Genomic DNA, 144,179 nt, shown 5'->3' on the forward strand with positions numbered 1-144,179 from the left:
TAAAATATTAAATCTAAGATATTTTGAGCTGTACACTGTAAAGATTAGTTGTGAAACTTTGAAAGGGAACAAAGGCAGTGCTGTTACGATGATACTGAACCTTCTAACACCACTTCCTCTTGTTTTAGTCCCATTTCTTCTTAGGGTGACCACCTTAACTTTTCTTACATCTTTAGCAATCAACAATCAGCAATCAATGTTGACCTGTGAAGCTTTTCCAGATATTTTTCTACATTAGGTACCAGTTAGCATTTAAAATGTCATTTACACTAATTTATATAAATAAACCTTAGATCTTGGTTCTACAATGTCTTATGATTAAATTGAGAAAAATAGTTGCAATGTAGCTTATAAAAATGGGATAAAGCGTTATCTTAAAATAATATTGTTTAAAATTACAGAATACTTTTTCAAGTCTCTCATGCATCATTTATTATAATGCACATGCATAATGACATTCTAGTGTTTTAATCAATCCTTTCTCAACTCGCACATATGCCACATATCACAGTGTTTTTCATTTGAAAATTGTGTTTTTTTTTAAAATCCTCGACATAAACAAATTGAGAGTGCCTGGTATACTGCAGTGTAATGCTGTGTTGACGTTTGCGTTGAGTTGAAAGTACTGCAGTGCAATCCCACAGACACTAACAAAGGTTTACATGGTACAATGACTCAGTAAAACCAGAGAAGCCTGTCGGATAAGCAGCAAATCAAGCTTAGTGTGAGACACTAATTCGGGATGGACATCAGAGTGAGTGCCATTTTAATAACCTTACCTGTCACACTGAAAAACCTTCACGATTTAAACAGTCAGTCCCATGGTTTGATAAATCTGTTCTGTGTCAGGCTTAAAAAGAGAAAAAACAACTTAATGTGAACAAAAATATTTTAAATTACACCAGGTAAAATGTTGTAAAAATATCACTTCTGTCATTTTTGCTTGTAGACATGAGCCTCTGGTAAACAATGGCCAGATTGGGGGAGAATAACAATCAAGACGCACATCAAAACCAAAAGTTTTAACAAAATCTTTACAGACGTTTTACATGTTTTGCTAAGGAAACTACCTGTCATATTTAGCTTCTTTGATTGCTCTTACATTATATTATTTGTGCATTATTGCGTTTATTAGTGTAAACCATTTTCCTTCGCATATTACTTTCTCCTCAGCTTCCTTCATGTTTCTTAGTCTCATTCCCTCAGCCTGTTTACTCCCTGCTCTTCCTTCACACCTGCAACCAGTTCCAATGAGCCATCTGTTTCTCATCCAGCGATCAGGACTCCCAGTATTTAAGCCCCCCTCTTTCATTTATTCTACTGTTACCTACTCTGTGCTTGTTTCTTATACAAATCTCCTTTTTTCAAATTGTTCTTTATTTTTATTAAACATTCACGACCACAAAGACTATCTTGGGTCTTTTACAAACCTCAACATGATAATTTCTTTTTGCTATGCACAAAAGAGTCATGAAAGCTTATAAGAATTAACCCAAGTTGTCAAGTGAGTTATATTCATATTAGATTTGGATATAACCCTTTTTAAGAATAATAAACCTTTTTAAGGAACAAAGTGGTTTTAGAGAGTCATATTATCAACGATTTTTAGCTTGATATGAATTTTAAAAATTAAGAAATCCCATAGAAAGAAATGCAGAAGTGAAATCAGAATAAGATCAAAAGAGAAACCCTATAAAAAGAGAAACTCATTAGATGGCAGAGTAAGTTATCTTTCTCATCTTGTGATAGCATTGGGCTTAAAATGTTTGCGAACACAAAAAGTGAAAGAGCTTTTTACAATCATCTAATGAAAATTGTCACCTTAAATTCTGTTTTAGAGAAAATTTAAACCCACTTCATCCTATTTATTTCATAGAGATTCAATGTAAACATATAATTTAATAACTGATAATACCTTCACCAACTGACGAGAATAAATCCAGAATACCCACTAAACCCTTTACTTTTAGCATTTTGAATAGTATTGTATCAAATTAATTCCTAAAGGCATGCCTTGAACATAACTGCTTGTCTAAATCAAGCAAGTCTTGGCATCTGACCTTAAAATTCCTCACATTGAAATGTTTCACATTAAGAACTTTGGCTTTTTTCCATAAAACTGAGGCAATGGGAACTCAGTGGATCTATGCAGCGTGAGTACTAACACTAACACAATAACTTTCAGCAGTGTCAAATAAAAGTTTGTGATATTGCTTTACCTAAGCTCAAGTTATGAAAATATCTATAAATAACAACCTTGTTTTTTCTTACATCCAAATGTCTTCAATCAGTCTCAGCAGGATCCATGCTGTGCTACTGCCAACAAATCAGAGCTGGGGGTGTTAAAACAGCCCATTTATATTTAAATTTTTATTACTGATCAAAACAAAACCCAGTGTGCATATTTTTATGATAAACAGTACAGCATTTTGTATAAAAATGTTATGGATGCACAAGGACCCTTTCAATAAGCTGATTGCAGGGGGAAAAAAGCCTTTTATTGAGCACTTGTTTTAAAAGCTTCTTAAATTTATGCAGCAAATCCAAAAATATTAAGATAAAATTGACATTTTAGTTTATCGTGTGCTGTCAGTCATACAGTTGATTATCTCCTCCCATCACATGTGTCAGCCTGGGCTTCATGAATAGATTGTGACTGGCAGTGTGTGGGATGTCCCTTTGATGAATCTGCACTTGTCTGTTCCCAGCAACTGCTTATTATTGCCTGGGTAAAAAGGGGCTGAAAACAAACGGCACAATTCATTTGATCCCATTTGTAGTTCTGAGGTGCGATGCTGTCTGATTGTCATGAACCTGGGCTAGACAGCTACATTAAGGGCAAAAAGATGACATCTAAAATTTGTATGATATAATTAACTTTTGGTGCCACATAATATAGCTGACTGTAAGCCCTTACATATATACATATATAACTGTATGTACAGAAAAACAAATTAGTGTTTCCGCAGCTTTCAGTTTTTATACTCCAACACTCTGAGATAAGCTTCCTGCTCACTGTAAGACTGCTCCTACTTTGAGTTTATTTAAAACAAGGTTAAAAACCTTTTACTTGTAGTTATTTATTCTTAAAATTCTTAATTATATTCACTTAAAATTATATTTAAAATTTTGTAATATTTACTCTGTTTACTTTTAATGTGCTTGTCATGATTTTTTTTGTATATTCTTGTATGTTGTACAAGCACTTTGAATTGTCTGGCTGAAAGGTGCCATATAAATAAAGTTGCCTTGCCTAAAGTCGCCTAGAGTCAAAATAAGTCTTATCTATTAGGTATCTTAATTCTTTCTTATGTGGGTGGGTATATTATATTTGAATTGCCATTTTTGAGCTAAATAAAATGGCCCTAACCTTTAGGGGACGTACCTTTGTTTCCACAAGGAGGCCTTTAAAGTTACACCGGAAGTCAAATGCACCTGTCGCTATGGTAACAGCTTCTAAGAAACAGGACTTTTTCGCTTCAGGTATTTATTTTAGCAAATAAACAGGCCTTTGTCTTACTTTTCCGTTTCTAAAATAATAATAATAAATTGTTTTCCTCGGTCAAAGTTAGACTTAGAAGTTAACTTCAGGACAAGTAATGGAGTCAGAGCTGACTGACGGGAAAACCAGACGCGGTGGTAGAAAACAGCACAACAACGTCAGCGACAAATGCCTTCGACTTACTCCTATGGTAAAGACTATGAATTGTAACACTTTGCCCTTTGCAATAATAATATGAGCTAAATAAGCTAAAGCTATGTTCTGTGGAAAAGATAGCGATAGTTGTGTTTAATTCAACCTAAACTGGTTCTTTGTGTAGATCAACAGCTGCAAGTTGCACCTGATGACAGCCAAAACACTGGTTGCGGGAAAACTGCAAACGATGGTAAGTAAGTAATGACATGACAGGGATACATATGTTGGATTAGTGGGCTAAAACAGTAATAAATTAATCACGTGTTGCGGCCTTTGAATGATGCAAAATTAATTAGCAGAGTAAACTAGACAGTATTCACTATAAAGTTTGAAAGATGTTTGTTATTGTGTTTTCAGTTTTATTTCTCTGTTAAACACAAAAAAGTTCATTTGAAATGGGAAAGGTGGGTTGTTTTAAATAAGACAGTACTATTGAAAACGTACTAATACTTTGAAAAGGTCAAATTATTAGTCACTGCTTGAATCATTTGCACAAACGGCCATTTATTGTTATTTTCTTGGAAGTACTTTTTATTTCAGTATTGCATGTGTTTTTTAAGAGCTTAGTTCCTGGTGACAACTTATGTTTACTGTTTTTCAGTCTGATTCTCAAGATTTCAATAAACAAACAAACATCAGCACCACACAAACAGCTGGTGATTCTAACCCAGGTAAGCTTTGTACATTTCCCTCCAAAATCCAAAAATGCAAAAAGATTCTTTCTGAGGTTTAGGTCAGGTAAATTTGCTGGCCAAAAATCACAGTGTTTATTATCAAGAGCAGGTAGACAGTTTATCAGTTTAGGCAGGTGCCAAGTTCTGTTGGCATCACCATAAAGCTTGTCAGCAGAGGGAAGCATTTAATTTCTCATAAATTTCTTGGTAGACTGGCCTATTGCATATTCGCCGTTTTCCTCCTAAGCCTTCTGTTAATATGTTTGGATACATCACTCTGTGAACAGTCGTCTTCTTCAGCAATGGGTTTTTGTGGCTTACCTTCATACATCATTGACTGTGTAGAGCATAGAATAACCTTTTTGTATTTTAAATAAGATTTTGTGGTTTTGTTTGCTGTAAATAAGCAATAATCATTCAAACTAACAGAAATAAATGCTTGAAATATATTGTTCTGTGTGTAATCAAGCATTTTTCTTTTTGAATTCAGTCACTAAAATAAATTGTTGACGTCCTAATGTATTGACATAGAAACTTCTCTGTATGTGATTTGATATGAGGTTGCATGAGATAAACCCTTTCATGTTTTCTACATTTTGCTTTGTGTCATCTGAAGAAAGTGAGTTACATTCCAACAATAACATCAGAGTTGGCAGTGACAACTCTGCCCAGCAGTTAGTACGGCTATCTGGTGCTGCTCCAGTTTCTCACTGTCCAAATGAAGCTAGAGGCAGATTAAGCAGAATGCCTCACAGTGCAGAGATCACTTGCCATCACATGTGTCTAAAGCATCTCAAGCCAGTAGGTAAATGCAACAAATTGTTTTCTCTAAAACTCATTCAGATAATTATAAATTCTCCAGCATGTTTGTATACTGTACCAATAAAATCTACTGCATATTTTATGTAGCTGGATTAGATGCTATTAAAATACAGAATTAGATTTTTTTTAATGCGTTTGTTGCTAGGTTCTCAGGGGTTTAATTACAGAGCTTCTTCAGGTTTCACCTGCAGCCAGATAACTTCTGATGCCAGTTTTCATCGCATAGACTTGAACAGGTACTCTTCAAAATTTCCAACAACATTAATATTGAGCTATTCTCATTCTGATGTGTTTTATTTAGCTGAAAGTCATTCTAAATTATAGAAGTGATTGCAGCTCTAATTACCTTCACCGCCAGTTCCTCAAATTTTTGTCGCGTCCGTTATTGCTGAGTTTAATCAGGTCAGGTTTCCTCTTATGTAATTTGCAGAAATTACTGGCGCATCTCTATACATTACCATATCATTGGAAATTTATTGCAATTCAAGTACTGAAAGTAATGTCATTTTTTTCATTCAGCAAACGTACATTATTATGGCTGACAAATGAAAACTTTAAAAATCAGTCTCTGAAAATAAAGTTTCATCTGAAAAGAGAACTTTGTACCTCTGTTAGCCACCATTTCCTCTGCATATTCTACTACACTTTTTCCTTCTGCTCAACTTTAATATGGTTGGATACTCTACTACTGAGTCAGAGAAACCTTTGTATTTTGGGTTTCATTAAGCCATAAGTTGCAAAATGAACAAACATGACCACTTTAAATATTTCAGTTTGCATTTGAAAAATTAACATAATATTCACTTTTTGATGTACTCACATTTTTTGATAAAAGCTTATGGCGAACATATCCTAGGCTGCCACCAGGGAGCAGCATCGTCTCTTTGAATTACTGTGCTCAGTGTCCAACAAATAACTATGAACTCAAGAGATTCTTTCAACCACAATGTGATGTGAAGTATCAGATCATTGGAATCTGGAAGTGAAGGAAAATGAAGTTTTTTGTTTTTTAATGACTGAATGTAAAAGCTGATGCCAAATCTGGCTAAATATATTTCTTTCATTTATCCAGGCGTTGCCTGGAGGAATTCCCTCAAGTGGGTTTTATTGAAGAACTCCAACTTCTCAACCTACAGCACAATCTAATTACCAGGATCCAGCATTTGTCGCATCTGCAGCAGCTCACTGTCTTGAACTTGCATGATAATCACATCTCTGATATGAATGGTATTGAAAATCTCAGCTCTCTCCAGGTTCTCATGCTGGGGAAGAACAGGTTGGTCATCACAATAGGAGCCAATAAATATGATCTTAGACTGTTTAAAATGTATACGATATAAAAATAACTGTGCTATACTGTTGAATTTGCCCAAGTTATATATAACCTAGCAAATGCTTTTGCAGTTTAAAGTAAAATGCAGAACGTCTTAGTATTTACTAAGTAGGTTAAATAGAAAATACAACTGTTTTATGTTACTGAACATTTTAATTTTGCATTGCATTGCAAGAGTATTTATTCATCCCCCAAAAAGATTTTCACATTTTTTCTCATTAGAACAAAATACCTTAGATTTTTTCATGGGATTCACCATAATGAACCAATTAAAACTAGTTCAGTACTGAGAGGTAAAACAAAAAGATACAAAATGTTTTACAAATAAAAATCTGAAACGTAAGGCACACACATATATTCATTCCCTTCAGTCCTACTTATGTATAATTTAATTTTAGTGTAAATACAATTGTTCTGTGAAAGTCTTTGAGGTTTGCTAGACAACATTAGAGAATATACAGCATCATGAATGTAATTGAAAACACCAGACGGGTTAGGGATAAAGTATGGAAAAGTTTGAAATAGGGCTGGGTTATAAAACAATATCTTACTCTTTGAAGTTCTCACAGAGCACTGATTAATCTATCATCAAAAAATGAAGAGTGTAACACACCTAGATTAGTGGTTCTAAAAGGTATTGACTAAGTACGATTTAATACATACGCTTGCCACACCTTGGATTTATCACAACAAAAATTACAGCTATCATTTTTCTTTTACTTCACCAATTTTGGACTGTTACACAACCTGCACTGACTATAATGTGACAAAGTGTGAAAAGAATTGATGACAGTTAAATTGTATACATCTAATATTTGAATTTCCCTTTCAGAATTCATAAAATCTGCTGCTTGGAACGCTTATACAAACTGAGTATTCTGGATTTGCATGACAATCAGGTACTGTTTCTTAACTGTCCTTCAATCTACAGCACATTTCTATTTAGCAGTGTTATTTATTTATCAATTCTGGACAGTGAGATAAAGCTGCAAAGTTCAGCTAGATCTTATTCCTTCTTCCTCCAGCTAATAAATTTACCAAGTGGGGCAGAATTTTTGTAAATGTTGTTTTGATTCTTTATGCCAACAGTAGGCGGGGATGATTATTCTCAAAACTTTCTCACGGTTTAAAAACATGCAATATTATGTATTTTCAGAGCAAGCATTGTAAACTAGCTGGTTGCTGATGAAAAAACATTCTAAAATCTTAATCATTTTTTCTCTGTTTTGTCTCTTTTCCTTTTAGAAACTTGACATAGCTAGGCTTCTTTTATGGAGATTTAAACTATTAGTTTTTCCACTAGCATTACAAATCAAAGCATTGACGATATAAAACTCACAGGGTCTTGTCTCAGGTCCACTCCTACGATTATTTCCCTAGCGATCCCAGCTTAATTTATCTAACAGACATAGCTGTTTTTATGTTGTCAGCCCTGGGATCTGCTTGGAGTGTTCACAGATTATACTGTTCCTTCTGTAAAGGTTCCGCTTTTGAGGGCTGTTTCTTTGACCTCCAGAGCCGAGCCTTGCCTGAAGAAGTCAAACATTGTCAGATGAGAATGTAAAAGCTCCTGGAAATAATAAAAAAAAAAAGAACAGAGAGGCTTTCCTTGGTTAAATTAGCGTTGTGCCAGCATCCCCGCCCACACTTCCCCTTAGAGAGCTTCTCCAGAGCTCTGGTTAGACTTTCTCTTTTTCTGGTGTTGGCTGCTCTTTACATGAACAGGCATCTCAATTACTGTTCAGTGACTGCTACAGTGTCATGTTATTTTTTTCTCACAGTGAATGGTTTGTTGCCTCTTGCCCCCTGAACCTTTCTGCCCTAACCATTTTATGTATTCATTAAGGTATTTGTGATAATGATACAGTGTCATAAGTGTCTCTTAAATTGATTGAATGAACAGTTTTTGTGTTTTTGTGTCTTTGTGACACATATGGTGTTTAAAGGGAATTAATCTCAGAGTTGCGCTGATCAGAATTTTCTGTCTTTCTTCAAAGGCTGACTGGTCAATTATAATGTTGTTTTGTTTTTAACAAGGATCATAAGACATAAAAGAGAAAGAAGGTGCTGCAGGTTCTTATACTGAAGCAGTAGTTCAGCATCCATAAAAAAGGAAGAAATGATTAGAATACCCCATAAATGAATCAAAGTATGTGATTCTAAGTTTTGTTTAATTTTATTAATAAACACAAAAAGTTCACGTTGTGTTGGTTGATGTGTTTAGAGAATTAAAGTGGTGGGATTTAGAATTTTTAATGCATTAATGAATAGAATAACAGCCAGTCACAAATCAAAGCAGATCAAGGGAAAATTGGCTTTCACAGTCCAAAAACATTACTGTTAGGTTAATTGGTCTCTCTAAATGGCCCTTGGATGTCAGTGTGTGTTTGTGTTTGTGTGTGTGTTTGTGTGTGTGCATAGATGGCCTCTTCCCTGATGACCAGTGGAGATGAGCTCTGGCCCTGCAAGTTTATTCAAGTAAAAATGATAAATGAATGGATGATTCTCAGACTGTGTGCTTTTAGCCAGTCACTTCAAAGTCTCAGTTTTACTCTCAAATCATTCCAGACTAAAACTTTTTCAGTTTTTCTTTTCTCATCAGAGATCTGACAACTTTAGTCCAACTTGTACTGTTCTTAAATGACGGTACCTGTTTGCAAAGGGACACTGATAGCACTCTTTCTGTACCTGCATGGTTGCCGTTATTACAATAGTTCTCTTTTCTCTCTTCACACTCAATCAGGAAGGTTGACTTTGCTTCAAACACAAATCTTTTTGCCAATTTGATTTTAGTAGGAGGATGTGGTTTCACGTCCAGCTGGCTTTAGCTTTGTAAAAGCTATACTCTCCTTGGGACTGTGTATCCATCCTACAGCTGTTCTGCTGAACCAGGTCTTTGGGTTGTTATGCTACCTGATGTGACACATGAAAATAGTAACTAAAAAGCTTTCTGGAGTTGATTTATTTTAATAAATGTAACTTTTCATACTTTTTATAATATTTTTTATTATTTGCTTTCAACCTTTTATGACCAGTTTCTATCATTATCTCCAGACTTTATTGCCAAACAAAATCTGATCAAAAATGAGTGGTAATCTATAAGATTGATGAAAATTAGAGGGTGCATATCAGGTGAACTAGAACTTTCTTCTGGACTCTCAAATATTCATTTCTTTAGATAAGTATGCATGATGCTGATGGAAAAGTGTTAAACTTATTTATAGTAACCTCATTTAACACATAAGAAACTTAATTTAACAGTGATCTGTACAATTGTCATATCTACTTTGAACTTTTAAACTCCAATCTACAGTTAGCAGAAACATTTTGCAGAAGCTGCTTTCCATCCTTTCAGTTTATATTTTCATACAGAAAATCAAAACCAGATTCTAATTAGAGATGTGCCAATCAGGTTTTTTCCTGCCGATACCGATCACCTATGAGGGCCGATCACCGATACCGATCACATAATTATTATTTTTTTAATCATAAGCACTTCCGGTAACATTATGTGGAAAAAGGAACCATAAATTCACCTTAATTTAGACAAAAACTTGTTTTTAATAACTTTTTGCAAGAAAAAAACAAAACAGGCATTGTGCAAATTGCACTGCTATCGGTAATACTATCTTTAACAGACTCAAAACATGTGAAGGCTCTGAAGAGGCTAAATAATACAAAGAGCCAAAATAAAACTTCTCAACATTGCCAAAAAAATTCCAAGTATAAACTTAGCATTCAAAGGCAAATACAGGCTAGCTGATTACTGCTAGTTCTGAGTGGCTGTTTCTGACTGAGCGGAGTAATTATGCAGAACAGAGTGGATATCAATTATTTTTTCAGAGATTATCTGTCTCATGTTAGTACAGCGAAAGTTTTAATACGTATGTAAAATGTATTTTTTTAGGTTAGATGCTGCAGCTTTAAGCAGAGGTTCGGTGTGAGAGTCACTACCAGGTGGAGCAGAAGCGGCTCCGTCTGTGAAATATTACTACCTGTAGCGCGTAGCAGCGGTCCAACAGCGAGACCAGAACCAGCGTCTTACATCGCAGCTCATTTTGCGGGTTATTTGTTTAGCTTTCTGACCGCTAATCATGCTAATCCGGGTGAGGGTTTGTAGCTGTGCGCTGCTTTACCTGCTATCTAATCTTCCATATGTCTTTTTTACTGCAGTGAGCCTCGATGTAGCCAAACTCCGTCAAGTATGGCATTGTTTTTATATCGTATTAGCTTCGTTATGTTGATGCATTTTGACGTGCTTCAATTTTTCGCCGCAACACGCAAACGTCCCCATTCACTCAGTGCGTTATAGTTCCACATCGCTTAGGATTTGTTGCTGCGCGTTTGCGCAGTGTGAAGGAAAGAGGAGACCAGCTGCACAGGCAGGCTGAGAAATGAGATGCAGGTGATCGGTTTGTGTGATCGGCAATAAGATACCGTGATCGCCGATCATCGATCATACACTTTTTCACGAAAATTGGCAGATTAGGATCGGTGACCGATCGATCGGCACACCTCTACTAATAATATTTATTGATGTTAGTGCGTGTACATGCAACTGGAATAATCTCAAGGATTAGAAAGTGAACTCTTGATGGCCCTTTAAAAATTTCTCTCGGTGTGAGAGAAATTTAGAGAGCAAGCACAACATCTCACAGCCTCTTAGCAGCCTGGAGGGATTCATGTGAAGTTTTTGAAATAACAGAACGGTTCCTAAATATCCCCTCCTACTAATAATAAGGTGAGGAAGGAAGTAAAAGGTTTCACCACTGAATGGCCTCCAGCTACATGTTTGTTTTTATAATTTAAAGGTTCAACCAGAAGTCATGGGTCGGTGAATTGCTGCTTGCTTGAAATACAATAATTACTGTGTTTGGTTGTGATGTAGATCATAGCCCTTACATAGGTAATATGAGATTCCAAGAAAGCCATAGGAAGAGTGATGGTTCAGTTTTAGTGGAATAATTTCTTAACAGCTTTTTAATATCTGCAGATCATTAAAATGATTCAGTGCTGAATGTGTTAAAATGTATTAAATTTATGTAATTTTCCCCAATTTGCTTTGATACAGATCAGGAAGATGGAAAATATATCCCACCTGAGAGAACTCCAAGTTCTGAACCTGTCCGGTAATCGCATCTCAAGCGTGGAGAATTTGCAGGGCCTCGGCTCGTTGACTGAACTCAACCTGCAGTACAATTGCATCTCTGTGGTGGTAAGAAGCCTCTTTACCAACATGTGGTCTGTCTAGTTTTCCCTACATATTAAATGAAAGTAAAGTTAAAAGTCTTAACTGGAGTACCTTGAAAAACATTTAACACATCTTTAACTTTTTTTACAAGTCCCGTTACCATCTCATACTTTAATGTAATTTTATTGGGATTTGGTACTATAAAACTAACTAGGGCAAATAAAGAAGAATTACACAGCCATTTACAAATGTGTATATTCAGTCCAATAGTTAATACTTTGAAGACTCACCTTTTACTGCAGTTACAGCTGAAAATCTCAGCTTTGTTCATTTTGAAGTTGAAAACTTGGTTCATTAATTTTTCTAGCTCAAACACAGTTAACTTGATCAGAGAATGTCTTTTAAAAGCAATTGTCAATTGGATTCAGGTTTAGACTTTGACTGGAAAATGCTAGCATCTGAATATACTATGGTCTGACCCATTCCATTGTAGCTTTATCTGTATGTTTAGGCTTCTTGTTGTGTTGTAAGCTAAACCCCCGGCTTAGTCTTCAGTTTATTGCAATCTCTTGCAGGCTTTCTTCCAGGACTGCCTTGTATTTAACTTCATCTATCTTCCTATCATTTCTGACCAGTTTCCCTCTCCCACCTGAAGAAAATCATTCATACTGCATGATGCTGCAACCTCCATGTTTTATTGAGGGGGTGGTGTGTTCAGGTTGATATGTAGTGTTAGTACAAAAGCTCTGGATATTATTTTGTGACACTACTTTCCCCATAACATTATCCGTGATATGTCTGCTGTGTGTCTTGGCCTTGATGATACTATTTGTTCATTAATATTGAGATTACACTAGATTGAATTTAGGGATATCATCAGAGTAAAAGAGGCTGTTGACATATGCTGGTCACACTTTCAGATTTTAAATTTGTAAAAGAGTTTTTAATTTTTTTTAACTTGCACCTCACAATTACTATTTTGTGGTGGTGTAGCACATAAACTCCCAATAGTATTTTTGGTTGTAATAATACAAAATAAGGGAAGCTATAAGGGATATGAATAACTTTGCAAAACACCCCAATGCTTTCTTTTCCTCTCTTCAATGGCCTGAATAAAAAAAGTGAAAAAAAAAGAATTAATCAGACGCAGCACAGCTGGTGAGTTGGTGGGTTTTGTGTGCTTTCATGGCTGTAATTTACCGTTTCCCACTGCTTTATTTTTATCCAGTACAGCATGGAGATGCCTCAGCTCAAAGCTGTAATGATCACAAGTAAATTTCTAAATGGAACCATGCATGTATGTGTCTGTGTGAGTTCATTTTGTTCACTTCTACTTGGAATAATACACACATTACTTTTCTGCAATTAAAACAAACAAAAAAAACACATGCTTATTTTGACACGTGGTGGAGGTGCAAATAATATTTTTTTCAGTTTCCATAGATTATTTCTGTTCTTATTTTTATAAGACTTAATGGGGCGTGCGTGTTAAAAATACAGCGAAACCAGAAGTGAAATCAATAGAGTCCTTGTCCAAGAGTCTGGGGTGAAATCCGTCCCGTTTTTGTTGCCTAGGGAGACCTGGGAGGTCATTATCCATAACCTCCCACTGACTTTCCGGTGCAGTGAAAGAGAAACTGGATGTTCGAAACGCGGAAAATCACTTCTCTTTGGTTACTATAGTTTTAATCTGATAAACAGAGCAGTGCGTGCCAAAACAAGCCCCTTCATTTGTATGCAAATCCCTTAAGTCTTGGTCTGCTTCCTTGAGCGAGGGAGAAAAATCCCAACTTTGTGTATTGAGTGAAAACTCTTATCACTCATCGTGTCCTTTGCCTTCAAGCTCAGAAACAATAATTACTGGATTTAATGTTATTTGAAAAAGAAGAGATAGAAATTGCTACCCATCAGCAGTTTCTCTCGTCTCTATCATTAGTGTTTCTTTCTGCCAAGCATTTTTATCACAGTACAGTAAAACGCCATCCTCCAGGTGCAGAGGCGTTTCTTTTACACGAAAGGGAAGGCAGATGAAAAGTGAAATCAGCAAAACTGATTTAAAATTATTCGTCTTCTGTTGAACTGCATTTAGCTGGTTTAATTTTCATAAATCGCTCGGTCTCTAACTCCTCAAATATAAGTCTGAAGAATAAATTTCACCTTTTCACTGAATTAATTATTTGGGGGTGATTTACAATGTGTTTAGATGCATTGCAAGAATTTATATTTGAAATAAAAGACGTAAAATGTAACATGAGATAATTCACAATAGAATGAGGAAACAAGTTTTTCTACTCACTATTGATTACGTAAAACAAAATGACAAATTTATTTTGGTGGGTGAACCTCTTCTGGGAAAGTTCCCCACTGTTCCGTGTTTTCTCCATTTGGCTCTCGCTGTGGTTTACTGGAGTCTCAAAGCCTTACGAATGGGTTTATAGTCCTTTCCAGATTAATGGATGACAATAACTTCCCTTCTCCTCTGTTGTCAAAGCCTCTGCTTTCTGTTATTACTCTTATTTACTGTTAAGTTGTGATTTAACAAGGTGGTAATTACTTCTTTATATAGGGCCAGGTTGACTTGAATTTCTCATCTTAAAAAAATCACCATTTGATTTATTTTCTGTATGTACTAAGATGTATGTCTGCTTGATACTTTTAAATAATAGTTTTTCCACACCACTCTAATTAGATACCAAAGTGAACCATCCATTTGTAAAAAAATTAATTTTAAAAAAGCACTTAATGTAATTTTACAAACCTTAGAAAGGAAAAAATGCTTTTTATATAACAAGAAAGAGAGAGAGAGAGCCGTCTACACAAGCAACAGACGAGGCAAAAAGGTGTCTTCCAGAAGCAGACTGTCTTTTTGGATTAGCACACAGGCTTTCTCATCTTCTGAGCTACTTGATTTAAGCAGCCTAAAAATGGTTAATGCGAGACAATCTGGAGCAGACTTTCAAAGTGTTACTATATATTAATTAGCTTAACATGTCTGTGTGAGGATAGCTCTGCTTTTTTCCCATATTAACTAATATAAAAAACAGTTTGCTTGAATACAATCACATCTGCATCCACAAAAATTATAATTTAATAGGAACAATAGTCCTGTTACAATCCAAATAGTACAAATATGATCCACGAGCATGCAGCATTGTACAGAGTACAGCAAAGGATTTTGATTGACATATGACCTCAAGCAGGTTTCGTGCAAAGAATTAATCTGCAGTTATGGTGCACCTTAGAAAAGACTTGCTAGGATCTTATTGCATGTCTGCCCTATTGAAAGACTTGCCACAAAATTCAAAAACTTATGAAAAATTCCCATCAGGGCCCACGCGTAGTGGTGTTTACTTGAGTGCCTTTCATTCCCCTTTTGTGGTGTGTCATTTTGCATGCTTTGGTGAGAGCTTATTCTATGTTTTTGGAGTAGCACATCCACTGGAATTCAGAGTGAGTGTGAAAATTGAAGACACGCAGGCTGTCAGTGAGCAGAGGGTGAGGCAAGGATTAAAAAAAGGTGAAGGCACGGGCACACAGATAAATACACCCCTGCAGGCTCAAAAGGAGGCACAAGCATGCAGCTGAGCACAGGCTCCCAGCAAATCCTGTCAGCTGATTGGTTCCAATCGATCAGGTTGGTTGAAAAAGAGAGCACATTGGTGGGCGATTGTTGTAGCTCATCAGCCCAGTGATGACATCATTCTGTCTGGGATAGAGCTGCTATTTTTAGCTAAAGACAGTATGCAGCTGCTGCTTCTTCACCAGCATCCACACAGAGGCTGACACAGGCAGGGATTTGGGGAGTGAGGTACATTGTCGGTGCTGGATAACGCTGGACAGCATGACTTGGGTCTTTTTCAAAGAAAAGTATTAGAGGTTCCCTGGGAAATACAGTGCGAAAGGCACTACATATTGAGAAATCCCAGGTTCTTAATCAAACATGGTAGCATCAAACAACAATTTGCTGTAAAAGGTGCAATTAACTTGAATGCTTTTCCATATCAGGGAAAGCTTTGATGTTGCTTGCTTGATGGTCCTCTGACTAATGGTGGCAAGTACAATTAACTGTTCTACTTTCATCTGAGCTCATATGATTCTTAGTGTTTTTTGTGTTGGCTATGGATGTTTTGTAAGGCCTGTATCCTGTTACAGTTTGTCTAAAACTGACACAGAACCTAAAAAAAAAAAAACACTTGCTGACAGTTGAATTGGTTGTGGTTGTTAAATGGTTTGGGGATGTTTTGCTGCTTGATAATGCTAAACTTTTTGTTGTCCTAGATTTACCAAGGTGTCGATGACTCCTCAGGTATTTCAGTTTATATGACATAATGTCACACAGTTGCTGCAAATTGGTCAACGGAACATTGATCACATGACCGTCCCGTCCACCACATCCCACAGGCAAACAATTAACTTAATTAAGGAAATTGGTTATTCCAATAGCCTTAATTGTGAAGGCAATTCGAGTAACCCATTTTTCATATGCAAGAACCCAGTTTGAGGTGATTTAAGCTTTGTGACATTGTGGATTAACACATTACACAAAGACTGTCAACTTGAACCAGTGAGTGATATTCAGATATTTGAATTGCTTGTAAGCCAGATGGTTCACACCATTAAAATTATGTCATTGAATTTATAAGGCCTGTAGTGAGAATGAAAGATTCAAAGTGCAAATCCATACTTTGTGTATGGATGTAGACTGTGGATAACTCTAAGAAATGCGTATCTGCTGCATTGGCGTATTGCTGTCAATGAAGGAGCTAGCATAACCTAAGCTAGGCTACAGTCTGATTCATACAGAAGCTGGGCAGGAAATCTAAACCGCGATGTGAGGCGTTGACTGCAGGATGGGTGGATGCTGACACAGCTCATTCAGGCTGCTGCTGAGAGTGCCCTCCCTGCTCCCATCACGTGCATCACTGGTCATCCACACACATGCACATCGTAAGATGCTTTACATGAAGTACCACCTTTCTGACATCGGATTAGGTGCTGTTTTTATGACATTGTCCTTTGTTTCTCTGTGTCCAGGTCAGCATGCCAGCTGGCCAGCTGCTGATCTTCACCCCACCCCCTCACTGTATTTGTGTGTATTGATTTTGAATGTGAGCTGACGAGTCAGTAAAAGCAGTCTTAGGCCTTTTTTTCTTATTGAATTTACCTTTGCTGACCTTGTTTTATAGTGCGATGTAGTTCTGTGGCCGTTAGCTGTTTGTGCTCCTGGATGTGTAAATGTCCCAGTTAGCATTTCAAGTTAGCCTCCTGCAGCAGGAAATCTCTGCATTAGCGCAGCACACACTCCCCTCCCACTGTTCTCCTCATGCTATCTCTCTCATTCTCTCTCTCTTTCTGTTGCCCCTCCCCTCCATGTGCAGACAAGGCAGCATGCTCTGTGTGTGTGTGTGTGTGTGTGTGTGTGTGCATGCGCAGAGTGGATGAGGATGCTGAATGCTAGAGCAAAGAGCTGCAAGGTGACTGAGGGAATGGAGAGGCAAACAGAGCTGTGATGATGCAGTGCCCTTGTCCTGAACATCCTCTTCTCTTCACTTCCATCCATCCCTCTGTCTTTCCTCTCCCCTTTTCTCTTTCTAGACTGAGGTGGACCTCCTGGCCGGCTTGCAGCGTCTCTTTCTCAGCTGCAACAACATCCACAGGTAAGAGCTGGTATAGCTTAACTCCCTCATTCCCACAGAGCAGAGACAGGGATGGTGGCTGGACAGTGCCACGTCCCTTCCCCTGGGATTTGGCAGCTTCTGTCAAAAGAGGCAGAACGCACACAGCCTCACACAGGTACTGAGAACAATACAGACGTAATCTACTTACATGTATCCTTTTTATGTGTATTTGAAATGCTATGTATGAAATAGTTGTGATGAATGCTTAAAGTTATTCAGGCAACCAAAGACACAAATCTGAGAAAAAGTAATAAAGGTGTTACTGAGATTTTGAATTTAAGTTATAGGCATTGTTTTGGTTTGATCATATCCCAAATCACACTTTTGTCACCCCTGGAAATATGTTATTATTTTGTTCCTTCCTCACTGATCTTTAACAAAAGGAGGAATCTCAGAGTTACTTTGTCAGAGCAACACAGCATCTCCTCTGAATGTGGGATTCATGGTGGGACAACCTATGTGTCCATGTTAACCTTGTACTGTTAGATCTGACCTGACATCTCTTGCCTGGAATGTTGTTCAAGTGTCAGCATGATTCAACATTGGGTCACACATAGTCAGGAACAAATAAATACCATCAGATACTGAGTTAAAATAAAAAAGCTCCAATTAACTCTACAGTGTCATCTTAGTTTAATTACAATGTATATATAAGAAATGGGTCATTTGTGCACGCATAGTTAGTTCTTTTTTTATTATTATTTTTTTTTATTTTATTTTAATTAATCTAATCCTGCTGAACATAAACTTATAGCAAGAGTTTAAAGCCTGGGATAAACATTTGAAGATATATAATACTGAAAGAGGAACAGTTGTGCTCTGTTGCTAGGTAGATAATCAGAGCACAGTCATTTGTTTGGTCTACCTACCTTACCCAGTAAAGAACCTTGAAACAGAAATATCATAAAAGTGTGATGTTTAGGGTCTCTACAAAATCTTAAAAAGCCACTAAAAAGGGCTTACATTTTTTGCATCTTTTTTTAAGGCCTTAAAAGTCTTGATAGACCACTTTAAACAAGTTTTAAATGACACTTTGTTTTACCCATTTCTTTGTTTCTTAGCAGCATTCTATATTTCAAAACTTGTCACTAAGGATGAGGTATTTGTAACGGTACTACAAAACATTTAACAGAATGAAGGGATAAGTCCTGGTGAGAGCAATTTGTCCCAAGACAATCATCTTTCCTACAAACCTACAAAGCATTGAAACTGGCTGAGGAATTTTAATGGCATTATCTATGTATTTTTTCATGATGGGCATATTTAAAAAGACTGAATACAATTAAATGAAACCTTCACATTATGATTATTATTCAATACACACAGGGTGATATATACACAAACAGATGTATACTGTTTGTGTTTTATTATAGCTTACAGCTAAAGAAAACAACATTTTTCTAGACTTTTCTAGAAAATTTTCTGAGTTTCTCAGAAAATTTGACTGTTACATAATAATTAAGGATTACAGTTTTTTAAAACAGAAACTGACTTGACAGTCGTCCAGTGGACAGTCAATTAGAAATTAAAAGTTTTGCAGATTTAGCAATGAATCCAGTTTGTTTGGGGTCTAGTGTGAGAGTTGAAGATTTAGGGAGCCATGTCATCTGCTGCTGTTGGTTCATTGTGTTTATGTAGTCAGTTCAGCCATCTACCTGGAATTCATTTTTAGCACTAAATGTTTCCCTCGGCTGAAAAGTTTTATGGATTTTATTTTCAGGTACAGGAGTTTTGAAAAAAAGGAAGATGAGAAACACCAGACTTCATGCAGATAAACTGATGGCAGTTGTTAAATCAACATGTGCTTTCTTGACACTTCAGCAGAGTTGCAGGTTGATTGCGTCAATGCTACGACAACTGATGTAGTAATTAAATGTACAAAGATCCCTGACCAAGAACAGTGCATGGATATACTTTTCTGTAGGCTGGCATTTATATATTTAAAAAAGTTCTTTATTTACTGGTTTTATGTAATCAGATTTTCAGAGAAAATTTATTTTGAGGGGTTTTATTTATATATAATTCACTATGTACAGTGAGTTATGTAAGCCATAATCACAAAAAATAACTGAATTATATGCATCTATATGCCACGCATTTACTAATTTTATTTTTGAAATAGTCACTGGAATACATTTATTCAGTAGAATAGAATCATATTCTAATTTATAAAGCTGATCCTGTTTATTTCAATATAAACCACAGAAAAGTGTAGAAATAGGCAGTCAAACACCAAAAGGGACAAACATGCTAATATAATCAATATTATCATGATTTTGCTTCTTCATGTCTACAAATGACCCTTTATGATGCAAAGATGGTAAAGAATGTCCTTCTCTTTGACTTCAGTGTTAATTACAGGCTGCCTAAAAGCTCCATTTCTTAAGCATAAGCTATGGCTCAGTGGTTTGGGTAGTGACGCATTGTTCTTAACAGATGTTAACAGATGTTAAGAACAATGTTCTTCCTCTCTACCTAGTTTTGATCAGCTAGCCTGCCTTGGAGAGTCGCAGTCCATTTCTGAGCTCACCCTGGATGGGAATCCTGTAGCCCTGGAGACATGGTACAAGCAGGCCGTCCTGCGCTGTGTGCTTCACCTGAGACAGCTGGACATGAAGCGCATCACAGTAAGACTCACTCTTTTTTCATTGGCTTATTCAGGCATTAATGGGTTAATGGCACAAAGAAGTAGTAGTTCGAGAAGCACTTTTGAAACTTTACTTTCTTAGAGATCTTGACTGCTGACCAAGTTTTTTTTTTTCTAAATACTATTACAACAAAAAGAGAGAAAATGTGCTGTAGGAGCATCATTGTAGATGCTGGAAATCTTAGTTTTAATGTATTTATTTAGCAGATAAAAACTAGTTTGTCTTTGACTAAGATAAATTATGTCAGAATATCTTTATAAAGGGGTCGTAATCTTTGTCTTATTGCTTTTATAAAGATTCTAATACCTAACCAACCATATTATTTAACAACATTTAAATGCAAACACACCAGCTCTAGTATGGATCAATTGATAGATTGATACATAAATACAAATCCTGTTTACTTTGTAAAGTATTTAGAGTATTACCATAATAAGCACCATTGTATTTCTACCACATGCCATGAATATGTTACAGTGGAGCATTAGCTTGCATTTAGAAGTGAGCACCCAGGTCTGAGCTTGTACCTGAAAGGAATCTGACAGTACCACAGACCTCGCCCTCAAAACATAAAAAGGGAACACCAGGTTTTTCAAGATTCAAGATCTGTGTGTGATATGTGAAATATCTTCAGCAAGCTACTGCCTACAGCTTAAAGTCCTAGAAATCAGTCTGTTTTTTCTTTCATCCAGCAATTAAGTCTCTTTGTTAACAGTGATCTAAATTATATTTCACCTGATTTGCTTTGGACAAAAATTCCTCCACTGCAGTTCTCTGTCGCTAATCTGTCAAGACCTCAGGCTAACTGCTGGTAGATTAAATCTTATTAATGAAACAGAGAAAAGAATTTCACCATTTAGAAGAAAATGAAGAGGAGATTTAAACAGCCCATGTACTGCATGTGCTTTATTTATTGTAGGAAATATATTTTACTTAATTCTATACATTAGCAAAATACTTGATCCAAATGTATCAGTTTTTTTCACTTGCAGATACTATCCAATGAAATGCAATACACCATCTTAAAAATATGTTCATAGCCTTTCATTTTTCACAACCTGATTCATTACACCATAAACTTTAATGTATTCTATTTGGATTTTTACATGATAGATCATCTCAAAGTCGCTCATATTTGTCAAGTGAAAAGAAATTCATAACTGTTTTGTAAAAATTTTAAAAATTTCCAAATATAAATTGTGTTTTGATGTACCATCTTGAAAGACTTCTGCCCTTCCGGCTTTGTAAATTTTCTAACGCTCTGTCAGATTGGATGGACACTCTGACAAAAAGCATTCAAAGCTTTGTCACATTTTCTGAAATAATTTGGGTCTGAACCAGTTCTAACCAAACAAAATGTAAAAACATTCAAGGAAAAAAAATACTTTTAGAAGGCACTGCATCAGTTTTTTTCACTTGCGAAAACTGTCCAATTGCTTGTCACTTGGCAGTTCACATTTGAAGATGCTTTCTAATGTTCTTATTATTAATGCAATTATTCACAAAATCACTAGGAATTGAATTGCTTTAAACTTCCGCACTAAAGTAATTAACTCAAAAGACTTTCATGTTTTCAAGATGAGAATTAGAATCTTTTGTTCTTCGTTTTGTGCGACAGTATTCACAAGATCGAATCAAAACTTCTTCCAGCTGCTGACATTATTTTTTCATTTCAATGGATCAAACTCTGTTGATCACTCTGAAGCTGCGCCTCTGCTAGCTTTTTACTGAAAGCTGAATATCCCCTCGCTCTTAGCCAGCAGGCTCAGATTGTTTTGGGAGCATTGCATTCTGGGAGTTCTGCCTTTCCACAACAGCTGGGCTCAGTTTATCTGAGACTGGAAATCAGACAGATAATCCTGTGATGCAGTTGGCTGGTGTTAGGATTCCTCGCCCTGCTTCCATAGTGGTCGATCTCTGGTGCTGAGAAGAGTCTTTTAGACCCAGACTGTCTCTTTTGTGATCCCCCTTCATCCCCTCCTAGCTCTGTTGAATAATTCACAACTCATGAATGGAGCGACACCATGATTGCACCAGCTTTCCTTTTCAGGACGAGGATCGGCGCATGGCAGGTGTATTGACTCGAAAAGAGGAAGAAAAGAAGAAGGAGAGTCACAAGCAGACAATTCATAAGGTACTAATCCTATCTGCTTTGTTCTGGTGTTAAGATCTCCATGGATTGAATGTATTGATGTGCAATTTCAAGTACAACTAATATTTTGTATGTTAGATTGCAGATAATTGCTTAGTTGTTTTTGGTACATAGATGAGCATTTGTTGAAAAAGTTCAATTTAGTTTTAATTATACTGAGGCTTCCTATGGTCTAATTCTTTTAAAGATATAACAATTGCCTTATTCTGATCCATTTTATTTCATTTTAGATTGTGTTAAAATGTATGTAGTTACGCAATGAAAGAGTGGTGTATTACAATTATTCCTGGGGTGTTTATATGCAAGTTTTTTTGTTGTTTAAATAATGTAACATGCTTTTTTTTGTAAAACTAAATCTCAGAACTTATTTGAAAGCTGTATTTCAGGAACTTAAGAAGGGACTGTGAAAACATATTCGCCCCACCCCCAGAGATTTCTTAAGAGTTTTTCTGTTTTACATGATCAGATTACCAGAACAGGCAACATGAGCAAAATTAGTTTTTAAATTAGGATTTCATTTATTAAGGAAAACAGTCTATCCAAACCCAACTGACCCTGTGTGAAAAGTAATTGCTCCCTAAAATCTTCAGAACAACTTAATGTATTCTCCATTTCCGGATAATTCCTCCCACTGTGACTCACTGGAGTCCCAAAGCCTTAGAAATTACTTTGTAAGCTGTTCCAGACTGATGGATATTGATGACTTTGTTTATCATCTGTTTTTGAATTCCTTTATGGGAGGAATTTGCTTTTTGAGATCAGTTACTTTACTTCATGTTGTCAGACAGGCAAGTATTTAAGTAATATCTTGATTCTACACTTCAGATTGTAATCCGGCCTCAATGTCTCAAGAGAAACTGATCTAAATTTTACACAAACAAAGCTAATCACAGTTAATTCAGGATTTAATAAGGATGACATCACTTTTTCACATTGGTTTTGGATAGCATTTTTCCCTTTACAAAGAAAAATAATTATTTAAGCTCATTACGGTATTTTACTCAATTTTTGATATCAACATTTCTTTGATCTGAATAATTTAAGATGTGATGTAAAACCAAAAACAGAAGAAACATGTGAGGGGGCAAATACTTTATTGTCAACAACAGCATTTTGTTTATGTGATCTTGATTATTCAGTCTTGTGCATGAACCTTTTAACAAATAACTTTCACTTTCCTAATAGAAAGATTGGCATAGTTTCCCTCAGTGACCCAACTTCAACATCCATTCTGTAATGAATGTGGAAGCCATGGAGTCTTAAACACTTTTACTAAGAATTTGTTCAGATTAGGTTTTGCAGTGAGTTATCAGGAAGGAATAACTGTAACAGAACAAGGAAGGAATAATGTGGCAAGTTATGCACTTCATTCTGCAGAATGAGCTGGAAGCAGACAGCTGACCAAACGGAACCACAAATACCAAAAGCTTTTTTTTTGGTCTCCTAAGAACTGAATTGCACTCTAAATGTATACACTTTGTGCAATGTGGTGGAGTAGTTACACCTTTTGTGTTTGTGTATTTGATGTATTCATCAAGGAGAAGCGTCGTCTAGCGATCCGTAATGCGGCCCAGCAGTGGGAGGGTGTCAAAGCCTGCTTGGAGCTGCCTCCAACTAACGGCTCTAAGGAGGACGCTAGTCCAGAGAACAGTCCTGCTCACAGCCCCGCACAGACCAATGGCCTTGCACAGGAGACGTCTCCAGAGGAACCAAGGTGTGCACTGCATAATGTTTCCTATTAGGACAGCCATGTTCTGATAGGTTTCTGTTTGAAAACAAACGCACACCACACTTCTCAGAATTTTATTTGTTGAAAGCCGTTTTTGGATTGTAATGTGACAAAATATGACAATCTGAGTTTTTTCAATATAGCCTACTATAACAGTGGTTCCATTACTAAACCTAAAGTAGACATAAATACCTGTATGTTCAAATGTGTGTGGCCTTATCTTATTTGGCATAGGCTTGAACATTTTTAGGTCTAGTTTAGCATAAGTGTCATGACAAGAATAAACTTTCAGGATTTTTTTTCAGACATTTGTGGTCTCTTTAGGATGATTTCAAATAACTACTTTCATCCCAGGTCCTTGTTTCTATAGCCAAAGCCTCAAAATATAAATTCATCACAACCAGTGAGACAAGCAAAAAAATGAAGAGCAGGAATGACACTAATTTGCTCAGGTTTGTACACATTGTGTTTTAATGTTGCTGAGGGTTTTTGCATGTTTCCAACAGACGGATAAGTCCGGGTTCAGGGCCAGAACGACCATCAGGGGGAACAGAAAACAGACTCCGCACCAACAGCCGTCCTAACAGCCCTCGAGATCCAAAGTAAGGAAAAACTGCTCTCATGTTTAATGCCCCAATAATGCCATTCACAGATCCACTCCCATCAACTCCTGAGATATGTTTTCCAATGCGTTACTTGACTTCTGGAACTGATGTCCCTGTAAAATCTTCAGCAGCTAAAATACCATTTAACAGTTGAGGAAGTCAATATCTGCAACAGCTGTTGTTCCCAACACACCTTAAAATATGTTTAAGTAACACAGTGGCCCTGTTATTTACATGTTCAGGACCAAAAGACCTTCCTTAGTCATGCACCTTGAGAGATAGTAAACAAGGGAGATGTTAAAAACAGGTTTTCCCCTGCTAGACTTCATAACACGCTGTTGAAAACTGTTTTGTGAAGTCAAATGTCTGGTAGCTTCTCATGTACACACTGTGATCCAGCTCTGGGTGAGTTATGAGGAGGAGGGCTTTGATGAAAGCGAGGGCCGTCTGAAGGAATATTATTACATGTTTCAGAGAATGCCTTTCCTCCTGGCATCGTGATGTAAAAATAGCCCCAAAGCAAAAACCTTCAATGCCAACGCTTTTGTTTTAAAAGTAGTTTCATTGAGTGAAAAGGTACAACTGATATGATTCATAAAAATCAATAGATTTTTTGAGCTTTTTATCATGTTATAATGTTATTCCTTCATGACATACATACCTGAGGTGTTGTTTTAATTCTTTCACACATGTTTGAGCAATCCTTGAATCCTGATTCCAGTCATTCATGGTTTCTTAAATGCTTGCTTTCACAAAGTAAAAGTTTATTTCTCCAGCCGAGCTTCCGCATCACAGAGCACCCCTCCTCTGTGCCTTCCCTACTCAGATCCTCCCGAATAGTGACAGCAACAATTAGCAAACACCTGGTGGAACAACGACTCTGCTGAGCTTGTCATGCAAACTATTTCTCAGTGCAGCGCTCCTAAGAAAGGTTGTTAATGGCTTAATTGAGCTTTTTGTACTGACATGCTTGAATGCCAAGTGCCGGAAAGAGCAAGAGGTGTCCAATTGCAAAATCAAATTTCTTTTAAGTTATGTTTGATATATAACTTAAAAGTTACATAGCTTAATAAAGAAGCTGACAGGTTCGTCATTAACATTAATCATCTGCACAACAAATTCTTGTTTAATCTTACTTAGTTCATTTAAGGGTACTTTAGATATAACATAATTTCTAATTAAACTTGCATTTTGTCTACCTATTAATAGCTTAATAACTTTAGCATTACACGTAAGTCTGTATGGGCAGACTGACAGACTGAAGATAATACTGATATTTGCACAAAATTAGACTAAACTTTTCAAAATAGTTCTCTAAACTTCAGTTTTGTTTTTATGAATAGGCATTCCGCTCGCTACTTTAGCTTCTACCAAGTCTTCATTTTCTTGCCATAGTGGAAATTTATTTTGAAATCTGCAGCAGTGTGTATTAACTGATCACGGTTCTCACATTCAGAGAGAACAGAATGTTCTCTCTGAATTTCCTCAGTTTGTTTAAACACAACATAAGATTCGATGGATTAAGAAGGAATTTTCTTTCATGTAGAAAGAAAACACATGATCTCATCTCTGCTTGACATTAGCTACCATGACTTGGCGACAAATCGGAATGACACTGAAGTTAATGCTGACGCCACTTTGAGCATGTTAATTTTGTTATCAAATTGAGATTTACGGGAGCAGAATATGCCAGACCATAGCTGATGCAGGGTCATGTCTTTTTCATTTGCCAAATGTTTAAGACAGAAGACAGGTGGAATGTGTCTAGCACATCAGTCGAGATAGAAAGATGAGGAAAAAGGTTTACACAGATTCATTAATGAGAGGTGAAATCTTGGAACACCACATGCTGTTGGAACACTTCAAATTATTGGCCTCAATGACTCTTAGTAGTTTTCACTTTTAATGAAAGGATGGAATGCTATGTTGTAATGAAATTAACTCAGACAGTGTGACTGCCGTACATTACTCAGGCAGCTGTAAATGTGTGCATTAGATGTTTCTTTGGGAAGATTAAGCTTCTTTAGAGATGACAGATGTCACTTTTAATAGTGCTGTGGGATTATGTGAGATAGAGCTAACTGAAGCAGATTCAGGGTTTGTTGCTGCCATAGTTTTTTTTTTCACATCATTTTCCGTGCCTTGTTCTCTGCCTTCATGATTTATCTGTAGCATTGTGACACAATGGAGCTCAGAGCCACCTGGCAGACTTTCAGCCCTGATCATGGAGAGACATCATCTGACATAGTGCAGAGGATTGATGGTGCACACAAGTTTTTCTCATTTTTTGTGTGCTTTCTTCATATGTCATGCTCCATCTCCATGTTATTAAGACCTGACTCTAATTCACATTCCAGTGTTGTTTTTAGCTGCAGTAGAGATGTGAAGTATCTTCTAATACTGCATTGATGTTAACTAAATCAATGCCACTGTGTTCGCCATTGTGCTGGTAATTCTGTATTAGGAGAGAAATCCAGTGTGCACATTGTTTATATTGCAGAAAACTGCAATGCATAATTGCTGGCTAATATATTCCAAGTGTCACAAGGTCACAGTTTGCAATAGTCAACCTTATGGATGGAGCACAACTGCAGTAGATGCCCACATATATCACAGTGCCCAAACTGTGGAGAGTGCTGGAAAAAAAACATCAGAAAGAAATGAATGAGGGAAATGTGGATTTCTACACCTGGTATATATTTATCAATTATTTGTATTTAACAGTAACCATAATACCAATGCATGATTTTTCAATATCTTTCATTCTTAGTGTTTCGTCCTTAACGTTGGCTTTAAGGCAAGCGCTGCAGTGTAACATTCACAGAGCCGCTGGGCATGCAAAACAGAATGCTTTTGATTAAATAATTAGTTGATCCAATGTACAGTAAAAATAAACATTAGTGAAGATTACTTACTTACATTGCTCAGGTAATCCTTTGACCCATTCTTTCTCGCAAACTTTTTCTAAACTTAAAGTGTCTAGGTCTCCTCTGTGTTCTTCATTTCTTTACATTGATTTAACTACCGTAGATTCAAGTCCAGCGATTGTGTGTTTGACATCATTGTCTAACTGAAAGACTTTGACAGTGATGTGATGTTTCATAAGAGCAAGCTACTCAAAGTAAGTCTGATTTTATTTTACAGAAATGTCCTGTTCATCTCTATTGGTCCAGTCTTTTAGTTTCTCAAAAAGTCTTTGATTTTTGGTTTTACCCAAGTATAGTACTGTGTGTTGTCAACTGACCCTGACTACCTTTTGTGAAGTCAAGAAATTAGATTTCTAAAACTTGGTCAGAACAGTATTGGATTAAGCTTCTGTCAACTAAGGATTAGTCTATCCACTCTGGCTCTCAGCCACAGAGTCATTATGTTCGGTATGAAAACGGGTAATTAGTTTGTTGGCGGCCTGAACTCAAATTGTTCAGTGATACTCTATGATACCCTGCTATAAAGCAATGTCCCCTGAGTATATGTAGACCTAAAAAGGTGAGTACACAGGCTGCTAATTATCACCTGGGTACACATCTCCTTTAGCCTTGCTCAGATTCTCTGCTCTCAAGACTTTCTTCTCATTAAATGAGCACTTCAGCTCTTGTGAAGGTAAGCAGAGAGCAGCTATTAACCAAAACATGCAGGATACTGTCAGCCGCCTCCTTTATAATTCTTCAAATAGCTGTATCCACCTTTGCCTCCTCAATGAATAGCCTTTAAACTTCCCAAGGCAACACACTTCTGTTTCAAATAGGATGTTTTCATGTTTTTCTTTCCAGACTTGTGGAGACAGGGAGTGGCAACGTTCAGAGCTTGTCCTTGTCTGACAGTCACCTGGCGGAGCTTGATGGAGACACCCTGCGTTTATTTGGACTTGGAGCCCTGGAGGCCCTGGAGAGAGGCTGGGGTGTTCAGACTGCTGGTGCTGTCACCGTCATCGCCTTCCGCTTCATTAACTTTGATGCCATCGTCCCCACTCTTCCTAGGATAAGAGTCAAGTTCCCAAATCTGTCGGTGAGGCCACCAGTTACATGGAAAACTGTTTAAAAATCAAAACTAAAATAGGAAAATATACATTGAGTAGAAATGAATCTTCAAATTGGCTTTTGTTGGTGATCAGCATATTAATTGTGGAAAAATATGTTTTGTCCCCCTTTTTCTTAAAAAAGAACAACCACTCTTAATTCATCAATCTGTGGCTTTATTTTCTTAATTGAGTAAAAATCACATAAGAAAACACTTTTTCTTTATGAAAAATGTGCAAGAGTGGTAAATTCACAAAACAATCCTAAGAATAATTCAAAGAAACGTTGAAAAGTAAGCAGGGGTATTTTCTTTGATGGACAATTCAGGACGGCCTGATTTGTTTTTGGGTTCAAAACTGCAACACATTTTTTGTTATGTTACAGTTGCAAAATATTAGCCAAGATAAACCTGATTGGTGCAAATGTGAAATTTAGAAACTTGTGTTTTTGGTACCTGCATTGGTTTATTTAGCTAGATATTCAGTCTTTGTCTTTTCTTTGGTAGGTACTGGATCTTTTTGTAAAAAAAACATTCCATCAAGTTACTCTGCATTTGTTGATAGCAGTGTAATACTTTAAATTGCCAAATACTGAAATAGAGTTTTAGCCTAAAGCAAATTTTTGTCCTCTATTTTCTTTGGCATTTTAACAAATAATTTTAAAGAAATTGATGTAGAACTTGTTTTTTCTTTCTTAGCACCTGATATTTCTGGAAACCAACATCAGCCGTCTCCCACAGCTCGCTGCTCTGGCTCAGGTGAGGCGTCTGGACCAACTGACCATTCATCCAGAAGGAAACCCAGTGGTCAGCCTGACTTTGTGGCGCTCATTCATCATCTATCGTCTCTACCACTTCAACCTTCAAAAGATCAATGGCCAGGAGGTGAGGGCTGGCTTATGTTTCAGTACAGACCAGTATGTACAGTGCATGAATACTGTACTTGTAGTACAGTATCCATAATGTAGTATAGTATGCATATTGAACTTTTTCACCGTTACAACCACAGACTTCAATACTGAGACTTTTTGTGACACGCCAACAGAAATTAGTGCATTATTGTTTAGTAGAAGAAAAGTATTACTTGAATGTCTAGGTTTATATTTTACAAATAGAACTCAGAAAACTCTGATTTGTATTCAGTTCCCTTTACTCTGATACCCCAAAATATCTTAACCTAATAAGTAAATTGGGTCCATCTGTGTATAATTTAATCTCTATATAAATCTGTTCTATGAAGATCTCAGAGGTTTGTTAGATAACATTAGTCACAGCCTTCACTTCTGTCAGTCTGCCCCAGGGCAGGCAATGCAACTTACCACAATCAGCAGGTGAATGTAGTGTAAAGTGCTTTAGAGTCCTCTGGACTCAATAATGTGCTATACAAGTGCAGGCCATTTACATTTGAAGGAAGGTGGTCCGGTCTGAAGAGGCCTAGGTTAAATGTTTTGGCTAGGATAATGTGGAAACATACCCCAAAAGACTTCCTTTTTGGGGTATGTGGACTGATAGAACCACCATTGAGAGGTGGTTCTATCAGTCTGACTAAAACAGGTTGGTTAATGTCAGTTTAGAAATCAAGCACAAATGCATCAAGAACAGCACTCCTAATGGCAAAAGTACAATGTAAATGTTGTTTCCTTCCAAAAATGTTGGAAACTGTATATTACAGATGAGAAGGTTTTGTGAAACAAATAGTGACTTACAGACACATGAAATATTGTGTTTTCTCATTTAACTTTACTGTATGAACGATATAAAGTGAACACATCATTATACCTAGCTATATTTTTATTCTTGGCAGACTGAAGGTCAGCAGCTTGCTTAGCTATGTCATTTATATTTCGCAGGAACACATTAACATTGACTAAGCTAAACTCTTAAGTGTAATGTATCTTTAGTCTGCTCTCCTATACCGTTGTTATTGTACTTCATAAACCATGAAAGACAGACTTAAAGTTTTTAGGTTCTAAGTCAACTGTAGAAACATGCTAAATAGCAATCAGTGAACTTTTCTTTGTTGATTTTAGGTGACCATGAATGATGTAATTGCTGCAGAGCGTGTATTTGGGACACTGGGTCACATAGCAGCCACCGAAACCCCACGTTGCCGACTCCTATTGCTGCTAGAAGAGTCCAGGTGAGAACTGTCAGATGCTCAGTAGACCGTTTCAGGCTGTAAGCAGTATTTGTTTAGATGAATTAAGAATATTTGGATTCTTCAATGAGTTTCACCTCCTGAATATGTAGGCTTCTGTACATGTGCATTCATGCCTGTGTGTAGCATTGTGCGAGTATACATTTCAGGGACTGTGTGTGTAGCTAAGAGACAGAGACTGGCACAGAGGAGCCATAGGAATTAGACTTTGTGTTTCTGGCTAAGGGTGGGTACTTGGCACTTGGACACAAGCATTCCTTCCAGCCAAATAAGTCTTTAGGTCTGTCACTCTGGGTCAACAAAAACATCTTCACGAATCCAGAATCTGCTCTACTTGTCACGCACAAGATGACTCTCAAATTGCTCTAAAAAAAGTGTGGTTGAGGCAAACATGGACTTGTTTAAAGGAATAATTAAGTGCAGTTAAGCATTTTAACTTTTGACCTGTTATTTTAGTTACTAAGTTCTATTCTTTTAATTAAAATAATTATCTGGAACTGTGAAATCTCAGGGAAGTTGTGTGGTAATAATTAGCATTTACATGAAATATTTAAAACAAAAAGCCTCCCTTATATCTCCATTGTGCTTTTATTTAGCGCTATAGCATAATGTCATCTTCACAGTGGACATAATGAAGCTTTTCCTGAATACTTAGTAACTCTCAGAGAAGGAGATTCAATCTGACTTTCATTTTCAAACTTTTTGGCCCCCACCACTTATCTTCATCTCTCAACCTAATTTGTGCACATTTGGATTCACATGGATTATACACATCAGCCCGAGGCCTGTCATTTTCATATCACTGTTGAAGTCTTAATCTGCTGCAGAGCAGCCACTTGCATTCAGTTGTTACAGTTTCAAATCTTTACTGCAGAGAACAGTATTGTGTTTGGTGACCTTCTGCTAATAAGAACTGTGCCTTGCAAAGGTATTCATTCCCCTTAAACTTGTTTACATTTTGTCAGGTCACAGCCACTGAGTTTATCATATTTAAATGGGATTTTATGTCGTAGCTCAGCAAAAAGTAGTGCATTATTGCAAAGGGTATGTAGTTTTCTTAAATTTGCATTGGTAATTAATACATGCTTCCAACCCTTTTTACTGATGGCAGCCAAATAAAACCCACTGTAACTAATTTGCTTCAGAGGTTACCTGTTTCCTAAATAGTGCCAAACTGCATGTAGTGACCTGACTAGGAGTTTCCAGTATTCCATTTTCTGTAAAGCTCTGCAGCTCCTCCAGAGTTTAAATGGGCTGCTTGGAGCTTCTTTGTTTAATGTTCTTCCAAGTATTTTTAAGTTTGAATTGACAGTCATTTTCTTGGTAGGTTGCAGCTGTGCAAAACTCTTTCCATTTTCGGTGCTTTGTGACACATTCAAAACTTCAGATATCGTCATTTTACAATGCAATTTTGATATTTGTATTTGTAAATAATTTTTTAAATCAAGTAATTAGGACACCATCTCCACATTAACTTTTCGTAGGGCAAAGCTGCTCTGGCACATATTCTTACCAGCTGCGTCATCTGGCATTCCTGAAATGTTGTGACAAAGCATGTTTGAAAAAGGAAATCAAATAAATTTCCAATAAATTAAATTGAAGCTTATTGTAATCTTTTGTTACTTTTATTGTAATGTAGCAAAAGCAAGGCACTTAAAGCATTTGTTGTGTTTGCATAGAAAGCACATCATTTAAAATGTGTTTATTATTTAAAGCAATTTGCATTGCTGTGATTTGTGCCTGCTGGTTTGTATGAAACTGATTTCTACACACTGATGGGTTTCAGTTGACACAGATACACTTCCACATGCTTTCACACCCTCTGTCATTTAAAGTGGAATGTTAGCCTCCAGCCTGCTCTGTAAAATGTAAGCATCCTGGCACTGCTGAACATGTTGGTACAAAGCTTTATCACACAGGATTTTATAGTGATAGAAACATTTGATGTAGCTTATTTCATACAAACTATGATATTTGTTGAAATACATGTGCATTTTCATTTAAATGTGTTTATTTGATTCTCAAAAAAATGTGTTTATCCTTGGTGGTTTTTTCAACAATTTCTTTTTCTTTCTTCTTAAAAATCCTTTTTACAGAGTTAAAGGAGAAAGTTGCTATCTAATTAGTTTTGTTCTCTTGTTGCCACTGTTTTTCTGTGTCTGGTAGTTTCTTTACTGTGACTCACTTGTTCTGCTTTTCTGTCTCCACTTTGTAGGAAAAGGCAGCTGCAGTTCTTGCTGGAGGGGCGTGGTCGGCGGGCAGGGCTGAGTCCAGAGGAGCTTCGGGATAATGGGAAGCTCCTGGGCGAAGGCCTGAGCAGAGCACTCTTTAACTATCCAAGCAGAGACTGTAATGCAGAGAGCCCTGAGGTTTGTTCTGCTTTATTAACAAAGGTGTTACAAAAGCTCACTGGTGTGAAAAGCAGATCTAGACATTTGTCTGCTAGACCAAGCCCTCTTCACTTGAGGTGTACTCAGTGGCGCAAAAAGTGGGTATGCAGGGTATGCAACGCATATGGGCGCAGCACCAGAGGGGGCGCCAAAACCCCGTCTGGAGGGGGCGGTGCTCCGATGATGTTTTCCCATACACTTTAGCGTGCCTAACGCTCCTTCACCTCGCGCACATAACAAGGTAAATGTAGCGAGTTTTACGGGGGGGGGGAATGGGGTAGCGAATGAGCGTCGCTCCCTCACCCTGACGTTTCTTCCCTCGGGGAGGGGGAAGGGGGGGTAGGGACGCCGATCTATGTTTTCGCATCCACCTGAATAATGTGTAGTTGCACCACTGGGTGTACTAAATGCCAGACACTGACTGCCAGACAGGAATCTCCTTCTAAAAGCTACTAACATGGAAGATGTCACACTGATCTGAGAGATGTCTCCACATGGATACTTGCCATCACAGAAGTGTTGAAACACTTCTTTTTCGCTACTGAACTGTGATTTCTAGTGTAGCTCCCGTCCCATTGCTTGTGTCTTGCCAAATATGTTGACATCTTTAAAAACATAATTGAAGAGGACTAAGTGTGAAGAAACACTGCACATTTTGTGAAACATACAGTCATAAGATGTGCCGCTTTGTATAGTGATTGTTAATTAGGATGAAGGGTGTAACATCTGGAAAGAGTTTTTTTTCTATACATACAGTAAGTATTCTGCAACATTGTGACTAGTTTTAAACTAAATGTATACGAATACCAAAGTGGTCAAACAGTTATCAAAAGCTAGTTTGTTCTGCCATTAGATTCACTTCAATTATTTGACTTGCGAGTGAATTTTTGTCAGGTCATACAGAATATCTGCATAGTGTAGAATGAGGTTAAGTAACATTAAATATCAGCTCATAAATCTGGCATTATTGAAAAAAATAAATCCTTTATCTTAGACATATATCACATTACATATCCTGTAATAGTTCTCTGTGACCCAAAGGACTTTCTAACTGAAGAAATGATATAATGAAAAAGTGGTTCAAGTTTTAAATGACTTAAAACCTTGGTCTGTTTTTATGCTAGTAGCTTGCACATGCCTGCCTGTCTTCAGAACAACCTTAGCATTAATTTACAACCTGTTAAGCTCAAATTTCAAAGACTTTACGCTGCATCTATGTCTCTCATTTATTATCCTGATGGCAAAATGTGCTTAGAATCTGATTTGAAATCTGAAGATGTACTTTTGGTGCTTTTCCAGTGATCTACCTCTACAAGTATTGCCAGAGGCTGCATATCAGATGACATGGCATGCAGTGTCAACAACAACATCAAATCCAAAACATTTAAAGACTGTCTTAGGGTCCTCTGCACATTCTTTAGCTCGCTGGGGGATCAAGTGGAGTAACATATGAGTTCACTCTGAACTCTTCTGCTATTCTTTATTCTATTCAGGTCAGCTCCAGGTCAGCTACACATATATCTTCTAAAGCTTTTGAAACTGCTTAAATATGAAACCACAATACGTGTATTAGGTTTCCTTTATTTTAGCTTGTCCCAATTATATTTTGTGTGTATAAGAACTTTAAAGGATTTGGGAACTGCCTGAGGCACTTAGTGGAATGACTTACATGATACAGTGATGAGCAAAGACAAGAGTGACTACATCTTTTACATCAGTCTGTGGTAAACTAAGAATTGTGCAAATTTGTGGCACAGTTTTAACCTGCGATCATGAAGGAAACATACAATATCACAATGAAATACAAAAAAAAAAAATACAATTAGGAACTTGTTACTACCTCAAGAAAATATTTCTACTGCTCTATCGATGGTAATCACAAAATAAATGTTTCATACATAGTATTAGATTAGTTTTGTGTTTAATTACTTCATATTTAATGTGCTACAATCCATTATTAAATTGATAATGTCATGTGGCTTGCCAGATGGAGCTGGACACCTGATTGGTTAACCTGCACAGCAACCTTACTGCAGACCAATCATTTTGTACGTAGCACCTTTAGCTCCGCCTACTGACTTTGGTGGGAACGCTGACAGAAAGCCAATTCACGACAGGGCTATGAAACAATTAAATGAATTATTTCCACATTTAGTCATGCTTTAAGACATGTTATAATTTTTTTCTTTATTATATTTATTTAAATTGTCAGATATAGAAAAATGTATTTAGAAATGCCAAATAAATCCATTGATTTGCAGTAGTTTATTGCCCTCAATCGAGATACTTCCTTTAGATGACAGTTGATTCATTGTGATAATGTTTGCTTCATGATACTAGCACTGTTTTGGAGCTGGCTTTAATCTCACTGTGCAGATGTACAGTGAAAGACATTAAAAACCATTCTATTCTATGCTACTAAAACTGTGCTACTAACTGGCAGAATTCTTAGTTTGCCACAGATGGATTTAAAACGTGTAATCACTCTTGCTTTTGCTCATCAATTAATCATTTAAGTAATTTCTGTTAAGGTGTTCCTTTGGTATCCACAAAGTGCCTCAGGCAACTTCCAGCAGTGTGATTAATCTACACAATGTTTCACTCTGTGAATATGCTTACTTCGTCCCAGGAGGGCACTGTGGAGTCATCGGAGCGCGCCGCCGTGATAGAACAATATCTCCAGGAGTTGGTCAAAAGGGCGTCAGATACCAATCTGAAGGGTGAGGCTTTACACAAGCTCTGGCCGTCCATGTTTGCAGAGATGGTGAGAGACTGCGTGTTGGAGATGAGGGACAGAAGGGCCTTCCGCCAAGCCAGTCTTGGAAAGCTCACTGAGACCAAGTGAAAAGGACCAAAGGTTCACCTTAGATCACATACACATTAGCAAATGTGGACATTGCTTCCCGCTGCTTTTTTTTTTTTTCCCACGTCAAACTCCCAATTCTTGGCGCTTCATCTCCCCTCTGATTTGATCAGTTGTTAGTTGGAGGCTCTTTTGAGATGGGGGATTGAAAGATGTCTGTAAAATTGTCAGCACATCTCGACTGAATGTAGATTTTCACTGATTCCATTCCTCAGAGTGTGGAACCGTATCATGCCTAAGGAAGCTTAAAAGGACTCACTGACTTGTGGTGCACTGACTTCCCTAAAATAAAAAATCCTCTGCACTTTAAAAGCTTTCTGAATGAAATCCTGCACCGTCCTCGACTAAAAATGACCAGAGTCTTTTTTTCTGGAGAATAGAAGGATTTTTCTGTCTTCTAATCAGCATTATGCATTATTATCTCACTTCGTCCTGCCTGACATGAAAGAAAGGGCACAGACAAACACATGGTCTTTTTTGTTTACTACTGACTTTCTGTATTGTACTTAGTATTAAAAGATTCTGCATTAGCACAAAGTTTGTGTCCATAGTTTTATTGGTTCTATTTTCTGAAAACATTGAAATATAATTGAAGTTGTTTTTTTTTGGGGGGGGGGGGGGGAGGTTATTCAGACAAGCTTTTAGTACCAGAACTACCATAAAACTAAAACAAGTGCCTTACATCCGTGTGACAGTGAGGGTTCTGTCATCTCTCAGTCCCGTTCTTTGGTTTAGTTGATGCACTGGGTCCCTGGATAGGCTGTCTGTTCTGATGCAGGTCTTGTATGTCTGGAGGTTCCCCATTTTTTATCATGATGAATCAAACCACAAATGTTAAAGTTTGACGCTTTTCTAGAAACGTTTACTGGATTAAGCAGATAAAGTCTTAATAACCTTTAAAACAGAAACAAACAACTAATTTTACAGAAGCATTGCACCCAGCATGCATACGTAGGTGTGACTAAGTAAGGACATTCAATTTAAACAAAAACATGTACCACTTTAAAGCTCAAAAGAGTGACCAGTCCTCTCTTAACCAGTTGGGTAAAACCGTTTTGGTGGTGAGTCTCACAGAGAGCAGGCGCTTTTGGGGGCATTGTTGTCACAAGGGATTGTTCAACCAACCATATGCAGGCTGAGTGGTAGCAAGAGAAATCAGACAAATTAAGATCAACTATAATAAAACTTGTATTTTTTATTTTTCATTCATGAGAAACTGGCAAGTGCTAAGTACTTAAAAATGTTAAAAAAATTTTTTTTGACTAGCTCTAAAGTCAAGCTGAGACATTTTGAAGGGACTGGTGCAGGTATAAAGTCATATCTTAGGTGAAGCTTCTCTGTTTAGTGTTAAGCGTTAACACTGGAATGTCCCTGAAGGTAGAGGCTTCACCTGCTTCTCTTATCTTCTTGCTCACCTTTGCTTAAGCCCTCCCTAATAATCAACCCCAGACAAGTCAAGGGAGAACGCACCACCCAACCCAGACAAATAACTGAAGTGGAATCAACTATCAAACAGCTTCACACTAACAACTTGACAGGTTCTGCTGTCTGGGGTACTTGATCAGTGCCTTGGTTACAGATATCTTACCTAAATCAGTCAGTTAATTTGTTATATAATGTTTTTTATTTATTTATTTATTTATTTATTTATTTATTTATTTATTTATTTTATTCCACATCTTTCTAGCTGCTTTCATGTCAGCTTTGTGGTGATCAATGTGTTAATTTATTAAATAAAACATAATTGTAAGGTTAATTACTTGTACTAATTTAATTCAAAAAGTAGAAGTGGTGTACTATGTGGAGTTAAGACTTAAAGTGATCAGTTTCAGCCATTTATTGCTGTTTGTTAACATTTTTAAGGTCCAGAAAAGTTACTAGCACGACTTCAACAGCTCCCAAGGTGCAAGGAGATATGTTAAAGATCTAGTAAAGGAAAGACGCAAGCAACACTTTAAGTTCTTAAAAACAAGTTTATTTGAAGATCAACACATTTCATCTGAGATAAAGGACACAATTCAACAGCCATTGTACTAAAAATAATTTTTGATATTATGTAATATTCTAATTTGGGGGATTTGTTGGCTGTGGAGGATAATAATTGAAACTACCACAAATGAATGTGTATAATACTAATATATGAGTTTTAAATTTTGAATGGAAATATTGAAAGAATTCAACTTTTCAATTCCCTATTCATCAATATACATTGGTTTTATAGCTTGACCTGTTTTCAAACAAATGGATTTGATCATGAGAAACGTTTCTTTCCATGTGAAAGGCTCTCACCTACTAGCTCAACTCAATATGGAGACAAGCATCTTGTTATATTCAAAGTCTGAAGATCTTGCATAAAAATCTTCCATTCTGCTTTGACAGGAGTCCAGTCTGTGTGAGCATGTGCTGTCAGAAAAGCTTCAGTTAGTTTCTTTTGAACAACTGTGATAGAATCACAGCTTTGCGCTGAGACACTGTGACAGTTTAGAGGACTTCAGCTGCCAACACCGCGAGCGCGCTGCAGTTTCAAAAGCCTGACACAACTCCAAGACTAGTGACAGCATGCAGACAGAGTGTGTGAAGAATGTCTCGGTGCACATGGAAGCTTAAAAAAATTAAAGACTTATTACTAATCTGCTATATTTAGTTTGCTTAAAGGATTTATGCCTTTATTTGTGAATAAAGAAATTGTGTTGGGTCAAAGAGATATAAAGAATTAAAAGAAAATAATATCTCGGCTGTTTTTAATTTGTTTCATAGCCATGTTTAAAAAAGAATCTAGTTTTTGAAGCATTAATTGGGACAGGTTTTCCAATGAGTTACAAACTGATGCTAATTTTAAGCAAAACCTTTCTTTAAAGAAAGTTTTTTAAAAAGTTGAATTTTGTCAGATATTTTGAAAATAATACACAATTAAAAATTTTTATTATTATTTTTCCAGCAATACTTAGGCATGGTTGCAATAGCATTTCAATAGAATGAGATAATGATAATAAAACAACGAATGATGCTCATCACTCTAAACTCACCATTCCACAGGGAACCATGGTGATGGATGCATTATGCTGGGGGATATCTTTATTGAGCAGAGTAATTGTTGGGAAGATGGATGAAGGTAAAAGCAGGGGAAATGCATGTATAAAACAGGAAGAGACGTACCCCAAAAGATATTGGAAATGATTTACTCTCGGGGCTGAAAACAAATGTTCACCACACTTTTCAGATTTTTACTTGTCAAGCAGTTAAAAACCAAGCATACTTTTTCTCATAGGTCACAATTATGCACTACTGTGAGTTTGTCCAATCAGAATACATAAAGGTTTTGATTATAATGTGCATATATGTGAAAAAGTTTAAGGAGTATGAAGGTTTTTGCGAGGCAATGGTATCAATTAAGTATCGTTGGACAGACTGGCTCAGCAAACAGCATAATACCGCTTAATGCAATCTGTCAGATATTGGCTCAAACATGTGTAAATGAGTAATCGATGAGTAATTGATTGTGTGCGCTGCTTTTGTTTTAACCCTGCGAAAGGAGTGCCAGAGTGTTGATGTGGCTGAGCAGATGAAAACCCTAAACTGCTCTGCTTCTCCTTCACGCTCAGACAAATCCAACCGGGCGCTCTGGGAAAAAAGCAGGAGGAGACTCCCACCTCCGTATTTTTTACATGACAGCTCAAAGAACAAAGTGGAGTAGGCTGGCTGAGGCAGGGGGCGCAGCAGAGGGTGTTTTCCTTCTGCTGTGTCAGTTTTCAGCTCTCTGTCACAGTCCCTGTGTTTGCGCGTAAAAGCAGAACCGCTGGAGTCTCAATGAAGAGCTACACACGGGGCTTATGGTCTGATTGATCCAGAATTCCCAACATGGCTTCAGTGGGTCACATGGATCTGCACCAGGTATTGAGAGGGAAGCCCTGCATTTCTTCACAAATTCAAGTTTCCATTGTGAGAATGCCTGCGCTTGGAGAGGATACACCAGTATAAAAAGCAGAAACGCTTCATCATAAAGCTGCAGGTAAGTGTGAGAAGAAATAAGATGTTAGATTTTGTCTTTATTTTGTGTTTTTTATTGATATAATCACAGTTATCTGCACCTTTCTAAATGTTTGCAGATAATAAGCCGCTGTTCCCCTGGGATCAGTACATGCTGAATTGTTATCAGGACACGTTTGAAAGCCTTTTTGCTTCAGTGAACCCAAATAGGACAACGTGCAAATCATGACTGAGTTAAATAGTGTGGGGTTGAGAGGTGACAGGCTTTCTCTAGCTGGATTTTAGACCTGCTGTCTGCTAGTGAGGGGGGGTTTCACCAGAGGAGCTTCCTCATTAGGAACCAAAGAGGTCAGAGGTCAACTCACATGGTCAAGTGGGTGGAAGACTTTAACGGTTTCTGCCAGAGCCACTATCTGTGGGTGTTCAAGCTGAATGATTCTTGTTGAGAACATAAAAGAAAAGTCAAGAAGTGGACAATTGGTGAGACTAAATACATTTTAAAGGCTTTTATTTTCCATATCAAAAAAGTGAATTAGAAGGCACCATTATCTTCGTTTTGCACTCATAGTGTCCAACGCTGTGGAACGAGTCGCCATGCTAGATGTCAGGATTTGGACCATCAGGTAATTTACCAGTTTGCTTTGAGTTTTCTTTTGGTCCTTCATATTAATTCAGCAACACAATATAAACGGAATTACAGTTTAAAATCTGGTACCTTTGTGTAAAACTGTAATTTTGAACAATAATCATTTCTCCCTGTTGCTTGCAGACTATCTGTTCAGCTGCTGCTTTGGTCACAACTCCTGGACAGTCAACAAACAGCAGATCACAGGAAGGTGAGCGATATTTGCATATTACAAATCAATAAAATAGAGTAGCCTTTGACCAGAAATTTATGTCAGTAATTAAATTCAAAAAATTTTCATACTTCGTTAGACTTGGAGTTTACTGAATATTGCCCAGTTGGTGAAATTTGTGAACTTTTCCTTAGCTTGATGGTTTCAATACCGTATTTTCCGGACTATAAGTCACTCCAGAATATAAGACACATAAGTCATAAGTCAAAAAAATATGTATATGTTGGATAGGACTGTAAGTTCCAGAACAATCAAGTGATGAAAAACGTGTGACTTATTTTCTGGAAAATATGATATTTCATAACCTCAACTGAAAAGGATTTTTTAATACAGAAATGTGACGGTCATTTCTCATTGCCTCCACATTAATTTGGAAGACTGTTGACCTGACAGGGGTCCAGCAGAGAGTCACTGACACTCTCCACAATGGGGCTGAGCCAGAGAAGGTCATTGCTATAGAAGCTGCTTGATCACAGTGTACTGTATCCAAGCGTTTGAGTGGAAAAACCAAAAGCAACCAGAACTGTATCATGTGGGCCAAGAAGAAAAATCAATTATCTTTTACTTAATGTTCTAAAGTCCTGTCTTTAGAAGAAAATCACTTGCATGTATTTATCTATGTGGACACCGACCTCCCAGAGTTAAAGTCTTCTAGTGTAGAGTTCAATGACGATGTTGGGAGACATGTTGTCTGGTAGTATCAATGCTCCATGTTTTCTCAAATCTAAGGTCGGTATAGTCGTCTATCAAGAAATTATACTGTATTTTATGGTTCACTCTGCTGACAAGCTTTATGGAGATGCTGATTTCATTTTCCAGAATGACGTGATGCCTGCCCTCACTGCCAATAATACCAATACCTGGTGTAATAATTATAGTATCACTGAGCTTGTTTGGCCCACAAACCTGGGTGATCTAAACCTCTCAGAGAATTTATAGGGTATTGTCAAAAAAGAAGATTAGAGGCAACACAGCCGGTTCAGATCAGCTAGTAGAGCAACCTGGATCTTTTTAACATGTATCACATGCTAATTGCATCCATACCACGTGCAAATGGAGTCCCAATCAAGTTCTGAGCTCACATACCACACAGTACATGACATGGCTTTTGGTAGGTAAACATTACTGCAGTAAAGATCAAAAGAAAACAACAAAAACCAAATACGCATTTGTAAAGTATTCCGTATTGTTTTTTCGTTTTTTTTTTTCGTTCGAAAAAATGAACTGCCTGAATATACACGGACCACTGGAGACTAAAAGTAGGACACAAACTATGGACTCCTTGCAGCTGACGTCACGCAGGCAAGATCCCGCCCCCATCGACCTGCTGTAAGGCGAAAATGCTGCTGGCTGACGTTGACCACGACTGGTTTAGCAAAGTTATTATCAATATAACGTGCTAAATCTTAAATATAAGCTTGATATATAAAAGAAAAAGAGATGCAGTGTTTTTCAACTAATTGTCAACACTACGACAACTAGATAACAAGGTCAGGAAAACGTTTTAATTAAGAAAAAAATAGCAAGGAAGGGGGAAGTAGTTCAGTTATCCTTGCTTGACTTTGACAACCGTAACATGTAAATGTGATGTGAAATTCGGTGTGTTTCGGTTCACTTAAAACAGAATATGACGACTTACACACCAACTCGATCTGGTAGATCACCACTAGAGTCTGAACAAGTGTTTAAATTAGCTAATCAACCCACTGAAACGTTAGATTTGCTAATAGCAGCCGTAGCTAATCTACTACAGCGGTCACTTATAAATAATTACAAAATAATCAGCAAGCCTAAACACATGACACTGTGACGGACTGAATGTTCTGTTTTTGTGTGTGTGAAATCTTTGAATGTTTTTGATGTTGAATCCCGATGTGGAGTTATTGTCAGTTGCCGTGGCAACGATTATGCGTGTAGTAGCCGACACAGAGTGAGAAAAAAAATGGTTTTGAGTTGTTCTTTAACGTCTTTTCTCCGTTATTTTTTCCCTTTGTTTGGGCACAGATGACCAAATTAAGAATACATACATCTCCAGGTTTTATTTAGTTAACAGAATTGTTCTACCATGTAAAATAATATTTTCCCTCCAGCGTTGTGCGCAGGCGCGAAATTTCCCGATGTGAAAATAACATGCAAGCAAGCATGTCTGTGCAAGCAAGGGGTCCGTCATAGAGTAGGGCATTCTGGGTAAAAACAAACGGACAAGTCTAGTGCTATCTGGAGAAATGGATTGTGGACTTTCACAAAGGACAAAAGAGACATTTTACAACTGCTAAAATCTGCTGCCCCTTCACTTTTGTTCGCATTTTGTGCACATTTTGTGAAGAAGGTAGTTGAAATCAGTGTCTTTTTCAGATATTTTTGTGTAACTCCTTCAGTAATTCTTGGTCCAGCGCCACCACAGGCACTGCGGAGAACAGGTTGCTCAAAGGTGTTTGGATCGATTGGCACAGTGTGAAAGTGAACCGAACCAGCTGAAAATGTGACAAATGTTGCAGTTTTGGTCCCCATTCGAACTGAGTCTGTTCGACAATTATTCAAACACCCTTTACTCTAAGAAGCCAGATAAACAGATTACCTCCTGAGAGAAGCTCATTTTGCTCATAATCTGTGAACTTCTGAGAAGTAGTGAGTGCATCCAAATGACACAGAGAAGGCAGGCGTCAGCTGTCAGACAGCCACCTCTTGAACCCTGCAGGAACAGAAACCCCATGGAAGAAGCTCGTGCGTGAAGCTCAGTGACACATCTACAGTCCCTTCAGTTAAAAGTTGGAGGGCAGTTTGTGCGAAGTTGACTTCACGTGCTTCCACTTGGAGTCCAGCTGCGTGACCCGATGCTGACCCAGAGATGACAGTGGCATTGAGTTGAAGCAGTAAAGGAGCCAGGGGCGGGGAGTTCTGAGTTCTTGCTGAATAGCTTACCCAGGCTGATTGACATCTGAGGAGCTTTCTGCCAACTCCCCCTGCCGCTCCTGTATTCTCTTTTCATCCGATAAAACTCGGCGGTCGCTAAGTTTTTACTGCAGCCATGTGTTTGCCCAGAGAGGGTGATATGAATAGAGACAAAGTGCTCCTCAAAATGTAGGATTTCCATACATAATGCCGGTTTGGCACGCTGTTCCTCAAACAGTGAGCTCACTGATCGCAGCTAAAACGTCCCTGGCGCAGTTGCACAGAAAAGTAGAGTCAACAGGGAGTAATTCAGGTAGCCAATCAGGGATAGGCTACTAATAGATGCTGGCTAACCAGCCAGATGAGGGTTTTATTACACTGAACAGAGGTCTGCTTCATGTACAGGGGCAGAGAGGTGGCGGATCAGGATATTCATTGTGAGGAGATGAGGTCACTGACTTGAGCGTTTTTCCAAACCAAGATCTGCAGAGATTAAAGTCTTGTTGATGAATGCTTCCCATGAGTACTTGGCTTTCACATCTAAAGGTCCTGTCCCACTTTTTTGCACTTAGCTGCTTATCTAATATAAGCTCTGTTGCGTCCATACAGGTGCCTCAGAGGACAGAGTCTCAACAGGAGTTCAGGGCAGAGTACGGGGAAATTCAGGGAGCCTGGGGCACCTGGGGCGCCTGGTCAACCTGCTCCCGGACATGTGGGAAAGGGGTACAAGAACAGACGAGGCCCTGTCTGCCTGTGTACACTCAATACCCCTCCAGAGGAGTTGCCGTTCAGCCCCAGCAGCCAGGCCATGTCATTTCAGCTTTGAAGCCTGCTGCTGCTCCACGCCACAGTGGTGTCAGAGCCTTCAACAACAGCAGCAGCAGGGGAGAGCTGAGAAGGGAGAAGCAGAGCAGGCCAGGAGAACGCAGGTAAGAAAACAGTGAGATCACTTTTTTCCATAAACTATTTTACGTCTTCCCTGCTGCCACACTGTTATCTTAAATGAATGGGTGATTAGCAGGCTTCTATAGAACTGGATGGCATTTTAAGGATGTGATGCTCTTACTTCACTTAGCTCCGCAGGAAACCTGTCCTGGGACACTGTATACAGGACATGGTACGCAAACAGAGATGTACATTAAAGACAACTAAGGGCAAATTAAAGTGATAATTTCATGGAGCACAGTTCATTTAATCATCTGAAAATGGAAGATGACAAAATTAAAATTATTAAGACATGTCCATTCACCTGAGATGAAGTGGAGCAAGTAGAGCATTAATAAGAGAAGCTGATAAATCCTCTACAAGTGACTTATGGTTGTCCTGGAGGAGCTGCAAAGATCTCAGCTCAGGTAGATTAATTTGCCCACAGAAGTTTCTTATGTATTACGCATCTGTCCTAAATTTATGAGCATATGAAATATCAACTACTTAAGATTTTTTAATTTATCTTCTGTGTTGCCTCGACTAAAGACAAGCTGACTGAAATGTCAGGAACATTTAGTACCCTTGGTTTTATAAAGCTCATGTATTTGTTGAGATGTGTGCTGCATGCTGAGCAGCCTGGTGTAAAAGTGACTCTCTGGAGCCGTCGCTGTGGGTCATCTGACTGCCTTCCAGTGGAAAGCCAGTCTTTTGTAGTTACCGTGAAAGGTTTAGCCTGTGTTTGGCAGCTTGGTGGCCTCCTTCCTGTCAGGCTTGCCTTTAAGCAAATGATGCTGACAACTGCAGGAGTTGTTTAAGAAAAAGCATGTTGACATTTTTCTGGTGGTTTTTAAAAGCAATTAATAATTCTTCACTAAATCTTATTTTTTCGATAAATTGTGTTCATTTTGGGATAAATACATCATAATCTACATTTATATTTCCAGGAAGGTCACCCACATTGTCCCAGGGAGGTATGGCTATGGACGAGCACCTCATGTGGCTCCACTGTTAGTGGATTCAGGCAGAGGCTCAGCTTCCCCTCGCCTCCACAGACAAAAACGCTCCCCTGCTGCTAACTCCCTCCAGGCCTTTCCTGGAAGGCACACCGACCTCAGATCACCCAAACTGGATGCCTCCAACAACCTCCATCGCTTTACCAGGCCATATGTGCATCCCAGGACTCAACATCCCAGGAATAACCAAGTCTGGGCTTCCCTTTACCAGCCTGCATCCTCTAACCAGGCTGAGGTCCAGACTGGGAGTCACACCTCCAGCCACCAGCTGCACAAAGAGAGACCTTACAACCCACTGCCTTCATCCTTCTGTACAGGGGAGCATGCTCACTACAGGATCTGCAACAGTAATGTATGCATGTCTGGACTCCCACAATAGTAGGGTTAGGTTTTAATTGAACAAAATCATGTTTTTGAACTGTGTGAAGAAGCCAGACTATCCAGAAAAAAAACAAAAAACGGATACATGATTAGAACATGCAAACTTTACACAGAAAGTCATACGACCCACAAACTTCTCCTCTGCAAGTCAACAGTGCTAAAACCTGTGCGACCAGGCAGCCTTGTGTTCTCAAATATGTCAATAAATCAAGAAAAAATAAGTTATTCATCTAGTAGTAGTAGATATCTGTATTCAGAACACCTGTAATCAAAGTTTTATGGTGCAGGCAAGACCAACAAGCCCAACATTTTGAGAATGTCAGGAATTGTTTATTATTAATCTTCAGAGTAAAATTGAAACATGTGAGAAAAGATGAAGCAGCAATCTATGAAAACCAATTTTCAGTCAGCCACAACACTTTTTTTGCATTTAAATTAGTGGGCAATGTCCAGGTTTATATTTTCCTCCTGTTAAATGAGAGAAAAAGCTGAATAGAAATTTGTTCAGACTTCAGTGAGATCTAGTTTCACCAACACGACTGTGGACTCCAGCCATTTGTCAGAACATGACAATAAGAGCCAGCAGTTGTTACTGATGGTTTTACATGTTTACGGAAAAATGAATGCTTGTTCACACTTTCTCTTGTTCCTCTCAGGATTGTCCTCCATCCAGCAAAGGCATCAGAGCGGTTCAGTGTTCTTCCTACAACAGCCAGCCATTCATGGGCAGACTCTATAAATGGGAACCTTTTAATGAAGGTAGGCTTCATGATTATAAGTATTTCTGCCCAGTATACAATTTGTGGTAAATGGTAAATTGAAACTTGTGTAGGACCTGATGATTTGCAAGAACTTCTAAGTGCTTTACAATACATTTAGTCATTCATACTCACATTCACACTAATGGTGTGAAGCTACATTTTAGCCACACCTACCCTAGAGCAAACTGCCATTCAGTTGGCGAGCACCACCAGCAGGCAAGGCGGGTGATGTGTTTGGTCTAAAGGAAAAGTCAGTGAGATTGATACAGCTGTGAATCCCTGGAGCTCCTCTCAATCCCCGCTCCTTCTGCCTCTGTTGTTGTGGACACTTCATCCACTTTGCCTGCTGGTGGTGGCCAGAGGGCCTGGTGGTGGTGGCGTTGGTTCCTGGCAGCCTTGTTTCTGTCAGACTGCCCTTTATTACTATCCAGTAGCTTGCCACCATTAGTGTGTACATGAATGGGTGAATGACTGACTGTAGCGGGAAGTGCTTTGGAGTCCTCTGGACTTGATAAAGCGCTATACAAGTGCAGGCCATTTACCATTTCTGTGATCTATGCTGTCAGTGAAGGTGGACGGCTTTTCCGTTTTCAGATGACGGGTAGGATGGTAGTCTGATTTGTTCAAACCTTGTGGTATTTTTAATCCCCCGATGCTGCTTTAAACTTCTCCACAATTTTATCTTTGACCTTTCTGTGGAGTCACTTGGTCCTAATATTGATGTTTGTTCACTACTGTTTTTCAATTTTTTACTGAAATCAAATCACATACAAGTGGAGTTTATTAATTATGTTACTTCTAAAGGTGTTGAGTAAAATGTCATTAAGACGATCTGAGTAAAGGAGGATACAAATACATGCCACACTTTTCAGACCTTTATTTGAAATAAATATATCTATATATCCTCTTGCCATCTTCCTCTATGCATTTACTCCTACTAATTATGGTGATTATCACACAAAATCCCAATAAAACTTGTTAAAGATTCTGGTTTTAACCTGACAAAATGTAAAACAAGTTTGTCCATGGAGATACTGTAAAACATTCTTTTGTGTGTTCTGTTTCCCTGTTAGAAACCATTGGATTTTTTATCAAACTCACATGTTAACAGACTAAATGAATTACCTTGTTTTTATCAATGATACGTCAAGTCTGTCATTGTCTTGTATACTCTGACACTGTTTTCTTTTGCTAATCCATTGTGTGAAACTATCATGTTCTCAAAATATCTAAATGTCTCACTCTTTTTGATCTTCTCTCTCTCAGTTCCTGGGGGCCAGCATTGTGAGCTAAACTGCCGGGCCACTGGGTTCAGATTCTACGTGCGACAGTCAGACAGAGTGATTGATGGCACGCCGTGCGGACAAAATGAAACAAATCTGTGTGTGGCGGGACAGTGCGCGGTAAGCGATCTTCAGCTGTGACCTGATGAGCTGTTCCCTTGAAGCACAGAAATGTTCTGTTTCTCGTGGACGATCGTTGCAGTGCATGTACCTAATAGTAGCCATCATTATCCTGCCTGGTATTTTCATGCAGACTCTTTTATGTTGTTGGTGCTTCTTCTTTCTTGGAATAATTCTTTCTCATTAATAAACAATAAAAATTGATACTTTGGAGTGTAATGATGGCTGTGAACAGGAGAGGGCAGCACAGCGTAAAAGTAGGCTCGCTCTTTGTGCTGTTGCCAGTGAAGGTCAGTGGCATTTCTGGCTGGCTTTTCATTTTTTGTGCTGTATTTACTTCCCTGAACTTCTAATCAGGGATTTAAAGTCAGAAATGTGCGAAAGAAGCAGCTAAGTGCCGTCTGATCACAACGCTGACCTTGCTCTGGACTCTGTGCTTCTCATGCATTGTAATCCATCATTAATCACTGCAGCATTAAGATTATATCTGGCTAGTGAGGTCTTTAATCTCTGGGTTTGGATTTAATCACTTTTCCACCACTATAAAACATGTTTTGCTGCTGCTTCTTCACAGGGACTGAGTTGATTTTTTTTTGTGAATAATTGGGACAAAACAGAAAATTATTAGTTTGAGTCAAGAAGTTGGGACATTTTTTTGGTATGAGTCCAAAGCTCATAGGTCCTTTTCAAAAAAATCATGATCCTAACTTTTTCTTGCAAAAGTTGGTTTTGCAAGAAAAAAATATTTACATATATACAAAAAATACAAAAAATATATACAAAACAGGATTAAGTTGAATTGGCATTAGTACTTTTACTGTATGCCTGTATATTGGAAAAGCTCACACCGAGGAACTGACACCATTCTGAATGTCTCAGACGAATAGTGAAAGAAAGGTCTCTTTATTGTAGAGCTCTCACCCATTTTTGACTTCCCCTATAAAGCCAAGTGAGTGAATATGAGACGTGTGTTTGTATTTTTAAAGGGCGATCGCTGACCACACACACTTTACTGCTGGTGATGTTTGACCCCCCTGGAGTTAAAAAGTGGTCTTCCCTGGACTATTGCATGCTCAGTTATGGATTTCCAGCTCAGTACAGTTTGGGAAGGAATGATGAAATAACAGGAAATCTCATATGATGGCTGAACTTACCATCAATCTTTCTATTCATAGTGCTGCTTTCAAGTATTAATGGTCTCTTATTATCTCTATATCACAATGATATATGTAACGATTTTCAGAATTGATTTAGTTGTGTTTTTATTTGCCAGTGAAGATGAATAAGTACACATCTATTCTCTTGGTATGCTGAGATCTCAGTGATAGTTTTCCTGTCTGACTGGCAAGTTTCCCAGGATCCAGAGAGCAGCTCAGCCCCAAACTAATCAAACAACCAGAACCTCGCTTCGCTTCTCTTCTTTGACAGCTGCATCTGTTTTGTGCATTCTCTGCTGAGGTGGGCAGGCAGACTTGTTGAAAGAGGGATGAGTGCTTTGATAAACAGCCTGACTGGCACACACTGTTGGAGATAGCTTAATATTTGCCATGATAAGCCCCAGCTGCTGGCTCACAAGACTGTCCGTCATTACACACTGCAGATGGTCATGCGTTTATGTCAGTGGACATGAAGTGGCAAATCCAGTCAGGTTGCTTTGGAACAAATGATCTTTCCAACTAATCTGACTGAGGTGCTTGCTGCACTTTGCTTTGGGTTTCATACAGTCACATGAAGATTGGAGAGAAAAAAAAAGGTTTCAATCTCCTCATTTTGAAAACTTCTACCAAGACACCTGCTTCATATGTTCTTGTTTAGCATTCGTTATGTTTAATTGTTAAATTGTTACAAATGAGCAAAATGATTTTGTGTCGTACTCATACAATAAATATTGGAACTTGTCCAAACTGGAATCAGCAGCTTAAACCTCAAAGAAATCACTAACTGGCCAGTTAATGAGGCAAAACATTAAAATAGATTTTCAGATATTCTCCATCCAGCCAGACTGAGCTTAAGCTATTTGGCAGAGAACAATTGGTAAAAATATAAATGTTGTGCAAAGCTTGAAGAAAACCTGCAGCTGTAATTGGAGGGAAAATAATTTCTACAAAGTATTAAGTATTAAGTTGCTGTGGGATACAAATGCATCCTACATGTTTAAAAATCACGTTTCCTTTTCTTTCCAATTCCACTTTATATTTGTGCAGTTCTCTTTGTGGATTATTAACAATAAACCCCTTTAATGCCAAAAATAATGAATAGTTGAACAAAACATGGCTTCTTAATATAAATTTGTTTTAACCATGTTCAGTTACTCTTTTCATGTTTTCTATTTAATCCTCAACAAATTAATTTGGAGTCACCTGTATGCATTTTTTGACGGTGGCAAAAGCAAACATCATGTAAATAACTTGAAAGTAATTTGAGTCCCAGTATTAAAGTTTCTGGATACTTTTTTTTTCAATATTATTCACACTTTTTAAAGAAGCAGAAGTGCTGTTATATTTTCCAGAAGTCCCACCAGAGCTATTATTAGATTTGATTTCTGCACACATATAATTAATTAAAACATTAATTATCAGATAATTAATGTTTTTTCAGAACTGTAAATTTTTTTATATATATAACGTCTCAATTATCTAGTGCCAGACATCATTTAGACTGCTACAGACTTACTTTCAGCAGCTGCGAGTCACACTACAAAGAATTTAGTGTTCTGTAACAGTGCCATTAAACTGCCTTGTAAAAAAAACTGATTGCATCAGTATTGGCAACAGATTGCAGTGTGGAAAGACACAGAAACTCACTTAACTCCACTGGTTTAGATTTTCTGTGAAATTCCGATGTTACATTTTGTTTCTATATGACCTACTGAGTAAAATGATGCATTAAGCCCTCCTTTTCACTGATGAGGTGTTTGATTCTTTGCTTTGTGCAGAAGCCATCATTCTCTGGATACACCATGATAGATCAGCTTCTACTTTAGGGCTGAATCCACTTGCATCATAAAGTTAGAGATATTGAAACCTTTGATGATGCTTTTGTTGCAAACTATAGTTGAAGAACGACTGGGACAAGATGATGTTAAGATGTGTTGGAGATAAAAAATTTATCTCTCCTTTTGGCTTCAACTTCATTAGCTGATATTGACCCTTTATTAATACTCTCGGTTTCAGTGTGACCTGCAGGCTCAGATATTCCATCTCTGTGGGTCAGACACTTGTTTTCCACCCACACACCTCTGCTGGTCTCTTTTCCAGCTCATAAAGTCTTTCTTTGGGGGATAGAAGAGTGTTTAACCTTGTGAGCTGGGCCTCCTTCTGGCTGAGAAAGAGCAATGCATGTACAATTGATGAGATCTCCATTGATGTTCCTCAAGTTTGGTTCCACATTGTTACTGCACTGAATTCCCATAAAGATACTGAATTTATAATAACTTTAAAAAAAAAAAAACTTTTAGCATTTTCTCACGCTATATGCTGTAGTTAACTGGACTTTAGAAATCTAAAAATAATGTATCAAAAAACCAGTCAAGGACATGGTTAAATAGTCAAACTAGCCAGAATCCTGTTTTTTGCATCATTCATACAATATAAATTAAACTATGTATATAATTCAAATGTAATATATTTTAATTCCATTTAAACATGCAGTGGAGATTGTGATATTGTAATTTTTCCTTCCTTTGGTATTTATCAAAATGCAAAAAACAACTATTACGCATTCCTAAACTCATACTCAAACCAAGATTTGCTGACCATGATTTATTAATGATGCCAAGGACGACACTGGTCCTTTGGAACTTCCTACTGGAACCAGTAGGTGCATGCTGGGATGCGTGGTGCATCCCAGCATGCACCGCGCATGCTGGGATAGTTGAATGAAGTCGGCGGCTGCTTACCATAGTTGCTAGACTTGTTGTGGCTCAATATTGGTCCATATATAAGGCACACCGTATTATAAGGTGCACTGTCGGCTTTTGAGGAAATTGAAGGTTTTTAGGTGTGCCTTATAGTGCGGAAAATACGGTAAGCAGTAACCTCCACAGTAATTTATAAGAACATTCTTTACAGATGTGGTTGTACATTTAGTACAGTGTTGACGGCGGTTCTTTTCAGGCACTTGACTCTTGCCACTAATTAGCTTGTTGAGTCGCTGTTAATAGGCTGTGGAGATTTTTTTTTCTTTTGCCTCATCAGTTTGTTTGGAATGTCAGCGGTCTGTCTATTTCAATGCATGCATTATGATTCTTGCACATGTTTCCATGTGATCCAAAATGTAGTTGTGGGTTGTATTCTCATGTGGGTTATAGCCGCATTTCCAATGAGGCTATTGATATTAGATGTACAGGTGTCAGAAGAACCCAAGTATCTCACACTTACAAATAATTTGAAACTAATTAGTACCTATATTATGCTTTGTGTAATAAGGGCTAATGAATACAAATAGGAATTGAATTCATTAATAAATGAGACCCAAAAGACATAGCAAACCAACAAACTGAAAATCGATCTTTCATATAAAGCAATCTGGCTCCCAATTAATGCAAATTACCATCAAATGGATTAATCTGTGATCTCAGATTACCAAACTAACATGTCATAGTTGGTGAAACCTAAGAAATATTTAGAAGTGTTTGCAATCTCATTGCTAGAGAACATGATGGCATTGGCTACAGACATTTTGAAACAGCTGAGTGTTCAAATGAGCCAAAGATTGATCAGAAGAGTTGTTCAAGATCCAAATGCCACACACAGAAAGATACTTAGTAATCGGAGTTGAAATTAATAGAGAAAGTTTTTTTAATTGAAAAACTATCTCCTGGATTCCACATCAGCAGATCTGATGTGGACTCCAGCATTGGGTTCCACATCAGATTAATCAATAATTGATTATTGATTAATCTGATGTTTAATGACAGCAAAATGTAATGTTGTTGACTGTGTTCTATGACTGTATTTTTTTTTCTATGATGTAAAGCACTTTGAAATGCCTTGTTGCTGAAGTTGAACTCTATAAAAGTCATTGCACACACAATGTTTGGAGGAGAATCGACACTGGGTAAAGCGGTATACCAACAGTGAAGTTTGGAGGTTAGAACATCATAATTTGGGATGCTGCATATTCAGCATAAGGTAAGGGTAGACCTCGTATAACCAGAGGAAGGATTAACTGAAAAATGTCCTGGGACAGTCTTAATTAGAAGCTATAAACTAAACATGGTTATCCCAACCATGCAGCCAATTACACAAGAGAGGTCCGATCAATCACCTGACATGGAGCCAGTTTAAAATCTATAAAAACAAATTAAGAACTTGGTGCGTGGAAAGGGGCTGCACAGTGGCGCAGTTGGTAGAGCTGTTGCCTTGCAGCAAGAAGGTTCTGGGTTCGATTCCCAGCCTGGGGTCTTTCTGCATGGAGTTTGCATGTTCTCCCTGTGCATGCGTGGGTTTTCTCCGGGTACTCCGGTTTCCTCCCACAGTCCAAAAACATGACTGTCAGGTTAATTGGCCTCTCCAAATTGCCCCTAGGTGTGAGTGTGTGTGTGCATGGTTGTGTGTCCTGTGTGTCTCTGTGTTGCCCTGCGACAGACTGGCGACCTGTCCAGGGTGTACCCCGCCTCTCGCCCGAAACGTTGGCTGGAGATGGGCACCAGCACCCCTCCCGACCCCACTGAGGGAAAAAGGGTGCAAGAAAATGGATGGATGGATGGATGGATGGGTGCGTGGAAAGATCCATCAGTCAAAATCACTCCTTAAGATGCATTTGGTATGAGGTTTAGTTAGGTTGCCAGCAACATATGTCTTTCTTTTTTATTGTTTATTTGCATAGTGACAAGTGTTAAGTAATCAAAAGCAGAACACTTTTAAAATTCATAGCCTTAGCTTATTTGCAATGCACGTTACCAGATGAGCATTTAACAACCCAAAACTATTAAGACAATAAAGCAACATAGCAAGGTAAAATGTCATGCATCTGCTTCAAAAAGTTGTGCCAATGGATAGTTAAAATTAAATTTAGAAATAAAGATGTGGCCCTGAAATAAATGTCTGCCAAATGTGGTTCTGAGGGCAGTAAATTAGACTCAGATTTCTTTCTTTCACTTCTGTCTAAGGCACCTTAGTTTTTTAGTTTGTTTTTTTGTTTAGTTAGTTTTGCTGGGACAATGTGCAAAAATATTCATATTAAAATAAGATGTTTTGCACCAAATTAACTTAATCAGTTTTCTATTTGTAGTCCTTTAGAAGGTGGGTTAATACGACAGTCTAAAATCATAAAAAATACATTTAATGTCCACACATACCTTGTCTACAATCATTGTACAAAATTACCACAATTAGACAGAATCAAATGCCTTAAATTACAGTATAAATTTTTAGTGCTGACACTGCTTGTTTTCTAATAATGCTTTCCTAGCATTAAGTGAAAAGTCCTTCAGGTCAGCAGAAAGTCTAAGACTTTGTGGGAGTTTGTTCCATTCTTTAATCCCTTTAAATGAGAAAGCTGTCTCTGCAAATGCTGAGCTACGTTTGGGTTTTCTGCAGTCGTTACACCTCATGGAATTGGAGCTCCTGGTTGTCTGCTCAGAGCAGAGCTGGACAAAGTTTTTCAGTGGCGAAGGAGCAGTATTATTCAAAATTTTAAAGATTAGATAACACATTATAACACACAACTAAATTTATTAAAGTGTAACAGTTTGTATTTTCCTAAAATTTGACAGTGATGGTATCTCTAACTCTTTTTATCAAGCAGTTTTTTTGGCTTGGTTATAAAAGCTTTACTGTTATTTCATTTGCTTGAGATCATCATGAAATACTCTGAATAAATGTGAGAAAGTTACTATTTTTGCAGTGTCATGAATCAGTGTATTTTGCATGTGGCTAAAATCCTAATCAGCAGTAAAGAAAATGAATGGCACTCCTGGATTGGCTGCTTTGCAAATGCCATCAAAAATCATGTCAGGTAGCATGTGTCTAGATATTTCAGCTTCCCAAGCTGCATTTTCTTTCAAATATTTATGCTCTGTGAAAACATTTGCGACTAGGCAAATTTTCCACACATAATTTGGAGTTATGTTCCACAAAAAAATCTGCTAATACTGAACTGATCTGCAGGAGTCCACTGTCCATCGGATCTACTGTATATTGAAATATATAATTACAAAATATCTGTCCCTATTAGCCTCTAAAAGGTTTCCTGGAGCCATTTCATGGCTGGTTGGTTCTACCGATTTCGTATGCTATGCCAGAGGAACCGTCACATCTGTCTGGGATTTGTGTTCTCAGATTGTCTTGGTGATAAGACCTTCTTCAGAATCCAGATCTGGTCAGCTTGTGGGAACCCAGCTTGTTCCACTCAGCCACACTTTTGTAATGTTGTACATGTGCTTTTGAATATTTATTACTTAAAAATTCAAGACCCGCTCATGATATCCAGCAATTTCACACATAATGCACTCCACATCAAAACGTGCTTTAGTCTTAGAGTTCCGTCAAAACTGTGATAATTGGATTCATACATAGTTATTATAATAAAACAGCCAGAACGATGAGTGTTTTTAGTGAAGTATTATTTGGAAAAACCTCATTACTTCTGTTAGGGTACAAACAACTTTTAGTTTCAAGCCAGAGATAAGTAGACACAGAAGCATTTCTTAGACACACCTTGTCCCTCCTATCAGTGTTCTTCTCCTGACCTGCTTTATTCATTAGCCATCTTCTTCTATCCTCCCTTCTTCAGTCAAAACACTTTGCTTGAGGGAAACAATCATGGGACCTACATGTCTGGTCTTGCTTGACTAATATGTATCCCAGATGCACAAAAATTATGTCTTCTCTTTCTGCGTCCTCCTGTTTTCAGGATTTTGTCAAGTTGACTAAATGTAAAGGATTTAAAAGTAATAATTGGGGAAACTTGGTTGGCTCTCTGTTAGATATTTAAGCACATGCTTCAGGAAGGTTGTAATACTGTTTTATTGTCTTTCGGTTTGAAAGATTAAGTCCAGTTGAGTTATGGGATTCAAGTTGAGTTCTCCCATTTACAGCAAGTCACAGTTGCCAAAAAAATGTTTGCAGTCATCATAGCTTTCCTCATGAGCTTCACACTGAAACATCCCTCAGTAACTGTAAGAGTGTGAGTCAACTGGACCTCGACAGAGCTCAGTAATGTTGAGAACACCTGCAGCATTCTAGCATGTGTGGGCTGGAGACCGGGAGGATCAGGCGTCCTGAGCCAAGGTTGCTTCTGGGCTGGCCCACCTATAGACAGACACATGAACCCCAGGGTGTGCTGAAGCGTCGGTCTGGCCCCGCCCGGCATACACTCACTGGTCTCTGATTAGATCTCTGATTTTTCATAAGACTAGGACAATGCCGGTACTGCGACTGTGATGGATCGGTTGCTGAAAAGGGACCTTCCCCTTTTATATGACTGCAGCTGAAAATACAGTTGTCATTCTGCATCCTGCAGATACCCCATATGGGATTTAATGTGTGTGCGCGCGTGTGTGAGTGTGTCTGTGTCTCATGCTGGCTCTGTTCCAGTAAATAGCATAAGTCAAGCCAGTTGCATGTGTGGAATAAAATAAAAAAAGATCTTTGCATTAAAACCCTCTTGTTTGATTTGCACAGTAGTCACACAGAATACTACCCAATATTGGGGATAGGTGATTCACTAAGAAATTAACTGACATAAATGTTATATATTATTGCCAAGTAAATATTTGGGTGTAGTTTTAGTTATTTAGTGACAGTAAAAACAGTCATCAGTCAGTTAAAGTCCAAAGCAAATAATTTGTACAAAGCTTAACAAATTCTTACTCAAATGTTCACATACTGGCTTTACCTAATACAGTTTATGGGAAATTTATTCTTGTCCAACTATTAAAAACATTTGAGTAAGTTTTAGTGAGTAATTTAACAATGATGATTTTATATAGCAGTTTCTTACCAAAAATCAAGATTAAAAAGTAGATTTGTGTATGTTGTCTTCAGGTGTCGGATCTCATTTTACTCCAGTAGTTGTCATTTTAGTTCAACAGTACTCATATTTCTAGTGAAGTTTGCAGTTTAATGTTGGTGCTTCTGGTTATAGAAATGCTAAATGCAAACGCTGCAAACTTAGCAGTGGGAATGTGATGCGAGTGCTCACTGACTGTTTTTTTTACTTAGTTACCATTATATTTCTTCAGCGGTTGCAAACATATCTTGCTGAACTTCTGCCACTCACAGCCATGACAGATGTAGCTTTCTGGAGCATGTACTCTTCAGATTGTTGCAGACGGATGTGGTCTCCATGTGCCTCTTCAAACCAGGAAACTTTTTCAATTAACTCACGGAATGCCTTTCCAGGTCAATTCTCAAAAAAGTCATTTTCTGCAGAAACAAAGTCATGACATCTCTAAGGTTCCCATGGTACATATACATACTTCTAATGATAAACCTAATGACTTCAGCCTTCTTGTTATCTGCTAATGGTCTTTCTCTCTCTCTCTCCTTTTAAATGGTTTCTTACATGTGTGTGCTTTCACTGACATCACTTTTAAAATATCTCACTGCCATAGAAATAAATAGACAAAGTAGGTAACGAGGTGTCTTTGTCATCCACAAACAACCTCTACACCGAACAGTGTTATTACTGTTGCAATCTGGGAGTTTATATTTACTGTTATAGCTGAAAGTAGCCTTTGATCTCTGGATCAAGGGACAATTTAAGTTTACATTGCTCTGACTTTTAAGAATTAATGTTGTGGACCAAATTGGGTGCAGTTGGTAAGCTATGTGATTTTTATGGGGTTTTTTTAACTGCCTGCATTATGGGGCAGAAATAATCAATGTTTTACTTATGTGTTGACAGAAATATGTTTTACCTTTTTAGCATGTTTGCCTTTTTTAACACAATCTTTATTGTGTTTTGCTTTCATAGAATGAGAAACAACCTTAAAGATAATTTCTGATTTAGAGTTTACATTGGTTTGAATCCTCTGAAGATAGCTTGGCCACGAGCCAGTTGCACATATTTTAATTGCTGAGGTTATGCTTCTAAAATTTCCTTCCTCCCTTTCATCCCATATGGAAAAATTCCACATAGCTTCCTTTCTGAATTCCAATTTAATGTCAGGAGTGACTGTAACACGTATTTTCCTCCCTTCCAATTGATTTTACTCTTTCTGCTCTAAAGAAAATACCCCTCTTTATCCCCCAGCTGCACCTCCCCCTGCTCATTTTACGGCAGTAGCTTGCAGAGATCACTTCTGGAGTGAGAAGGTTCTTTTTTTGGCTTTGTCAGAGCGACAGAGGCGAGGAAGAAACAGACGGAAGCAGCCATCAGACTCGTGAGCATTTTTGTGGCCACATGAGAGGATGCTGTCAGAAGTGGCTCTGCTGCTGCTTGTCTGCCTCCACGTGCGTGTGCAGGGGAAACCGCGGTCGCAGGTAGGATCACCTCTGCTGGGTCCAGGAGGAACCTGAGGGAGAACGGGGGATTCCCATTGTCGCTCAGCGTCTGATTATAACAGTTGAGGCATTGCTTCGGGTGAGATTGTTTTGGAGGCTCTGGAAGTTTTGGTGTCGTATGCATCGCACCAAGATGAATCCTCGCTTATTGCCAGGCTCTTAGTGTTATAAACATACTGGACAGTGTCTGTTATTGCAACCCTGTGATCCTGTGGTCCAGCTATTGAGTGGAAGCATTTACAGAATTGCTGTTTTGATTCTGGCTCTCCTTGCTCTCTGAGCTGTTTATTTTTCCACAGAACATTCACTGGCTGCTTGTGGGATTATATTTCTCTCCAACTGGAAGAGCCACTGAATCCTGGAGCTTAACAAATGTACTCATGATACCAGCTCAGATGAGCTGTGTTTGCTGAAGAATAAATGCATTGTGGGACACCTGAGGCTGTTATGTGAACCTATCAAGCACCAAGGTCATGATAAGGATGCCCAACCTCATTCGACAATGGCACCGCTTGTTAACAGCCACTGGATCTGTTTTTATGTAAAAATCTGTTTGGTGACAAATGTTACTTAATATTGAGGCTTCATTGGGTATGCTGCTGTATTTTGGTAATAAAACACACAGCAATGAGCAAAACATTGACTAAAATGAGGTATTTATGGATCTCCAACAGAATTTGGAGATCACTTTTATATAATACAGCCAATATCCGGCTACGTATAGGGATCAAACGTTCAGCAAATGGAGACTCTTCTGTTATCATGTTACTAAAACTGACCATCCATATGAGAGTGCTTCTGTCAGGAGAAACTCAATCCATTTCATTGGCTGAAGATTCACTTCACTGCATGCTGTTTCTGAGTATTTTACTATCGGTGGAGCCTTCAAATGAAGACACACTGGCACTTACTCGGGACAGTCTGTGGTGTGGATGACGTCTTGTTTTACTGTTGGGATGAAAAGGTTTTACCGCTCCTGCAGACTCCTCTTACAAAAAGGTAAATGGCCCACAGTGTGTACTCAGGAAAGCATGCAGGACACCGGCAGGGGGGGGGAAACTTATTTGTCTTTAAAACGGCACTCAAAGTACTTGTGACTTATTTGGAATCATGGCTGCAATTGTTTTGTCTTCAGCTCATGTCTTGTGAGTTCTCCATTAATGAACCCCAGCCTGTTTGTGTTTTGTGAAAGCGGGCCGTTTGGTTCAACATTCCTCAGTTTTGATTTTGAACAAAGCTCTGTTGTGGACAACAGAAGGTTGGATGATTGCTACACAAAACACCAAACCTGGGTTTGTGCTGTGGTTGTAGACCATTGTTAGTCTGCAAGTTAGTGTTTCCATTATACCAGAGCCAGGACTAAAATCTGAGGGAAAGGAGCAAATTGAATAAATGTGTGAGTTATCTTACAAATTGTAGATGCAAAACAAGTCTAAACAGTATGTCTTGTTGTATTTTCGGGCTGATTTAATACTTTAAAAAATAATATATAATGTCTTCTGTGAAATTATATGCAGTTTTGGCACATTTCTCTGATAGCTTTGAATCAATTTGTGTTGCACTCAGATTGAAATTTGGTAATGAGAGTTAAAACCATACATTTTTCTTATATTTTTATACAAAGAATTGTGAATATATGAATATAATCTGTAATCTCCAAAAAGCATAAGCTCTTCTTTTAGTGGTCTGCTTACTGCATACTGTCCAGTGAAACGTTTTTGCCCCTTAAAGATTTATTTTAGATAATGAAAGAAATTTTTATATCTGACCAAAACAACAAATATAAGGATTCCATTTATTTAGATAAAGCTACCCAAAAGTAAATGGGCTGTATTGTTTAATTATTCACTTGAATACATTTTTAGAGAAAGACACTGCATGTCTTTGTTGCCAACCACGGAAAATTAAGCTTTCATATAGAACCTGTTTGTCAAAGTAAAAAAGGAAAGCTAGAGAATTTCAAGATCAGATGAGAAACAAAGTTATTATAAGTTGGTGTGAGTAGTGCCAGACTAACTTTTAGGAAAATATTCTTTGCACTGACTTCATAAAAGTGGAACCTTTTTGGAAAGTGTGGCTCCTTTTATTCAGGGGGACAATGATATGAAGCTCACCAGAAAATCAGACTTTGAATTGCTTTTAGAATCACAAAAGTCATGGTCTGGGCTGACCTTGTCAACCTTGTCAAAGCTTGGACTTGAGGCTGATTGAGATACTCTGTGTGACGTTGAAAATGATGTGCATTCTTGAAAACCTTCTTAAAACGATTCTGAAAAGAGAAACGGACCAAAATTACTCTACAAAATTTGAAAACTGCATTCTGCATTAAGTCTGGTATCCGTTTGATGTAAAAAAAAAAGAAATTAATAAAAATTTTGGTATTGAATTCCAAAGAATTAGGTGCAACAAGAAAAGCACAGTACAGCATGTTTCACATTAAGACTGGTAGCACTGTTTATTGGTCAGGGTGAAATGCTCACCCTGAATCATAAAGCGCTGACTTGAAGGAAAGACAGAGATGACTACTCTTTCTCATTAAAACCAGTTAAATTTGTGCAGCATCTCAGCATGTGGGAGGCAGATGGAAGTGGCAAAGTGAACTGACTTTTATTTCTTCCTTATCAAAATCTAAGCTTATAATCTTGTCTCTTAGATGAAAGTTTTTCAGCGCCAAATTGGGAGAATAAATATTTTAAAAAGTCCTTTTGCCTATGTGTTTGTCAGATATCAGTAATGTCAATTCCGGTTGAAGTCAACTCCTTTTTAAATTCCTTGTCACTGGGATTATGTCGGCTTTGTATCCTCTTTTTGGAAGCCACCCTAAATCAGTATCACATTTCCAGATGAGCTTAAAGTTAAAGCTGACCTGTAACAACTTTATCAGCTTCTTACTAAATACTTTTACCAGCCTCTAAAGTGCTTTTGAAATCCCTTTCATGAATGTCAGATAGTCCTCTTCAAAATAAGCTCAGAAACGGGTCTTGAGTTTCTGCGCAGTCTGTTTCAGAATACCTTTCTACACCTTCCAAATTGTTCAGATCAATCACACATTTATGTCAAAACCTCATTAAAACCTTATATGAGAAATAAAACGTCAATATACAAGGTAATGAAATTCAAAACAGGAACATATTTTATGTTAGCATTCCCCGTCTCTCACAGTTTAATTTGTCCTTTTACTATCTGTTAATAAGATGAAAGGCCACCTGCCAAAATGCAGGTTATGAAGTTCTAGTGGGAACCCAGTGTGGATCTATGTAGATCAAGACTTGGGAGGTTGAATCACCACATTGTTTTCAGTCTGGGAAGGGAAGCCATCGTTTTATGCATGTCCTGCTTCAATTTCTTTGTGTTTTTCATAGAATTAAGTTTGGCGGCATGTAGCCAGAAGAGTTATTTGTGTAAAAAGACTCAAGCAGACAGCTTCTCATTTTTAACTCAAACTGCTATTACAAAGTGGTGGAATGCAAGCTGAGTCCAGAGAAATACCCAGTCTTGTTATGTCTTCTTCAACACTTGGCTTGAAACACATCAAACAGAAATGTCATAAAACAGCATTTCTGTCAAACCTACAAGTATGAAGAAGCAGACTATTATTTAGTGCTTTGGACTGGCAACTAGTCTATCTTCTGGCATTCTTTTGTCTGTAAGCCACTGACCAAAATCATACATGTGCTTTGAAGATTAAACATGATATGTTTAGAAAGGAGAGAGAGGAGTCAGAGAAATATACGGAAGATTGTATTAGACATAACTGTAGTTTCTATTGTTGTGTATGGGCCAGGACAGCTGTCCACATCTGGATGCTGGTGTTGCAGCTGCTGCTGAAAGTCTGGATTTCGGGCCAGGACTGGAAGTGTCTGTCAGCCGCAGATCATTCTGTTTCAGATCCAAAAAGACATTTAGGTGTAAACCACAGTCAGTCCTGCCTTCACTTTCCTTATGGTTTTATTTAAGCTTTGTGTGTGAGGATATGAGACCCTTTTAATTACGCCGGAGCAACAGTTGCACATTCATGTAAATGCATGACCACTTTATATATGTACCATAGCGTATATTATATAAAACGGCAAATATTTATGTGCAGTGTCTTGCAAATATATTCTCACCCATTGATCCTTTAAGTATTTTATCAAAACACAACCACAAACATTTTGTATTTTGTTTACATTTTATGTGATAGGCCAACAGAAAAAAAGGGATTTGCCTTTTTCATTTTTGTTTTTACAAATGCAAATGTGTATTTAATTGGACAAAATAGAAGTTACAGCTGCATATCTCTTTGGGCATGTCGGCATCTTCTCAAAATAACTCGAGCTCTGTCAAATTTGATGGATAGCATCTGTAAATATCGATTAAAAAAAAACAAAAAGATTTGCCCTTCTCCAATTAGATCCAGTTCCGGACTTTTACTGGGCCTTTCTAAAAGTCCCAGTAAAAGTCTAAAAGACTTTTAAACTTTTATAAGTCTAAAAGTCTCTGGGAACAACGCTCTGGCAACAACAGAGCGTTGTTGCTCTGGCTGTTATTTTAGGATTCTCCTAGGCTAAAGTCTTTTGCCGCTAATATCTGTCTTCCAAGACAGTTGGTATTGTAATTTTTTTACTTTTGTACTATTGCACTTTTAAATATGACGGCTGCCAAAAATAAACTGGCACAAGGCATGCAGTCTGGTACAACTTACAAATTGTTAGCAAGTTAAGCAGACAAAAGCCAGACCATTCAAAAAGTACAAACATCCAGTTAATGCATTAGCATTAGCTGCCAGGCAACTAGAAGCTTCCTTGGGCCTAAAGTAGGGTTTCAAAAAATACTTGCTACCTTAGAAGTACAGCAGGGAGAGTTAAAATGTCCCTGCTGTACTTCTAGTGCTCTCTGAAGCAATGTGCTTCCCTCAGCTGTTTATTGTATTTACTATGTCTGACATTAAAATTTGTTTTCTAAGCTGAGATATTTAAATGTGACAATAAAAATCAAAACAGAACAAATTTGTAAGGGGGGAAATGCATTTTGAGAGCTACATTTCAATAAAGCTATGGGTTGGAGACGCCTTTGACAAGATCTATTGTAAAGTCAAAGTTGCAGTGGAAGCGCTGTCAGAGCTGAACTTTGGACTGGATACACCTATAAAAGAAAACAACCCAAAGTCCTTCACAACGACCATGTCCAATTTAAAAGACTTGTTTTGTTTCATGAGAGGAGATGAAATCTTTACTGACTCGTGTGTTTGAATCCCTGTCTAACGAAGACCTTGGAATGCAACGAGTTTAAAAATCATCTGCTCGTGTGGAAACCTGCCAGGATTCACTTTGGTTGATGGTTTCTGGGTTCACATCTTGACTTGGAGACAACTCCACTATCCTGATGCACATAACCACATCCAGATGAAGGCTGGGCTTTAGTGACGCTATATAAACCATGTTTTACTTCCACTAAAAACAGAACCATTTTTATTAGCCCATGACAAAGCCACCCATAGAGAGAGGATGATTAAAAAAATCTGTTGTTCTCCCTCACTGGAGAAGCAAATCCAAGACTCGAAAGCTGACTCAGAAGTTATTAAAAATAATATTCAGGCATATAGGAGCTGGCAACATTTTACCTGATCTACAGTCGCATGTGCTTATGGGTTCTTCTCACACCGGCTAAGCCTCGCTTCCATGGGTTCACACTTAAGGCTGAATTTGTCAGTCCGGAGGGAAGGTCTGGCATTTTGAAAGATTATTCAGGGACAAATTGCGTTCCATATCCTTCTTGCATATATGCTCCTGTCAAACAAATGAGGAGTATCTTTCTGGGTTGTTAAATTCTCATGGAGTCTCATGGCTCTAGTTATTTCGGAGAAACAAATGTATTGGGACTCCTTATGCTTAGTTGAGGGGAAATACAGTGATCCTCCAGATTTTAGGTAGAAACCCCAGTTTTGTGTCTCCATTCCTGATCTCCCTTGACACGCCAAAACCACAAATTTATGTAGAAGGAGTAGAATATTATTGTTCTGGGCCACTCTGTGCTTGTCCCTTAAGGACTCATGACAGTCGTCCGGCGCTGAAACTGTGAACTATTTATCGTTTTTTTCTACACATTGTTGCTACTTGACTTTAACAAATTGGACTGATAATTTTAACTCTGTTTTCTTGGTTATTTGGGACGATCCTTCCCAAAAAAAAAAAAAAAAGAATCCACGTGGAGCGTAACAATTAACATTAGGTACACACACACACACGCTCTGCTTTTCAAACCATTCTTCTTGAACAAGAGAAAATGGTTTTGTGTGGAAACACAAGCTGATCAGCAATTTCTGAAATTCCCAGACTGGCCCAATTTGTTCCACAACCATATCACTTTGAAATTCACCACCACAGTGATTCACCGTGGGGCTGCTGTGTACATGGTGATGTGCAATTTTCTTTCTCCGTCACACATAGAATTTACAAACAAGCCAAAAGCTTTTGTTTACCTCCTTTCTCACCAGATCATCGTTCATGCTTGTGGTTCTCCTCCCAACATGACCCAAGGCATTCAACTAGAGCTCCAAACAGTATCTTTTGTGGCTTTCTTCAAAAAATAGCTTTCTTATTACCACATTTATATAAAGACCATATTTGTCCTGTCAACACATTCTCCCACTTGCAGTGTGGATTCCTGACACTCCTCCAGAGTAACTATTAGTTGGTATGGTAATGCTCTCCATGACCGCTTAGAGGACATGTCTTTGTAGGTCAGTAGTTGTACTCTTTCTGGTATAGGATAATGGTTTGAACTGTGAAGCTTAAGATATTATTTTATTATCTACCTCTGCGTTAAACTTCTCCATAGTTCTATCCCTGACCTGTTGGGTGTGTTCCTGGGTCTTAATGATGCTGTTTGTTTTGTAAGGATCTCTGACAGAACAGCTCTATTTACACTAAGATGAAATTACTCACATAGTGGTGGCAATTGAGTTCCTTTCATTTTTGCCTAATACCCAATAAATCAACAAATTCTGGGAAGGAACCTTGAACTGGGATCTTTCTTTATGGAGTTTGAACATTCCCCCTTGAGACCCCAACGGCCCTGCAAGGATAAGCAGATATACAGAGGATAGATAATAGGAATGTGTTGAAAAAAGTTGCCTTTCATCCAGGTTCTAACAGATTTTTATGTATTTTACTGTAGCTGAAAGCAGCACATCAAACTGTTAAAAGTTGTGCTCTTAAATGACTCCTTGGAATCGAGAAGGATGGTTTTAAATGTTTATGTTTCAAATGAAAAGAGTAAATATCATATCACATTTTCCAACCATAACTGCTGCACATGATTGGTCATTCATTTAAACTGTGGTAGGACTAATGTTTCTTTGTGGCTGATTAGCTGTAAATGAGGACAGCAATGATGATGGTGTGTGATTATGCTCTTCGACATCATGGGGCCTAGAGCTGGATTTGTATTTGTAAAGGAAAATAACAACTGTACAGCATGAATCATCATTTCCAACCACAACTACCACACGATTGCTCGTGGCTTTATGCTCTGATAGCTTCATGCTGTAGAGATTTTTCTTAGAATGCATTCAGATGCTCAGTAGATATTTCAAACTAGATATTTCATTTGAGTTGTCTCTTGCTCCTGTGTAGCTTCTCACTGTGCTGGACACATTTATTGGCACTCAAGGTAAATATATGTAAAAATACTTTTACCTTTTGTAAATGTATTTTAGTTGTATAATATCATATTAAAAAAAAACTATATTGCTGTGATTTACTTGATCGATTAATAATAATTTCAAGAAGCCTCCACTTATGACTTTCTAGTTTTGCTTGGGTATCAGTATGTTGTGAGGCAGATGGCAGTTTGCTTCAACTTCAGGCCCCTGGACTGGATGAGTTCCCACATTTATTTTCCACAATGCAAAGTCAAAATGATGGCAAGACTGCCGTCAACATGGCAACTGACCGGTTGGGAGTTATGTCAGAAAAAAAGTGTTACTTTGTCCTTCTGTCATAAACATAAATGTGTGGAGTTTACCAAACTCTGCAAAGTCTTTAACTGGAACCGTCTGCTTTAGTCAGAATAGACAGAGATTTAACTTTGACATGGCAGGCATCCATGTCTGCCATAAAATTTATTTGCATGTAGAAAAACACATTCACACCACATTAAACACCAGAGAGACTGTACAAGAATGTGGCATTTTGCTGTAGCAATAAAAAACTAATTTATTTTAGGACTTTTTACTCATCTTTACCAGACATGCAATTAAATGTGGCTGATCAGCAATGTGAAAGGACCTTGCTGTGTTTTACCTCGTGCTTCATTCATCGGGCAAACTAAAGAGCCGTTTCATTTGCGCTGATCTGTAAAAAGAGGTCATAAAATGTGGCCGTCGCTCGCTGTGTCAAACTGTTACGTTTAATGATGTGATCCTGTCTTTATTCAGCTCCAAGTTGTGCCACAATATACTGACCACAGAACTGTTCAGCTGTTCAACACTTCTCTCTATTTCCATCGTTTACTATTTCCTTCGTGAAAGCGGGCACGTCATGTTTGCTTTGGCTGAAAATAGAGAGTAATGCTAAGAGCGGGAGAGAGCCAGCTTCTCCTTTTCAGCTTCCCTCGTTTGGCTCAGATCACCTTTTCCTGCCTCCATCTCTCCTTCACTCTACCTTTCACCACCTGTTTATGGTCTCATTGCTGTATGCCTGTTCTGCCACACGTCTGCTGCAGATTTATCGCAGCTTAGGAACAGCAAAATCCGCTGAGATGGCCAAAAATTGTGTGAGTTATGATACACGTCATGTAAATTTGTCTCATTTGTCAGTTGAATTGGGTTTTCCACCTCACAGCCGTGTGACATGCGCAGAATCCAGTCTGTGTTGGAGGGGCTGTTGTCTAAAATGTATTTATTTATTTTTCGTGCTTATGTGGGAATACAGCTTCAGTCCTAAAGGGGAAGCATGGTTATTTTATTATGCATATGGTAGATCTACATAAAATTCAGATAAAAGGCTACAGCGCTCTGTTTGTTTGAGTGAATGGTGGCTTACTGAAACACATTTTGGTTCCTTGAGCAGCTGTTTATACCGATTGCTGGTTTTACTCCTGATTATGGAGTGCTGATGTTAACTGTTCTGTTTTTACTACACCCAGCTTTCCTGTAATTTGCTACAATTGATGTGGCACATAAAACTCACATCCTAAACTGGCTCGTTCGCACATCCTGTAAATCCTAAATTATAGCATGGCATGGTTTTGTGTTTCACCTTTATGAACTTTCTCCTGTAATAACTATCACTTAACCCTTCCTTGCCCCCTCCCTCCCACCCCCCTCTCTGCTCCATAGAGCCTTGGGTGCGATGAGTATCTTGGATCTGGGAAGGTGGTTGACAAGTGCGGCGTGTGCGGAGGTGACAACTCGACCTGCAGGCTGGTCTCAGGAGTGTTCAAACACAGCTTGTCCAAGATTGGCTACCACAAGATAGTGGAGATCCCAGAGGGAGCCACAAGGATCAACGTGACGGAGATGGTGAAGAGCAGAAACTACCTGGGTGGGCAACAGAAACAGACCTTGATGACGATACAGACGATTCTCAACTTTGTGGAGTAGTAATAGTGTCTGTGGTTTTGCTTTGCATGTTTACTTTAGACTGTACACCTGAAAGCTGAGGAGGTAGACTTTCTTATCATCTCTAAAAGTGGTACTGAGCAATTATCTTCATCTGTCTCTGTTGAACTTTAGCTGGTTTTTCATTATTCTTCAGTCCAGTCATTGTATGTTAACACCATATCGTCCAGAAGTGGACATGTGGTGGACATAAGAAGGAGTACAGCAGCTAGAATATTTTAACTTTTAGATAATGCATCATCAGCGGATGAATAGTAGAGGAAACATCAGGTGAAGAATGAACCTTAGAGACATGTTGTGCTTAAATTGATCAACTGTTGGGCAACAGTTGATCAGTTTATACTTGTGGACATGGCACTGGCTCAACCCTTGAGGTTAGGAGTTTGTGGGCTGTGCAGACTCCTAACCTCTTAACCTGGTGTAACTATTGGCATTGCTGCCTTGCAGCAAGAGGTTCCTGGGTTTGAATCTCAGCCTCTCTGCATGGAGTGTGTTCACCTGAGTTCTTTCAGATTCTCTGTCTTTCTTCAACTGGCTGAAACACGCACATCAGGGTGATGGGTTCAATCCAGAGATTGCTTGCAGGAATGAAGGCATGCTTATTTCCTCTATGTGTCTGTGTCTGATGGGCAGGTGACCTGACAGCTGGGGAAAGCGACGCTGTAAAAGATGAACAATTATAGAAAACGGATGGACGGGTTGAATAGAGAAGTTTTAGTATCTGCTTGTTTTATTTAGAGCAGGGCATTTTAAGTCCGTATAGGCACATTTTTACAACAGTGTAATGGTCCTTGAATATTTGCAGTCTGGTCTACCATCTGAATATTTAAATCCACTCATTAATTTAACAAGAATGAGTAGCTATATTCAGTATTTTGACAAATACTGTAAGTTGGAAACGGCATAGTTAGAGTTCTCATTCATTCTAAATGCACACTTTGTTTCCCTCCAAATAGAGCATTTCATTTTCCATCCTGCTTTACAGTTTCTGGTTGTCATCTACTTAAGAACTTTCCTTTATTTTACTTCTGGTCCTATGTAGAAAAAAATTAGAAATCTATCTCCTGCACACACTGTTATGGCAGCAGTGAAAATAAACCTCATGAGAAGTGATGACACAAACCATTAATCATAAATGTAAAATTTTTAAAAATGTAGATGCCGTGATGAATTTTAAAAAGTTGTAGAAAAGCCTGTAGGACATTTTCACAGAATGGAAAAACTTGAGACAAAATGACACAAGTTCACAATGTTTACACAAACGTTAGCTTAACGAACAAAACTTCATAGCATAATTCAACACAGTCAGCAACAGTTGTTCCTGCTGCTACGGAAATTAGAAAATATGTGGTTACTTATGGTTGCATAGGATTATCCATGAGATTTGTTAATTTGATTTTGATACAATTTGATAGTGTTCTGCTCTCTAAATAGCAACACAAGCTAATATCAGCTGCTTAGTTAGTCAGACTATCTGCTGTGGTAGTAAAGCTTCAGTCTCGACTTCTCCTCTGTAGTTCCAAACAATGTTACCTTAATAACACTGTTTGAACACTGCTGTGTTTTTCATGTATTCGGAAATCAAAGAGTGAGGGCTATTGCTGCTTGGTATATGCTTCCAAACAGACAAGAAGGTCTTTCTTGTAAGAAAAGTGGAACTTGTATAAAAGTTTCTTCAGACAGATGACTCGTAGCTGAAAAAAGACTGAGGTCACTCCAGCATTTTGTTTGACATCTCATTTTAAATAAATCTAAAATCATCTACGATGTCCAAAATATGTCCTATTTTCTCTTCTCTCTCTGTCTCAGTTTCTCTTGATCAGACTCTGTTTTACACTGCACATATCCAACAGTGCTTTTAGTCGTCCAAACACTCTTTTACAAGCCAGTCTAATGTTACACTGCTAATGCTTTTCTAATTGCCTCTTGCATTTAATCCACAAAATCAGCAGAAAACATCCAGAGAGAGTTTGTTAAAGGATTTGCATGAAAGATTTTGCGAGCACCAGGAGACTGAAACAGTAGTCAAGAATATTGGTGTTGAAAAACCAGACATTTCCTCAAGCATTTAGCGGCGATTCAGTTTTGAGGGTGTATGAATGTAGTTTCAGATGCATGTCTTTTGTTTTCTTGTCAGCCAGATTTTATTATAAATAATACTTATAGAGAAGATTTGTGCGTAATATTTCTTAAGATTGGTTTGAGCTCAGAGTTGTTGTTGGTGATTATATGGTCATTAATTTCTGTGTCTTGCAGCTCTGCGAAGCCGTTCAGGGAGATCCATTATAAATGGAAACTGGGCTATCGACCGACCGGGGAAATATGAGGGTGGAGGTACCATGTTCACCTACCGCAGACCCAATGAGATCAGCAGTACAGCTGGGGAATCCTTTCTTGCTGAGGGCCCCACCAATGAAATTCTGGATGTTTATGTAAGCAAAAAAATGATGATTTTTTTTTTTTTTTTAAGTTCTCTCCAATTTTATGGCATGAGTTTGACTTGAGTCAGCAAAAAAGTTGAAAAGCATGACTAAATATTATGAAGATTTTTTTTTAGGCTTGTCTTCAAAGTCTCCACCACTTGTCTTTTAGATGATCTTTCAGCAACCAAACCCTGGGGTTCACTACGAGTACATTCTCTCCTCTGAGAAAACCGTCAAGCCTCAGCAACCAACACAAACAGCAGAAGGTGAATTACAGCTAACTCTGCCGAGAGAGAGAGAGAGAGAGAGAGAGAGAGAGAGAGAGAGAGAGAGAGAGAGAGAGAGAGAGAGAGAGAGAGAGACTTCCAGCAGTTAACTGAAAGGTTTAATATAGCACAGCCTAGTTTGATTTTAAATAACTGCTGATAATTAATGACACAAAGATTTACAGAAATAGTTGTTGATGCTCTTTTCCAGTAATCTACTTATATTAAAGTTCTTAAAAGAAAATGGAACAGGTTTTACGATCAAAAGGTTTAACAAAAAATTGACGTCAGAAATTGGAAATGACAGTTGATGGTGGTGACGGCCGGTGCAGTCTGGTATTATATTTTCTGTTTCTGTGCCTCCAAAGAATCTGCGAGAGGACAGGATGAGTACACGCAGCAGAGCCACACGCAGCAGGAGAACTTCAACTCTGCAGGAGGGGGAAGATATCAGCCACATCTTCCTGACAACCAGGTACCTGCTGTGGTTCCTCCAAGACGTGACAGGGAGTACAACTGGAAACTGACTGGCACCACAGAATGCAGCGCCTCCTGTGGAAAAGGTTAGAGAGCTCAACTTGGGCATAAGGTTTAATGTGTTGAATTTCAAGCAAACGTCCATCATGACTATGTCATTGGCCAAATTAAATGTTGTGGCCAATGCAGAAATTGTTCTCAGGTTTCAGAAATTCAATCTTCCGCTGCGTCCACTGGCTGAATCACGTCGAGGTGTCGGATGCTTTTTGTGAAAGCAGCAGCCGCCCAGGTCCACAGGAGGAGGCCTGCAACCTGCAGCCCTGCCCAGCATTGTAAGGGGAATCACTTCTGTTCTCATTGGCTAATTTCTGGTAATTACTTCACTTGAAGAACATTGTGTTTAAAACGCAGCTAAAAAGTAAACTCTAGGTAATGACCAAAATAATATCCTTGGAGTCATTATAATCAATGTCACTGTTGGGGTTGAATATGAATTATTTGGTTTCAGCTTTTTGGTATTGAAGTGATGGAAGTTGACATGCATGTTTTGCTGCTGGGAAACTTTGAGTCCTGTTTTATTTTAGAATTTTACTTTGATGCAGTGATTGAGCAGTGTTTACTGATGGATGGTGGCGCCACTCAGCAGTAAACTGTACTCTGTGTCTCCGCAGAAAGATTTGCTATGATAATAATTTGGGGAGTTGTACAGAACCGAGTCCACTCTTTGGTTTGCTATTTCAGAACCTGTGTATCCCGCGACGCCTGTACTTTCCCGTACAGTCATCCTGAACATTCAGTTTTGTTTTGCATAATCTGAATATCATAACTTTTACCAGCGTGACGCATCTCTAGAAAAATACATATTTTATGCAGTGTTGCTAACATTAAGCTTTCATTGGATTAGTTGGGATATCGGAGAGTGGTCGGAGTGCAGCAAGACCTGTGGACTGGGCATGCAGCACCGGCAGGTTCTGTGCCGCCAAGTTTATGCCAACCGCACCCTCAACGTCCACACGAGCCGCTGCCGACACCTGGAGCGACCCGAAACGGCCAGCACCTGCCAGCTCAAGATCTGCAGTGAGTGGCAGATCCACTCTGAATGGACATCTGTGAGTGAAAACAATCGGGTGGAATGACTCAAACATGAATTATTCATCCGCTGACTTCAAGTTTTGAAAATGTATTTCTGCAAAGAAGATCATTTTTCTTTAGTTTACTTTAATGCTTACATTTAATACATTAGTTTAGTGTTTTTTCATTGTCATCTTGTCAGTTTATTCATAGGTATAGCGAATGAAACTCGTCACAACAGTGAAGAGGCAACAGTCCCTGTTGTAACCGAGCGGTCTGTGTCTCCATAGTGTTCGGTGCCGTGCGGGGTGGGTCAGAGGTCAAGAGAGGTGCGCTGTGTGAGCAACGTGGGTGACTTCGTTCCTGATGAGGAGTGCAACATGAACCTGCGACCCACCAACGTAGAGAACTGTGACATGGGAGCCTGTGCCAAGAGCTGGTTCTACACCGAGTGGGGAAACAGGGTAGGAGAATAAATTATTAGATGCTATAGTTTTGTTTTTGTTTTTTACACTTTTATGAACCTACTGTATACAGCATCCAGGCTTACCAACTATTACAAAATGTTCAATTTGATGTTTTTATATATTTTTTTAAAACTTTGACTTTTTAATTTTGCTCGCCATACCCACAAACATTTTCATGTTTGAAATGATGAAATACATTTAAAAAAAAGGCATGAAAGAAAAAAATCTGTACAAGGCAGCCGAAAGTCTGTATCTTCAGCTTGAGTTTATGAAATAGAAATTAGTCATTTAGCAGGAATTTGGGGAAATGCTTTCCAAAATCAGAAGCTTTCTGACCTTATAAACGTGCACGTTTATAAGGTCAGAAAGGGTGCACCCTGTGGAGAGATTTAAATCTTCATTTATTGCAGTGGTTTGAGTAGTGAAGTAAAGTTCTGCATTAAAAAAGCATTAGGCAGCCATGCAGATATTGCCCCAGTCTCTCTTTTTTCTATAACATCAAGCCATGTTTTATGCCTGATGCTTTAACTGCACAACAATAATATAATGGTCAAAACATTGCTCAAAGGACACTGTCTGAATCACCACTCAATCTCTGGAAGTAGTTCTGAAATTTCATTTCTTTCATGCTGCTTGCCCATGTGGTGGAGTGAAAGAACATGACATACTCATCTTCCTTCATTTGGCTCCTGCATAAAGGAAAAAATTGTAGGAAAAACATGAAGAGAAAGTGGCTATAGTTTTACCTAATAAAACAATCTGTTACACCAGCAGATGACTTATCCTGATAGAGGATCATGAAAAGAAAAGGTAATGGTAATAGAATGCATTTTAGCTAACTAAGCTACTTCATGTTCACACCACAATTGGTCGTTCAGTCAATAAAGTTTATTTGTATACCACATCTCAGCAACAAGGCAGTTCAAAGTGCTTCACATCATAAAAACACGGAAACACAAAGTCATAGAACGCAGTCAACAATTGAAGCATTGCATTTTGTCAAGTGCCATCGTTGCACATCAGAATATTGATTAATGTTCCATTTCTGATGTTTCAAAAGCAACTCTAAGGTTTTAAATCAGTCTCGATTGAAAGGCACTCAGTAGTATCTCCTTTAGCCATATTATAAACTGTTACTTCTCAACTTTGAGTAAGAAAGACAACTTTGAATGGCTTATTCACAGAATAAGAAGCGCTTGCAACACAGTTTGTTTCTTTGACTATTATTCGACTCCTGCTATGGTTAGAAATGTTCACATTAACCTTCATATAATTGTATTGTTTGTATATAAGCATTTCTTCACTACTTTGCTCTAAACTAAGAAGAAGAATATGTTTTTTTATGACAAACCTGCTGATTACTGCCCCACATTAATTACAATGCTTTTTCCCTGAAGTGCTCCGCTGAATGCGGGATGGGTGTCCGAACCCGCAGCATTCTTTGCCTGACCAACCATATCAGCAGCCTCCCTCTGGAGGGGTGTGGCAGCGAGCGGCCTGCAGACTCCCAGGTCTGCAACAACGGTCCCTGTGACAATCGAATCGAGTGGTTCACAGGTCCTTGGACCCAGGTACGAAGAAAGGCAAAAGGCTTTAGCAGAAACTTTTTAGCGTGTTTTCTGTTTTTTTTTTTGTGTCTGTTTTGCATTTTTTTATTTAAAATATTACATGCTGGGGGTTTTTTAAACCAGTGCTCTGCAGAATGCGGCTCAGGCAGTCAGCAGAGGTCAGTGGTGTGCCTGATAAAGTCTGATGAAGGATTTACCGTCATGCCACCCTATGAATGCTCATCCTTGGACCGACCACTCAGTCAGCAGAGCTGCAATATTAAGACCTGTGGTTCGAAGTGGTACCACACTGACTGGAGTGCGGTGAGTTGCAACAAATATATATATGTTTTTCCAAATTTTACTCTTAATTTATTGTGAAGGGTTTTATTTTTTTGTTCTATTATTACTTCTTTTTTTTTTTCAACTGTGTGCTTTATTTACTTATTCCTGTTGCTGCTCTACACTAGGAATTTCACCTCTGAAATACAATTAATTAAAGGATTCTAGAATTTAGTCCAGTCATGGGCCACAAATGGCCGCCGGGCCACACTTTGTGGCCCCTGCTGTAAAGTGTTCCAGTGTAATGCGTATTTTATGCATACAGAATTTATGCCAGCGGTATAAACTGCACAATATTTTGTCGAAGCAGTTCTCACTCAATCCGCTGATTTATGCCCTTCCCAGTGTTCAAAAACGTGCGAAGGAGGTTTCCGCGTTCGGGAGGTGCGCTGTCTGTCAGACGACATGCTGTCCTCTGAGGCCTGTGATGAGCAGCTGAGACCGGCGGACAGGGAGGACTGCAGCCCTGAGCCCTGCATACCTCAGATAGGTCAGCCAACTTTTACTACATTGTCTGGAATACCACTGACAAGGGGGATCAGTATCTCCTGATGATTTCAGCATCCTCCTGAACATATGTTCACTTGTAGTATCTGCAATGTGAAACTTGTTCCAGGGAAATTCATTTTCATTTGTTTTGAAAAAAAAAGATCTCGATGTGGAAGTTGCCCTGGTAACTAGTGATTTTTGTTTTCGTTTGCTTCAGACTTGAACTGCAGAGACAAGTACTACAACTGCAACGTGGTGGTCCAGGCTCGCCTCTGTGTTTACGATTATTACAAAACAGCATGCTGTGCGTCTTGTTCACGCATCGCACACAAACAGAAGGCACACCGAGGTCACAGCTAGCACCGACTTCCTGAGGATCCTAATTCACGCCCACTAAAGGTTCTCTGACCCCGAGCCTGCCTGGACAGACGGACGGGCAGGACCTTTTCCAGAAAGGACCCTCGTTAATGTTAAGAGCGATGAAAACCAGAGAAGGACCATTTGTGTTGGATCTTTTACAGGTTGCTGTTGGGGAACCAAAAAAAAGGCCATAAATCATGTGTGACATGAATCTAGGTGCTGGAAATAAGGAACGTTATCCGGATCAGCGAGAGCCACAACAAACAGAGGCATCAGCAACAAAAACTTGTCGGGTTCTTGTTCTTCAGTTTGAGATGAAGCGTTCACAGCTGGCTCTTGTGCATCACTTTGTCCAGACTGCCAGTGAACCCTCTGCGGAGGATATATTCTAACAAAGTGGAAACTGTCCAGCATATAATAAGCGGTTTCACATCCAGCCTCACTAACATCGGCTCATTAAACTGAGCTCAGCACAAAAACATTCCTTTCATAAACAAATTCTGTGCATTAAACCCTCCATGGGGCTAACGACGTGTCCGTTCCTACGCTGCCCTGAGATGTAAGAGCAGCTTATGTAATATAATTATCTGTATATATGTTTGTGAATGGCAACGTTTGATAAATGTTTTTTTTTAATGGTACTCTGAGCCTCCCACATAACCTAAAAGGAGGGGGGAGTCCTCTTTATTTATGTATGTGACTCTCCAGGGTGGTTGCTACTTTATCGGCCACTGGTGGCTTCTTCTTTTCAGCTGTTCTGCCTCTAAGCCAATCGCAGCCTCTGAACTGGATGTGGGCGTCTCTCCGCCTGCTGGATGGCAGAACCAGATGCTTCAAACACTGCTGATTTTTGACAAGTTGAAAACATGACTTTTGTTTCTTTTCTTCCCTGTGCGTCAGGATCACTCCACAACCGAACAATTCTTGACAATGTACACACAACGTTTAAAATATTTTTAATGCTTTATTGGTATAGCTGCATTGTACAGATGGCTTGATTTGATATGTCTGCGGTTCATACATTCCTGTTTATAATTTAGCCCTTTTTACCGTAACAATGTTGTTTATAAACGTTCTCATGTAGTACCTCACAAGTGTTGAGCATTGTTATTACTAATCCCCTCTCAATTTACCTTTGGCTACTGATTAGAGGTATTTCAATAGTTGAGATTATTATTAAGACGTTACACACAATTTCAGACCTTCATTTCTGGTGATGAGACCCAAAAAAGGTTCGTCTCCATTTTGGATTTTCTCCAGCTTAACAACACTCCACTGATTCTCTATTGGGTTTTGGTCAGGCTGGTTTGCTGGCCAGTCTAGGACAGTAATACTGTTATTAAACCACATATCTGCACTTTTGTCAGTATGGATAAGTGCCAAGTCTGGCTAGAAGAGGAAATGAACATTTCCCTTAAAGTTGTTGAGAAAATACTGAACAGCTGCACTGACTTCGGACTCGGTGAAACACAGTGGACCAACACCAGTGAACTCCAGACGTGACTCTTTAAATCTTCCCTAACTTTGCACTGAACCCTAATCAACATGTATTCTGTGCATCTACACTTTTCCTCTAGTCTCTGAGAGCAGGTTTTCTAAATGAAATGCTAAAATTGTATTCATCTGAAAAGATCATACCTTGAGCTTCTGATGTATGTGGTTCTGGATGGGTTACAGCAAAGAATGCAGCAGCTGTAGTTCATGTCCTGGATATGGTTATGTGTGGTGGATCATGAAGCACTGACTCCAGCTGCAGGCCACACTTTGTAAATCAGTCCCAACTCTTGAATAATCTTTGTTAATCCAGCCTAGGTGATCTAATTTTATCTCTAAAATAAGCCAGGGGAGGATGCAAATTGTTCATTGATCCTCACCTTTAGCCTGTTCTCCGTCTCACCAAAGGAGAAGCTTGTGTATGCATCTGTGTGAATCACAGCGGAAAAAAACAGAATGGTTTCAGATTCAGCATGCCATCAATAGATTTGGTTTGTTACCATAAAATCTCGAATATATGAATTCATTCTACCATTTGTTGTTTTTAGGGGGAAAAGTCAAGTAAATGTGAAAAGAAAATGCAATCTGTATTCTCTATTCTTTTTTTTTTTTTTTTTTACCTTTGAGGATGTCATTCAAATAGACTATGTTTAAAAATATGAGAGGTATATGTGGTTTTGCACTCATAGACCTTTTCTAAGAAAATTGCCTGTTTCCGATGGTGGTTGTTGGTGGAGTTCACATCTTTGGTGAAGATTTCCCTCTTTTTCTACAGACAGACTGAATCAGTCTAGTGGCGGCTTGTTGCTGCCCCAAACAGGTCAGAGGTTCAAACTGAGCGCTCATCTCCTGTTTAGATTACAAATTGTGGCATGTGGGTTGTTAAATTTATTCACCATTTTATAGTCTGACCTATGGTGCAATTTTCTAGTCAATATGTGCCGTCATCTGAAAGCAATTTTTCCTTTTGAAACATGCTGTTCTCCTTTCATGACTGCATTTTTTTCCCCCAACAACGTCGATAACTTAAAAAATGAAAACCTCAAGGATTTGACACAGTAGAACATCTAGTAGTTAACTGGGACATTTATTTAGGCAAGTGAAAGATTTCGATAAATATATAGAAATGCGTCACACATCCATGAAGCTACAGGTTGTTGCATGTTTATCTTTAATATATTTTTTCCTGGAGTTGCAGGTCACTTACCATGCAATGTTCAACAAATCTGTCGAGAGCTAGTGGGAGTTTGGAGTTTATTATCAATCAAAGAGGAAATTATATTAAATCATTTCTGTTTTTCATTGAAAGCAAAGACTTAACTATATTACTTTAGAGCCATCTAGTGGATAAAGTTTGCACCAACATGCAGGACTCCTCATTTACCTTCTGTGTGAGCAATGCTCCGACCTAACATGTTTCATATTTTAGTAAATGTTTGCATTTATTTTTTTTAAGTAGCTAATCAGAAGGTGCAGAATAATGAACTAAAGTTCTTTACTCACTGACCTCATTTTAAAAAATTTAATGGCTGCATGATGAATGATAAATGTTGATAGCATATTATGTCAAACTCTACTGGAATTCATTCTAAGTTTTGACCAGAAAATACATACGTTCTCCGTTGTTTCATTTTGTAGCAAGAAAATATTTTAATTCAGGTCCTTTTTCATGCCAAGGTCTGTGCTTTGATGGTGCAATGTTTAAATGAACATGATCAGAAGCTTTTGTTTTCCGTTTTGGTAAACTTTCCTAACTATTTTAAAGATATTCTAATGTCCTGTTTAGTTTTTTTTTTTGTTTTTTTTTTACAGTCTTGATCCAGGGGCTCTCTTACTTTTTGTTGCATGCTGTTCAATAGCAAATGCCCAAATAGGTCGAAAAGTTACCATATTTTTAAATAACTTTTTTACAAATATAAATCTGTAAATTTGCTCCTCTTACTAGTCTTTTGAGGTTTGACTCCATCAGCTTTCCATTACTAGAAACTCAGTTTTTGTCGATTGTTCCTTGCAAAATAGCTCAAATTCAGTCAGACTGGTTTTGAGAGAAACCATGCATGTTGTTTTGAGAGAAATTCCCATGCATGCATTTGTTTTTAATCTCAAATATTACATCTTAACACTCTGTGTGTTTGTCATGTTCAAAGAGAAACTGCCACTGCAGTTATGAGTCTTTTGCAGCTTTTAATGGGTTTCTTTCAGTATTTGCTGATATTTAGCTTCATCCAAATTATCGTAAAATCTGAAAAGCTTCCATGTGTCTGATCCATGTGTCTCATGCATTCCAACAGAATGATGTTGGAGTGTTAGGTGCCTCTAAAGTGCTACTTTTGTTTGTTTGTTTATTTAAGGATCCCCATTAGTTTCCCCCCCCCCCCCCCTGGGTGCATGCCTCAAATATTGCAATAACATCATGCTTTTAGAAAAAAAAGACAATAAAATACCTTTTTATAAGATGCTTTTTAATCTGTAATTAATGTATTTACAGAAGCCAACATGTTCCAGTAATAAAAGGCACTATACACAGCTGTTCTTTTAGAGTGTTAGCTTGAGGCAGCTAGCATGTTTGTCTTCAATATATTTGAAGACAAATATATTGTCTTCAAAATACCCACCTACAACATGTCTATTGCAGGTGGGTGTCTTTTCTGTATGTAGATTAAAAACAATACTTTCTACTCAAACTGCAAGCAGGACTAATAGCCTTCTTTCAAAAAACAGTTTTCCTCCTGAATGTGGAAGAGTAGCTGCATGAAACACAGCACACAATTTCCAGTGTTTCTGATTTAAAAAAAAATCTTCTGTTTTAAACAATTAGTCAGAACTAACCAAAAAAAAAAAAAAGTTTATCTGCAGAATGTCGGCGAAACTGAGGCGATGCACAGTTTTATCTGTGAGTCTCTGTAACTTCATCAGTGCTGCAGCTGACAGTGTACAAAGCCCTTTGAGGTTACGACTTACTCCCCCATCCAAGTAACATGGCTTCCAGGCGGGTTTGGAACAAAAAGAATGGATTTCCACATCTATGGCTCCGTAACAGTCAGACTTAATCAGTCCAAAGGCCGGGTGGAAGAAAGACTCTTGCACCAAAGTAAGAATAGGACACTCTGTAACACACAGCAGGGAAACAGAAGTTGGATGTAATCTAAGGTTCAGCAGTGGTCAAAAACAAGAAGAAAAAGGGCAATAATCTCACTGTTGGTTTTGGAATTGTATCTTTCTAAATAACAACCACAGACAGCCACATGGCTGAATAGAACATGAGCGTCTGTGCCGAACTGCAGCCTCTGTTCTCCTCCTTTCAGCAGCACCACTGACTTTTTGACTAAATCGTCTCAGTTCTCAGTAAAAAGGCAGCTAACACCTTCAGGGTATCATTACCCAGTCGGTAGACGGGCCTGAAATGACACCAGGATGGAATATCTCAGGAGAATCGGAGTGAAACTGCAACAAAGTGCTTAAAGAATTAAGAAAAATGACTTCCACTATTATTTTCCTCATGTTGAAAATTTGCCATAAGACCTAAATTTCCTCACTGTGGGATGGTAAATAACATTTATTAGTCTGATCTATTCTGCTTCATGTTTGGACAATTATCTTCTCTAGTTTTGGACACAGCCTAAATGTTTCTTGTTTTCCAGCTAAAATCACAAAAATTATTTCGGCTCGCTAAATAATAGAAGAATGAGAAACAGTTTTTGGACACTCTCAGGTTGCTGCACCTTTAAAAAGGTAAGAAAGCCGATGATATGCTGCTATGATGGGTTAATCAAAACATTTTAATTTCCCTCCCAATCTATGAAACGCTGCTTCTATCTGTGACATAATTGAATCAAATCAATCATAATAAATCAAATCAAATCAAATTTTACTTGTAAAGCACATTTCAGCAGCAAGGCTTTTCAAAGTGCTTTACATCATAACAAACACAAAAACCACAAAGTCGTGCAACACAGAATCAACAATCAAAACATTACATTAAGTCAAGTGCCATTGTGAAATTACGTTTCAAACACAACTCTAAACAGGTGGGTTTTTAGTTGAGATTTAAAGGAAGTCAGTGTTTCAGCTGTTTTACAGTTTTCTGGAAGTTTGTTCCAAATTTATGGTGCATAGAAGCTGAATGCTGCTTCTCCTCGTTTGGTTCTGGGGATGCAGAGCAGAACCAGAACCACAAGATCTCAGGGGTAATAAACAGTAATCTTATAATTGCATTACCCTCAGAGTTGCTTGTCATTGCCGCTGCCGACATTTTTTTTTTATTTATTGACTCAAATACATTTTAACCTCTGAACAAAACCAAAAGCTTGTCAGTGACATTTGATTTTATATTTTATTTTCATGTCTTTCCTCTTTGAAGAAATCTGAAGCCTTTCTTGATTAATTTGGTGATACATTTTTTATTTCTTATTTTAGAAGACAAAGTTCTTTGTGACATTTGATCCATGATGTAACAACATGTAAGTTTACGATAAAGCCCAATAAGTAACCTCTATGAATGCCAAAATGTGCCATATTTTCCTTGAAGAACTTTTATTTAGCCAGGATGAATACACATTTGAAGAAAATATGTCAATTGAAATCAAACGCTGTCATTCCTTCGAATTGAAACATCGTCTCCTAAACAGGGAAACCTCAGTCCAGGCTTATTAATGCTCCTATCCCTCTGAACGTAAGGAAACCTTTGCTTTTATATTCTTCAGCTTAAAAAAATTGTTCACATGCTCCATCCAGTGCAGGCAAAACATCATTTCACAGCATTTCAATCTGGAGTGTGTGTATCCAAACCAAACCAGCAATTAAATCAAATTAAATCCCAAAGTGGTTTTACGCTGTAGGAATTTGCAGTCTCTAAGATGAAAACCACTTTTGATTTTCACCTCGACTTCACATCCGCAACCTTTAGGGATTTACAAGGTTTGCAGCAGAACAACCAGCATGTTTAATGAGCCTTGAATTAGCAGGGTAATTGTAATTTTGTAATTTTTTTGTAATTTACTGTGACCTTTGCCCTCCCATTCAAAGTGGAAAGGGAATCTGAAACCTAATGATCTGCAGCCTCATATGTTTATATGTTTATATTTCATTTTCAGGCTCTTGGTTTAATCTACTCTTTTTTTTGACACTTTTCCAGAGGGCAACATGCTGAGGTGACTTTGTTTGAAGGTTCATTTTTGATGGACTTAAAAGAAAAGTAAAAATATATTCATGCAATTATATGAGATATAAAGATGCATCTCGATAAGCTAGAATACAATCAAAATGTTCCTTCCCGGTAATTTAATTTGAACTGAAAATCACATATATGGACTCATTACATCCAGAGCAATATACACTGCTCAAAAAAATAAAGGGAACACTTAAACAACACAATATAACTCCAAGTAAATCAAACTTGTGTGAAATCAAACTGTCCACTTAGGAAGCAACACTGATTGATAACGGGGACCCTCGTCGGGTCAATCAGTGTTGCTTCCCAAGTGGACAGTTTGATTTCACAGAAGTTTGATTTACTTGGAGTTATATTGTGTTGTTTAAGTGTTCCCTTTATTTTTTTGAGCAGTGTATAATATACTTCCTAGCAGCTAATCAGACATCAGACTTGTTTGTCTTTACTGGTGATGAAAACTCGTCACTGGAGGAGAGGAAGACCGGCTCTGCCCCGTCCAGGATGACTGCAGTGTCAGGGTAGCCAATAATAAAGTCTGCAGGTAGATTTTTGCATATCTGGTGCTCCGGTTTCAAGATCATAGTATAACCAAGTACTGTAAATAAAAAGTTAGTCCACGTTGTGATGATCCGGCAGACCGTGGACTGATGGACGCCGTCAGCTGGTCAGCAGGTCCAGGTGCTTGGATCCAATGGAAATGTAATCGGCACAACGATGATGGCTCAGAAACACATCACGAGGTGTAACAATGCAAACCTGAAAATTTTAAAACAAAAAAGAAACTAATAAGCGTTCATATTTAGCTGCTCAATGTAATCAAAACTAATAAATCCTCAGCTCTTTTTGAAAGTTTTGCTTAAAAATAAATTGACAATATCTCAGGAAATTAAATGTTTAAGTGAAATAGTTCTGGTATCACAAAGAAACTGCAAAAAATGTTTCAGATGTGTAACATCACTGAAGTTACTGGGTAAGGGTGAACTAAAATATTTACTTAGAAAATGCATGTTAAAATCTGAATACTCTTTTGAAAGTGTGCAGCTGAAATTAATTTAAACTACTATAGTAGTTGTTCCTGTTGTTCTGCAGGTTGGACTGGATTAAGAGTAAGTGTAAATATTCTTATAATTAAACCAACGTCAACCACTGGTTAAACCAATATTAATTATTGGCCTAATTATAAGTTATTATTATTAATTTAAGTATTTTACTCCGGGTTTTATCCAATTACTCAAAATGTTTAGATTTTATTCCTTAAAAACCTTTAATGCTTTAAAATAAGGAATGGTCTGAACTATTTTTAGACTGATGCAAGATAGAAACTTCCTCTTTATTAAGGAAACCAGCTCTTCCTGTTTCATGACTCTCTTTCTGCCTGACTATGATTTTTTATGATTAAATAGAAAAAAGTAGAATTAAAGCAAAGTTTGCAGGACACAATAACAATAACAACACACACAACCAGATTAATTTTATTTACCTGTGTAATTAATTCTAAGGTAATTTTATTTATGATTACTATTAAACTAAAATCTCCAGCATGGGGAAGTGGGATGAGCTCGACTTTTCTCGACACAGTAAATGTCATTTCAGGCCCTTTTTAAAACAGGGAGGAACAATTAATTTCAAAAATATATAATCAAATAAATCTACATCTACACAACCATAAAAAGGTAAAAATTATATTAAACACATTTGAATTTGATCATTGTTATAAAACAATGCAGTGGAATTTTCTTTATAATGCAGGTTGGTAGAAAGTTATTGTCAAAGTCAGTGACTTTCCAGCAGCACCCTGAAAAAGCATGTGGTGAAGGTGGGCAATTAAAGCAACTTAGTTTTTAAATTTGCAGCAATCTTGTTTCTGACTAAAAGTGTGTCACCTGTGGATAGTTGATCCGTGGTGATAATGACGTCACGGCAATATTTCCACTTAAGCAAGCGCTTGGCAAGATTAGTTGGTTGATTGCATCCAATCATTGACTCCGCAGTAATCCCTCCTCCTGAGCTCACATGTGGTGACAGTGGATGCCTGACTGCATTGAGACATTAACTTTGCGGCAATTGCTCCTCCTAACCAATCATTAGGCAACATTAGACAGTTGAGTCAATAATTTTCCCTGCAATGACTTTTTCTCAGTAAGTGATGACAATGAATGGTTTATTGCATCCGGTCGCTGACTTTGCAACAATCTTGAGTAAGAATAAGAAAAGGAACAGCTCTCTAAGGACTAAGAAACCTCTAACACAAACAGGGGCATTATTAGTGGCAATCTCCTGCAAATTACTTGGGGTTAAAGAGGAAAAAAAAGACAAATTAAATTATCATGTAACCCACTTTGCTGCTGTGTGCTTGCAAACTAGATAAGTAGGATGTCTGACAGGTCACCAGTCTTGAATGCTAATTGGCAGTCCAGCTTTGCCAGTGCACAGCTGAGACAATTTGTAATCCATTCAGTCTCTAACATTTTGTGACAACCAACTAGATAACACAGCCTTTTCCAAATATCACTGGATTGAGAGATTTTAAAGCAATGGTGAGTGAACTTTGACATTTTTAGATTCTTGAATTCCTAAAACAAACAAACATCAAAAGACACACAAGCTGCTGCAACAGAGTAGAATAAGTTCATGCAAAGCCACAGACAGCCGATCTGCCGGGGACGCACATTAGTGTCTGTACTTTCTGCAGCATCACTACCTCGGTAAAAGTCTTAAAGGCCAGGAAGACAAAAAAAAAATCTTAAACAGGGTGGAGTTGTACCAAGAGCGACATAAACTTGCCTTAGTCTGGTTAGTCAAGCCTGCAACACCATCACCTCACAAAGAGACAAAACAAACAAATAAAAAACCTTAGAAAAAGATGTCCGTTGTATTAAATACTGTGAACATAAACTGCTGAGTAGCAAAAATGTAAAGATAAATCGTCTTTGCCATCTATTATTTATTTCTATATAATTATTTTTATTTTAATGTAATTAAAACTGACAAGTCTAAAGCGTAGAAGTGACTACTACAAAGTAATGGGGGTAAAATTATTTAGTCAAATGCCCTCTGGCAAGAACCAGACCTTTAATTAGTTGGTAGTCTGTCAGCTCCTATTTCATACATTCATATTTTTTTCACAGCCGGGATCTGTTTAATTTCACAGAGAGCATGTATCACCTCAATTCAAATATTTACTCATTCTAATTTATGTTTAGATGTTATGTTATTATTCCTTTTTAAAAAACAACTAACAGGAAGCCTGTATGGAGTTTCAAGTTCTCCAGCTTTCCACTGATATACTGGTGGTAAAAGTCCAAATCATGTTTGTTTGGTAATTTCTTGCTTCCAGTAGAAGTGTTGTAAGTTTAATTGAAGATGATTATGTGTGTATGTGGTCCTGTGACATGCAGGGGAATACTTGTACTGCCTTTTACCCGTTGACTCATGGTGAACCCTTTAAAACAAAAGAATAGATAGATATTGGTCAATAAAGGAGAAAAAGGAGATAAAACTGTAAGGTTCTAGCATTTTATCAAGCAGTGAAATGTTTCAGGTGAGATTTTCACAGGTTAACAGAAGAGGCGCAGCTTTGCTTTAAAACAACATTGTCAGGAGATTGACCGATTATTATAGATGACTGGAGATATATGATGCAGGAAGCTCGAAATGATGTCATGAAAGCCAGTCAAGTCAGACATTAAGATCTAGACTGGACTGCCAGTAGGATGGTCAAACATTTTAAAAGAAAAGAACCACTGTGCATTCTCTGTTAAACATGGTGGTGGCAGCATCATTTTGTGGGGATGTTTTGCTCAGCACAGACGGGGAAGTTCCTCAGAGTTCATAAAAACACTTATGAAGCTAAATGGGTGAAAACCCTGGAAGAAAACCTTGGGTTTAGAGCAAACATGACTCAATCGTACACTGGACCTGCATCCAACTAAAAATCTTTGACTTGAAAGTTGAACCTGAGCTGATTTGCAAATAAAAATGTCCAGAACTTTAAATCTCTACATTTGGAAAGCTGGCAGGAATAGAAGCCAATTGTAATTACAGAAAAGATGGTTCTGAAAACTAAGAACTTACCTTAGTAGGGCTAAACAGACAAACTTTATCACTATGCACAGCTTTGTGTTTGTTTATCCCATAAAATCCACATCAAATATTCTGCAATTTGTGATTGTAAACTGAAAAAGGAAAAAAAACAAAAAACAAACATTTATGAATAGTTGGCAAGCCACTGAATTTTAAAATTTTTTGGTCAGAGAGGAAATATACTATTTTATTGTATTTGAAGCCAAATGGGATCAACATTGCTTTTTGAAAACACCAAATTGCAGAACATGAAAGCTTTCTCTTAGTTGCAGCAGACAGAGAAGGGCTTGATGATCAATTTGTCAATCTGAGAGCCCGGCAGAATAAAAATGCTCCCGTAAAATTGAAAGATCAGTCAGAAAAGCACAAAATTGAAGCGTTATCCACACAAGGCAGCAGAAAACATCACGCTGTCGTTACCATCCGGCACACGGTTGCACAGAGACAAGATGTGGTGATTTATTATGAAGAGGACGATGCAACACATTGTATATTTTGGTAAGTAATCATAAAATGTTCCGACTCGCATCTAGTTTACATTAAATAATCAGACACAGAGGCAGTGAGGTGAAGCAGTGGTTAACACTACTTGCATAAATAAAAGCCTATCATTGTGGAGTTTTATTTTCATCACTAACATATCTACGTTTTATCTTGGTAGAAAAATAATACTAACTTTCAGCTGGCTGAAGTGCAGTTATATGATTTCTGAGGAACAGATGCAAATAAAACATCTTCCCAGAAATATTTTTGGGGGAGATTTTAAGGATTGTACACTTGATGTTAATGTAGAAAGATAATTTAAAGTTTTCCAATAGTTTGCATCTTTACTTTTCATTTAGACAGATCTACAGTATTTTGAGACACCGCTGTATAGGTTAGAACAACTATACATCCAAGAATGAATTACCATAAACAGTAGGAAAAATATAGTTCCTGAAATGTCCACCACCAACCTGCAAAGAGTTTAGTGAGGCGACCATTAAATTCATAGTTGCCATTTTCCATCCTGGTTTCTGGTTACAACCATGACAATGAAGAAAATATATATTGAAGGTTAAAATTGTTTTTTTTTCTAAAAATGAAATGCATCAACAAATCTGTTGCACAAGCTTAAATTTTTATTTTCATTTTGTTGTAGAAAATGATAAAGATATAGGAAAATTAGTTTTTAAAAATCCTCAAAAATCAGGATATCGCTGTTTACATTGATAAAAAACTTTAAATCAACAAAAACCTTTATAAGGAGGATCAGAGAGAATTTTCTTCTAATGATACTGTTCATTTTATGTATTTCTTTAAAGTAACTTGCATGATATGCTGTTTTATTTTTAGGCATTCTCAGCACCGAAGTTTTTGTCAGAGTCGGCCATGAAAGCTTCGATCTCCTCCACTGTTCGAGGCACGCAGGTCAGCAGCTCCATGCCGTCGGCTGTCACTGCAATGTCATCCTCGATGCGGACCTGGAGAAGTTAAAGACACTGAGGTCAGTTCATAAACTCAAAGTCCCTGTGAGGGAAAACATTTATTTTACATTCAATGATTTCCCATTGATTCAGGACCAGAAGACATAAACGTGTCAGACTCCAGAAGCACACTGACCCCTCCGAAGCCTCTGAAGCGGGCCAGCACTAGGGAGTTGATGAAGCAGCTCTGAGCAGGGTCAGCCAGCGCCTTGTCCAGCAGGTGGTTGATGAAGTATATCCCAGGCTCCACAGTAAGGACCATCCTCTCCTGCACCAGGCGGCCCATACGCAGACTCTTTAGTCCGGGCTCATCAATGCGCTCCACCCCCTTAAAACACATAATTGTGTCTTTTTACAAAAAAAGATACAACCACTTCCATTTGAAAAACAAGATAATTAATGTGTACCTATAACACTGGGTTACAAAAAAATATGTTTTGAACGTTTTTTGTTTTTTCAACTGAATAAGGACTATTTTGGACCACTGAATCCAAAAATGACATCCATTTTTCTCAATCATGTCAGGTTTTTCTTCTATTTTGACTTGGAGAAAATGCACTCTTCGGACATTATCAGTTCATTAATATTTCTCATACAAAAAAGGTTTCAGGAGAAAAGAATTGTTTTCTGACAGTGTATTAATTACAGGTTAAAAACTTTGATTTCTTTAAGTTTAATAATAAACACTGATAAGGGTAAGTACATGTTTATTGAACAGTTTGTCTTCATTGTGCAAAATTCTCCATCTCTTTTCTGTCCTGATGAATCTCTCCTCCTGCTCATCACACATTGATTCTCAGGAAACTAATCCATTTGTGAGAACAAGTCATGCATTTTGATGCTCAGGATTGCAACCAGAGTTCAGAAAGTTGACCTGATTGAGCAAAACCAACGTGATATTTGGATTCAGCACATCAAAATTACCCTAAAACAATTGAAAACCCCCCAGCCAATTATTTGGCTGTTGACCAGAGTAATTTACGACACTCGGTTCGTTTAGCAACTAGTTATTTTACTGTAGTGTGATCAGAATCAGCCAATTTCTCCTGGATCAGCTGTAAATGCATTAAAATTAAAAACATCTAATATATTTGAGCTGTAAACAGTGACCAAAGCCATCTGCTTTGATTAATCTCACTTTCAGTCAGTAAAATTGGAACATTTGAGTCGATGTACAAACGTGAAAAAGCTTCTAAATGTGTATATATATATATATATATATATATATATATATTTCTTTTTTTTTTACCCCCTTACCTCAGGGTAACCTCCCACATCGTGAACATCGATGCCCAGCAGGTGTCCCAGGCCGTGCGGCATGAAGACAGAACCCAGGTGGACCTTCAGCATGTCCTCAACATTTCCATGCAGGATGCCAATCTTCACAAGTTCCTCCAGGTGAACTTTGTCAGCCAGACGGTGCATGTCAGTCCATTTCACACCTTCAAAACAAACATATTTTGGCTGCTAAGGAACAAAAGGTGTTGCATAGAAAAAGCCTATTTTATTTACTGGAAAATAATATAGACATCAATCAAACTATAACACATAGGGGACTTTATGTGGAAAAGTTGCACCTTCTCTAGAGGAAGTAGAGGTGAGGTAGTTTTGGGGCCAGAGCCGCTGTCACTAACACTTAGTGTGAACAACTCTGCACTGGATGAGATTTTCTCTAAGGTAAGATTCATACCTCTCACACTGTCTTCTAGTCCTCACATGAATTCAGTCAGCTATACCTTCTCCGCCTCAGGGTCCTTCCAGCTGCCCCTGTGCAGCCCTGATTTTTTGTGACTGCTTGCTGTGTGTGCTAACAGAAATGATTAAACTCCCCTTCAAATGCACCAAACACAGAACATACAACACAAGTGGCAAGAAGACTTAAAAACCTGCCATGCATGTCCAACACAGTGTGGTGGTCCTTCTCTTTAAAGGGCATATAATTCCTTTTCGTTTATTTTCAAACTGAATAAATAATGATATAACGCACTTTTCTTTAAAAAAAAAAAAAAAAAAAAAGAGCCTTTTGAGTCAGACCCACTGAAACAGGAAGGCGCTATCACATATGGATGAAGATATGTTTTCTGGAACAACAACAAAAGATCTTTCTGATGGTTACACGTTGAATGAATTACTGGTCATTTATTGGGAGTGCCAAAAATAAGATCTAGTACAAATGTTTGCTACAAAGATCATAGATGGGGATTATTTCTCTTTACCTACTAAAAAAATGTTTTGTTTTTCTGTTAAAAACATTTGTTTTGTTTTTTTGTTAGAAACATTTTTTGCCCCAGGATAAGAAATACTCTTCAGCATCTGATTCCCAAAACAACAGAAGAAGAGTCTCATGATACAACTAGCGGAGTACACAAACATTAGCACTAAATCAATTAACAGAAACAACATAAGCAGCTTATGATTCTGCTCAGGTGCAGAGAAAACCCCGGTTGTTTAGAGAAAAGCCTTCAGCTCTTCTGCATTGTTAGCTCTGGTGTCTTTCTCTCTCCTTTAGTCAGTACTCAACAGATTCCTACAGGGTTTATGTAAGGATAATTTGTGACCAAACAAGCATAGAGATGCTGTGGTCATTGAAATATGTATTAGTATTTATGGCAGTGTGGGCAAGTTTTGCTGAAAAATGAAATCAGAATCTCCAAAAGGCTTCAAGAAAAAAAATAAAAATAGAAATGCAATGGACTGGCGACCCGAAATGTCTTGTTTCAGATTGTCACCAGCACCCCTCCCGACCCCACTTGGGACAAGGGTGTAAAAAAATGGATGTATGGATGGATGTTATCTCAAAGGTTCTACTTCTGTAGTCTAAAGAGTCACATAAAAACTTCTGGTGGGCCAGATTTGGCCGGCAGACCACAAGTTTGATATTTATTGACTTTTGTTTGTTATGAAATGCAAAATTTACTTCCTCACTGGCAACATTTCAGTTCCTTTTCTCCTGTCTTCTGGTCTTGTCTCACAATCCCAGAGATTGTGCACTTTTTTTCTACAGCAGCCTCTCCTTGCACTCAGCTTTCTATCAACATGCCTATAAACAGTCATATTCTATATTCATACACATTCAATGAAATAAATACTTGAAATATGTCAATCGGTCTGTAATGAAACTATGAAACAACCATGTATGTTTTGTAGATGCTAACATGTCCTTAGCAATAATCTGACTATTGATATGCACCTGTATTGCTTTTGGCAAAGCAACATTGTATCTATTCAAACATTCACAGCATAAATATGCTTTATTATCATAGATTTTCCCTTAAGCCCTCATACATGTTGATTCAGGACTTGCAATCCCCTCCTTATTCCACCTTTTGCAGTTTTAAATAGATTTTTTTTAGCTCAATGACAAAAGCAGTAGTAGTGTAAAGGTGCATACTGTGGCTATATTGTTCAACAAAATCATTAAAATAATGGGAAAAAAAATAACTCAGTAGGACGTTTCAAAATTACTATACTGTATGGAATATGTAAAGACTTTCCGTCTTGTATTGTTTCTAAAATAATAAAAAGGTCACATTTTCTTTCGGTAACTTGTGCTTAGCATCACTGAAGGTGATAACCTGGTCTGAGGGCAGCCATGACGGCGCGTGAGGATTTTAGGACCGCCTCATAGATTGCCCTCTGGTCTGCAGTGAACTTTCCGTTGGCCGGGAAGGAGCAGGTTATGTCTGAGGAGTAGCAGTAGTACTCTCCTCCCATGTCAAACAAACTGCAAAGGAAAGCAACATCATAACTCATTCATTTGTTTCTTGTAGTTTGGTTTTAGGTTTCAAGTTCTTCTGAGTTTCCAGTGTGGCTAAACTTGCGAAACAACAGAAAGGCAATTTGAAGCCAACGTCTTAAGATAATTTCTGAAATGCTTCCAAAACATATTGTGAGTCATGAATCAGTAGCCTGATGAAAAACTACTAAAGTCTGCTCACCACATGTCTCCATCTTGAATTGTCTTGTCATTTGGAGCCCCAGCATGACCGTAGTGGAGGACAGAGGAATTATTGCCCCTGGTGGGAGCAAATGGGGAGGAAAGAAATCAATAACATTTCACAGCTTCAGCTCTCTGGTATACAGTTATTCTGCAATGTTTATAGATCATAAACTAACTGGCAATACAATTTTTTCTCTCGTGTTTTAAGCTCATAAACTCAAAAAGTGAGATATGAATCACTTTGTGTTTATTTCTCCAGATCACCCTGAAACGTCCCTGTAGGGCCGTTCACATGGCAACCCGACTACAGACTAATTATTGATTGTGTCAAGCTCTGTCAATTCACTGATTGGAATACTGTTTGAGATTAGAAAGTAGAGATTTCTCCCTGGAAACAAAGGCTACTTCTTCAGACTTTTAAGGAGTTTATGAAACTGATTCATTTGTAAGTATTTAAATAATTAAATGTGACTCTGCTTCAAAAAATACCTTAAATGCACTAAATCCTATAAGAAAAGTATGATAAACATGGATTTATGTGAGAAGGAAAGAAATGCTACGGAAATTGAACATCATCAAGTAAAAAGTAATAAACTTCAATAGTAGTTTATATTAATTTTATTAATAAAGCCTCACGTTCCACAGATGCAGGTGTAGGAAGTGTGTCGCATCCCGCCTTTGGAGTAGCAATAGTGCTGGAACAGACTTAAAAATGAAAACAGAAACACAGCATTACCACTGAGAAGCAAAGTAAACAATCTGAGCCCAGTCATCTTCAGTGAAAACGTTTGTCGTCTGCATTAAGTAACATTTATTTTACGGTCAAGAACTTCAATGACCTTCGCAATCCTTGGTGGGATAATAAAGACAGAAGAACGGGTAGCTAATATTCTCTCTCTCTTTCCATAGAACAAATATAAAAATGAAAGACAAATATGAGCTAGAAGTCTCACAGCAATCTATCAGAACAAGGCGCTGTGCTTCCACGTCTCGTCAGCAAATGCAGAGCAGCAAATCCACTGATAAAGACTAAAATTACAACTTACCTTTCCATTTCATATTCTTTCTTTCCAGGTCTGGCGTTTTTCATCACCTACAACAAAGGGCAAATATAGATCATCATTAAGATTACATCAGAACTATCAAGAATGAATTATTAAGAAACTATTATGGTTAAAGTAATCTGAAACTAAATATCTGCGTCCACTAGATGCACATAAATCACTAAACGCATTATTTTTATTTTTTAAAAATTAAGGCAAAAATGGAATATTAATCCCACAACAAAACAGGTGAAAACAATTTAAAAAATGGCATTAATGGACATCTTAGGGGCTTTTTGTGTTTTGTCTAGTCAAATTTTTAACAATTCCATTTATAAGTATGTCAAATTATTTCAGGGAAAAACAAGAAATAAAGAAAAAAATATACAGATCTAGCTCTCTGTTGTGAAAAATGCAGAAACAATTTACTGTCTGTGCCCAATAATTAAATTAATTAGACTTTTTTTATTTTTAAGTCTGATGCAATAACTAAATTCACAAGCGATGTACGAAAAACAAAATGTACCCTCTTCCCCTTTTAGCAGCAATAAATTAAAACGAATAAGTCTTGAACTCCTTTTGATACGATGCTTCTTCATTTTAAGGGTCTGAGGTGTGCAACCTCTTCTCCATTAATGCCCCAGTTTAGCCATCTTCTCATATAATCAGTCTTGAAAAGGAGTGCATTACCATTTTGTGCGCTTCACTGGAAACCCTGTTGGTGTAGCGCAGAACCTCCAACTCCATATCAGTCTTATGGAGGCGACTGCAATGCCAGACAGAACAAGGAGCAATCAGTTCACGTTATGGTCAATCACAGCTTGTGGACACCCTGAAGTAATCTTTTTTTTTAAATCCATTAAGTTTTAAAACACCTTACAAAGCTAAAATTAAAGCGATTTCCAAACAAAGCTGTTTAAAAACAAACGTGTGGATTATTTTCACAGCAATTTAATGGGGTTTTAGTCACAGGATGTAAAAGCTCATTGTAATGGAAATATGTTGGGACAATTTTAAGTGTCTTCTATGTGTGTGAGCTGAAGATTGATGGGAGGAACATGTACATTTTTTAAAATGTACATGTTCGAAATGAACTGTGTGAATCAGCATGTCTAACATTAACCCCAGAATCTTCTTCCAGGGTTCCCCCCAGCTTATTATAGGCCTGGCGGCCCGCCATGCTTTACTAGCGCCACTGCCAGGCTAAGCCTTTCTTGTTTTTTTTTTTTAGGAAAAAAAAAAAGCCTTTCTTAAAAGCCGGATTGCAAGTGTTTCTGTTGCTCCGAGCGTTTCACTATCAGAGCAGATTTATTCCTAAAAGATATGTATATAGAAGATATGTTCATAGTTTACGCATTTAAAGCCGGACCAATCACACCGCTGGGCCTCTGCGCGTTGCCTCGCGCGCTGCAGCAGCTGGATGTCTAAAGTTAACCTCAGCGCGGATCCCACGCTCCTCCTTTCACTCAAACAGGACACAGGCTGACCGATACGGATATTTACATAAACCCCCTGTGAGGAATTATGATTAGTTATGAGGAGTTATTGATTAAGGTAAGAGTTTAAACCCACCGCATTAGCTCTGGTTGCGCAGCTCTACGTGAACCGCAGGAATAACTTGTAGTCGCGCTTTCAGAGGTCCATTGAGCGAGCGGTGAGAATGATGTATATTAGTGAACAAAACATTATGCGGCGTTTACATCTCAACACGCTGCCCAGCGTTTAGCCCCGTCTTCCCTGTAAAGTTTAGGTCTGTGTTCGCGGTTGGTCGGTGCGTTAGTGGTTAACGACCCAGTGCTAATCACTCATCGTGCAGGTTTAACCAGGTGAGGAGCTTTCGCGCTCTCCTCGCAGTCACGCATCACGCTGATTTTATATTATTATTACTAGTATTATTTTTCCGGTTACACTAAGCACCAAACCGTATCAAATGTTTTGCCCACTTAGACAGAGTTAATGTGCGCGGCCACCGGACATCTGAAAAACTCACCAAAATAGTTTCTGTGTCCCCTTGTTAAAAACTCAACAGACATGAAATGAAAGAGTTACTAAAGCCACATTAGCAGCATTGAATTAAATCTCTCATTTGTTGCGCATCTCTGTGCAGTGCAGCGGGTTTAACTCATAATGCAGGGCCGGTCCAAGGCTGCATGAGGCCTGGAGCAGAATATGACTTAGGGGCACCTTTTGTTGCTAAAAACATCAGCACCTCTAACAGCTTCTGTGTTAGATTTAGTGAAGTCTAGGACAGGGGGAGTAGTATTTGTGAACAAACGGAGCTGAAACTCAAAGATTAAACTCAGCATCAGATTGTAGCTGTGCACAAACCATGAATATTAATGTTTTCCAAAGAACCAAAGAACTATGAATATTGTTCTTTGAATTTCTACAAAGTAAACTTGCCAGCTCCTTAAAATCTTACATATAAATGTTAAATAATTTAAAGTCTTTTAATTTATGCTGAAGCCATAATGTCAAATTTAGCAGCAATGATAATCTCAATAAACAAATGCTACATTTATATATCTGTGGTCTATGTTAAAATATTATCATTTATGGGGCCCCTGAAGCTCTGGGGGGCCTGATGGAGCCGCTGACTTAATTTGGATTTAACAGAAGTGGAAATAATTGGTATTCATTTTAATTGTATTTTTTGATTAGTTGTTTTTAAGACTAGTTGTGGGTTTATATAGCAGTTCACTGATGATGTTTTCCCAAAACATATAATTACCCAGTGATATTTTAACTTTTATTGTCTACTTTACATCTTTTAATAGAAAAACACGGTGGACGGCCGGTGAACTGCCTCGGCACCCCGACCACCGGGTTTAGCAAGTTTTCTGGGGGAAACCCTGTCTTCATTAATTAAATCAAATATTCTCAGGAAGAACCTCCCATCAATCTTCAGCTCACAACAAAACAGTGCTGCAGTCTTCCTTTAGCTTAGAGCTAATTCATATCTTTCTCATTCATTTGGGGAATTGCTACGGATAATGTTTAGCAATCCTTGCAATAATGGAATCAAATAAATCCAAGGCAGGGGTAACCAGTAGAAACACTGACGTCTATTCTAAAAACAGATATCCAATTAAAAGAGACCAATGCTACTTTCAGCAAGAGGAGCGAGGCAGAGGGTTCAATCAGGCTCTGTGCTCCAAGAGATGTGACTGAAAAGCATTCTTCCTCATTTCTGAGAACATCGATTCATCTGGAGGGCTCAAACTCTAATAGCAAGGACAACCAGGCGAGCACGTAGATCATTATGTCCATGCAGAGAGAGATTTCTGACTCAGAGGAAAGAAGCAGAAGTAGAAAACTTCCGCCCTGAAAACAACCACAAGAAAAAATTCCCTAGGATGTGTTTGTTTAAGAATTCTGCTGAAGAAACATTTTGGAGCTCCTAAGGCAACCTTTCTCAGTCGTGTGGTGTAAAATGCAGTTTGACACACTCACCATTCCACAATGACTGGGTGTAAGAGAGTGTTGTTCACTTGGAAGCTGAAAAAAAGAAGTGCACCATAAACTAAATGCAATGTGGTACAACTGGTTCACACAAAGTATCTGTGAGAAGAAAAATACAACGAACATTGTATTTTGCAGGCAAGCAACGTATTTCTGATAAAGTAAAACCTAGCAAATAAAAAGCAACGATGTTTACCTAATTACAGTCACTAACATGTAGAACACTGGTGCATGTTTAGCTATAAATGGAAAACAGCTGTAATAAGAAAAATTGATACATTTGTCTGATTTCTTATCCTTATAGATGTGTTTGTTTAATTGTATTTAATTAGCTCATAGTACAAACGAGTGTCTAGAACAAAGCGCAAGAAACGTGCAACCAAAGGTCACGCAGTCTGGGTGAAATCACAGAAAAAAAAAAATGTTTAAGCAGATGTTGGTTTGACCTGTACCTCTATATGCTGAGCTGTTTATCTGTTAGGGACATGTGCTGGGTTTTCCCTTTGTTCTTCATCTCATACTTGTGTGTGTGTGTGTGTGTGTGTGTGTGTGTGTGTGTGTGTGTGGGTGCGCGTGCGTGTGCACGTGTGTGTAAGCAGGATGTGATGATAAAAACTGTAAAAAGCTTTGTGCAACTCATATCGGGGCTCTCTCTCTGTTCACATGCTTTTGCCTTCGAGAAAAGCATTTCAAAAGATCGATCTTTGTCTAATTTAGCAAACAGTTTTCTCTTCTTTTGATAAAAGAATTTCAACCACACAGCCAACCTGAACAAATAAAAGGTAAATCCTGTTAATGCGAATTACGGCCAATTAGACATACCTACTGATTCCTTCAAAGGAGGCTTCACGGCAGGTGCTCCCACTGTCCGTGTTCTGTCCTCGCTTTAAAGGAAATAAAAGTATTACATTTCAAACAGTATAAAACAATCATTAGAGTAGGTGCACTTCAGTTTTAAAGTCAAGATTTGCTTTTGATTCTTTTCAGTCAAGGGAAACAAATAAAAAAGTGGCCATTATAGAACTGACTGAAGATTTGGTTTGATTTTTAAAAATTTTTATATGGAGGTTAGCCTGGATTTTGCTGTACCGGATATTTTCGGTACAAACACGAAAAACGTTACACCCCTAATACAGTTGCTTAGTATCTAATACAAGCAGACATCATAAAGCGTAATCCTGTTAATTAAATGATAGTTACCAGTGTCAGGAGAACTGATGGCTTCATGTTGGACAGGACTTCAGCAACCTACAAAAAAATAATTAGAAGACTCAGACTCCCAGCAGAGCTTAAAGAAAGACAAGAATCAGTCCTCATGAAAAAGGTCAGTCTGACGCTGTGGCCTTTCCAGTAATAAGCACCACAATTGATGACGAGAGTCTGCTGTACTCTTCCAGCAGCATAAACATCTCAAAACAAATTCTTGTTTCAATGCTCACAAACATTGCGGTGGGATTTGAGAATGTCATGTTGACCTTACTAAGACGCAGTATACTACACGTTGCCTGGGTTTGGTGGAGAAGGCAATAAATAATATCTAAATAATAAATAATCATAAATAATATGAGAAGAGTTATTTTTTTTATCTTGCTACAAATGTTGCCATTTATACAAGAATGACAAAATGAAACACTTTGCAGAGCATAACATCCTGTCGGCTCTTTGAAGTGAACATAAATTACTTAAAAATAAAGCAAAACAAAGGAAAAGAAAATTTAAAAAACATTGTGAGCTGCTTATGACATGCTCCTATTGTGTGTATGTTACAGTGTTTAGATATGTTTGTTATAAAAGTGGATAATTTAATTGCTAAATGAATTATAAAGTTAATCAGAGTGCATCAGTTGGAGATGCTGTGGTTATTCGGCATCTCAAGGTGAGTGCGTCTTTATCGGCGCAGACCAAACATTTGCAAAGCGCACACATTCAATTAAGAAATGTAATTATAGGGTCATTGCTGCACTATTTGAAAACATACATTTTGTATGTATGGAGCAAATGTGAATTACAAATGGAGTCTCAGAGTCGTAACGTTCTTGACACAAAATATTTCAACATTTCCAAAACAATTAATGGCAAGCTGTTCTAGAATGTTATAAAACTGTGTATGCTGCCGTTTCAAATGTCTAGAAAGGTACCGGTACGCGCAAGAGACTTATTTTTTTCTTTGTTTTTATCTCTGCAATATGTGGCGAACCCAACCAGCCCAGCTAATCATTTAAAAGTGAAGAAGCCATTGTCAACTTTGCTCTTAAAGCCCATAAACTTGTGACATATTTCAGAGCTAATGATTAGCTTGTGGACAACCACAAGCTGCTGAATATTTTGCCTTCCTCAGCACTTGTCCTCGTTACCTCTATCGCTCAAAAACGTGAGGACTGAAAATACAAGCTTCCCAGATTTTGATAAAAATGCTTGCACATGCATGGCTTAAAAGAGGAATCATATACAGCTATGAGTCAAACATATTCTTCAGTCTTTCATCTCTGTCATTTCTATTTGACATGCTGATCTCCTGCAGTAGCAGTTATTGGATTTGGATCATTTGTATTAAGATTAGCTCCAAACAGATTATCTGCCCCAACAGTATCACTTTCTGCCACCATTAAATATCATATCGTCATGCTAAAACGCCACGTCTGGAAACGTAACACATACTTACGTCACAGGTGTGCTGCACCTCGTCAACAGCATACTTCCCCTTGAAGTGCTCCCTAGGAAAGATCCTGTGCACAGATGCAAGCAGAACAACTGACAAAGTCCAAAAAACATGTAGAACGTAGAAATGTGTTATTATGCACAGTGATGGCACTCTTTGAGGAGTTTTAGGACTTACTCCCCCATCCAAGTAGCATAGCTTTCAGGCAGTTTAGGAACAAAAAGAATGGATTTTCCCGTGTCCACGTCTATGGCTCCAAAACAGTCAGCCTCCGTCACTCCAAAAGCCCAGTGGAAGAAAGACTCCTGCACAGGAAAAGGAAGTAGAAATGTAAAAACCAGAAGATGTTTTATCTTCTGTTCACAAACATGGTAAACAGATTATAAAGTGATACGTAAATGCAAAAATACAACCCACCTGCCTGAAGAGGACGTCGGTGTCTGTGCAGTACCTCTGCGTTTGCTCTCCCCCTTGCAGCAACACGACTGACTTTGGCAGTAAACCCTCTTTAGCTCTCAACCCCAGGCACAATCTTTGACGATTCTCAGCGAAAAGGGCAGCCGACACCCTGAGGGTGTCATTACCCAGCCAGTAGATGGGTCTGAAAGGACAAGAAGATACATCTCACGAAGGTCAGGGTGGGGCTGTGCCTGGTCACACTGAAATTCACTTAATAGGTCTTTATTAAGATAAGCCTTAAGATTAGTCTATTTTTCACCTGCAAAACGACAACCGTTTTGACTCTGCTTATTATTTTTATTCATGTAGTTCATGGATAAGGCAAACCATTACTAACACTGACCTGCAGTACATTTAGTTGAAGACTAAACATATTTAAAGTTTCATTTCTGTTTCAGTTGTACAATAATTAAACATGAAAAGGCATTGAAAAAAAAAGGTTTAGCCATAAAATTACTTAAAAAAATAACAAGACTAGGTATTTAGACATGTCACAGTTTTACTTAGTCAGCAGTTTTTTATGTCTGTCTATATTTATACCTATACTGCGATATTAAATCATGGCTTTAAATAAATTTAATAGTTCCTTATTCATAAATATGCACATTTTCTGATGAAAGTAATTTTATTAGGAGTTTGGTACATTTTAAAGTTTGTTTGTTTTAAAGTCAGTTTACAAAAATGAACATGATACACATTTCCTATCTCTAAATTTCTATGCAATATTAGAAAATGTAATGACACTATTATAACTACATAATGCAATGATGATATATGCTTAGATAAATCAACATTTTTCTAACACCTCTGTTTCTCATCTGGCTCTGCAATATTTCCAACTCATTCTGTGACCTTTGGTCTCTTGAACGCTGGCTCTACATTATCTACACTAAGTGTTCAGCCTCTTTGCTCTCTGCAGGCTGAATACTTTAAATTCAGAAGGCAAGATTGCATTTTACAGAGTACTTCAGAAATTTTAAATTGTTCACACCAATTTGTGATGACAATCTATTTGAAATATAGGCACACCTAATGATCAATTTGATAGGCTTGGATAGGATTAGAGGAAATGACAATACAAATCCAAGTTCTGTTTAGAAGAAACAGTTTAGCCAGAAGATGCTGACAAGTAAACTTGTCACTGATAGATCTAGAAAATAAATCTGATCTCCAGCTCCAGGTCTGCTGATAAGATACAGCTCACAGCATGTGTCCACATAGAGCAGAGGTTAATCCATGAACCAAATGTATTTTATTGCCACCTGAAAGAATATGGCTTATTCTAATTTAGTAACGGAAAAATCTAATCAGATACAGAGACCAGTTGTAATTAAGCTGCCTATGTGTTTCTGTGTAAGGTTTCCTGGATTATGTGAAGACATTGTTTCTACACTATAGTCAAACCTTGTGATATTTGTATACCTTTCGATCTTTTCTAGATCTACAAAAACAGTTTTATTTCATACTAAAAGTGCGAATATGTGCATTGCTTTAATACTAATATAAGAGATGTTTGCACAAGTCAAAGACCTTTGAAGTTATCTACATTCCAGTGAAATGCTAAAATATTAAAATGTATCCCCTCGGCTATGTGGATCCTGTTAAAAAAATAAAAATAAAACTACAGAACACTATTTCGGTTATTTAGAACTGTGTAGAACACCTACACTAATCTATTTATTTCAAGCGTAAAAATAAAAACTGAAACTACTGTTATTGTAAAGACAGACTGAAAAATGACTCGAAGTATTAATATTCCGGAATTAAAGTTCTGCCTAGCAGCAGCTCCGGCGCGCAGCTCAACCTGGCAGCAATTAAAATGGCAAATGAAGAGCAAAAGTGAGAATTTTGTGACTTAACGCGAATATTTACATAATTAAATAAAATAATCTTTGGTAACTCACTGTGCAGCCGATGCCATGTCGACGCTTTCTGGTCCAGAGTGTCACGTGTTGAAAATGGTCACGTGATCTTTGCAACGCAGCAACATCAGCTGACGGGAAGTTGTGCTTCTTTTTCTTTGTGTTTTTTAAAATATTATTATTATACAATATTGACATAAAACGTAATTAGGCATATTACATAAGAGCTTAAATTAAAGACTACTAGAGATGAGACTATTCACCGTTCAAAAAGAATAAAATAAAAACGTGAAACAGAAACTTTTTTTTAAATAAAGAGGAAATGTTTTTAAAACTAAATATTTAAAAATCATTAAAACTTGATCCTTCGTGTTTTTGCCGACTGGCTGTAAAATGATTACAAGAAGTCGTGCTGCATTCGGGTGTTCGGGACATTACAGTGTCAACGGTGAAACTGCTTTCAACATCTGGCATGCAAATGCAGCATTTACGTCTGCAGTTTTCCAGCCATGATGCGTTTCTTATTCTGCGTTTCACCGCCGTGTTTTAAATAAGATCTATTGAAGTCAAATTGTAAACTAGCTACTCTGCGTTGGGTCAACTCCTAAATGATTAATTAATAATATTAAAACAATAATAATAAAAAAACATTATATTGTCGTATTTAATATTTACTAGTTTCAACTTATTTTACTAGTTTCTAAAAGTCTATAAAATAAAAATATAGGTATAAGGAAAATATATATTTTTTTAAAGGTGACAGTTCATCTAATTTTTTTGTAGTATTTTCCCTTTTTTAAATCTTACAGCTAAGATTCAACAACATAACTCAAACGTTCATAGGTTGTCCACTCCAGTCCTTTGAACGTTTGTTATTTACTATATCACTATCATTTTACTTTGGAACCTTTAATAAACATCAAAAATATCAAAAGTCACAAAATATCTCAAAGCTTGATCTTAAACTTTGTCTTAAGCAGTTTTTGTGTATTAGCTAAATTATTATTATTATTTTTATTATTTTAATGTTATTAAAATAAAAGTCTTTAAGGTGTTTATTTCCCCCAGAATACAATAAAAAAAACTTCATTACCTTCTACAAAGGTTTGTAGCCTACTTACACAAAAATAAACAAGCAAAAAGATTTCTGTAAACAAATTATAATTTAGAACAAATAACAGTTTGGTAACACTTTATTTGAAGGAGTGTGCATTAGACTGACATGACACTGTCATGAACATGATGTAACACCTGTCATGAACATAAAGAAGTCTTTATGAATGTTTATGACTGTTGTCATGAAATGCCATTCAGTAAATAATGACATTTTTAATGCAAAGTTGCTCTAAAAGTTGCATTGAAAGTCCATAAAAAATGCCAACTTTGCATTAAATTATGATTTACTAAATCATGCAAAGTTGGCATTTTTAATGGACTTTCCTGGCTACACTGCGCTGCACACAATCCTGTTTTATTTAATTGTAGTGCAGTTACAGTTAAAACAGCAGGGGGAGATGCAGCTCCCTTTAAAACAACAGTGGAGCAGATTGAATTATAATCATTATGGATCAGTGCAGATAAATGATGCAAGAACTCTAAATGATATGTCATGAATGGCAACATCCAACTGTGGCCAACTGTCAACATGGTTAGCACCCCCACAGAGACAAAAGGCTGTTAATAGGTTATTTGATAACAAGACATTGACAGTCCTGCATTTTGGTCTTCCTGAAAGGCAGATTCGTTAAGCCTTTAAATGCTTCAAATCTTGGAAGACAGAATCTGTTTTACCTGCCAGAGAAAATGTCGTACAACATGTTGCCCTTCACGTTCAAAGGCAATTTTACACGTTTTTTTTATTTCTAATTTCACAAAGTCAAACCAATTTTATACCGTAGTACGTTGAGAACATGTTAGCACTGCTAAAACATTTTTATCATGTTAAAACCACAGCATTCAATGTTTTATGTGATAGGCCATCACAGAGTAGTGGATGACATCTAACTGAAAATTCAATATTGGATAAAGTTGATTCTTTAAATCTGATTCACCTAAATTAGATGCATTTGTACCAAATTCTTTCACAAGTTGCTTGAGCAGAGGCCACCTTTCTTTAATTTATTCTCGGTAAAAATACAGTTCTGTCAAGCCCTGAGAAGTTTAAGAGAACTGCATCACGGATACCAAGGAACAAACCAGTACAGTTCATGGGTGGAGTTTTGGAGAAGCTTAAAACTGTGTTGATTGTAAAGCAGTACCTCAAACTTAAAAGGTACCGCTTTCAAGTTTCACTGAAGACTGTTAAATAAATAATGGCCTGCAAATATTAATGCATTGTACCAGTCATAGATATGGATATAGAAATGCTAGCTAAGAAAGAGTGTTATAACCAAGTTAATAATACATTAGATGACTCTACTGCTGGAAAAGTGGTTGGGTTTAAAATAAGTTTGTACTTGCACCTGGAATGCGTAAATGTACTTTATTGCTGTTCTGCTCTTGCTTGCTTTGAATGTGACTTTGTTTATTCTTGTATTACAACACATTCACTAAACTCAAACTCCATCCATGCTATATCTGTGGGAGCTAAAACAAATCCACAAGCTCTGTGGAAGATTCTGCAACTTGGTAATTATTGTTCATGCACTCAGAAAATATGCATTTTGTGGAAAAGTGGCAAGAAAAAAGCTACTGTTGACAGAAAACCTGAAGAAATCATTTTTGGAGTTTAACTCAAGTCATGTTGAGGACACAAATTGCAGAACACAGAAGACAGAACAGATAAGACCAGAAAAACACTTTTTCCCCACCAAGAAAAAGGTTATATGTGGAGTAAAACTAATGCTGCACATCACCCAACACATACCCCTCTCACAATGAAACGGTGTGGGCAGCATTATGCTGTGGGGATGATTTTATTCAGCAAGGACAGGAAAGCCGGACAGCATTGATGGTTTTTGTATGAATTTTGTATGATTTCTTTTGTATAAAATCATAAAATCTCTGAAAAAAAATATTGAAGTTTGTGGTTTTAATGTCACAACTTAGTGAAAAAAAACTTAAAGGGTATGAATTAATTTTCAAGGCCTTGTAGATGTGCACAGATGATCTAACGTCACAAAAAGCAAATGTACACTGAGTTACTTGGAGTTGTAGTTATTAACAGGATTAGCAACTTTTCCACTATTCATTTCAATGCAAAGCCACTAGCTTTCAGTGAGTCATGCCAAGATTAAACAGCAGCAGCTTTAGACAGACTTCACTTTACGTGTGTAAATACACCTGGGAGTCCATAAAAGATAAACATATAATCAAGGTTTGCTGCTTGTGATGGCCAAATCCATGGCCACACTCTGAAGTCGGTAACTCTTTAATGCACAATTTATTTTTTCATTCAAACACAACACTTTAGTTTCAGTAAAACATTTATTAGTTGATTTGGATACATTTGTTCTTTATGTTGGCGCGCACATTTAGTTAACATGTGTATTTTTATCAGCTTAAGTTTAATTTGTTTGCTTGAGACTGACCTTTTGTTTGTGTTTTGCCAGAACTTACCTGCCTTGGAGTGGCCAGACAAAAGACAGGGGCCAGGGCTCAGCAGGCTTAAATGCTGATTGGACTACACCACTAGTTCCTGCTGGCAGGGGAAATTTGTAGTTTCTTTGTTTCGATAAGTTTTGTATTTAAGTAAATATTAGTACTTAAACTTTAATATTTTTGATTTTCATTTTGTGAGTCTTTAGTTTAGTCAAACTTAGCTGTACTGTTATTTGTTTTGTGTTTGTAATTGTATTCTGTTTACTTACCCCTATTGTGTCTTAATTGGTCTGATCAGCCAGTATATAAACCCCTGTGTCATTTCTTTGGTAGGTCAGTTATGTTTGTTTGTGCAGCCAGTTTGTTTACATTTTTGCCTGAGTGCAGTTTTGTTTCTTTGACCTCTTTTATGAGTTCAGTTCATCTTTTTGTCATTTTATAATCTTTGGGTTAAAATAAAAAACCCTATTTTTTAAAATTAATATCCTGTGACTCCTCCTGTTTTTAAAACGGTCCATCACACTGCTCAAGGTTTTCTTTCTTGATAATATGGACCAGTTATGCTGAGAAATTCATAGACTGTTTTCCAACCACTTCTCTCTCAAGTCACTCTTGGTGTGTGTGTGTGTGTGTGTGTGTGTGTGTGTGTGTGTGTGTGTGTGTGTGTGTGTGTGTGTGTGTGTGTGTGTGTGTGTGTGTGACACATAGATTTGACATATTGTCAGTGTTCACCCAAAATGTACACTGGTAGGGAAGAAATGTTTTTCCTTTCAGTCCAAAGCTGCAGGACATGAGGCGTCCAGTGGGTTAGTATACATTGGGGACTAGTTTCCCAGGATTTTATATTCTGTTTTTGGTGCCAGATTCAAGTTATGCTGATATAGCTGAACCTTTTGGCTTTGAAAGTTGAAAGCTCACTTCTTGCGGACTTTAGACATTTTCAGGGAAGCACTTGATATCTTCAAAGACTCTTGCTCTTTCAGACAATAATGAGTTGTGTCGGTAAAGGGATGTGTTTGAAATTTTGAACCCAGAAATTCCCAAATTCATCATCTTCTCTAAGAAGTGATGAAAATGCAGAGGAACTGTGTGAAGTACAGTACACGATTCAGAAGCTTGTAAAGTGAATATTTAAGATGAGAATCTGAAATAATTGTCTTCTGGATGACCTCCCAGGTCACTTGCGGTGTCTAAAAAAGCATTTTAGCCTACTTTTCTTCAGTTCACTGAAGTCTGTGAAAATTAGTTTTTACGCAGACCTATCACAGCATTCCAATCCTTTTGCTGTCCGGAATTTAAAAGAGCCACTTTTAACACTTTGATCTTTTTTCCATTTTCACTTTTCCAACTGCCGCCGTGTTTGTTGCCTCACCCACTTTTAACCGAGCTTAGTCTAGAAATCTTACATTTGATACAGTGTTTATCTGATCAGGACCCTGGTTGGCTGCAAAACAAACCCACATCATTAGCACTCCTCCACCGTGCTTTATAGATAACGGGATGTTTTTGCACTGGACTTGAACTTTGTCAAGTGGAGCTGAACAATGTGGTTAAATTATCTTTAGTTGTGTCACATGTCCAGAGGATGCTGTTTGAGCCCAGCTTGCAAACAGAAGCTGTATTGGTAGACCTTCAAAGTTATGTACAAATCCACAGGTTTTATCAACCACAGTTCCTCCAGAACTGTTATTCTGAATCGTTCAATTAGAGGAAGGTTTATCTGGCCTCTTTCTGCTTTTAGACTGATTGGATAATGTGCATAATGTACTGTGGGAGATCAGTTCATGCCATTCTTATTTTAACATCTTTTTGTTGTTGCAGTTAGAATATTTTGCTAAGAACAATGAGCACAATGTTCATCTTTTATATAGATGTGCCAGGCTGACTACCTCAACTTGCATGTGTAATTGCAGAAATAAGGGGGTTGTATACTAAACTATGGAATCTGGTGATGTGATTTAATCTTGCCACACTTTTAGATTTTTATCTGTAAAATATTTAAATATCACATCTCATTCCTTGTATTCCACAATGATCCATCGCTTTGTGTTGGTCTGTTACATGAAATTATTTAAACCTGTTAAGACGGGTATTGTTAGGAGGAAAAAGAGTGTAAGTGAGAAATCGGTGTACCTCAGCATTTATCTCCTGGTTTGTAACGAGGAGAAGCAGCATTCAGTTTCTATGCACCTCAGATTTGGAACAAACTTCCAGAAAACTGTAAAACAGCTGAAACACTGGGTGCCTTTATATCTCAACTTAAAACCCATCTGTTTAGAGTTGCTTATGGCTAAATTAGGGTTAAAGTGCGGGTTTTGATGTCTTCCATGTTTTTACGTTTTAATGATGTAAAGCCCCCCGGAAAACGTCCCAGTTAAACGATGTTTAACTACAGTTCCACGGGGTTTAGAGTCCCAGTTGACGGCGTTCAACTAAAAACCTAGAGGTTGGAGTCAGCTATAGAAACGTAGGTGAATTTTAAAAGGGCTATATCTGAGGTTTTGAGTACCCTTGTTAAACAGCGTTTTAACTAAAACTCACTGTTTATTCAATGTCACATGCTGTTTTTATTTGAATTATGTAAAGCACTTTGAAATGCCTTGCTGCTGAAATGTGCTATACAAATAAAATTTGATTGATTGATTTTTGATTGGAATAATGACATTGGCTTAAAAGTTATTTAAGCAATGCTAATCACCTCAGCTCTTTCTGTTACCTTGGCATCACATGATATGTTTGCTACCTTCCTTAGCCCTCATTTCCAGAAGCAGCTTTAGGATGATGTATTCTCTGGTCTTCCCACCACCAGTCACATCAAACACATCTGCTTTTCCTGACCTTTTAAAATTTGCATCCGTCTCCTACAAGATGAGCCTAACTGTGCAGTGCCCAGTTTGTTTTCAATTCATTCAAGCTGTGTGGTTGCATGACCGATTTCCTAATTCAAGCAATTTAAAGAAAACAGTTGTTTGTTTTTTTCTGCACAGCATAAATTAATTAGTTCAAGGTATTCTGATAACACGTTTCAAACCTGGAGGCATACAGTCAGTGTCGATCTACAGAAACAAAGCTTAGGTCATCTCTTATCAGGATTTAACATGCAGATGTATCTGCTGCACTGATTTCACAACATGAATCTGCAGAAGACTGAATGTACAACAGAGCTGTTGGAATGAGCTTCTTGAACATAAATCACTACCTGGATCATAACAGCTGATTACCATCTGAATTGCAGAGCAAAGTTAAAACAGACATGAGGAATTTGTTGGTGCATTTCTCTCAGTAGGGGTTTCTTTGAGGTAGAGTTGTGCTGATTAGAAGCTCTTGAGCAAGATGAGTTACCGACTAATTACTGCAAAACCTTCACAACAACAAGATACATAACCAAATTTGTTTTGACAACATCAGACAAAATGCCTTCAGAAAATTAAATGCTCTCCAACAGTGACTGAGTGCAGCATAGCACATTTCCACGGCTATTATACAAGTTTGTCTTCACACAATGCCTAAAGGGAAAGTCATCAGCAATGACATTACAAAAGAACTTATTTATTTACGTCACACCGACTGTACGTTGCTCATATAAACTGCATTAAGATGTGCAACACACATTTGTATTCAGCCCCCTTTGAGGTGACACGTCCACATAAGTGATTAGTAAATAGAGTCCACCTGTTTGTAATTTAATATTTTCCCCATGTCAGTACTCGGCAGGGCAATTACAGCTGCATGTCTGTTGGGGTATGTCTGCACCAGCTTGTCACATCTGCAGATTACATTTTTCTGTTAATTCTTCATGACAAAATAGCTAATGTGCAGTCAGATTTGATTAGACAACATCTGCGAACATCAATTTTAATGTCTCGGATTCTCAAATGGATTTAGTTTTGGAACTTGTCATTCTAGCATATTCATAGTTTGACCTGTACCTTTCCAGTGTAGGTGAACTTCTTTTGCAGCTTGCAGAGGTGCCAAAATCTAGTCCACAAGAGTCTATATTCTGCTACTTTTAGAGATGCCTGGTAAAAACCAGCCCCTTATTTTACGCTTTGCTTTGCACAGAGGTTCTGGACCCTTGCCTATTGAAAAACGATTGCATGAGGCGGTGTTGGTGTTCCCGCTAAATCCTGAACATACCCAATTTGGGCTGTCTTGGAGTTTTTATCGCAACCTGTGGGGTTTTTCCTGTCTGGGAACGAGAATACGACCTGCTGAATGTGACAGGTAGCCAATCAGAAAGCGCGGTGACGTAAGAACAGAGGGGAATCCCAAACAGCTGACATATCGCGCAACTGAGTCCGGTGGATATCGGAGATGATATGTGGAAATGTTTATTATTAAATCTAAAGGTCATTATTATGTTTATTCAGTTAAAAATTTTAACTATGAAAAAACATATTCACCTCCAAATCATAGTGCAGCAAATAGAGCGGCTGCTCCTGTCGTCTTTTATCCACCGCCTTTTCTTTTTGTTACATCTTTTATCTCTTAAAATTAGTCTACAAACTATCACTATTGCTTCTACATCGTCATCCGTGTTTGGTTATTCTAAATTCCAGCTATGTTGGAGGTTTTACTGGATTATCCTCTGGAATCGGGATGTTCGTGACTAGAATCGGTTCGTGTTGCTCCTGCCTTGGACACACGGACCGATCCAACCTGTTGTACTTTTATCAGCTCTGTGGTCACAGAGGTTTGGAGAATCGGCCGACAATTCTTAAATATTTCCGTCTAACCAGACTTAAGACTCACAAGCTCTACTCCTCTTCTCTCTACCACTGCCTAAACGCTCTGACTCTGGTCGCTATGGTAACGTTTATATATCCCTTCAAAATAAGATACAGATGCGCCACAAAAATGAACATTTTACTTTCGTGAAAATTTTAACTCATGATACTGACTAACGGGAGCCCTGAGCTTGTTTCTCTGCAACGAGACGGTCCCATCTGGGAGTGATGATGGGAGACAATAACACCCGAAGTGTTGCTTATATCCACAGCCTGCTTGGTCTCTACATGGCGAAGCAGCTTTAAGTTTCATTGCCTCATTAGCAGCTGTCGCCGCATGTTACGCAGAGCTGCTTGTAATGCGGGACTCACCTCCGGGATAAATCCATTCTCCTGTCTCTTCTCTGGGCCTTTTCCCCTTTGCAAAGAAACTTCCCAAAGACATCTGATCTGTTTCTTACTCATTTCGCTGCTTGTGGCCTCAGTGTTGGCGTGCAAGTAACCGAGAGAATCTGGTTAAAGGATTTTCAAAATAAAAGATCCTCCAGACTCAAATAATACATAAAACGGAAATATTTCACTATTTCTTGCATGGCCCGGTACCAATTGGTCCACGGACCGGGGTTGGGTACCACTGCTCTAAAGGACTAAACTAATGCACTTCTGCAATAGATTTTCTTTGAGAATTTTCCTGTATGTAGCTCCACCCATCTTCCGATGAACTTTGACTTGCTCCAGTTCAAGAAAAGCATTCTCGTATACGATATCTGGTTCCTTTTAGGAACCAGATATCAATCTTAGCAAAGCCATTTTAGTTATAAATGTATAACATGATGTACTATGGTAAGAGACTGTAGTTATAAATTGCACACTATATGATGCAGTGGTGTCATAAATAATCTTTAATTTACAAAACGTTCAATGTGGAGGCCTTGCAGCATGCCTGTTTGACATTTGCTCATTTTGCTCAAGATATGAGCAGAAAAGGTTTGATTTATAAAGTCGGAAACTGTCAAAAGATGGAAAACCGATTCAAAGCAGAAAATGTTTTGTTACCATAAACTGGCCCCTCTCAGCTTTTTGAGTGGTGCAAGACAAAGTAGAAGATTGGCATAGCATCTATTAAGGTGCTTTTAGATCTAGAGTTTAACAGTAAATATAAAAATCGAGGCTGATTCTTTTGCCAGGATGAAAGCTGTCTGTATGATTGGAAGCAGCATTTGTTGCCCCTTTTATGACAGCCTGGATCTCTTCTTGCTTGAATTGATCGACTAAAGCCACACGAACACTGCTTCAAGGTCAGCATGTTTCCATGTTAACGCTTCAACTCACACAATCCTATTCTCATTGTGCCCTTAAAATTCTTAGTCCTTTTAATGTGTCAAAAACACATTTTCCCAGAAACCTCAGAGTAATGCTTGCTATTTCAAGAATTTGATCATTAATCCCAAATGAAAGATGAACAGTATGTTTGATTTTAAAAAAAATACTTATATATATATATATATATATAAACTGTAGCTCCAGATCTCACTTCTCTTCTGAAAGGATCACATCTGTACTCGGTTGTGAGAAATAGTTTCAACTTAACTTCAAACCGTATGTCCTTCAGAGTTTGACTTTTATTTTCTTTGTGCACCCATGGGTGCTCTGTTGGTGGCACAAGTATCATGTGCTAACACGTTTCCATCTGCTCAGATGCCAGACGGAGAGATGAATGGTCTGGTAGAATTAGCTTCGCTTGTTTCCATCTTGTTAGTATGCCTCAGAGAGTCATACTGTTGTCAGAAGGCTGACTTGAGGCTTCTCTCCAGAGAGCTGTGCAAGATAAACATGGCTATACAAGGTAGGGACAATCCTCAGAGCAGAATAAATAACATCATGACATGCAAAAGACAAGTCCTTTCAAACTCCTTTGTTTTGTGAAGGTGCAGATGGCTAGTGCTAATTTAAAAGTGCATTTGGAGAAGATACAAAACCGTGTTTCAAATTTTAAAATAAGATTGGTCTGTAACAAAGCTTGTGTGCTGCTCACAATTTCCAGTGAGTTTTAATTGTGCACAGAAAGTGAGGACATTGGAATATGCACATATTTGTGCATTTGTAGTTAGTTCCACACATGTTAGTAAGTGACAGAAAATATTTTGTTAGATGCAACTTGAAAATCAGTTAGTGTACATAGTGATTAAATTAAATCCAATATTTTTTGGGTGTGGGCTGACACAAAGTCTGACAGCAAATCTGAACTCCTCATTAGATATGTATATGTAGGACATTGCTTGAATGTGTCTGCGCATGTCACCAAGATGTTGGATCTGCTCTTTGTGTTGTGGAACTTTGTAAAGTGTGTATTTGCTCTGAATTCTAAAGGCGAAGCCGCTGCGCGGTCGGGTGGTCCGAATAAAAAGGTCCCAACCACGATTTCAACTGCCATGTGTGTCAGATTACTGTCTCGTTTCCTTCCGACAAAAACCCTTAAGAACACACACACAGAGTCCAAGGAACAGCGAGGACTCATCTCGCACGGACAGGGTTACATAATATATTACTATAAAGTTTGGAGAGACTCATATGAACACACTAAATCTGAATTGTTAGAAATAGAATAGCGTAAAAGAACAAACAAAATATAATAAAACAAATATCTTTATCTTAAAACCATATGGCAGCTTGGAATTTAAAAAGTGCAGTTCATATGCAAAATTATACATAACTGGGGATTAAGAAGTATGTTTGACTAAGCAGATGGAGTCTTTTCTTGTTTAGTAGCATACAGTGGAAAAATGATTCAGCAAAGTCCAACTAAAGCTTTGTTTAGCTCCCACTAAATCTTCTATTTAGACTGTTGCTCGCCACCATCTGAGTTGTTCTTAATTGTTGATAAGTTTATCTAATAAAGTTATTTTCATTCATAAATAGGATTTGTTCTTAGTAAATAAGCTCCAATGTTTAGTTATATGTTTTTGCACCAGTCAGGTGCTGTAAATAAGTTAAATTGGAGAGCTCCCTAAAGTTGTTACTTCTATTTTAGCATTGCTGCAGTCTTTGCAGATTTTATTAAACTAAAACTATGCATCACACTTGATTACGCTGAACAGTGAGGATAAGAACCTTCCAAATGTCAAGGGAGATGATACAGCAACGCAGAAGGTTGTCCTTAGAGAGGAGAATTACATACTGCAGTTCCAGAGAAAAGCTTTTAGTTTAATTTTAGGATTATCTGGGCTGAATACAAAATACTAGAAAATGAGACATCTGTTGCTGCTGGAGCAATAAATAAATATAGCAGGACAAAATTCATTTTCTTGATATCCTTTTTATGTTAATTCCCTCTCAAGGATGTGCAGAATTAATTATTATTTTGTCCTTGACACTTGTAAACACCTTGTCAAAACAGAATAATTAGCTCAAATAGAAAAGTTATAACCTGGCAGGAAGGAATTCAACTGACTGACTTAAAAACGACAAATATTATGATTTGCAGGCAACACCTGGACCTGAGGTTAGAAATTAGAATATACTCGTGTGTAAGCGTGCTCAGAGTGTGATTAAAAACAAGCAACTGGAAATGTTGATGCTATTTAGCTTTGGAAATCTGCTTTTGAAAGATGATTAATAAAGGAATGACAGATGGTGGGAAAAGTGGATCAGGTTAGGGTAAGCAGAGCCAAATCCAGATCAAAGGCCACTCCCTCTGCAGGTTAAGCAAGCTGCATTCACAGCCCAGCACAGCTGTTTGTGATGGATGAAGATTAGGGACAACACACATATTTCATCAGGATTTGTCCCAGTCATATGGTGAAACTGGATTGGTCTAAAGCCGCTCACTTTAGCAGTTAAATAATTTCAACTATTATGCAACTGCTGTCCAGCAGAGGTCATCGCTAACAGCGTCCCAGGCGTTTGGCAGATCAGTCATTATTATCCTCAGATGTCCTTCAGGTTTAACAGTGCAGGGGGGAGACAACGAGGACCATCTGTTTTCATTTTGAAAATGGCTGAAGTGATCATGGTGGACATACAGTCAATCAACTTGATGCAGAAAGTGTTGGAGGCAAGATGCACAAAGAAATCTAATCCTGATTCTGAAAAGTGTCTAAATGCTCTTTCACTCAACTGGCTTAACAAAGTTTTTTGGGGAGGCACGTTTTATCATAACGTTAAAAGTAAAAAAATAAAATAAAATTTAAAAAAAGGTCAAAATACATAAATACATCAGATTTGACTTTTCGCCAAATGGGGTTGCTTTTCTTGTAAATACATGTTGGTGTTCCTTTTGTGTGAAAGTTTGAATGTCTGAAAGCTTTGAAATATATCCCATAATCAGTTTAAATTTTCTTAATGATTAATCTGCAAAACCCTGAAATGCAAACCTGTTTTTTTTTATTTAAGCAAATGTTTGAAACTCTGAACATGAAAACTCCAGTTATGAAATAGTTACGTCTATCAATCGATTGTTGACATTTTTATTCTCTCTGAGTCTAATAGTGAAAGTCTAATAAAATATTTGTCCCCTTTTTCTGACTGGATTTGATGGATGCATGTCATATCTGTTGAATTACATCAAGTCTGCCTTAGCAGATCAGCTTTTCCTGACTGGCTGAGAAGCTGAGATGGATTTAGACAGAGTCAGACAGAAACTATCTGACTCTTGATGGGATTTTTGCAATCCCATCGAGACGGGACTGCAAAAACAGCTCGATTTCTAATGAGACAGTAAGGTGACCAGCTGTTTCTGGCTCTGATTTTGATAGTTGAAGGTTCAAAGGTGGTGGACTTTAAAGGCCACCGATTCAGACTGATGAGTCCATCATCACTCAAAATTAGCCTCCTTTGCCCTTTTCCTTAAACTTCTGAGTGACAGGTGATCTTGATGGACTCACTAGGGACGATGGCAGTCATACACATAATGGAACGGTTTAAATCACATACAAAGTACTCAGAGTATCTGATTGAAGAGCCTGAGTGATCACGGACCGCATGAATGACGGGAGAGAAACCTCAAGTGGAAGCATTAGCCTAGATTCACCAAAATGTTCATGGCTATATATTGTTTTAGTAATCTTTGCTAAAAAAATATATGAAAAACCAAAGCAAATGGACATTTACAATTCAGATAGGAAAAACTCTAGGGTTAGAAATGCGAAATGTGACCTTGAATGTGAAATGTGAATAGGCTTCTGCACAAAATAAACAAATAATATTCTGTGACTGTGGAGCCAGTCCATCACAAGGCCAGCACAACGACTCAATTAAACATGCTCAAAAGAGCAACACATGCTTTGGTACATGGAGTTTCGCATCAGAATCCAGTAATCAGAAGCCAGACGTACTAAAAGTCTGAGGGAGGCAAGTCAAATCCAAATCCAAAAACCAACCAGTTTGTTCGTTTTTAGCACAAGTGATGTATCAATGATGATAATAGTAAAATAGTTGTTGTTGCAAACGTATAAAGAAAATCCATCCATCCATCCATTTTCTTTACACCTTTGTCCCTTGGGTCGGGAGGGTTGCTGGTGCCTATCTCCAGCTAATGTTCCGGGCAAGAGGAGGGGTCATCCTGGTCGCCAGTCTGTCGCAGGGTATCACAATAGACACACAGGACAAACAACCATGCACACACACACTCACTAAAGAAAATCTCATTAGCCCATTTGCAAGCTAACCAATAACAGTGCAAGTGAAAATGTACAAGTTAACATTTTCAGCTTGGTGAAATACTCAGCAATAACTGGAGAAAAATGCACATTTCTGAACTGTTGAACGATGGTGGAGCATACAGATACTAACAAGAGGAGAACATCAAACTGCACACAAACAAGAGTGCACAACCAAGATTTTGACATTTCAACACTGCATCATACCATACACAGTCCAATAATCAGACTGCAAACAAACCACATAATTGGAGGTTTGTCGCAAATAGTGAAATATTAATATGAGGTTAAATTATCTGTGCGCATCAAGGACAGGCACAAATTCTGCCCTGAAAAACGTTCCACGTCAGACTTTGTAGCTGACATAAATATGACATGTGAGACAACAGGCTCCCTTTGTTCTATTCTTCCTTCTTTTAAACAGTCTAACCTATGCAGCTCTCCCCATCTATTTTGTATGACTTCTTATGAATATCAAAAGCAAGCAGCTGAAAGCAATCCAGCACTTTAATCTGGATTTCTCCTTGGTCTATGTACTACACAGAGAAACAAGTACTCTGAAGGCCAGTTATGCTTTCATTGAACCCCATAAAGCGAGAGACTAAAACATCAGAAGGATCCGTGGTTGTTAGTTTAACATCCTGGACTGGTTTCAATAACAAGCTGATGAGTTGTTGGCTTCCAGAAGCATTTGAGGTTTTGATGTGAGACATGGACAAGACAATTATAGTAATTGGATGAACGCACTATGAAAAGTCATAAAACCTGACGTTAGGGTTTGGCGTAAACTCTTCTTATTGTCTTTGTTCATTTTTGTGGAATGTAATTTGCTGACTGGCAACATAACCGAGAGACTGATTGTGTGAGAAACATCATAAAAGAATAAGCTTCCTTTCTTTCTGAGACAAATGCCCACTGGAGTTTGGTGCAGGCTGTATATTTGGAATGAAATGGCTTGGAATTGCATTACTGTGTATACTTCACTCTGTGGTTATTAAGTCCTGCCAATCACATCATTAATTGCATACACACACATATCTGTATTCAGTATTTAACTCCAGAACCAGTTTCATGCTTTAAATATAAAGCATGGAGCCATGCATGGTTTAAAGCATGGTTTCATATATTTCAGTGCATGTTGCAGGTCCTAATTTCTCATTTGTTGCAGACACTGAGAGTTAAACAAGATTAGCAAATTAATGAGAATAAAAGACATTGTATGCGGTCCATTGAAATAGGTTGATTAACCTTGTGGAGCAAGTTCAGCTGAGTGAAAAGATGGCAAAATTGGGACAGAAATGTTATCATACAGTGAAGGGGTATGGAGGGGAAAAGTTAATTGTGGATATGTTGGGCATTATATTCTCAGAGAGTTGCCTCTTGTTCGGAGCAGTGTGCTGTGACAAGTGGTAATAGATTCATCAGCGATATTTTCACACCGTCAAATAATTGCTTCTCTTGTTAGGTAGATTTTAATGTGGGATTAACATACTAATACAGCAACTTCATGCAAAAGTTATGTTATGCTGTGAGGTAATTGGACCTATTAGCAGTCTCTGATCAGCTCTTATCACACCTCGTTGGCTTTTCCTCCACCTCATTTTCAACTTTCTTCATGCTATTTTAGTTTTATTCTTGAAATGGATGAGCAACAACAAATACTTCCTCCCCCTTTTTTTACTCCCTTTGACCCAAATACTCTGTCATAATAAAACTGAGTCAAGCTGGTTTGAAACACAAAAGCATAAATTTAACTCAGTAACAAGAAGGAGTAAGCCAGGGTTCATTAGATTGTTTCCCCAACTCTGGTCCTCGAGGCATACTGCCTTCATGTTTTAGATGATTTCATACCTTAACATACCTGATTGAGATGATTTCAATGCAGTAACAGCCTATTGGCCATCAGCTGGAATCAAGGCTAAAGTAGGGAAACATTCAAAGGATGCAGGCCAGTGTGTGTTGAGGAACGGCTTTGGGAAACACTGCATTAGATGATGCTCCTTGTCAGGGCCGTGCAGAGACCACTAAAGGGGCAGGTGCTCAATAACAAAAAAGGGCACATTTAACTGCATTCTAGGACAGAATATTAACAAAGCCACTCAGCTTTCAGAGTTTAATAAACAATGATAAATTACAAAAATGTGACATATACAATCAAAGCTAACGAACATCTCCATATAGAGCACAACACTCAGCCTATGTAAGATATTTTATTAGTAATTTCTTTCTGCAGGTCTACTTTGTTATAGGAAAGTATTGCAATATTCAAACCTGCAATTTAGCAAGATATGTAAATCAGAGCTGGACCACCAGACATATTTTGTCTTTACATAATTACACTATTAAAAATATAAACAAGGGCACAATGCAACTTTTTAGTGGACTGTAATCTATAAAACAAAGAGCTGCCTGTTTGCTGCACTTGCAGTGGAGATGAAGATGGTCCATTCAGGAAAGCAGAGCTGCATCAAACTTTAACGTGGAACTGCAGAAAAACGAAAAAAACAAAAGCAAAAATTGAATTGTTAATGCATGCCACCATGAGAAAAGCCTACTGAGTTTTGCTTAAAAAAAAAAAAAAAGAAAAAAATTTAAATCACACATTTTTGACTCATGAAGTTTACTTTCTTTTTTGCAAAACAAACTTATTTGTGCATGTCAGAAATCTTTTCTTGCTATTCTAAGTTTTTGTTTGTGACTCAAAGTTTTTCTGGTGATTCTCACATGACGTCTTGAGCAGGGCCTAAAATCAAAACAAAAGATTTCTGATGTGTGCAAATAAATGTTTGTTTGGTAAAAATTAGTTATTTAATTAAAAAAAGTCTTTTAAAGAAATCATTACAATTCCAAAAGGTTTGAGTACAATTTTATTTTACTTAACTGAGGTTAGTTTTTTTTTTCATTGAATAATTAGGAAACAAATTTAACTTCATACTCTGGGAACTAGACCCTAAATTTAAAGTTTGGATTGAGTTTTTTCCCCTTCATTAATGACACTTTTATTACATACATTATATCTATCATGGTAATTCAGGGAGAGTTATTTTTAATTCTAAATGAATATCCTTGTTGGACTATTATTTAAGCCCTATTCTCTTTCAAGACATGTTTACCTAAAGCTAGAATAAATGCAATGTACATTATGCAGCAAAGGAAATTAGAAGATCGGACATATATCCATTATAGAGATGATAAGTTTTGGACGGGCAATTTGCCTCATACACAGGGAAGAAGCTTGTCAGTTATCTATCTTTGCTAGCAAAGTCGTTAGCTAGCAGCTAGCTAATAGCACAACAACAGCCTAATGTCTGTATGATAAAAATACTGAATCGATCGATAAGAACAGTTTCTCCTCACCTGGCTGTCTCCTCCCGCTCAGTAGTTCTTCAGAGAAAGGCAGACGCAGAGGCCTGTCAGTGTCTGTTGTATTTCATTACTTTTCTGCTTAAACGGCGACTCCGAGCTGAAGCAGAAACGATACTTCAACGTTTTCCGTCATCTGACAAGTTGCAAGTCTACTCCACTTTATTCACCAAAAACGTTTTTTTTTTATAATTCACCAAAAACTGTTCTGTAATCTGGAACGTTCACTACGTTGAGCTCCGCAGTTAGCCACCTTATCTCACTAGGCGAGAGGCAACTGCGTCATGCGTCACGGGCAAAAGGTCTAAGGTAACAAGGTGACCGGAGGGCTTATTATGTTGTACAAAAAAGAAACAAAAAAGCAAAGAATTTTAGTACATGTTTTTATGTGTCAGAAGAGGGCTTAGGAAATAAAAAAAAAAAAAAAAAAATTGACCAAAAGGGCAGTTGGGGGTAAGGAGCAAAAAGGGCAGGTACTCAAGCACCCCCAGTCCCCCCTCTGCACGTGCCTGCTCTTTGTGTTTAATCAACAAGTATCCTGAACAACATGTGCAACTGTAGACACAGGAGCATTAAGCTGCTTTCAGCTGGTATTATAGCCTTTACCTTTATCATGCTTGTCTATAGTTTTCCTTCTCATCTTCTAGAGCTATGCTATGTTTCCTTTGGTCCTACTTCACTGTGTTACACTCCATGCCATGAAACAGCACAGTGACTTCATTCACCCTTTAGAAAGGCAGTTTGACTGATTGCAAGTTTGCTACAATCAGCAAACTTGCTGATTTAATTAGCATTAAACTGTAATGCTAATTAGAAGAGATACCTTAGTTTAACATGTCCCTATGGTCAAATTGTTTTCATTTTTTTCTGGATGTATCATCAGTTCTGTCCAGGTGTTTAATTAGTTTATTTTTCCAAAGTGATTCTGCTGAATCTGATTTCCATGGGTTAGTTTTCAATTATTTTTCTTTGTATTGTAACGTTTGTCAGTTTCAAGTATTTCCGTGACCATTGTGGGGTTAACAGCTGTATAAGCAATTGATAAACATTTGAAAATTATACAAAAAGAGTCATAAAAGTTTAACTCCCTCAACACCCTATAACTTTTCTCAGCTGAAAGATTAACTGTAAGGGACTTGTGCAAAAATTGTGACATTCTAGATGAGACAAATTGAAAGTGATAGTTATATTTTGCCTCGCTTTGAGAAAAAAAAATTATATTTTGGGGTGTTGAAGACTTCTGATGTCTGTAGCCTTTTCTCAAAACTTTGAAGTCATTGGTAATGCATATGTAGAGTACTCTTTTAACCTCATGGAGAGGCTTATGTAATAGTTTAAAAATGGATTCATGGAGCATTCTGGGGGCTTTTCAAAGCAAGCAAGAAAAAAAGTTTCTTATCAGCAAAATTAAGTCAGAGGGATTGAGTGTAGTTCATATAAAATTAAAGTGAGCGAAGATACCCTTCAGCTATGCAAATGAGAATGTGATCTTCTATAATTAACTCTGTGAACGATCTGATCAAAATAACCAATATGTAAAAACACAAAATTCCAGCCTGGCAACTAACAACAATATTTATTCAGAAATTCCAAATGCCATTTAATGTTTCTTTTGAAGCTGCTGCTTTTCTGAGTTCACAACAATCAAAGACTGTTTGAAGTTGCTTTAAAGTACATCCACCCACACTAAACTTCTCCGGCTGATCACAAAACTCCTCCTGAGATTGTTTCTGGAAGGCACTGTACTCCAAAGCAGACGATAGGAAGAGATTCTTGTTCTTATAGGTTGGAAATCAGTGGGGAGAGGAAATTCACACCAACTAACTTATCTTGCCTCCCACTCACATCATTACTGGGCTCAGTATAGGAGGAGATGCTCATTGCCCAGGAGAGCAATGGCAGATTGATCAAACCACTCACATGAACCTTGCTGGCTTCGAAAACCAGTACAGTAAGAGTTCTGGCATGCCACGAATCACAAGAAAGCCACGACTTGTTATCTCATTGCAGCTTTTCTCTGGCCATTCCTGGCAAGTCATATCTGCAGCTTTGAAGTTGGAGCCGCTGGCAATGTCTCGAGCGCTTCTGCCATCTAGTGAGCGCCTCTTTATTAAATCCTTGAGCTGACTCTAATTACAGGCTTTGTAGAGAGGCCCTTGGTGATGGGCACCAGGGCGGAGAACAATGTGCATGACACAAATGCCAAAAAAACAACAACTCATAGCTGAGTCTGGGAACTCAAGTCTCTGATGACGAGACAAGCTGCCCATGTCTCACTGCTTTCAAAAACTGCAGGACAACTTTTGTTTTTCGTTTTACTGCCATCCTAATCAGAAAAAAACAACTGAAAACTTGCATGAAGGCATTAACTAATGCAGCTTAGGTTTCTGTGGCTTCACTGATGTTTTGCTCCAAGTTGACAGATCTGCAGCTCTGATTTGTGGGGCAGATGTCATCGGTGTCTTTCATCCTGAAACTCGGTTCCCCTGTCACCTGCACTTCTGCTCTATTTATAACTTGTAACCATAACAACTAGTCTTTTCTCTTTGCTGAATGGAAAAAAAAAATCCTGTCACTAGGTGTCTCTGTGCCTTAGATAAAAAGACTGACACTGCGCCCAAAAAACTTTCATCAGCGCTGTCAGCACTTGCATTACTCTCACAACCTGTTAATGGCGATATCTGCTGTGTGGATTTACTTTAATATGGTAATCAGAGAGCGATGAAACCATTACTGTTTCAGTTCCAAAAATAATTCTTTTGTTTGTCAGCAGAGAGAGATGAAGAGATGACACTTTTGTAGAAGGAAATCTGTGATGTTTCATCAGCTTCCATCAGGCCTAATGATCTCGTGAGAAGTAATGCTTTGTCTTACATCGAGAATGTGATGGAAAGAAAAGGGAGACGTGTCAGATTATTGTTAAGGAGTTTGATGAAGGAACCGGGTGGGGTGATTTTTAACACTACATGGTGCTTCCCAATGATGCAGAAAAGCAGGCTCTGTTGAGCAGAGCACTGGAGCATGCAGCTGGGTTGGTGTGCACTGAGAAACACCAACAGTTGAGGAGCAGAGGGGAGCAGGCGTGTAGCTGATGAGGGGTGAAGTCATTGTTCGACATCTTGCTGCTTCCACCATCCCGGAACTTTTAGTGAAAACTAATTGCCCCCAAAGGGACCAATCCTGCAGTCACACCTAAATGAACTTGACCCAAGTGCATTGTGGGGTATAGAGTTGAAACTGTCTCCACTGTTTAATGTTGCATGCTCACAAGCTTCGACAACAGCCAAAAAAGCAAATAAACATCACTGCCTTTAGGAAGGAGGGTAGGAAGAAAAGAGGGTGAGTGAATAATCCCTGTACCAAAAGAGGAAACCAAAACTGTTTACTTGAAACAGCATAGGAAGAAAATAAATCAAAAACGCAATTTATCTTGTGGTGAAGCAGCAGAGGGGGATTAGAAATGATTATCGAAATCTTATTATTTTCTGAAAGTGTTCTGACCTTGTTTGTAATGTAATTTGGAGAGACTTAAAAGATTATGACGAGATGAGTCACGTTTCCGTTCTCAAATTAAAAGAACAGAGCGGCGTGCAGGGAAGGCCGGAATGAATGTTGTCCTAAAAATAATGATTCGGTTCATTCTGATGCCAGTATGACGCCAACAAGGAAGAGGAAGATATGACCTTCAGCAAACGAAATTCTCCTGCTGTCTTCGATCCAGCATCAAGACATCTACAGGAAGGATTCTGACAACAATGCTTCAAAACTGAGAAAGGACAAAGCGAAAAAAATTCAATGACTCTACTGAAAAGTGAAAAAGAGAAAAGACTCTTGTTTAATTTACACAGAGCAAGATGAAATCAGGGCCTTGCAAAAGTTTTCCTATTGAACTTTTTCCCTTTTAGTGTCTTATATACACAATTCTTTCAGGTCCAGCTCTTTTGTTCACCCTGACATCTCTGCAGACAAGGATTCATTCAGTCTATCCATCTTCTGCTCTACTCTAATATCACTGTGCAAAGGCTCTCCTGACACCGGCACGGATGGTACCACCCACCACTTTTTCCAGTTGAGAAGATGACTCCTGTCATGGCCACTTTACAGGAACACTCCAGCGCATGCTACAGATCATTTCCCAAAAAATAGACACAGATGATATCCAGAGACTCCCAAACTAGACACCCAACAACTAGATTCTGTCAATAAACAGAATGACCAGGAAAAACCTTAGATGAGTTCAACCTCGACTGGGGACAAACTTAACCTTGTGCCAGCTGGCACAACGTTTGCTTTGTCAGAAATTATCAAATTGAATTGTTTGTTTCACCTCTTTTGTGTGATGATGTGACCCATGTGTGATGCACCATGATGTGTCGTGCACACCAAACAGTGGTTGGCTAGTTTGCCGTAGTAGTTTGGCTTGTTACAGATTAAGGTATAACTCAAGATAAAATGAGAGCCAGAGTGGGAAAAATGCCAGTGGCAACCAAAACAAATGAACTTGAGCTTTTTCTCTTGTGTGAAACTTTTTTGATGAAAAACTTGTGTCTCAGGCTCACAGCACTACAAAGTAAAGTGTAAATTTAACACAGTAAAAAGGGAACAAAGCTGCATCATCTGAGGCTTTAATGAAGAGAGAATAATGACTCTGAAGAATGAAATACTCACAAGAAACAGCATTAATGAAGATAGCCACAGCCTTTGAAATAGATACAAGCAGCAATGAATATCTAGCACTGCAGAGTAACATTATTGTAATTGAACAAGCTTCTCAGGAGAATGAGTTTTCAGAATTGGCAATACATTATAATTATACTGTAGCAGAATCTTGGAGGCTTTTTACATTTATTTATTAATGTTTGCATTCCGTTTTTCATGGTCAATACCTTTAATTTGTCCCCTAGAGAAGTCTTAAATGATAAAAAGACAGTCTTTTTGAAGCGGTTATTGCAGCTTCTGTGCATCTATCCTATATGTTGCAACATAAACCTCTAACAGAATCATGATCTCGCTGAAAATGGTTTCTAAATACAGCAAGCATTTTTGATTTCTAGAGGGGAGTAATTTTATGATGACCGATGAACACATCAGACTACAACGAAACTGGAAAGCTCTAAGAGTCAGAATTACACTGCACATGACCCTGACCACACAATTATGACTGTAAAAATAAATGTGTTGGAAACTTGGTGATGTGGCCATGTTTTTCTTCAGCAGGTGCAGGTTAGCTGATCAGACCTGATGGAAATGGAGTTATTGACAAGACAATCCTGTAAAACCAAACTGTTGGAGGCTGCAAAACACTTGACACAGAAATTCACCTGCTAACATAACAGCTAAAACGTATCCATTTGTTTAAAAAAAATTTTGGTTGTAATATGTCAAAATAAAACAATAGTGTGGAATAGCAATATTAGAAACATTTTATATTTTGTGGATATAAAGACTGAGCAGGAGTCCAGTCCTGTAGAAAATATATTTTTTTTGTTCGCAATGCATTAGGAAAAAAAACTCATAGCCATGCTACAAAGAAACCCCCTAAAAAGACACCTGGGATGTGGCAATATGTTGGGTTACTGAGGTGTGCTCCCTCAGTTCTGACAAAAGAGCTGTTTCCATAGTGATGCCATTGAACCCAGGTGAACCGATGCTATTTCTTGTCTTTGTATCAAACAAAGCAACAAAGTGTTTTTTGTGTAGGGAAAGGTTGTGTTTTCTCTGTGTATGAGTGGACTCGGTATGAAGGGTTGTCGTTTGTGGATATAAAGTAACAATTAATCCATCCTCTCCATGACACTGAATATTTGAAAAGAATAATTAAGCTCTCCATTTCAACAGAAACGATCAAAACAAGAGGACAGGAGTGCACACTCAAACAAGTTTTCTCCTAATAAATAGAAATCCAAGGTTGTCATAATAAATCGTAGGTGACTATAAAGGGCTAATTTGATTCTGAGTAATTAATGTATCCAGGTGAAGTAATGGAGTTGCCATAGAAACTTGGCTTTCAATCTAAAGAAGCAAAATGAGCCCATCGTGTGATTTTCAAGCCTGTTCAATGTTTATTAGTCTTGACTGAAAAAAAAGTGCACCTTAAATACTTGATCTTTCCACAAACATTGCCAAGTAGAAATGCTTTTCTATTAATTCCATCAATAAAAAATAATGGGAAAGCATAAACATTCCATTGTTTACCAATACAATCTAATAAGTCTGCAATTTAAAGTTTATTTTGGTGAGTTCATTTATGGTGTGGAATATATATATTTGCAATAATAAATATTTCAGAAAAAAAGAAGAGACCAACCCAAATTCAACGTGTCCTGATTCACAACTAAACTATGAACACACAGATTAACCAGCTTCTAGCTGCAATAAAAAAATAAAAGTACATTTTTCAAAACTCACTATGACTTCTCTCAAGATGTAACAATGTTGTAATTGTTAATACATCAGTCTAGAGTCAAGAGAGACTTATCTTGTCACAGTAATTTACATCTATTCAAACAAAGGAGTGTAAATATAAAAGTAATTGTATTTTATAAGGTGAAATTAGAATAAATACAGTCTAACTAAAGAAAAGCTTGATTTTTCCTAAAATGTACAGTGGAATGTGCAGAAAATAGGTTTAAATATTCCACAAAATTCTTGCAATTGGAGACTGTTGCATCTAATTCAATTTTTGGTGATGAAGTGTTCAAAATGTTAAAAATGCAAAAGAAAAGTTTAATTTGATTAAATTATATGTGATGGAATATGCAGAAAGAATAGAATTAGGCTAAAAGGTATATTGCTTTGACATATTCACTGCCTTCTTTAAAGTAACTAGGTAATTATTAAAGCAGCTAATTTCTTTTGAACATAAGTAAGAACTGGATTACATTATTGGCTAAGTAATCAGTATGAAATATGTATAATGCTTTGATGTTTCCTGAACAGGACGTTGTTGAAAATGAGAATTTCTTCTCAATCAACTTTCCCGGTTAAATACAAGTTAAACAATTTCTATTTCAAGTAACTTGACCAACTCTAGTCCAAGCAGTCGACCAAGGCCCTCTGTACGAAGTTTAGAGCAATTGGCTGGTTTCCATCGGGTCAATCAATTAGTATTTAGTCCCACGCGTTCCTCACACTTGTGTTATAAACTTTTAATGAACACAACAATAACGACACAGGAAAGACAGAGCTTGCCAAAGACTTTGGGGTGTTTAGATGAAGGGGATATTTGTTGCTTGATGTGACATGTATCGCAGAGGCCAGGCCAGCACAACATGTACAGTATGATGCTTCACAAAGAGCAAAGACAATTTGTTCTTAGTAAAGCTGACATGTAGTGACTTGTTGTCCTCTTACAATCTCAGACAATAACCATCAGTGCGGACCTCCCTGTAAGCAGCTGTCAGAACCTGACTTTGGTTTAAACAATGATTCCTTTGAAAACAAAGAGACAGTATTTGAATTTAAACTTGCCAGTGATTTGTATTAAAATACAGTAACTGCACATGACTGTTACTGTATAGTTACTGTATGTGCGCAGCTGACCTGGCTTCATTCCTGATCTTTACTGCATGTCTCTTCCTATTTTCTTTGTGATTAATGTAAAGGCCACTAGTGGTGCCACACAAAAATCTCAGAAATAAAAAAAAATAAAAAAAAATTCTAATATTTGGAAAAATGACAAAAACATAACAATGTTCATAAACATTTTCAATAGTGGGTCTTTGCAAAGACTGACTGCGTCTGTGCAGCAGCTGACTGTCTCCCCTACCTGGATGCACACAGAGACAAAAAGGAGCCACTTGGTGCTTGCCTTTAGGGAAAATATTGCTGGCACTTTTCTGCTTGAAATATCCAAAACTTGCCCCTGAAAAACACACAATACATATTTTGTTATTTCCTAAAAGAGCGCTGTTAAGTGGCATCAGGGTGAACTGTGCTCACTTGGTGGTGCCACTGGGAAACAATTATTTCCAGGATTAAGAGGCGCTCCAAAAGGTATGAACAATACAAAGTCCTTGAAGAAAAACAAACTAACTCCAAACCACGAGGCATCACGAATACAGAATGGTAATTCTTTTTCATTGACTGGAAATTATACGCAGCAATTGCATTAATATTTTGACAGAAGCATTTGAAAATGTAAAATTCTTAGAAATGATCTTTCTCTCTTCATGCCTACAAAAAAATTCCCAGCAAATGGCATGTAAACAATATGAAGTGAGCTTGTATAAACCACATCCTTGTTTTTAAAAGCGTTTTTCATGTCACATAATTCCTTTCTTTCACAGCCGACCTCTTAACCGTTGCTGGTTTCAAAACATGACAATCAAACTATGGATGCTGTTGGTGCTGAGTGATCACAGGAACTTCTTCAGTAGTAACTCATCAAAATTTGAGGCAAGGGCATCAAACACCATCTTTCCAAAGTCATCCTCCAAACAGCACGAATGAATAATTACTGTCAGAGTAATTAGATTTCCCTGCATTGTTGATGATGGAGACCCTGTGATCACTCAATGCAACAAACCTCATTAATGAAACCACCAAACGTTCTCTAATCTTGACATATTGAATCCCCATGGATAATAAATATCCAACTTGTTTCCTTCCCTTATTGTCACAACAGAATTGAGCAACATCTTGTTCTGCTCAGTGGGTGCACTTTTAGATTTGTTGGTTTGACATCCACTGAGCTCGTCTGTGTTTGAAAGGCGTGCAGCTGCGGAGCTTTCCTTTCAATTTTTGAAACGGCATTTGGTTTTTTTGCTTCACGCATTGACAAGTTAAAATGATGCTCTTCAAGCATTTCATGATCCAAAAATACTGCAGATGTCTCTGCCAGAATCAGAGATTAAGGCTGGAGTACAGATCATCCCATCCACCAACTGTGAGCCTGTGGATTCTTTCTGTTCACTAGATTTGTGCTTCTCTGGATGATAATCCGATGTTTTATTTAAATCTCAATATGGGTTGATTCCATCAAGTTATTCAATCCGTCTATCGGCACTTACACTTGCAGGGTCACGGAGAACCTGATGCCGACCTCTGGGCGTCATTCACAGGGCAAGACAGAGACAAAAGAACAAATTACCCAGTATCCACATTCATAATCAGGGGAAATTTAAAGTAACCAATTAATCTAGCTGGTATGGTTTTTATGACTGTGCCAGGAAGCTGGAGTGTCCAGTGAGAGCCGATTTGCACAGACAGAACTCCATGTTGACAGAAACATGGAGTTCACTGCAATTCTAAAAACTTTTAGAGACAACGTACCATTTTAGAGCGTCACAACCTAGAGGTAATTATTAATTATAATAAAGGTCCTGGGATTTTTAGAAAAAATATCCTAAAATATTAGGTTTAGAAAAATGCGGGTAATGTGCATGTGCACAGTGTAACTTTTAGTGAGAGTAAACATGAGAAAGGAGCAGATATCTCCTTAAACAGACAAGAAGCTCTTTGTTGAAAGCGCTCTGCCTTAGGAATATAAAACAAGCAGTGGGTGACGATGGAGTTACATTACTTTTGCTTTTCTGCCCTGTGAAGAAAAAAAATCTTTTGATTTCTGCAGATATCATTTAATCAATACCTGGTCACATCCCTCTTATAGGTTTTCTGCTGATAATTTGTTTCCCTTCTGACTTGGTTTCCTCCAGATCTGAGATAAATGGAGGGAAAAGTTGTATATCAGCATTTTGACTTCCCTTTCATCCACCATCAACTTACACTCTGTGGACGGGGTGCTAGTTTGTTGGGTTTCTCAGCCACTGATGACTAAATTTTGTTCAACTTTGTTCTCATCACAGGATAAGTATAAGTAGGGAGATATATTTTCACTTAAGGAATTAAAATGGCAACAGGAGAGTCAGCTATCACTTCCTATTGATGTCAAAGCCTTTTACGACTTTTCGTGGCGCTCTCAGCTGGGCTCACGTTTTCCTTTCACGCGTTACAAAAAAACAACATTTCTCAAATTTGGATTGGGAAATTGTCACTCTTACGATTTGCAAGATCAAAGACAATTAAAGAAAATGTAAACAACAATCTAATGTGCTTTTAGAAAAATCACCGCCTTGCTAATATGCTGAACAGAAAGTGGATCAGACAGCAGATAGGTCCTATCAAATGTGTGCTGAGCAGAATGTAGCGTGTCAGGACACTCTGTAAGTGTTGGGTCACTGGCTTTGTCCCCTTGTCATGTACTATCCCTCAGAGTGAGCACATGACTGCCTCGTGACCTTTTCATAGAGCATGGTAGTCTATCTGTGTCCACTATTCTTGTCTTTAAGCTCCACCTGGTTTTCCATGTCATTCCAGCATCTTAACTGGCTCAAAGGCTGGCCGTAATTTCTCAGAAATAAAGAATAACGTTTGAGAGGTAAAGGAATCCCTCCATGGCAACATGCCTTTTCCTTCGTATTTGTCGATGCTGAAGCCCCTAAAACACAGACACACAAGGGACGAAAGGGATTCTAGGTACAATCCTATTTTATCTCTTTCTGCTGTAGGAATAAAACAACCAGAACATCTGCTGAGGTATCAGAGAAATTTAAACGGTCCGTCAGATTATGAGATAAGATATCCAATGATGGAGTTATATCTGCGGTCAGTAGTTGCATTTTTAACAGCAGATGGCTCTGGACACACAACACTGCAACAGATTGGCTAAAACAATTATCTAGGGAAGCCTGTGGTCTTTTGTTTGGAATAATCCTTTCAGTGGGCACACAATTGAGCACAAAATCACACCGTGGCTTGGTGGAAGTGCAGAAGAAAATCTTGAGAACTGTGGACATGCTGTGTGGTTGTCTTATCTGTGTCAGGATGAGTATTCTGAAACAAAAGGCTATTTTTAGAATACTATACCACAAAGCAGCTAATTTTAGCCAATATGCTTCCTTTGTTTATTTTAGTCCTCTTGGTTATGGTTTTAAATGAAGTGTATATCAGGAAGCCACCGCAGTGCAGAGGAAATTAGCACAGAAATGTGGGTTATGCACATTAGGGCTCGCTGGTGTGGCTTCAAGGCAAAAAGGACATTTTTCACATTCCAGGTGTTCTCTTGACAGGTCACTTCCTCACTCAGCATAAAAAATAGACTCTGGCTGTGGAAGTATGCTTGAAATCCCAGCATTAGATAAAATAAACACTTGCATTTGCCAAACTAAGGCAAAGATGTGAGGTACACAAGTGTTGCTGAGGAGACAAGTCAGACTCACATGTTTAGGTTGTTCGAATAAGTGTCGTTGAGCGTGAGAGCAAGCAGAGAACGCTCTTCATCTGTCCCTCACTTCTGTTCAGCAGCAGGCTTCTCAGGTACAAGGAACAGGAACAAAGCAGATATTATTTTTAGGGTCAATTCAAAGCCCTGTCAGTTTACCATAGCGATAACACAGACAATGAAAATATTTGCTCCTAATAATAACGCTCTATTTTTCTGTTCATTCTGTGCTAATCTGACCTTGGTTTCCTCTGTCCTTATTTCTTACATGTGCTTTGTCCCCTAAATTACTTTTTCTGACTTCTTTCAACAACTGACTTTTCTTGTCAATCTTAAATAAAGGCCACATTTTTGGAGAAAACAAAGTGTAGATCAGTTTTATTCTCATATGATGAGACTGTCTTTGTCTATATGTTTGTTGTATCTTAACATGGTTTGTGACAAACTTAAAATAAAACTTCCAATTTTTAATTTATTTATTTTTTTAACAGAGACCTTCGTCTTGCCATTCTTACATGATGGTCACTTTTGCAACATACACATTCAACAGATCGACTTCAGCTGTGGATCTTTGCAGCTCCACCAGACGTGCAGAATCAGTGTATTGTTACTGCATTATAGTTAATTGTACTATAAGTTATTAGAACTTGTCAGATACATGGGTTAAGCTCCACATATTTTCTTCAATTAGTCCAGAGAAGAAAATATTTCATAAACCAAGACTCTCCTATTGCTAAAGTTGCAACACAGATGCTCTTCTGGTCGTCCCAGTCTGGCTAAGGTCAACATCTCCAACATTAATGCTGCACAACAACGACAGCACACAGAAAGTTGTTAGCTGTCAGAATAAATCAATAAGCACATTGATTGATGTGTACACTGCTGTCCAGGGAAATGTCAACACTTCTGATAGATGTGCTTGTCTGAGCTAATTTAAAATTCAAAGGTCTTTCCAAGGGCAAGTCCACTGGAGACACCTGGTTTAATTGTACAGGCTGAATGCAAAAAAACTAAATCAAAACCCCCACTGGAGAATTATGGGGTGTTTTATGAAAAGATGTGTGGATGATGTTTCCCTATTTAGGCTCAACATTTAAAAAAGTTTAGTTTAATCAAATGACCAGGCACAAAACAACAAAAAGTCTAATTTTGCTTACAAGTCCACCAATTTGTTTATATGTTAATCAAATGTGAATTTGTGATCACTGTAGATAATACATTGCCTTGCAAAAAGCATTTGAACCCATGTCAGAACGTTGCAATCACAGATTTAACCGCATTTTATTAGAACATTATGTGACAAACCCACAAAGTGTGTAATAGAAAATGTTCCTCATCCCTCTTTTCTTTCAGATTATCTGAATAGTGTTAGAAAATTGGTCAGTTGCTCCCCATAGACCTCAACAGTGTCAAAAATCAGTAGGAATCAGGTTCTTGCAGGAATCAGCAGGAATCTTTTTGTTACTTTTCTGAACCAGAATTTCTCAGGATCCAAGTTGCTCTCATTGACATTAAAGACAAGCCACGATTCTTAACAAAAGGTAAGTGACAAGATCAACTGTGCTGATCTCCACAAAGGTCTTGAGCTTGATTGAACTACAGGTGTGAAGATTTGGATTATTATGCATCAAGACAAAATCAAACAAATCGCAAATCATTAATTTTCATATTTCAATGAATGTGTAAACTTTTGTAAAACACTGTGTTTGGTACATTAGTAAGAGAAGAAAAGAAAGTCTTTTTCTCTAACGTTGAATATAAGAACAACAGGTCAGAGGTCTGTTGCAGCAGAGTCAGAGAACCAAAAGGCATCCTGAAACCAAAACAATAAATAAATAAGGACATTTGAAAACAACTGAGTCATCTCTAACTTTATAAAGTGAAAGAAAATTTATTGCTGTGCACAAAATGGTTTGGCTTCTCCTCGCTTGACCTTATTTTACTTTCCTTTAGAAAACTTGAGGGAATAAACCTTCCAAGAACATCTCCTTACAAAAATTGTCCTGAAACTTTTTTATTGCACTGTTTTAACAGTCAGCATTCTCAGCTAATGCTGCAGTTCAGTGAACAGTCTCAGCAGACAACATCAAGAGCTTCTGCTCTATCACTATCTTTAAAGACACATGAGAAAAACAGCTTAAAGCTCCTCAACTCCTTAACTACTGACTCTGCATTTTTATCAGTTTTGCCATGTATAAAAATATCCTGGCTTTTAATTTTGGACTATGCTGACACAGTATGTGTGTGTTTCTGTGAGCTTGTGATATATGCTTTTGTTAAAAAACATTTATTGTTTACCAGCTTTATACTTTCAAATTTGGAGCAGAGTACTTCAGTATCATCGTTTTCAGTGCGACTGTCCTCCGGTGCACTGCTGCAGCTTTACAGTGACTGCTCAGAAGGGCCTTTTAACACAAGCTTAGTTGAATCATGGTTGGAAAAATGTGTTTGAAGAAAGAGGGAATTCATATGTTCAAAAAAAAATTAAGCATGGTAATGGAAAGAGGACATCACATTAAGGCTCAGGGAGATGAGAATGAACGTGGTCAGATTTCCAAAATAGGCTCAGGTGCTGGAAACTGAAATTTAATGACGTCCCAAGAGAACACAAAGCTAAGGCAGACTGACCCTGTCAAGTCAAAGTCGAGGATAGTTACCTTGTGAGGGCAGGGGACATGTAAATGGGCTTATCCCCCCAAAGCTTTGACATTTCAGAGAGGCCAAAATAGTTTGCTGCTAAGAGAATACCTGCACCCTGCAAAGTTTGTGGCAGAAATGAGTCTGACGGTCATGCACTTGTGCTCAGTGCAAAATGTGTTAATTTTTTAAATTTTTTGTCAGCAGTAGTTGATTCATCCCACAGGATTTCAGACTTGTTGATGACAGGCAACAGTATTTTCCTCAGTGAGCCGCACCAGTTTTTTTTTCCTATGGTGACAGATGGCGCGGTCAGCTTGAAAACAATGCTGAAGGACATGCGGCCAAGATGTCACAGAATGTCCCCTCCTCCATCGATATAGACTTAGCGTGAGCGCAAGTGAGACGACCTCACATTGGGCCTCTCATATAACGTACTACATCAAGTTGACGCAGCGTGTGTCTCTATTCCCCGGATCAAACCGCGCACAGCACCTTCTCGTCAAACTGCTCCAAGGGTCAAACGGCTGTGCAGTCTGCCCCTTGTCAGATTTACTACATACTAAAGGCCTTTAGACACTTTCTTACATTTTTCAGTGCAGTACACAGCTGGGTGAAGCCCATCTGTGAAAATGCATCTCTATCATAAATATTGGCCTTGAAAAGCCTCCAGACTTCAGTGCTTCCTGCTGTTGTACCTTTAAAATGACTTTACAAGCGTGTGTGCAAAGCAGTATTTTCAAACTCTTCCTCCTTCTACCGTCCTGAATCGACTGAACTTTTACGAATAAGGGTTGTGGTACACTTTTATATTCCTTCAGGATCTTTCCTTGTATTTTAAGCCATCCACCATTTCATAGAAAACAGACATTCCTGCCATCTGGAGTCTGTAAAATAATTTGATCATATGAATGATTTGTCAATATGCTTTAAGTAAAATGCAGATGGCTGAGGGGCATTTAACCCTCCCATCAACCCCAGCATCTTTTACAGGGGGCCTAAAACCTGAAATGTAAATACATTTACGCCGCAGTAGTTCAGCGTGCCAAGCTGCTCTTGGATTTGTTTTAACCACACGCCCATCTGTACCTGATTTTATTTGAAATCAACAGCACGATACCATTTGGCAAAAACAGTATTTACAGTGTCATGCAGCGTATTCATCTTGCCTGAACTGTTGTTGGCATGTCACATTACAACCACAAAATATGATGTGTTTTGTTGGGATGTTATATGGCACAAATTAAAGATTAATAAAAAGAGAAAGACAAATCATGCAAAGTTTTCTAATTCTAGCAGCGCTACCTTTTCCTACAACTGCAAGCCTTTCAGGGTAAAATCCACATTTCCACATCTAGAGACTACCATTTTTGTCCATTCTTATTTACAATATAGCAGATTTTATGCAAAGCCTCCATAAAAATAAATTTTCAAGGATATTCTTTTCACAGATGCATTGATCAAAACCATTCTATTAAAGCTCTGGCTATATTTTTAGGGTTACTGTCCTGGAAGAAGATCCTCCAGCCCAGTCTCAATTTTTTTACAGCCTTTATAGATTTTCTTGCATTTAGCTCCGTTCATCAAGTCTGACCAGCTGGATTGCTCTAGATTTAACTACGGATGTGGCGTTCAGTGGTTCACATCATTTATAGGGTTCAGTTTTTACATAAAATTTAAAGTCCGTCTGCCCTGAGGTTCTTCCACTTGTTTGCTGTCTCTCACTGATGTTCTCTTATGAGCTTCTTGGTTGTATTTATACTGAGATTAAATTACACTCAGGTGAACTGCGGTTATTAATTAGATGAGTTCTGAAAGCATTAATTCTGATTGCCCTAAATTTCATTTAGGGGTATCAGAATAGATGTATGCATGTATTACATTTCAGATTTTTACAATTAAACACTTTTGAAAACCATCTGCGATTTCTCTCGCACTATTTTGACAAATAAAGGTTTTGCATGAAATGGGCCAAAATGTGAAAGTCAAAGGGTTTAAAATAAGGACTCTTCTTACCTTTTAATGTTAGGCTGCTTTATATGATTTAATTATGTTGTAGCGTTTCCTTATTTACATTATTATAATGAATGATCAGAAGTGAGATAAAAGAAATCTCTTCTTCCACATTCTTCCACATTCTTCTAGCTGCCAGCTTTATTGGCTTCTTGATGCCATTCCTTCACCTTCCCTGAGAAGTTTAATTATGTTTGAGTGAAACAACAGACAGGTTGTCAGTCAGTTTCATTGTTGAATATTTGACTTTAAGCTGAGACAAGAAACGTCTGGAGCAAGCGTGATATTAAACATTTCTTGATGACAGACAAAATTGGCAGAGTTCTGTTAAGAAAAAAAACGAAAAAAACAAACAAGAAATGTCACAATGAATCAGTGCATGTATTGATCCCCTAGACACATTTATTTACAGTCACTGAGCCGAGAAATCAGCCTGTGTCTCTCCTCAGATCTGGCTCAGACTGTGTTCTCACGCAGAGAACTTTTCTTTCTGCTCACCACAGAAGAAGACGCTCTCTCACAAAAAGTAATGAACTCTAGCTTGGAGTGCTAACAGTGTGGATTTAATAAAATGATTTTGCACAGTGGGATAGAATTACACATCTGATTGTACTGCGATGTAGCGCAATGTTTCAAGTTAAGTCAAAATAAAACTCCAACCCTATCAAAGCGTGGTATAAAGTCTGGCACACCTGCAATTATAGCAAGTTAATCCCAGACAACTAACTGGTGACAGGGACGATTCTGAAAATCTGCTACTATTAATACTATTTTATAAAAGATGCAACTGATGTTTAAAATGCAAATTGACTTTTTTTTTTTTTACATTTTTAAATATTTTTTCATCATTCAGAAAGCCAAAAGGTATTATCCACATTGCCTTTTTTTAAAAATATTGATTTTACTTCTGTTGTATGTTAAACCCTTTTTTTTCTGTTGTAATTCAGTCAAAAATATATCAACAACAACACTGTGAGATACATAATCACACATTCAGGTGTACAAAATTTAGTATTTTATTTATTTAAAGAATTTCCTGATATGTAAAACAGTCAAAGCTGGTGAAAGGAGTGCACTTAAAGTGTGACTAAAGATATGGGCCATTATTATTGTCCACTGGTGATTTAACTAAAAATAAATATTTTTAGTGTGCAATTTTTCACTTGTTATCTAAATCCATTTCAATTAAAGGTTGATGTTGGTACTGCTATTTGTTCTTGCTTGAAAGGCAAGCAAGAAAAAAGATTCTTCCAATTTTTTTTTTTAATTGAAATGTAATTTTTTTATATTGTTTTTGCTTGCAGGGTTTCCTTGTAATGCATGAAATAACAACCACCATGCATTAAATATTAAAAATGATTGTAAAGATGTTCATACCTCTTTACCAAGAATGCCAATACACAAACCTAAAAATACAGATTTAAATTTCCTTACCCAAGAATAAAGCATGTAGTCATACAGATTCATAATCCATTACAGCTTCATCATAATATTTAATGAGAAATCCTATTTAAAGCCTCCCTGTGTGAAAATACTCAGAGTTCAAATAACCAGGCAGGTAATGTGCTTGCATGCATAATACAGAACAAACTTACCCAGTTAAAGTGAGAGAAACAGAACATCTCCTCTTTTCCACTTGTGCTGCGCTTATAACAAAGCAGGCTGTGTGCTTCTGTGACCTTTCAGATGCCCAACTCCCTCAAGTAATAATCTTTCCAGCTGAATATGCACAAGCCTTTGTTCATAGACTTGTTCATGCGACCCAAACACACTTAAAGTACATATATGTATAAGAACGAAGGAAATGTACATGTATCTTCATTTACATAAGATTTATTCTTTCTTTCTTTCTTTCTTTCTTTCTTTCTTTCTTTCTTTCTTTCTTTCTTTCTTTCTTTCTTTCTTTCTTTCTTTCTTTCTTTCTTTCTTTCTTTCTTTCTTTCTTTCTTTCTTTCTTTCTTTTTTCTTTTTTCCTAATGCAGCCAGACCCCTGTATTTCTTCAAGAATCCCTCTAGTGTTAAAATTGTTGAAGCTGGTGAAATGAGAGCACTTATAAGTCTTCATCAAGCCAGCGAGACAATGACACTTATAAAGACCTATGTCATTTAATACACATCACCGGCTCAAAATGGAAGCAGAAAGCCCAGGTAATTGCCCGAGGAAGCTCAAGGCCGGGCTAACCGGGAGGCAAACGGAGAAATCAGCCTTGCCTTTCAAGGCTCCTGCTGGAAAATAAGACACAATGCTCATCTGTCTTCAAAGAGCAACACTTAAGTAATGTATCTGAAAAGGTTTATGTATTTTGGGATTAATTTTTTTTTTTTTTTGGCACTACTAGAAAGCCTTTTGAAACCAGATCTTTTGGTCATGCACTCTTGCGTGAAATAATACCTGCAATTAAACTTCAGCATAGCTCTGATTTTACATGCAATGGATTCTCATTTCATAGATTATACACTCTACATCTATGCCCGGCAAAAAAATATATATATATATATGCCTACGTTGAATGGATGGGTGTATATATGGTTTATAAAACTGTCAATGAATGCCACAAAGAACTAGGAAATTTATCATGGAGTTTAGGAAGAAGAATCAGTTGATTTGAGGTTTGCATGTGAATGGCATCACTGAAAACTAACACCAGCACTTGTTTTGAAAGCACAGCAGCATCTCCAGTTCCTAAGAACCACCTGACCGAGAAACTGCTGCTGTCCTTACACACCTGATCCCCTGAGGGCATGCTGAGCTGTGCAGCATCTCAACGTGGCTCACCACTACCTCAGAAAGTCATCACTACTGCACAAAAAAAAATAAAAATGCCTTGCCTTCTGTCTTTTGAAGAGCAAATCTGCAACTGAGAGAGCTAGAGTCTTTTTGGCTGTCCACAAATACATTTCTAATAGTAACTGTATTTTTAAAAAATCTAATAACTTAGATTGATTGAATCTACATTTGGTAAGTGTACGTACAAATTTTCCTGCTTGTTTAAACACAAGTCGGGCTATTTGCACAAATAGAGTAAAGGACTGTGTTTAAACAAATCTTCAAAAATGTTTGTTCAGTGGAGAATAATCAAATTCAAGTTTTACAAGTCAAGATATTTTAGATTTTAACTTAGAAATTAAAAAAGACTTCAGATTTTTTGAAAAAGCTCTTCACCAACACAGTTTAATGTCAACTACTTGAATAACCAGTCATAGTGCATGGCCATGTACATTTTTCTACATTGCTGACATTGCGCACAATACAGAAAGTCCAGTCTATTATAGACATGCAAATAAGCAATGGAAAACTTAGAGTACTGGACCATATCGTCCAAATTAAAAACCATCCATGGAAGCAAGATTTTTTCTTCTCTTGGGTTTATCATCTGGACTTTTTCTGCATGACTGCTCTTGTAGAAACATTTCAACAATCTCTAAAAGCAACTGAACATAGATGCCAGATGTTGTTGTTCACCTATCTCTTAGTCGTAAATGTCACTGTAAAAAAAAACAAAAAAACAACTAAGTTTGCAGAGAGAAAGTCTTAAATACCTGCATAGAGGACAGCATCTTTGCTGAGCAAACATGTATGTGAGGAACTATGACAAGTTGCTAGTTTGGAGTTATTTCTTGCATGACTATTTTTTACTTCTACTAGAGTAAAAATATACCGAAGTAACACCAGTCTTTTTTGAGTAACATTTTTGCTGAAGCTGGACTCTGCTGATGCATGAGACTAAATGTTATTCCCATTTGATTTGAGTTGTCTTTCTTTCCACTGGAACACTACATGCATTTGTAGGAGTAGGAAATGGCTCTGTGGAAGAAACAGACTGCACCTTATTAAAATGCTGAAGACGTCCTCCAGCCCAGAAAGTTTTAGTTGAGATACTTAAATTTTCCAAGCTATGCTGCATCTCTATAATTAGATCAGCAGATTTAGACAACTTTAAAAAATTACCAGGGTAATTTACAGGGAAATAATTTTTTAGAGAATTTTCCTTTGACAGATAATTAAATAAAACACACACATGTAACGATCAGTGATTTGCAGTAGCAAACCTTTAGGGTTTTCTGAGATCGTCCCCAGCAGATCCAAAGCTAACAAAACAGAACAATTTCACGTTCTCAATAAAAATAAAAAAAAGATGTACAATATAACTCAACTATTTTCCTTTTTGCAAACAAAATCAAGGGGAATGGATGGGTGAGCAGGTGTTCTAGATGCTGACTCGCTCATTGTAGCGAAAAGTTGATAAGTGACCTTCAACAGATCCAGAAATGTCAAGAGGTGAACATGACATTGTCATGGAATCATTTTGCCCTTTTCAACATGACCATCCGACAACAAAAGGGAAGAAAAAATAGAGACAAAGGTGTCTGACAGATCTTTTATGTTACAATCCATTTTCAGGTTCACAACTTGCAAACAACACAGTTGGTTCAGCTTGGTTCAAGAGATTCTGTTCTGCTGGTATGATGCAGTTTGGACTGAAACGGTAACAATAATAATATATTTTATTTGTATAGTGCTTTTCTAAACTCTCAAGGATACTTTACATGAATCAAGTAAAGTTACAAACAGAGTAGTAGGTACAGCAAACAAAATAATAAAAGCATAACACGTAAATATTTAGGATGTCGTTGGTCTATTGCATACAACCAGAAGAAAAAAAAAAACAAACATTCATCATATTTGTAGCCTAAAATATGAAGGGTTTCTATCCCTACACAGATTGTCATAGTTTGGCCCATGGGTCTTTTCATCAAGCTTCACCTGTACACAAAAAAAAAAAAACAATCCAAAACGGCTCTGTCACTGCGCATTGTGAGCCAATCAGGACTGTCATGTTTATTGTATCTTTTATGAGTGTTGTTCAACCCTCTGCAAAATGCCAGCAGACTTTGCTTTGCTTTGCTCTCCGCTCAGACTAAATAATAAAAAAGTAGGAAGTGGTTGTTGTTCAGGCATTGCAGTTAAATGACTCTCAGAACTCCAATAATGTTGAACCTCTATTCTAGCTGCCAAGAGGTTCTGCTGCTGGGAAGGATGTTCTTGAGACAAAGACTTTGTAACAGCGATGGTGATTGGAGATCCACATTATGGATTTTTATGCCAGTCCATTAACAAGGGCAGACAGATTTTGTTTTCTTTCTAGATATCAGTGAAATGTTGACAGATTTTTGCTGCATTGCTTTTTCTGCAATTTTCTAGCCTTTTTCCATGACTTATGTTGTACCAAAGTTGTTCTAAATCTGAAATTCTTAGTAATTCTGTCATTTGTAGGTTTTACTTGTCACAGTTTCATTAACAGAACATTTAACTGTGTGAGTGCTTTTGTAGGTTAAGATATTTACAATGTGGACAAAGATGGAGACATTTCACCACTATTGATTTTTTTTCAAGTGTCGTTGAAAGCTCTCCTACTGAGCTAGCATTTTGAGTAAAGCTGCTTTTTAATGTTTAACCATAAAAGTGTGTTTTCTGTAAATATTTTCAGAAGACAAAGAGTTTATGGCTGAGCTACAGAAGACTGAGACAGTGAAGACAGTGAACAACTGACCACATGAAAAAATCTATTGAACCTACATGTAGATCTCTGTCACTCTTCCATGTGGTTCAACTAAAACATTCAGTTGACAAGTCTGTTGTCGATGCTCTAGGGATGACCTCCAACTCCTGTCCTGCATTTCCAGTACCTGTTTCTCTCAGCCTGAGCACAGAGCTGCAAAAACTGCCAACACACCCGTCTCTAATATACCCTCATCATGGACTTTACAAGAAAACATGATTTCAACAGCGAGCTCTTTTCCCATGTGGCAGGTCTCACCAACCCTGCAAAGTTTCGCAGCTTGACTGAAAATCTTGTTAGCGCAGGACTCTTAACTCCTTATCTGTCCTAATCAGAGGATGTGAGAATAGAGAGCAACAAACGCAGCCAAGATCTCCTCTCTCTGATCATTACATCAGATACTTGGTCTGCTAGCTGCATATTTATTAAATATCTGCTTTTGCATGCATGGACAGAACCGAGGAGCACTGCAGCTGAGCTGACCTTTGAGTTGTACTGTACGAAGCACCATTTGATATGATAAAACTTTACTGGTACCTGAAATCTGGGACTGTCAAGAAGCATTTATTATGGTCACTGATTTATCTGAAATTAATCTAAATATGCTACGACACAAGTAAGACAAAAAAGCTACGCTACAAGAGCTTATACCATCTGTACAGAACAAACTTGAACCAAACAAAGGAAAATCTATCACACATTGTCCTCTATTGCTCTAATTATTAGAAAATTAGAGTAATCTTCTAATAATTACTCTAATAATCAGAAAAATAAGCATAATTACTCTAATAATCACTACATTTTCTGGAAAAAAGTATTCATTTTGAAGAAAATGTTTCTTCTTATTCAGTTTGTTCTTGTGGGCAGTGAAGTTGCTGATTTTGGAGCTGGTGCTTCTTTATTACTTACTTTGTATACTACTTATATACATATTATTTAGATCTGTCTTTATTTGTCCAAAGGAATCATATGTGTCTGTAGTTGGACAGAACTTGGACCAAAGACATGAACAAAGCTACATTTCTCATTGCTAAACATAATTGAGTTTGTTTTGAGTCTTTTTATTCCAAAGAGCCATATTTAATAATTTTGACAAAATAAAAAGAGCTGCTGTCTATCATGATTGGTATTAGGAAGCCAATAGAACTTGCTCAAGTTGAAAGACATTAAACCTTCAACAGTACTTAATAAAAGATGCAAAGAAATAAAGATTTCTGTGTCCAATTTTTAATTTTTAAATTCAATATTTTTGTGGCTTGTTCGGTCAAAAACAGTAAATTAACGTGATGCATCTAAACATGGTTTTATGAACAAATGCTGCTTCAAATGTTTCTTGTATGAAATTAACTAATTCTCACTTTTTGCCATCATCTATTCTGCTAATGTTTTTCAGTATTAAACTTCTCCCTGTTGTGTTATATTCTAACTCTTGCTTGCCAGACGGCCTTTGTTTCCTCTAAAATGTCAAGGAAATCTTAGCGAGCTGCTCTGTCTAACGATCCACCCTCAGTCACTCTCCCTGAAGATTCCTGCTCCACAGTTCTTCAGCAGAAGCAGCACCTCCGATGACTCACAGAGCAGCAGACACCAGAGATTATTAATGTTTTTACAAAAATAGTTACACAGAAATAACAGCAGCAGCAGTAACCCATGGTTACAGTGACTACGTCACTTGGTGTCATTGATCTCTTCACAACTTCACCTCCCCTCCCCACCAACCAGTCCTCCCCAGGTTCTAATTAATCAGAGGCAACAACACTGTTTCAGAATACTCTCCTGAGTTTTATTTATTAAACGGACAAAAACACGTTTTAATTGCCACCTAGCACGAGAAATATGCAGTTCCCCCCCCCCCCCCCCCCAATTGTGAGATGTGCCAGACTCGGGTCCTGACTTATTTGAGAAATGTAACATAACCGGAACAGTTCAGCTCTTCAACTCTCTTTGATGATCTTCAGTAATAAGCGAGAGGAGAGAAAAATTTTACGTTTTTCAAAAGACAGATGCGTGGCTGTTATGAACCGCTTTCCTACAGGGTAATAACGGTCTGCATCTAATGCCGAGGGCAGTCGAGAAGGCACGGAGACCATTACAGAGGAGTGGCTAGCTCACAGCTCTGTCTGGGAGGCCAAAAACAGCTCAGTCCCCTCGCCCTCTACTAACTCACACACACACACACCCACACACACACACCCCAACCTGCTTTTGACTTCAGACACAATTATCTTGACAAGCTGCAGCCAGTATTTCCTTAGTGGTACCAAGGGTGAAGACATGTTAGAAATGTCATCTTTTAAAAATACTTTTCTTCAGCCAATGAATGTGCAGCATGGACACTCCCTGAAGCATTTCCTCTGGACTGCAGGAGAGAAAAGAAAAGCAGCAAGGAGGGCAGACAGCAGGTCATGGACGCCTCACTGTTGTCTGCGGCATAAATAAAACATGAACAAATTCTCATAAAGAATGTTAAGTTTCTTTTTTTTTTATCAATAAACAACTTTTAATGAGCAGCTTTTTCTTCTGGTTATTGTGTTTGGTATCACAGGTGTATGATGCCAATGCAGGACTGGACCATATGCTGGAACAAATGTGAAGTGATCTTACCATTGCTCTTTGGTAATAAATTAGTGAATTGAAATGAGTTTGGGTCATCTTAATGGGAAATTACCGAATGTGTACCGCTGAACAATGTGGCGCCTTGAAGAACAACAAACTGATTATTTTGGAATGGCTTTCATAACCTTACAAAACAGCAAATTTGTAGGCAAAGCTGAAAATGTACACATGAATTAGTTGTTCCATAGATAAAATACAAAGCAGTTCAATCACAAATTGTCTGTGCTATGCAAAGTGTTTTTTCAGTTTCTTTATTTTGATTAACTAAAATAGATGTTTGATTGTCTCATCCCATCACTTGAGACATTCAAAAGCATAATTGAATGTAAAATCTCAGTTATGCTTCTTGTGACCTTGTATACCATTTTATTACAGGGTATCATAATCCCTTGAAGTGTCATGAATATGCATTACCTCTCAACAAAGGGCAGTGAACAAAACTGGTTTGATTAAAATGGGCCTCGCTGTTCTTTATAACCCAGTTACTTCAATCAAGATCAGTCTTTAGTGTTTGTTATGACAGGTGGTTGTTCAGTTAGACAGCAAGATTCACTGTCAGGAAATGTTTCTAGATTGGGCAGTGGGATAGAAAAAACATTCTGGATGACAGGATAGCTTCACAACAGAACCAACTGTAGAGGTAAGATAGGCTTCACAGGGATGAGAAGTGAGATGAGAAGTCAATATCTTGCTGTGATGTTGTTGTAGCCAAGTTTTAAAAAACAGAAAAGATGCACTTACTGCAGGTGTGGCGCATCATGCAATGAGCATCGATTACCATCAGGACACTGGAGTTGTGGTCAGCATCCATAAGTCTTTGGTGTGAGTTATGAGGAATTATCAGTTCCTTTGCAATGAAGTTTGAACAGAGTGCACAAGTCTCTGCTGCCTGTCACTACAGTTTATTATGTAACATTTAAAGTATCTGTATGTGATTTCTGAAAGGACCAAGGCAGATGACATAGCCAAAAAATAAAAAATAAAAATAATTTTCTGGTAAATGTTAAACAGACACCAAAACAATCATGAATAAAGACTAAAAGAAAAACATTTTCAAGTCTCCAGACAACTTATTCTACCCAACAATGGATCTAAAACTCTACAAAAATGTTTGTTTTTGTAATTCAGATTGGATTCAGGTCATGGTTCTGACTAGGCCTTTCCAAAATGTAACTTTTCTTCATTGGTTGAGTTTTAAAAAGTGGTTCTGAAAGGTGTTTTGCCAATACTGACTGGTATTTGGAACTCTACATGTCTTCCTCCAACTTGATTAAGGCCCCACTTCCAGTGGAAGAGGAACCCCCCCCCCCAAAGACTGACACTGCCAACAAAAGGCAAATTTTCACAAACTGGTATTATTTAAGTAATTACTCGCCCATTTTGTACATGCAAAATGCGTCTGACGCAGCATTCACACTCACATCCAACCATACTTTGTGTCCCTCATTCTTCCTCTTGGAAAAGTAATGAGAATAGCTTCGGTGTTGGTTGATAAGGCAAAAATGACACAAAAAATGTCTCTGGTAAAGCATTG

General features: G+C 37.8%; 3 protein-coding genes across 7 annotated transcripts; 2 read left to right on the plus strand and 1 right to left on the minus strand.

Moving 5' to 3' along the window:
* Nucleotides 1-3,356: 3,356 nt before the first annotated feature.
* Nucleotides 3,357-36,491, plus strand: lrrc49 (leucine rich repeat containing 49). Of its 4 annotated transcripts, none has more exons than XM_081605377.1 (20): nucleotides 3,357-3,483; nucleotides 3,569-3,692; nucleotides 3,822-3,887; nucleotides 4,299-4,368; nucleotides 4,988-5,176; nucleotides 5,339-5,429; nucleotides 5,530-5,595; nucleotides 6,266-6,469; nucleotides 7,359-7,425; nucleotides 11,598-11,741; nucleotides 17,313-17,374; nucleotides 19,875-20,022; nucleotides 22,094-22,177; nucleotides 23,734-23,909; nucleotides 24,431-24,526; nucleotides 28,300-28,534; nucleotides 29,243-29,428; nucleotides 30,574-30,683; nucleotides 32,917-33,070; nucleotides 35,721-36,491. In XM_081605377.1, exons 2-20 carry the CDS (start codon nucleotides 3,600-3,602, stop codon nucleotides 35,934-35,936), a joined length of 2,457 nt encoding a protein of 818 aa, XP_081461503.1. In that variant the 5' UTR covers nucleotides 3,357-3,483; nucleotides 3,569-3,599; the 3' UTR covers nucleotides 35,937-36,491. The 4 variants fall into 4 exon arrangements, with proteins under 4 accessions (XP_081461503.1, XP_081461505.1, XP_081461504.1 ...); XM_081605378.1 differs by having other exon boundaries at nucleotides 3,469-3,483; nucleotides 3,573-3,692; XM_081605379.1 differs by lacking the exon at nucleotides 5,530-5,595 and having other exon boundaries at nucleotides 3,358-3,483.
* A 2,842-nt stretch (nucleotides 36,492-39,333) lies between these two features.
* Nucleotides 39,334-76,758, plus strand: thsd4 (thrombospondin type 1 domain containing 4). Of its 2 annotated transcripts, XM_008405528.2 has the most exons (19): nucleotides 39,334-39,963; nucleotides 40,061-40,421; nucleotides 40,510-40,564; nucleotides 40,711-40,777; nucleotides 44,300-44,619; nucleotides 45,562-45,982; nucleotides 46,668-46,770; nucleotides 48,039-48,175; nucleotides 67,949-68,153; nucleotides 70,487-70,662; nucleotides 70,823-70,919; nucleotides 71,288-71,482; nucleotides 71,599-71,728; nucleotides 72,301-72,505; nucleotides 72,758-72,931; nucleotides 74,332-74,505; nucleotides 74,626-74,805; nucleotides 75,169-75,313; nucleotides 75,530-76,758. In XM_008405528.2, exons 3-19 carry the CDS (start codon nucleotides 40,536-40,538, stop codon nucleotides 75,670-75,672), a joined length of 2,901 nt encoding a protein of 966 aa, XP_008403750.2. In that variant the 5' UTR covers nucleotides 39,334-39,963; nucleotides 40,061-40,421; nucleotides 40,510-40,535; the 3' UTR covers nucleotides 75,673-76,758. The 2 variants fall into 2 exon arrangements, with proteins under 2 accessions (XP_008403750.2, XP_008403751.2); XM_008405529.3 differs by lacking the exons at nucleotides 39,334-39,963; nucleotides 40,061-40,421; nucleotides 40,510-40,564; ... (3 more) ...; nucleotides 46,668-46,770; nucleotides 48,039-48,175 and adding an exon at nucleotides 58,414-58,605.
* Nucleotides 76,759-87,518: 10,760 nt separating this feature from the next.
* On the minus strand, nucleotides 87,519-101,450 carry pepd (peptidase D). The gene is made up of 15 exons (XM_081605381.1): nucleotides 101,353-101,450; nucleotides 99,407-99,590; nucleotides 99,167-99,294; nucleotides 98,993-99,056; nucleotides 97,531-97,578; nucleotides 97,153-97,214; nucleotides 96,322-96,366; nucleotides 93,559-93,634; nucleotides 92,872-92,918; nucleotides 92,462-92,530; nucleotides 91,824-91,901; nucleotides 91,461-91,609; nucleotides 89,143-89,327; nucleotides 88,022-88,213; nucleotides 87,519-87,882 (listed from the first exon to the last, which is right to left on the minus strand). Exons 1-15 carry the CDS (start codon nucleotides 101,367-101,369, stop codon nucleotides 87,751-87,753), a joined length of 1,476 nt encoding a protein of 491 aa, XP_081461507.1. The 5' UTR covers nucleotides 101,370-101,450; the 3' UTR covers nucleotides 87,519-87,750.
* Nucleotides 101,451-144,179: the final 42,729 nt, after the last annotated feature.

Source organism: Poecilia reticulata, chromosome 3, assembly GCF_904066995.2.
Source record: "Poecilia reticulata chromosome 3, P_reticulata-male-v2, whole genome shotgun sequence".
Classification (NCBI taxonomy): domain Eukaryota; kingdom Metazoa; phylum Chordata; class Actinopteri; order Cyprinodontiformes; family Poeciliidae; genus Poecilia; species Poecilia reticulata.

What these genes read in the sequence shown, in the direction of transcription:
- lrrc49 (XM_081605377.1), top strand. Translation starts at nt 3,600, where the DNA reads ATGGAGTCAGAGCTGACTGACGGGAAAACCAGACGCGGTGGTAGAAAA. An exon ending in TCAAGTTCCCAAATCTGTCG is followed by an intron (nt 28,535 to 29,242) that starts GTGAGGCCACCA and finishes TTTCTTTCTTAG; the next exon opens with CACCTGATATTTCTGGAAAC. An exon ending in AAAAGATCAATGGCCAGGAG is followed by an intron (nt 29,429 to 30,573) that starts GTGAGGGCTGGC and finishes TGTTGATTTTAG; the next exon opens with GTGACCATGAATGATGTAAT.
- thsd4 (XM_008405528.2), top strand. Translation starts at nt 40,536, where the DNA reads ATGCTAGATGTCAGGATTTGGACCATCAG. An exon ending in GTCAGGATTTGGACCATCAG is followed by an intron (nt 40,565 to 40,710) that starts GTAATTTACCAG and finishes TGTTGCTTGCAG; the next exon opens with ACTATCTGTTCAGCTGCTGC. An exon ending in ATGGGAACCTTTTAATGAAG is followed by an intron (nt 46,771 to 48,038) that starts GTAGGCTTCATG and finishes TCTCTCTCTCAG; the next exon opens with TTCCTGGGGGCCAGCATTGT.
- pepd (XM_081605381.1), bottom strand. An exon ending in TATGCTACTTGGATGGGGGA is followed by an intron (nt 99,057 to 99,166) that starts GTAAGTCCTAAA and finishes ATCTGTGCACAG; the next exon opens with GATCTTTCCTAGGGAGCACT. An exon ending in CATGGCTGCCCTCAGACCAG is followed by an intron (nt 89,328 to 91,460) that starts GTTATCACCTTC and finishes TTTGTTTTGAAG; the next exon opens with GTGTGAAATGGACTGACATG.